This window comes from Macrobrachium rosenbergii, chromosome 55 (assembly GCF_040412425.1).
Source record: "Macrobrachium rosenbergii isolate ZJJX-2024 chromosome 55, ASM4041242v1, whole genome shotgun sequence".
Classification (NCBI taxonomy): domain Eukaryota; kingdom Metazoa; phylum Arthropoda; class Malacostraca; order Decapoda; family Palaemonidae; genus Macrobrachium; species Macrobrachium rosenbergii.
In genome coordinates, this window is record NC_089795.1 from 55,584,489 (window position 1) to 55,714,484 (window position 129,996).

Sequence of the window (129,996 nt, forward strand, 5' to 3'; positions counted from 1 at the left end):
CCATCTCTTCCATATAATTCTGAAATACTTCCGTCCATTAATTGTTCCCATTCTCTTTCACTCGTTTTAGCAAACCATTTTTCCCTTTCTTCGACGCTCTTCATAACCTATATTCTTCCGCTCATTATTCATATCAGCAACTTATTGCAGATTTTTGCCATAACTGAGCATACCATATTTACTCATTTCTCCTTTTCCTATAATTTTTGTCATTTGTATCTTGAACTACGCAGTGAATTTTGACGAATGTGGAATTTCTACGCTTGTTAATCTGGATGGCACATTAAAAAAAAAGTCGATGCGTCATATTCAAATTACAACCATCACCATTTTCAATGCCATGAATAGGTTGTCAAAAACAGAGAAAAAGAAGATTTATGGGAAGAAAGAAAGGGAAAAAGATCCCAATGTTTAGTGGAAGCCAGTGGGGCGATGGTAAGCACAATAGTGCATTCAGTCTCAGCAGCTGGTCCCAAGACCCGTAACCTTGACATGGAATTGGGATCAGGGCCCTCTGGGGATGCACAATGATAAAAAGATTGTAAATGTAAAATTGCTGAAAGTAGCTAAGGTTTTCCTTATGAATTCATCATATAAACATATTTTATCGTAAATATAATCATAGTATGAGCGTTGTAGATGAATGTAGTTATCAGGAATTTCTGTTTAAGTAGGCTACTAGTATTAGTTGTACGGTTGTGTGTGGTCATATGAATGTGTATATATTACTATCAATAAATTAAGGTTTAATAAATAAGTTTGATGTAATACCCCAGTCTCTCCTTAGCTCTAAAATATTGATATAAAGAAAAGTTTTATCCAGTGAAATATACATTTTCTTGACCCAATATTTCAATTTCTGAAGGAAAATCCTTTCCTGCATTAAAGAGGTTTCTTTATTTTTCCTACATGGAACATCACAGCTTTTGCAATCAAGCATGTTATTGTATTTCTTCTAATAAATCATATCTTTACAATTGGTTCATCTTCATTATCGACCTTAATAACTTTCCTATACACGATTCACCGTCACGTTTCATTAACTTTTGGGTTATATATAATAGCACATAGCAGGATCTACAGATTGCACAGCAAGAGCTCTAAAATAATTAATTGCTGTGACCAACCAAATTTTGTTCATTATCTAAAAGCCATTTTAGCTCTTGAATTTCAACACAGGTAGTATTTTCAAGTCATAATGATGATTTTTTTCCATTTTCTAGTACATTTTAAGATCCTTGACCAGTCCTTGTTTCCAAAGAATCAAAATAGGTCAAGGTTGGATCCTGCCTGTGTTTAGTTTTCTTTTTTGTTATTAAATGGTTTTAAGTAGTTTTTCCTTTTGTTACATCAAATGGTTTTAAATATTTCAATTTACTTCTCTTTTTACTTGACAGGAAGAATACAAAAAAGGAATCAAGGGCATACCAAACATCCAAAGTTGAGGAGTTATACTCATAATTGGGAAAATATAAAATTCATTCAGGTTGGGTTCCTTGTGTCCAGGGAAGAGGAATATTGATACCTTTAAAATGGTAGAAGCCCTCAGAGACTCACCTGATTATACACCTTACCCTAAGTGCTTAATGGTTGGCAGTTTGTCAAGGTTGAAACCGGTACTGATAGCAAAACTTAGCATTAGTTTCCCCCCTCACTTTGCCACATCAGGCATTCTAGGTTTAAGTGTGGTAAGGATAGCTGTCAAACTTCACCCTTCCTCAAAGTTTCTAGAGCAGAATTTTCCATATTCTAAATAATTCCTTGTAAAATACATTTTGATAAAAGAAACGAGAAAAATAAAAAGCCTGACAATTTGTTGGGTTAGCAGCCGTTATACAAGGCTTCCTGGGTTCTGATGTATAACGTAACCTAAGCTGCCATCAAAGATATGGGGATATCACTAATGTAAAATAGGTTACAATTACATTTTTTCAAATAAGTAAAGCAAGAATAACTGTTAAGTTCATTACATAAAAAAAACCATTGAAATATGAACGGCTGCAAAATTTGATTCATGCATATGACAGCTTGAGCTGTTTGCATTTGCAAAGCCAAAAGCTGGGGATATTCCGACAGATGTTGCTGACATGATAGAGACAAGCAAACCATGAGGAGAGTAGTTTGCACTTACTTGTGGGTCCTGTGGGGAATATGCATGAATGACTGTTCTTTCATTTCTTTGTTTGTCTGGTAGAAAAAGTGCATGGGGACATTTAAGACCCTACATGTGGGCAGAATATGGCTGATGGGTTGTGATGAGTTTTTTTTTTTTTGCCTTATGACTGCTGAAATGTTGTAATCTAGAGGTATACTGTATGTTAACTAGCAAATTATTAACTGTAGATTTTTTTGAGTGACTACTTGGACATTACTCTCTACTAAACTCTTGTCCTCAATGTACACATCTTGCTTCACAATCCAATTGATACCATGTGACTCACAAAATCAAGATTCATCCAGTTCTTTGTGAAACTCCCAAAATACTTATTTCAGAAATTTAACCAGCACCTCTTTAAGAGGCAGTTCTGCTGTTAATCAAGGGGTGAAGTTCATTAACAAATCTGCTGTGGGACTATGCTTCCCTGTTTTAGGAAAACTTGATGCCATGCAAGCAAAATCCTGTACTGAAATCACAAAATATCTAGGTGAAGATGCAATCTCAAAAGTTCTCTTTTAAACAAATAGTGTGAATAAAAGAGGCACACAAGTTAGGCTGAGATTGATTAGTTGTAAGTTAATTGGTTTTGCACTTGAATACAAGTTTTCAATACGAATCATTTGAAGAGCAACAGAAAACCTGTTTATATACACATTGTTTCTACAATTATTTCACTATGAATTTTGATCATATTTCTACTGTACAAACCAGGTTATTTTCCTCTGAAATTCTGAACATGCTTTCAATATGAAACAGCAAGGCTAGTCCTAATAAAGAACAGCAATTTAATAGTTTCTTATTAAGGGCATAATAGCTTAGAGGTAACTGTAAAAAATGAAAATTAAAAACTCAATTTATTCTTCCATACTGCTCAAAACTACATCCTCATGAATATAAAAACATAATTTTTCTACAAGATACAAAAACTATGTACATTACTTCCTAACTTACTTCCATAGATGTTTTTTACATTTCAATACACAATTTAAAGTGAACATCTCTATGCCTGCTATTAGACAACAGATCCTGTACTTTATCAAACAGGCTAATCCTGACTCAGTCCCAAGAGTTCATGATATTAGGGCTGCGGCCACCTCCATTAACTACTTCCATTACATGAATTTCACGGATCTTACCAAGTACACTGGTTGGAAGTCACCCTTAGTTTTCAAACGTCACTATTTGAAATCTTTAGAAGCCCTTAAATTCTCAACAGTCGCAGCAGGGAACGTTGTCCCTCCCTCTAGAACCCTTTCTGATTCCTAGTCAATTCTTCCTCCACTGCCTCAGTTATCCCCTTACAGTCATCACAGTCAGGCATACCTTGATCTTGTCCCCTGACCGTGTTATCTGTATATTTGTCCAAGTGACACATTTATTTTATAATGTTTACAATTTTGTATAACTGTTTTGTTTAAGTATATTTTTACATTGTCATGTTAATTTTAAGCTCCCACCAGTTCCATTTGTACATTACTTGTTATTGCTAGCAATTATAAGAGATAACAAAATGTTAGGGGAACAGAAGACCAAAGGTCCACCGAACAGTTTAATTGCTAGCAATAACAAGTAATGTACAAATGGAACTGGTGGGAGCTTAAAATTAACATGACAATGTAAAAATATACTTAAACAAAACAGTTATACAAAATTGTAAACATTATAAAATAAATGTGTCACTTGGACAAATATACAGATAATATAAGAATATTTATTTATTTCTCTGTTATTTTTTCACCGGCTGACATGGGACCCGATCCAGAAAAGGGATTTTGACAAAGGAAAAATCTATTTCTGGAGAGGGGACCGTGTCACCCAGTGACCCACCCCTATCGTATGTTGTCTCCCTCCCATAGTAAACATCATTCTAGTGGGGTGGTGCTTTCATGGAATGCGGCTAGCGATGATTTGTGTACAATCCGCGAGTGGTGCATGGGTTTGTAACGGCACCTCTCGGTGGGACTTTTGACTTTGGGAATCTCTGTAGGACAGGGTTCCGTGTTTATATAGTTCACCCTTTTCCATACACGACTCCATCTAATGGAGCTCGCTCTGGGGGTAGTAACTCCAGCGTTTCATTTAGCTTTCTCTGGTATCTAGCAACGGAATTACCTAGAAATAAGTGCTGAATGGACTTTTTCACCGGGTGACACGGTCCCCTCTCCAGAAATAGATTTTTCCTTTGTCAAAATCCCTTTTTTACAAATTACATTACACATCCAAACTAGACATGATACCTTTTCAAAGAACACTTTTGCTTTACAAAAGAAATATGCCATAAACACTGGTTTCTATTAATATACAGAATATAACTATCATGAAAAAAGGTTGCTTTATGCATAGGTGCTTGAATGTCTTTTGTAACATTCAAGATTCTGTGCAAAGCTGATCAGTACAAATGATGATAAATTGTAAAAAACCACAGCATTTGAAAATAAAGCAGTCCCTGTAAGGACAACAGTACTAAAATATATGTGATATCACAAAGGCAACATTTGGTCCTACTAAATATTTTGTGAAAGTGTTCCCACCAAAATTCTTTTAACCTGATAATCTGCAAAAAACCAAAGCTTTTGAAAATAAAGCAGTCCCTGTAAGGACAACAGTACTGAAATATATGTGAGATCACAAAAGCATCATTTGTTCCTACTAAATATTTTGTTCCCATCAAAATTCTTGTAATCTATCTTAAATCAACTGTTACCAAACCTATTAATATTATAAATAATAAAACTTAGTCTTCTACATACCAAGTGCCACCAAATCTCTGATCTATGTCCTTAACAGTGCCACTCGCAATTACCTTGAGCAGTATATTTAGTTGTCTTGCTATTTTATAATTTATTTTGTGACAATGTTGGTCAAACGGGTTTCTTTGAGCTCAATTTATTGAGTGCGCACTGTGGATAATAATTCTATAACATTTTTGAACCGAAGAAATTCTGACACAACCCTGTTCATTTTCATATAGATAATTGGTCATAGAAAAATCAACCTAGCCTAAGGCCATTTTGAACAGAATTGCTAATTTTCACTTTTAAAATCATCACTTTCATTAAACAATGGGGCAAATGCATTCTCCCAGCACAGGTGCACTAAAATTCAACTCGAGGCATTTTGAAATAAATTTTTAAAAATCCATTTAGTGATTTTTGCAGGATTATAAAAATGTTTTTCTTTTTGTACTGGTGTGTTGAATCTTTCATTGTCCCATTAGGATTCTTTTGTGCTGTTCATTTTGATGCTCTATCTTTGAAGTTGTTAAGATATTCAGTGCAAAAATTGAGAAGAATAAGAATATAACCAACAACTTGAAAACCTTATACTGAAAGCAGACTTAAAAAAAAAAACAAATAATAATGCCAAAAAAACCTCCTGTCTGTTCCATAATCAAGAATTAATGATATACTACTGGTATATAATTATGTATAAAAACACAGCCACCTTTAAAACTTTTACACTTCTTAACAAGGTAACTAATGGTTAGAAGGCTTGGGGTGCAAGTTAAAATCATGTCAGCTATTAGCCAGTGATTGTCTAAAGTAAATAAATTGCCTGGTTATAAACTTGATAAAAGAAAATTAAATGCTTAAAAAGTTAACTGTCCTTTACGCAAACAAAAATAACAGCTTACAAGGACTTCTGCCCAATATCTAACATGTTAACATTCATTCAGTACTTTAAAATTAATCTTATAGTAAATCAGTCTTCTTTGGATGCCATCAATGAAAATATGAAAATGCACCCATCACCATACGGGAACTAAAAAATTATTTTAATTCTGTTAAAATGGAGTACTCATTAATCTACAGTAGTTAACCCAATGAGAAAAATAATTTCAAGATTACACATATGTGAATTACATATATACTAACAGAGAAAATAAGTGTTAAACAAAATAAATATGATATTTTTATGATAAAATAAAGTTTTGTACATACTTACCCGGCAGATATATACTTAGCTATAGTCTCCGACGTTCCCGACAGAAATTCAAATTTCGCGGCACACGCGACAGGTAGGTCAGGTGATCTACCATTCCCGCCGCTGGGTGGCGGGAATAGGAACCATTCCCGTTTTCATGTCAGATTTTCTCTTCCACCTGTCTCCTGAGGGGAGGCTGGGCGGGTTATTGTCGTATATATCTGCGTTGGTAAGTATGTACAAAACTTTATTTTATCATAAAAATATCATTTTTGTACATGAAACTTACCCGTCAGATATATACTTAGCTGATTGGCACCCTTGGAGGAGGGCAAGAGACAGCTAAGAACTAAAAAACGGGAAAACAACATATGTTGTAGGAATAAACAAAAACCATGGTTCTTACCTGATTGGGCAGAAGACTTCATGGATACTGTCTATGAGTCTGCATGCCTCAAGAGCTTCAGCGAGGAAGTGACCTAAGACTGACAGCCCTTCTGGATCATATCAATGGGGATAAAACCCACTTACATGACAGAGCCTGTTATGGATCATGTCAAAGGGGATTAACCCACTTACAAGACAGAGCCCTCTACCTGAATCATATCAATGGGGGCTATCCCTCTTACATGACAGAGCTAGGTAATAAAAATACAAGGAGCTAACAACCAAAACCGACCACCTGACCAAGCCTAACCTTGTTAGTAATATGAGATGAAAAAGAGAGAGAGACCTGCAACACTCTTTTTCAACCAACCATAAAAACACAACAAACAATTAAAAATAACACTAAATTAAATAGGATTAGCTTCAGCTCCTTGACCCAGCACCGAATCCGCGGATACGTAAGCTCCTAGAGAGAAGCACTTCTCATAAGTCACACGAACATCTCTCAAATAATGAGAAGCAAACACTGAGTTACATCTCCAGTATGTAGAGTCCACAATAGACTGGAGGGACCAAGACTTGTGGAAAGCTAGAGAAGTAGCTATTGCTCTCACCTCATGAGCATTAACTCTTAGGAGCTGAAGATGTTCTTCTTTACATGAAAGATGAGCCTCTTTAATAATATCCTTAATGAAGAAAGCCTGGGCATTCTTGGAAATTGCTCTTGAAGGATCCTTGACAGAACACCAAAGACTTTCGGTGTTGCCTCTGAGCTGTTTCTTTCTCTCCAAATAAAGTTTAAGGCTTCTTACTGGACAGAGTGTGTGTTCCAGCTCCTGTCCTGAAAGATCGAGAGAGTCCTTTGACCTCAAAACTCCTAGGCCAAGGTTTTGAAGGGTTCTCATTCTTTGCTAAGAAGAGAGGCTGAAAAGGAGCAGATTGCAGAGTCCTTCTTAAAGCCTACAGAACCTTCTAAGGCTTGTAATTCACTCACTCTTTTGGCAGAAGCAAGAGCAAAAAGAAACAGAGATTTTCTGGTCAAGTCCCTGAACGAGGCAGATCGAGGAGGCTCAAACTTGCTAGACATCAAAAACTTTAGGACCACGTCCAAATTCCAGCTGGGAGGTCTAGGGACTTATTTTTTGAAGTTTCAAAAGACCTTATAAGGTCGTGAAGGTCTTTATTATCCGAGATGTTCAGACCTCTGTGTCGAAAGACTGAAGACAGCATGCTCCTATACCCCTTTATGGTGGAAACGGCCAGGTTACATTGCTCCTAAGGTAGAGAAGGAAATCCGCAATCTCCATTACAGAGGTACTGGAAGAGGAAATTTTCTTAGATCGGCACCATCTCCGAAAGACTTCCCACTTCGACTGGTAGAGGCGCAAGGTAGAAGATCTTCTAGCTCTGGCGATAGCCTTAGCAGCCTTGTGCGAAAATCCCTTCGCTCTAACCAGTCCTTCGACAGTCTGAAGGCAGTTAGGTTTAGAGCGGGAAGATTCTTGTGAAATCTGTCGAAGTGGGGCTGTTTGAGAAGATCGCTCCTGAGAGGGAGCGACCTGGGAAAATCTATCATCCATTCCAGTACCTCTGTGAACCAGTCTCTGGATGGCCAAAAGGGAGCGATCAGGGTGAGCTTGGTGCCCTCTGACGAACTGAACTTCCTGATTACCTCCCCTATTATCTTGAACGGGGGAAAAGCGTAGCCGTCTAGACCGTTCCAATCTAGGAGAAGGCCGTCTATAGCTACTGCTCTGGGGTCCGAGATTGGGGAGCAGTAGTTCTCCAACCTCTTGTTCCAATGGGTTGCGAAGAGGTCTATATGAGGTCTCCCCCACAGGAACCATAGCCTTTCGCAAACCTCCTGATGAAGGGACCACTCCGTGGGAAGAACTTGATCTTTTCTGCTGAGCAGATCCGCCCTCACATTCCTTTCTCCCTGAACAAATCTGGTGAGGAGAACGATGTTTTTTCCCCCGCCCACAACAGAAGGTTCCTTGCTGCAATGTACAGGGAGAAGGAATGTGTCCCTCCTTGCTTCCTGATATAAGCCAGGGCTGTGGTGTTGTCGGAGTTGACTAGAACTACTGATCCCTTGACCAGAAGTTCGAATCTGGAAAGAGCTAGGTGAATGGCTACCAGCTCTTTCATATTGATGTGCCAGGCCTTCTGATCCGTGTCCCAGGTACCTGACACTTCTTCCGAGCCTAGTGTCGCTCCCCAGCCCGACTCCGACGCGTCTGAGAACAACACTAGGCGAGGGCTCGGCGGTTGTAGAGGAATTCCTAGACCCAGCTTCTTTGGGTCTAACCACCAACGGAGTTGTTCCTTTACCAGAGATGATATTTGGAAGGAATCCGACAAGTCTTGGGACTTCCGATCCCAAGATTCTTTCAGGAAGAACTGAAGAGGTCTGAGGTGAAGCCTTCCCAGAGAAACGAACTGTTCCAGCGAGGAAATGGTCCCCAGCAGACTCATCCATTCCCTCGCCGAACAACTGTCTTTCTCCAGAAAGTCTGTCACCTTTTGAAGGCAGCGTTCCCTTCTTTCCAGGGAGGGAAACGCTCGAAAACCCCGAGAATCCATCCGAATCCCCAGGTAGACAATTTCCTGCTGAGGAATCATCTGAGACTTCTCGAGGTTCACAAGAAGTCCTAGAGATTGGACCAGGTTTAAAGTCCGAGAAAGGTCCTCCAGACAACGGTTCTTTGAACTGGACCGAATAGCCAATCGTCGAGATACAAGGAAATCCTCACTCCTCCAAGTGCAACCAGTGAGCCACATTCCTGAGAATGGTCGTGAAAACTTGGGGAGCTGTGGAGAGTCCGAAGCAAAGAGCCCTGAACTGAAAGGTTCTGCCGTCTACCATGAACCTTAGGAACTTCCTGGAGGAGGGATGGATGGGGACGTGGAAGTAAGCATCCTGAAGGTCCAGGGACACCATCCAATCTCCTTGACGAAGAGACGACAGAACTGAAGACGTCGTCTCCATAGAGAACTTCTTCTTTACGACGAAAGCGTTCAGGGAGCTCACGTCCAAGACCGGTCTCCACCCGCCCGAGGATTTTGGAACAAGAAAAAGACGGTTGTAAAATCCCGGGGAGTGAAGATCTTGCACCGGTTCTATTGCAGACTTTTCTAGCATTTGATCGACGGCTAGAAGAAGGGCTTGCCTCCGCACAGGATCCTTGTATCTCGCCGATAACTCCCTCGGAGTTGTAGTCAAGGGAGGTTTCGAAAAGAAGGGAATGAGGTACCCCTTCCTCAAAACAGAGAGGGACCATTCGTCCGCTCCCTTTTGTGCCCAGGCTTCGGCGAACTTGAGAAGTCTGGCACCTACTGGAGTCTGGAGGACTTGATCTTCACTTGGACTTCCTGGAAGGGAGTCCTGAAGGCCTGGATCTTCTCTCAGGTCTACGCCTCCTAATAGACCTGGATGAACGAAAGGGCTCCTGAAAAGGGGGCTTCTCCTTCTTAGTAATAGGCGCAGCAGGTCTCAACCTCTTCGACGATTGAGCCAGAAGGTCTTGAGAAGCCTTCTCCGACAAGGAACGAGAGACTTCCTTTACAGTTTCTTGCGGGAAAAGATGGCTCGAGAGAGGAGCGTACAAGAGGGAAGACCTCTGGGAAGGAGAGACCGATTTAGAGAGGAAAGCGCTGAAGACTGACCTCTTCTTAAGAAGGCCAGTGCCGAACAGGGAAGCGATCTCCATCGAGCCGTCCTTAACAGCTTTGTCCAGGCAAGACAACACACTGCTGAGGTCCTCCATACTAACTGAATCTTCTTGAAGACTTCTCTTGGCTAAGGCCCCAAGAGACCAGTCCATGAAGTTGAACACTTCCAGCACGCGGAAAAGGCCCTTGAGGAAATGGTCCAGTTCACACAGTCCCCAAGAAGCCTTGGCCGAATTAAGGGAGAGCCTCCTGGACGAATCCACCAGCGAAGAAAAATCCGAGCCAGCAGAAGAGGGGAGAGCTAACCCCATAGGCTCCCTAGTCTCGTACCACATTCCTGCTCTTCCCGAAAGTCTAGAGGGAGGCAAAGAGAAGACAGTCTTGCCTGCATCCTTCTTTGAGGAGAGCCACTCTCCGAAACCTTTAAGAGCTTTCCTCATGGAGATCGAGGGACGATTTTCACAAGAGAGGAAGATTTGAGGCCTTGGTGCTCGAGAGCATAGAACCAGGGGAAGGAGGAGAAGCAGGCTTGAGGGAATCTCCATACTCCTGGACTAGTAGAGCTGTCAACCTCTTGTAATCAGAGATTGTGATGTCCTTAGGAGAATCGTCCTCCGATAACGCCTCCAGGCCAGAAGGAGGAGGAGAACGTCTAGAAGTAGAAGGGCATTTAACAGAAGAAGAGCGCCTAGAAGGAGAAGAGCCTTTGTCCACTGGAGAACGATGATCCGGAGAGAAGCGCCTCAAGCTGACTGGAGCCTGACCGAAGAGAGAGCCCTTGCTGGGAGAGGCGCCTAACAGACGCGAAGGGAGGCTGGAGAGGAACTTCTACGAGGCGAACGAGCAGGGCGTTGACTGAGGAGAAAGTATCTCCAACAGGAGAAGACCGACGATGAGATGGCGCGAGCGCCTGGGTGGGAGAGGCGCTGACGGAGACGAAGAGCGCCGAGGGCGCCTACCAGGAGAGAGGCGCCTACCAGGAGAGGAGCGCCTACCAGGCGAAGAGCGCCTATCGGGAGAGGAGCGCCTACCAGGAGAAGAGCGCCTATCAGGAGAAGAGCGCCTACGAGGGAGAGGAGCGCTGGACGGAGAGGAGCGCCTGCAAGGAGAGGAGCGCCTACCAGGAGAGGAGAGCCTGGAAGGAGAGGAGCGCCTGCTGCTGGAGGGGCGCTTAACAGGAGAAGAACGCTTCCAGAGGACGACTTGCTGGGAGAAGAGAGTCTCTTGAGGACTTAATCGGAAGAGAGGCATCCTTCCGACGAGAGGAGCTCTTTGATAAAGAGCCAGCAAGAGCAGCGAGTTGAGCCTGGAGGCCTACCAGGATCTGCTTGGTGGACTCCTGAACACCAGAAGAAGAGGAGGAAGATCTACGAGTTCTCTTCTTCGAAACAGGAGAGCCTTCAGGGAAGCGCTCAGGGCTAGAGTCCAAGGCGTCTCCTCTAGGAGCCTTCCAAGTCCTCTTCAAAGGACGCGATTCCTCAGCCGAACTCCAACCACGTTTAGGAGACGAAGAAGCAGAAGAAGAGAAACACTTCTTTAAGATCCCTTTTCTACGGCGATCTAAGGCAGCCTGGGACGCGTCAACAGGCGCTGCCGAAGGGACGCCTGACCGTTGGGAGCGCTCTTCATCCCCCTTGCGGCTGTCGACATTCCTCCTCCACTGGGTCTGGGAGTTTGGAAGAGGTCTAGGCCTAGGAGCGATGCGGAGCCGGTCAGACGCCCCCTCCACTACACTGGGGACACTGCACAAATCACTATCACTTCTCACTTTCTTTTCCTCCATAGCTCGCATCTGCAACTGCATCTTGCGGATCGTAGCCTTCATAGCAGCCATCTCCGACGACGAATCCACAGGTTCGACGAAGGGTGAAGGAGCTGAAACAACTGGAGTGACAGGAGAATCTGGAAGAGTGTTAGGTTCTAAATCTACCTCCTTGGAAAGAGACCTACTAGCGCTTCTAGAAGAAGCCTTCCTAACTCTGTCCTTCTCCAACTTGCGTACATAAGAGTTTAACGCCTTCCATTCCAGTTCAGTGAGATTCTCACATTCAACACACGTATTCTCAAAAGAGCATTCATTCTCCCTACACCTAGAACATACAGAATGAGGATCTACCGAAGCTTTCGGTAGTCTCACCTTACAATCAGACCTCACACACACACGGAACACCGGTGCAACACTCTGATCAGACATTCTATAAGAAAATACCAAAGCCGAAATCAAAAACAGTCCACAAAAGCGTATGCCAAGCCAAAGATCCAATACGTCACCAAAGGTCAGTCCAAAATAATCCTCAGCAAGCGAAAAATGAAAATCCAAGCAGAAGGAACCAACAACAGATGTTGCCGGAACCAGCGACAGAGAAAATCTGACATGAAAACGGGAATGGTTCTATTCCCGCCACCCAGCGGCGGGTATGGTAGATCACCTGACCTACCTGTCGCGCGTGCCGCGAAAAATTTGAATTTCTGTCGGGAACGTCGGAGACTATAGCTAAGTATATATCTGACGGGTAAGTTTCATGTACAAAAACACACTGCTCTTTGGCAAACTGCAGTACAGTATTGTAATACAGGATAATGTACTATAACAGCACAATAATAAATTTTAAAAGTAATTTGTATTTTTCCCAGGTATACAAACCAGAGCATATTATAGAGGAGTATCCTTCAGCATGAGCTGCAATTGACTGGTGAAACTTGGTAACATGGTATTTATCTGGTGGGGATGAGGGGAGGGTGAGGGAGTGCCCCTCACTCCCCTCCTGTCACTAATCACTTTTCCTTTGACTGCAGGGACTGAGTAGGGCAGTTGAGGTGAGTTTAGAGTACATAAAAGGCTCTGGTTTGTATACCCAGGAAAAGTGAAATTAATCTTAAAATTTGTTTTTGTTTCTACAGAGGTACAAAATTTTGCCCTTTACATAAGTGACTTACCACTTAGGTGGGGGGCTAGTCCCTGCAACTGACTGGAGCTGAAAGGCACTACAGAACTGCTATTTTCCTGACTATATTACAAGCATGTGATGTAATGACTCCTTTAACCTCCTCTCAGTCTGGTGAAATCATTGACCAAAGCAGCAAGATCCTTGGCCCAAGTACCCTGTATTACTGGAGGGTACTTGTGAAAATAAAATATTTTGGAGAACCATGACATCTACTGCAAAAGACTACATGTCAGGAGCAGCAGCTTAATTCTGGTTATTACCAAGTAATGGGTTCAGAAATAGGCACTACTGTGTCCCCTCCACCTTAAAAGAGGGAAGACAAGGAGATGCAGCCATGCCAAAGGGACTAGGACAAAATGCCCATAGTGTACTCACTTGTATCTTGTCCCACTCCCGTATGTACCTCAACCTAGGCGCTGCCATGACGGGGGTAAGATGAAGCTGTCATTCCACATTTACATACCCAAATTTAAAATAGGCTTTCAGTACTCAAATTAGATATTTTTCTTGTCTACCATGGAGCTTTTGTGCCTACATAACCTGTTGGGCAGCCACCACAAGTCATAAGGAGAAGGTATCCAGAGACTTGTGGGCAATATACCTCAACAGAATGAGGTAAAGGTTATCTGCCCTCATCACCTGAAAAAACTGAAAAGTTGTTTTGTAAAGCAAAGGATACTCACACCCTTGGCTTCTTGAACTCCAAAGTGAGAACGGGGGCTGATCTTTTTTTCTGAGGCATCATAGGCTTGCTTGATTACTTCACAAAGGCAGAAAAAAAAAAAGTGTGCTACATGACACCTTCTTGCATTTACCTGTACAAATGAAAAGTCTTCTACTCTCCAGCCTCTGGTAGTGGGTCCTTTTCAAATAGGACATAACAGCCCTTACCAAGCAAAGCAGTATATCATCTGCATCGCCACCAATGAAGTATCAGAAGGAGGAGACTGAGAAACTATCAAATCTCTTGTCAGGAAAAGATGGGTTATGACTTTTTGCCTTAAACTTAGGAATGAAAGAAAACAAGAGTTCTTACCCTTTCGAATGCCGAACAGGACAAGCTATGTAACTCCCCTGCCCTTTTCACTAACATAGCTCACCTGCCCTTTTCACTAGAGTCAAAACTAAAAATTTAAGGCCTCTGCCTGTAGCACATGACAAAGGATTGAAAGGTGCTCTGGTGAGGTTCCACAACACAAAGGACATAGTCCACTTGTAAGGCAGGAGTTCCTGAGGAGTGCCCAACTGTTCAAATTCTCATTGGCACAGACAAATCCACTGTGGAGGAGAGGTCTCAAAAAGAAAAAGGGTTTCAAAAGTCCTGCAACAGGGCTGAGAAACAGCACAGAGGTGGTCACAGACTGAAGAGTAACCTCTGCATCCTCTGGCACATAGTACCTCCTCTAACATGAAAGCAGTTGAGAGGAGTGCTCGATCTGTTGGAGGAGAGGGAACTTCTGACCCACAGATCAAGGTGATCATCTCCAAAACACCATGCGCTAACTGTGACCAGGGCAACCTGACTGAGGGCTATGCCTCAAAAGCTTTCACAAAGATCAGCTTTACAGACAAGGCTGTCAGCAAGACAAAACCAAAGTTGCCTCCCTGAAGTTATTCTGCTCACAGATGAGTAAAACAATCTCTCAAAGATGCTGCTCCAGCTCTGCCTGCAGGGGTTCTGGAGAGCAGGACCCTTGGGCCCCTTCAGATCCCCAAGGGCATGAGCTGCACCTTCTTTGCAGGACAGTTGCAGACACAGCCTTAGGTGAAACCACAGGTGAAGGAGGTCAGGTGTCAGGTCCTTATCCTCTGCCAGGTTGCTGAAGGAGGCTGCAAAAGAAGGAATACTTGGAATATTCAGCATAGGTCATATCTTTCAGAGGTACTCCAATGACAATGTCTTGCAGGTATCTATAACGTCATAATCAGATTAACTGGAGGGAGGGCTACTGAAGAATCTCCCTCAGCAGCTACTTCATTCTCAGTCAAACGGGTGTGTGCAGGTTTAATAGTTCTAGTACTGTCTCTCCTAAAAAGGATAGCACTGAGCTAGAAGGATTTGGGGGAGCATCCCCCTCCATCCCCAATGAAGCTGGAGTATGCTCCTGGTCCCTCCTTCTCTTGCAAACTTCACCCACTGCAGTGAATCCCAAACAGCATATTATCTACATGAAGAAGCCCTAGTACAGGATTCCCTTCTACAAGAAGCACAGCAATTATCTGGGTCTATGGTTCAGGGAGTCATAAACTACCCACAAGAGCAGCCAAGCCCCTCACAATGACTCTGCTTGTGTTTTTTCCTCTATGGTAAAAAACAACTATTAAGGCAACAAAAAAAACAGCAAACACACAATCAATCAAAATGAGCAGGCCTCTCATACAAGTTTCTCAACACCGTAGTCAGGATGGGCATAGCATGTCTTGACCTCATAGCAGCTGAAGAAGTGGGTGATCACTGAAGGTGGGTGAGGGACACTCCCCACTCACCCCCATCTCCACCAGTTAATTATCTTGTTACCAAGCTCCAATGACTGATTCCAGTATGTACTGTAGGATACTATATAAAATAAAATGTGAAGGTTTGTATTGCTGTAGGAACAAACTTGTATGTTCTTATATTGCAAGTAAATTCATTAATACACAAATAAACCAGTTCTCTAAAAGATTTTATGTAACACCATATATATTCATTGTATAAATCTAAACAACTGATATGCCTCAAAGTACTTATTCCTAAGGTAATCAACAACATAAGATACTACATGAGAAAAAAGTTTTGATTACTTATTAGAGAATGCAACTTATACTAATATTTACTCGAAGGAACTACATTAAAACATACTTGGACTGTCCATTTAAAAAAAATTGATGCCTGTACACCATGACAGTGATATTCAAAAACCATACAGAAAAGATATGATAACTATAGTAGCTTACACATATTTTAAACTGATAACCGTGTCAACATTTGAAACAAAAATCTTTGTACAGGGTATTTAGTCTAGCCAGCTATTTAGCCTGATCTGATCTCTTCTTTTTTTAAAACCATACCAGGCCTTAAACCTGAGAGAAATTATTGCTCAAAATCTGTAACAGCCTCTTCACAAGATGATACCATGTAGTTTTTAGATAAGGAGTTACACAAGTCTTGGACCTCTGACAGATCTGACAGACGATTCTGGATTTCCCTGTTAGAAAAAATGTGAAAAAAGTACTATTACTCATATTTACTATAAATCATATAAATGCATACTAACACTAAAATATATTTTGAATTAAGCAAAGGTTAACAATCAGTGATATAGGATTCCTTTAAACACTACTAGAATGTGCACTGCAGTCCACATTCCAGATCAGTACATAATACTGATCTTATCTGACTTTAAAGTACCTGTATAATGCATGATGAGCACGTACGGGAAAAATGGTAATGTATGAAATCCTACTCCCTTTACAAAGAATAAACTTCCCACATGATAATTGGAGGCAAAATGAAAAAGCCCTGCACCTTTGGAAGGGCAGATAAGATAAAAAATTCAAGTGGGAAATCAAAAGCTATTGCTGGAATAACACTTGCAAAGTAAAGAAAATCATAAGTGTAACGAGACAAAACAAAACAAAACAAGCTGTAATAAGATCTCTGATGCTAGTGAATGAGTCTGTGCATTTGTGAGTATCTTACAGATATGACTGCATTTATCTTTTGGGTTGTAGAAACAAAAAAAAATGAGAAAATGCCTCAGAAAAAGTCTGCTGGATGTAAGGTGGGACTTGTTCCTATTAAGAAACCTTTTGACTGGATGGAGTCTTGTCAACTACCACTCTCTGGTTTCATCAGCACTCTTATCTAGTGGCTCCACAGATTAGCTAATCATCTAGGTAGGCCACCAGTTAAAATTCTTCATTCCTGAGCTCCTGCATACAGCAAAAATTTATGAAACATGTTTCCAGTCTGGCAAATGTGACGGGTCAAGGATCACCCTTTGTTCTGAGGAATGCTTCTTGGGGATGCTGGAGAGTGGTGGGAAATAAAAGCATCTTTCTCTATGGTTCCCTTTTAAAAGGGAGTCTGGTTAAAAAAAAAAAAACTTTAGAGGAAGGGGAGGGTGAGACCATCTCTGCCCTAGCCCATTGAGAATTATACCGAGTCCTGCAAGGGGAGGGCTTCCACTGCATGTTATGCTGTAGAAGACAACCCAAACCATGAAAATCCTATGGGCTCCACCTCTTCCCTTCCCTGTAATACACAGTTCAAGAGTTGATTTTTCTTTCCCCTGGTAGGAGTGACTTATTGCTTTGAAAGGGGTGCAGATGCTACTGTTGTCCTTTTTTCTGTTGCTGGAGGCATCCTTTAGTAGTGACTGGAGGTTTGTATAGCTCTGAATCCAACCAAGCTTTCCTTAGGCTAAGGAAGAGGAAACTCTCAAGGGTACTGTTTTCCAGATTTCCCAGATTCCCCTATTTCAAGAACAGTATATATTTTGCAATTCTGTTGTCGGGCTCATTCAATGAGTTGTGTGACAACAGACTCTTTAAAAAGGGTCCCAACAGACAGGGGAAGAAAGCAATAGGGGAGTTACATTGCGGAGCAAAATGTTGAAGCCCACCAATGCTTCCTTTCAAGCCTTAATACAACACTCCAGATGGTCACAGAGTGCTCCCAATAGGGTCCACTAGACAGTCATCCAGGTTAGCCAAGTGATCTTTTCTGAATGCCAACTCGCCTCTCAGCAAGGTAAAATTCATCCCAAATAATACTATGTTTTATGTTGCGTTTCAATTTTACAGATCTGAAAACAGCAAAACTATATCACAGTACTGACCAAAAGATGGCGGTGTTTCATGTGTTCTTCCAAGTTTCTGAAACCTTCTCTACAAATCCAAAATTTTTCTTTATGATCTTATAATGTTCTTAAATATTAAGTTGTATGTTTAAAACCGTGAAAACCAATTGTCACCTTTGCCATGTGCTGGTTACTGAGTGCAACACATTTCACCACAGAGCTTATGAACACAACCAAAACAAATGGTTGATGAGTGTTTGGTTATGATAGTCTTGCTGCAGTAAGATTTACCAGTACACCGTTTCAACATAAGGCAATTTTACTATTGTCAGTTAATAATTTTCCCAAGTCAGAGTCGCTTGAGTAGAGTGAAAATAAAAGTTGTCGACCCCCGCCTATTCACAGTTCAATATTTGTGTATTTTTTCGTAGAGCATATCTAAAATATCTGCTAATTATTTTCATTTTATTTTCATGACTAAATACATATTTTATGATAAAATTATTCACTAATTTTCAAATATTAATATTAATGTAAGCACAGCAAAATATCAATAAAATGTAAGTACTTTTTTTTTTTAAAAACATTCATCAAACGATGTGCAAATTACAAACACAAAGCTTGTGGGAAAGAAAACGCATACTGGTTAGCTGAAATACCTAGGCACAATGCTACTTGACATGCTATTGGCTGGCGTTTGCAAAGATGTCAATCCAGGAGCGTCATTCATTTTCCTTGGTTCTGATTGGCTGTACGCCCCAAGGCGTAGACCTCTGCTGTTCGAGTGTTTCACTGTGTATCTGTGTACTTTGCGTCTCATTTTTAATCTGTGTATGTTTTTTAATAGTGCCCTAAGATGCCTCCTAAACGCCTGCTCCTTCTAAGGCTTCTGGCAAAGAGCTTAAGTGCCAGAAGGAGGCCATGATGCTCCAGGAGAAGACAGCAAGTCTGGAAATGTTGAATAAAGGGAAAAAATCCATACACATGAGTAGCTCGCCATTGGATGTGGGAGAACCATCTAGTACAAGAAGAAGAAAGAGGCGGTGATAAGGAAGACCATAGCCTGTTAGTTTCTGTGGTAGTGACAAGACAGTTTTCACTGTGCATGATAAGAACACAGTGAGGATGGAATCGGCCTTGGCATTGTGGATAATGGACTGCTATAAGAATAACCTGCCCCTCGACAACATCGTCCACAAAAAGGCATGAAAACTCTACCAGTATTTTTAACAATTACATAAGTCGGTGATGTACAGGAAGGAGACTTCTTAGGCTTAGATGACCCCACCGAAGAAGAAGAGGAAGAAGCAGGACCATCGTCAGCTCCTGAAGGTTTTTGGGCCAGCAAGGGGGGGTTCTACCATTTCCAGAAGTGGTTCCACCTGAAGTGTGTTTCTCTGCATGAGGAAATGGCATCAGCAGACAAGTAAGCGGCCACGAATTATCCAGAGACCTTCAAGAATATCATCAGGGAGAAGGGCTACCATCCAGAACAGGTGTTCAATATGGACGAGACTGCCAAGCAACAGAAATCAGAGCCAAAAGAATCTTTTTCAGGGTTTCTGCCCGGCACAAGAAATGTAACCCAAAAGAACCTTTTCCAGGGTTTCTGCCTTGCAATGGAAACATAACCAAAAAGCACCTTTTCCGGGGTTTCTTTCCAGTAACAGAAATCCAACCCAGAGGCACCTTTTCCAGGGTTTCTGCCAGGCAACGGAAATCCAACCGAAAGCACCTTTTCCAGGGTTTCTGCCCAGCAATGAAAATCAAACCCAAAGCACCTTTTGCTGGGTTTGAGCCCTGCAATAGAAATCCAACCTGTAAGCACATTTTCAGAGGTTTCTGCCCAGCAACAGAACATAAAAAGGAATTGGAGGAAGTCAAAATTAGTGAAAAACGATGCAAACATACAGCAGAACTTATGCAAAAATGTCATATTTTCACCAACTAAAGTTCTTGTCGGACCAAATTAAAGATTAGTCATCTTTATGTACTCTGATGATGGCAATTTACTCACAGAATTTAATAAAAAGGAATTGAAGGACATCAAAATTAGTAAAAAATTATCCAAAAATTCAGCAGTTCTGTGTAAGCAAAAAAAATGATATTTTAATGATAAAATAAAGTTTGTTCATACTTACCTGGCAGATATATATATAGCTGTATTCTCCGAAGGTCCGACAGAATTTCAAATTTCGCGGCACACGCAGTGGCCGGTCAGGTGGTTAGTACCCATTCCCGCCGCTGGGAGGCGGGTATCAGGAACCATTCCCATTTTCTATTCAGATTTTCTAACGCCACTGTCTCCTGAGGGGAGGAGGGAGGGCAATATGAATATATATATCTGCCAGGTAAGTATGAACAAACTTTATTTTATCATTAAAATATCATTTTGTTCATGAGACTTACCTGCCAGATATATATATAGCTGAATACCACCTTTGGAGGGGGGTAGAGACAGCCAAGAATTAGGGAAAAACCAATTATTGGTAAAATTATTTTGGTTCCTTATCTGATAGCATAGCTGACTGAGTGGTTACTGTCACTCTAGTCTGCTTCTGCTTTACTAGAGACCCCAGCGAGGTAGTGACCTATATAGCTGGCGACTTCTAGATGATCTGTCAACGGGGCGTGACCACAATGTGACTAGATCATAGCCCATACAAAGAGGACAAAAGAGCATTACTAACCACCTAACCAACACCTAAAGCGTTAGTTTGCAAAGGATTGGGAAGACTGCCTCCAGTAGTCGACCCAACAACCACAAAAACACAATTAAAAGGGGATAGGATCAGAGTTACCCCCTGTCCCCAAGGTTGCTGAAGCAGCAATGTATGGTCCCAGCGAAAAGCAATTTCGTATGCTACCTAAACATCTTGCCAAGAGTGTGAGGCAAACACCGAATTGACTTCGCCAAAATGTGGCACTGAGAATGTCACTGAGTACCATATTTTTCTTGAACGCCATGGAGGTAGCAACTGCCCTCACCTCGTGAGCGTTAACTCTCAACAACTTGAAGTTGGAGTCGTCACAACAAGAGTGTGCCTCCTTAATGATGACATTCCTAATGAAGAATGCCAGTGCATTCTTCGACATAGGTTTAACTGGTTGCCTCACAGAACACCATAAAACATCCAATGGACCACGAGTGTCCTGTGTTCTTTTAAGGTAGTACTTGAGAGCTCTAACTGGACATAGAACTCCCTCAGGTTCCTGTCCAATAAGGTCTGCTAAACCTTTAATTTCAAAGTGTCTAGGCCAAGGGTTAGAAGACCTTTCATTCTTAGCCAAGAACTTAGGGCTTAAAGAATAGACAGCATTGTGTTCCTTGAAGCCCACATGACGGCCTCGAACTTCTCTCACTCTCTTCCATCGCCAGAATGCCAGAGTGAGGAAGACCGCCTTTCCTAGTAACATCCTTAAGAGATGCAGAGTGGAGAGGCTCAAAAGGACTAAACATCAAAAACTTGAGCACAACGTCCAAGTTCCAAGTAGGGGGAAATTAGCTGAGGAACCTTGGACGTCTTGAAAGAGCCTCAAGATCGTGGAGGTCCTTATTGTCAGACAAATCTAATCCTCTGTGTCTGAATACAGATCGAAAGCATGCTCCGATAACACTTGATAGTCGGAACTGCTATATCGAGTTTTTCTCTTAAATAAAGGAGAAAATCCACAACCTGGCTCACAGTGATAGAGGAAGAGGAAAAGCCCTTCTTTCTACACCAACCTTTGAAGGTTGCTCACTTCGCTAGATATATCCTGATAGATGAAGAACTTCTGGCTCTAGCGATGGCCCGTGCCACCTGGCCAGAAAACCCCTTCGCTCTGACCAATTTTTTCGATAGTCTGAAAGCAGTCAGGTTCAGAGCGGGAGATTTTGAAGATATCTCGTGAAGTGGGTTTGTATGAGCAGGTCTGCTCTCATAGGAAGGGTCCTCGAACGCCTACCAACCAGAAGAGAAACTCCGAGAACCAGTGGTTCAAAGGCCAAAACATGGGGATGAGAGTCATCCTCGTCCCTTGTGAGGCCGCGAACTTGCGTATGACTTCTCCCAGAATTTAGAACGGGGAAAAAGGCGTAAACATCTATTCCCGTCCAATCCCAGAGAAGAGCAACTATCGCCAACTGCCCCAGGGTCGAGTACAGATGAGCTTTACAGAGGGAGCCTCGCTGTTCTTGAGGTCGTGAAAATATCCACAAGATGGCGACCCCAAAATTTCCAAAAATCTTGGCAAACCTCCTGATGAAGGGTCCATTCCTTCGGCAGGAGTTGATGGCGCCAACAGAGCAGGTCTGTCGAACATTGCCACCCTCTCTGCCAAAAACTTGTGAGAATCAAATGCCGCGAGCATAGTCAAAGAATAATCTCTCTCCTGCAAGGCTGAACAGGAATCAGGGATTGTCCGTCCCAGCTGCCAGAACTACCCATTGCAAAATTGACCAAGAAAACACAGCCAAAAGATAGCACAAATCTTTGAAGTCGATGTGCCAGACACTTCCGTTCCCTCTCCAGGTTCAACACTTTCTCCCTTCAGTGTTGCCCTCGTTGAAGACCCGGCCAGAAAAAACAACACTAGGTTGGGGTTCAGAAGCTTGAGGAGATCCCTTTATCCCCTGGATCGAGCCACCACCACAGATCCCCTTTTTTTATATAAGGAAGAATCCTCACCTCTTCCTCAAGTCTTTCCTGCTTTGTCAGTTCTCCAACAAAAGAACTGAAGAGGCCTGAGATGCAGACCCCCAGAAACAAACTTCTCCAGCGAGGAAATGGTCCCCAGCAGACTCATATTCCTTCCTTCACCTAGCATGTTTCCTTTTCCAAAGGTCAAACTTTTCAGACATAGAAGCTGTCGTTTGGCGACGGAGATTAAAAGCCGCTGAACAGATCTGAATTCCCAGACAACAATGGACAGTGAGGGATCAGCTATGACTTTCTCCACAGACCAGAGTCCCAGGACTTCACGAAGTTGCAGAGTCATCCGAAGGTCCTCCCAGATACTTCCGGACGCACGCCGGAATCAACCAGTCGCCCAAGTAGTGAGATCCTGACGACAGATGCAACTGCATCGCAACGTTTTTCATGAGACGGTAAACACCCTCGAGCAAAATGTGACGCCAACAGCATCTGGTGTTCCCAGGCGGTCAATCATCCAAGTACTGACCAGACCCAACGCTGCTTAACTTCGCTGATCGGACGAGAAGCGGTGTTTTCAACGTGGTATGGCCGTTGTGCAGAGTCCAAAGCAGAGAGCCCTGAACTGGTACGTCTAGTCCCCAAGACAACCTGAGATACTTCATCGAACGTGGATGAATTGGGGCGTGAAGATAAGTATCTTGGAGATCCAAAGATACCATCCAATCCCCGGGATGAAGGGCTCCTAGTATTGACTGAGAGGTCTCCATCTTGAACTTTTCCTTCCGGACCAAGTTGTTCACCTGTTGACGCCCAAGACGGGTCTCCAGCCTACTGAAAGTTTCGGGACTAGAAACAATCTGTAGTAAAATCCCGGGAACACTGAGTCCAAGATCTGTTCCACTGCTCTCCGCTCGAACATCTGTTCGAGCAGGTCAAACAAATTTTCTGTTTGACAGGAAGGCAGTTGGGAAACAAAAACAAAAGAGGAGAGACAGGAAGGGAATCAAGTAACCTCTCTCTAACAGTAGGAGGGACCAAACGTCTGCCCCTCACTCTTTCCAGGCTTGTGCAAAATGAAGCCTGGTTGCAAAGGGAGTCTGGAGATGAAAGGAGTCACTTGCTACCTCTCTTGAAGTGACATTCCTTCGGGAAAAAAACTCTTTCTCGTGGTGCATGGGTCTCATGTTGCTTCCCATGGAAGCCCCTTTGTTATGCAAACATTTAGCTTTCTTCTTTTTGTATCTGAGATCGGAAAAGAAGATGAAGGAGATGCAGTTTGAATGTCGATAACTTTAGTTTTGAGAAAACGATATTTTTTGCTTCTCTGTGTATTTATTTGCTTGCCGTTAACAAGTTTGATGTTTTTATGACATAATGAAAAGCCAAAAATAGACCTGCAAAGTAATATAACTTCGCTAAATGAAGCTAAATGAAGCGAGTGTCAAAACACGGCTGAGGTTGGCAGAAAACGAGAATAAGTTAGTCAAGCTCTGAGTTGCTACTGACTGACTGCCACTGACTGCCCCAGACTAATCCTGTCTTTTAGCTGATGCGCAAAACTAGTCCACAGGGTTGCCATAGATCGCATTAGATATTATTTCATAGCTAAAAAGGAAATTACCACCGATATACTGACAATCATTACATTATATGAAATGTAATTTGACTATGATAGTTACGCTTTGTTTAAAACTTAACTGTATTTAACTTTTAAATAAAACTTTCTGAGAAGATAGTCAGATATATGATGCCATATATAAAATATCCCAGAAAATTTTATACCTATTTTACCAAACGCTTCCCTAAGACAAAGACAATCATGGTTGCGGGAGAGAGAGTGATCAAGGTTGAAAAGTCTCAGGAAACAGATCCTGAAGAAAAGCCAGAGTCTGATAATCAGATGGAAGAAGAAGACAAAGAAGCTTTCTTCATAAAGGCTGTGACGAAAGAGGATGTTCTTCCCAGCTGGCGGTCTTGGAGTGAGTGGTGAAAGTAGTTCGATTCGCCGATACGTCAGAAGGGAACCCCAACGCTAAGAAGACGCCAACTAGAGTAACGATAGTAAACATAAAATGAAACGCTTCAGCATTAGCGCAGTCATTGGCGCAAGAGCCATGCTAATCTTCTGTATCGTTCAATTTAGTATATATTCTCGCCGAAGGCACTGGCTAAATTAAGAAGGACATCAGATGTTGAAGCGGAAGTTGTGCGACATGATGAACAACTGAGCGCGCCAACACAAGACTTGAAGTTATACGGCTAAGATGAGCGAAGCGGCCATGGCGTGGACGCCCGAGAGGCCCGCAAGTACTAGAAGAGAGTTACAGCGCATGCCGCTGGCGCCAGTATAGATGCCGCGCCGCGGCCAAGGTGAGGAGCGCGAAGCCGAGAGAAGCGCACGAGAGCAAGACGCGCCCTGGCGCGACAAGAGAAAGGCCAACACCTCAACTCGGGAAGACGTAATAGGAAGCCACTAAACACTTCTCTAGAAGACAGACGCCTGTATCGTTCCTGAAGCAGGAGATTTAAGGTGAAAGTCTGTACCTCTTAACAGGCAGATTTGAATCTTGAAAGGTTCATGAGAGCATCCAGCTGTTGTTGCAAACCCAACAAAAATTTTACGTTGCTGGAGAAGCCACTTCTCTCGGAGAAGGGATGAACTCTGAGAGAAGGAAAAGGGCGAGAGACGATACTTCCTTCCACAGGGAAGAAGCTCAGCTCCTGCCTTAGCGCGACAGGGGCTGAGAGAGATCATTCGAAACACTTTATTTTAATGATAGAGGAATATCCACAACTTATCGGGAAGAGTATTAACGTCCAGAGAAGAGGACGTCCGAAGGTCCCTTCCCTTCTCTTAAGAGGGCGAGAGTCCAACCGAGAGTTCCAACCATTCCGCATGGAGGGAGGACGGTATCGGAGGAAGAAGCAATCATTTTCTTCAGGATTTCTGAGCACGATCCCTACAGGAGGAGGGTAAAGGCCATCAGACCTGCTTTAGGGATCGCCAGATCGGTGGAAGCCCCCGTAACCCCTATCATTTTGTTCATGAGCTTTCGTAGATGCCCCTCCCTGGTCCTGGGGAGTTCTGAGAGACAGTCCAGGCTCAGAGGCATTATAGGTTCCTTATCTGACGGCCTCCACAACACTAGGGGTGGTTAACACACTCTAGTTTGAATTGCATTCACTTTAGTTTCAAGAGCACGCATTGACTCCACACGAGAGCCAGGGAATTACCTTCTGCAGCAACAAACTACAGGGTTAGTAATAAATTACCACAGGGTTACTAGTAGAGAAAAACCTGACTGTCCAACTTAAGGATGCACTTAAGGAGGAAGATTTCAGCCTATCACGCTCAATTTGCATATAGGCTACATATTTTCTTCCACTCACCCTCAGACAATCCCACACATTCATTACCGATTATCATAGAGCATTGAACACCCTTACATATCATACATAAAGAGTGAGGAACTAACAAAGTTCGATAGCCTCACCCACATTCACCTGTTACAGACTCGATAGCTAGAGTAAGACATCTTAATTATAAGAAAAGTCAGCAAAATCAAAAAACGGTCCACAAAGAGCGATGCCAAGTCACAGATCCAGTGAATACCAAAAACAACCAAAATACTTATGACAACAAATTTCGAAACTAAAGATGGAGGAACTGACAACAGGTGCTGACAGTCCGCGACAGAGAAAATCTGAATAGAAATGGGAATGGTTCTCGATACCGCCTCCCAGCGGCGCGGAATGGGTGACAACACTGACCAGCCACCGCGTAAAGCGCGTAAATTTGAAATTTGTCGGACCTTCGGAGAATACAGCTATATATATATCTGGCAGGTAAGCCTTCATGAACAAAATGAAATTTTTATGATAAAATAACGCTTAGTTTACTATGCAGTTACATCCAGAGATGCAGAAGATTGCTCTTTATGTACTTTGACAAAAGATATTTAGTCAAAGAATGAACCGCCCCAAAAAAGGAACCTTGCCCAAGCCTTGAAAGAGCTCAGGGATCTGGAGGTGAAAATTCAGCAAAAGTATTTGAAACAAATTTTTTAAAAATTTGGCTCACTTATAAACTAAAGTGCAGTTGCACGATATAGCTTATTTCTCTGATGATGGGAGAAAATCAAACAATGGAATTATAGTCAAATTAGACATTGTTTCACCTTAGTTTAAATGGTAGCTCAAAACCCAGTGGTTACTACTTCTGTAGATGTGCCTTATATTGTGCCGAGAGGCCAGATGAACCGGTCGCGGATTATGCTGGTAGTCTGAGAGAACATGGGAGATTCAAAGATATCTCTCCAGGAGTCTTGATGAGGAGCAGGTCTGCCAACGAAGGGTCAAATAAACGGGACCCAACCAGACCAGAAACGTGATACCAAAGATTAAAACTGGAAGATACAGAGTCATCGCCAGTCCCTTGTGAAGGAAAAACAATGACTCCCTCCTAGAATTGAAAATGTTAGTTATGAGCAAACATCTATTCCCTCCCCAACACCGTGCAATTGTAAGGGCCCCAGGGATTGCAGTTAAAACAGTTTACACTAGGGAGCGATGCAAACACTATGTGCATTGAAAAGGGTCCACAAGATATCAAGTCCTTCAATGTTTCTCCAAAAATCTTGGCAAACCTCCTGATGAAGTTGGCATTCCTTCTGGCAGGAGTTGATCAGAGCCTAACTGCTCATGAGAGCTGGAAGAACATTTGGGGACCTCAAAAGAAAGAAAGGGTACACTAGCAGGCTTAAATGGGATGGGGAGCACCAGGGTCTTTGGGACCTCTTGAGCTCTTGCCCTGAATTAGAATGAGAGCAGTCCAGGGCAGAGGGACAGGATCCTTACCTGAACACTCCACAAAGTTTTAAATGCCAAATCTTTGACGGGTTCAGACACAGCCTGAAAGTGCACAGGTTCCTTTAACACTTTCCTTAGCAAAGTTGCCTGTCCATCACATGTTTAACTTACTCTCCTGGCTTTGCCAGAGCAACCAAAAGGTTGGAGGTTCTGGGCATTGAGATGTACAGCCAATGACTGAGCAGATCCTCTTCAGCATACGTCAAGATTAACATTCCTGGTCTTTCTCTGGTCTGTCTTTGACGTATTAAATGATCTAATCAGGCCTGAGATGTCTTGACTCCCAAAAACACTTCTGAAATATTGAAAGACCCCAGCAGTTTCATAGCTTCCTTAGGTACAGCATGTTTCTTTTCAAACAATAAAATAAGGTTTTTATACATTTAGAGGGGGGTCCAAGAAGAAGATGACGCCTATCTTCTTCGACAGTTGTGATCCTCAACCAATGTAAACATTGGGGGGATCTTCTCTTTCTACAACACGAAGTCCTCTCTTGAAAAGTTGCAGAGTCAACTGAGTCTCCAGATACAGTAAGAGGCGAATCTAAGATGAAGATGATATTTTTGGTGGAACATTTCTGGAAACGTAAAGGTTCGAGTAAATCATCTCTCTGGCAGAAGTCTCGAGAATTCTGAATACTGGTTTAACAAATGGTCCGACTCCTTGACGCACAGAATAGCCACTAAGAAGTCCTTAACTTTGCGGGCTGAGTATTGAGTGCAGGCTGCAGGATCTTTGAACGGGGGAAAAATAGTGTCCAGGTCCGACAGTCAGGAAATTGCATCCACGAAAATTGTTGTCTGGAACTGTTAGAGCAAAGGGCAGCCGAGAGCTTTGTTTCGGGTTGCAAGAGCTGTGCAGCATATCTTCCAAAGCTCCGCAAACCAAGGGAGTGAAGTCCAATTGGGATAGGAAGAATTTTTCTACAGGAGAAGGTCCAGACTATTGCTAAATTTTTTCCCATGATAATGAGAGGAAGATATTAGAGGCACAGATCACCTTCTCCCCCAAAAATCAGAACCTCGAGGTCTTACAGAGGGACACGAGAGTGCCCCTGTTTCCTGAATGGCTGCCAGCAGGAAGGCAGTTGTCAAAAACAAAAGAGGATTTGCCCTCAAGTGTTTTTTTGAAAGAGAGGGCTAAGTGGAACATCGACAGGTTCCTTTATAACATACTGTTGTCAGACATTGCCACTTGCCACCTCTCTTTTGTCCATAGTCTTGCCTCTAGCCCTGTCCGAGTTTTTCCGAAAAGAAGGGCCCCTAAGGGAAGAGAAGTCCAGGACAGCCCATTTTTTTGTCCAGGAACGGAGGGAGATCTTTTGAAGATGCAGTTTGAATGTCAATTGAGTTTAACTGTCTGATTCCCTCCTTTTTTCTGTTTATTTATTTGCGGTCTCAGGTTTACAGTTTCCCATGTTTAAAACATCCACTGAAAGCTAGGTTAACCTAAGAAGAACATCCATTCGTTTTAAACAAATCTTCCCCGCAGAAATGACATCTCTCTGATGTTGGCCATCCGTTGACGTTAAAGATATAAGTCTGAGCTGTACAGACTACTGCCAACAGAATCTGAAGATATAAACCCTTTTGCTGATAGAGGCCTAGAGACTTGCTAATTATCATTCTTGAAGGTCCCCTCAAAACAGCCTCTCCTCGAGCAGCTTTGAGCAGCCAATCGTCGGAGGACATGGAAACTCGAATTTTCCAGAGCTAAAACATTCATGACAACAGGATAGTTGAGAAAAAGGGGCCGTAGACAGACCACAGAGGGAAAACTGATAAACCAGTTTTGAATACCTCAGAACCACCTGCCGGGTATCACGAAATACTATATGGAGGCCCATCAAACCATCCAACTTCCTGATGTAAAGATTCAAGATCTCTGAGTTAAGAAATGGAGAATTTTTTCTGAACTAAGACATTCAATGCACTTTAAGGACGGGTCTTAACATCCCCTGATGCTTTTTAACCTGGTTAACTGCTTGTAGAAACTCTGAGATAGAGGGGCCGTAAACTGGGCAGTTTAAAGATCATTAGTGACTTCTCCAGCATGGCTCGAAAATGTGGGAACGCCTAGTTCACGGAGCTAAAGCGAGTGTCATCCAAAGAAACTGAGCCCCATAAAGGCAATCTTCTCTGGAAGCTCCACTAGTATATCCTTTCTTTAAAACTTGATCGTCCAAGGTCTGCTGGATCTGTTGCCGATGAACAGAACCTTTGCAGTCTGGTCAACACAAGACTTGGAGGACAAAAGGGCGGTTTCTTCTGAGCGCGAGGCTCCGAGGCGTGCGCGTTTTTCCTCTGGCCTCAAGCAAACACGTCTAGAGGGTCTCTTCCTTATACTGTCCATAGAGAAAGGTGAGGAGACGTGAAGGCAGAAGCACAGAGCGTAGAAAAGACGCGCCCTTGGCAGACAAGAGAAAAGGCCTGGTTGATTTTCTGGGAAGACGGCTGGGAAACACTAACCAACTCTTGCAGAAACAGATGAGCTTCTTTAAAGGAGAAAAACAAGAGGTGACTCTGTACTCTAAAGAAACATGCTAGGAAGGAGCACCAGGTTTCTTGAGAACTCCTGTTAAATAAAGAGGCTTTCTACTAAAACTTAGCTTAATGCCATTATCCATGCAATCCACTACTCCTACAATCCAAGAGTTCGGAAGGAAGATTTCATGTCTTTCCCTGGCAAAATCGCCAGCCCAGGAAGTCTTCAACCCAAGAGTTTAATAACTTCTTTATTCTGTGTCTCATTCGAGGGTTCTGGAAGAAGCTTTTTCATGAAGAATTAGTGTTTTTATTTTATCAATCCATGAGACTGAGGAAGTCCCCTGTTTTAGGCAACATACCCACACTAGCTTAGTCTCATACCAACCCGCATGAAGGAGAGAGGGAAGAATTGTCGTTCTTTCCAAATCTCGGCCAGCCAGCATCCACCTTCTTAAGGTCACGTAGACGGACAGGACAAGTTTAGAAAGAAGAAACAGAGCTCTGTCCCTCTTTGGAGAGGGACCCAGAGACGGAGGAGAGCAGGCGAGAACGTCCTGGGAGTTCGAGAGAGTCCAGGCCCAGAGGAAGAGAGTTGCGGAGACTTCGCTCTTACACTGCAATCAAGCCTGAAAGAGGAGTCACGCCGAAATTGGAATTGCGTCCAGCTGAGCTCAAATCAAAATTGACTGAACTGGAGACAGGGAATTACCACGAGAGCAACTGGAAAGTTAGTAAAAATTACTGCAGGGTTACTAGTAAGAGAGAAACTGTTGAGGAGCCAACTCGAGGCGCCAGAGAGAGGAGCAGCCGATACAGTTATTCGAACATGGATATCAAAGATATTTCTTCTATTAACGACAGGAGGCGTGAACTTCATTACTGACACCGTAGAGCATTGAACAGTCAGTTAGGCACGCCGCTTGGATCATGCTTAAGGAAAAAGAAGCCAGATTGTGAGGCGACATGCGGCGCCATCGGGCGATGAGCAGAGTTGAGAGGCCAAGGCATCGTTTAGGAGCCAAAAGAAAAGTGAAGTGGACCAAAACGGTAAAAGAGAGTCCAAACAGATCCAGTTAGATTCCACAAAACAGACCGTAAATACTAGGACAACAATGCTGGAAGACCCAGGAAAGGAGGAGGCCGCTTTCACACAAAACAGGACAGAAGTAACATAGGAGAAAACATAATGATGAGACGAGTCCGCTCCCAGTTGGCGGAATGGGTACTAAAAGTCACATAGGGGGAAGGAGCCTCAAATTTGAAATTCCTGATAATTTTATGAGAATACAGCTATAGAATATCTGGCAGGTAAGAGTCATGAACAAAACGCTTTAACCTCTTCTGTGCAGAGGAATATCCACAAAAAATCCATGACATTCCAGAGAACCATTGAGCAGGACTTCCAAGCTTCTTAAGAAGGGCAAGAGTGTGAAGATTAGTATACTACTTTGGGAGGCAGGTCCGGAGGACCCTCAATTCTTCAAAGTTCTGCCAACCATCCCTTTAAAAACTTATCAGACCTGGGAGCGTGAACGATCTGGGAAGCCCCTCCTCCACACACTTTACACAAGGTCCCGATTATCAGTTTGTAAACTGCAAAAATTGTCCCCATTTTAAAATTATCTACTGGAAGTTAAAGACATAGGAGAATCAGTAATAACATAGGATTGCTAACTTGCATTCACTTTAGGGTCAAGAGAGAGAGACTACAGGGGAGAGGGAGAGAGAGAGATGAAAAACTCTTTGACTACTTTGACCAAGACTTAGAAGAGGGTTACTGAAGAAATCCTTTCTAGCTTTTTCATGTGAGAAAGCAGAGAGAGAGACAAAGAGAGAGAGTTCACAGACCCAGAGAGAATTACAAGAAATTTTTCCACCCCCTCAGACAATCCAGCAACATCTAAACTCTTCTATCATATTAGAGCATTGAACACTGCTGACATATTTTGATACAAAGAGTGAGAATCTAGATGATGAGTCTAAAAAATTCACCTTTATTTACCTAAAAACAACAAACCGAGTACTTTTACCAAAAAAAGGAATTAGAAGTCTGAAATTGTTGGAGAAATACTACCAGCAGCATTAATCTTATTACCGGTTTGCAAAAATTAATGACTTATTAGGTAAAAAATTTATTTATCATACAAAAAGAGATCACCTTATAACGAGAACAGGCAGTCGAATACTGCCGTTACGTCAAAGACGACAGCCATATGTAACTGAGGGTGTGATGATAACCGGAAATACCAGCTAATTGATTAAACTCATTTGGCAGATAAAATGGGGTTATCAGCACCGAAAACTAATATTGCCATATGGCGCTAATAACCGGAATTATCGGCACCGACCAGCCCGAACTACATCCCATTTTTACCCACAAATTGCCGACAACGCTGTGACAAGCCAAATGACTTACCTGAACGCTGTTAACCAAGCCCAACACCTGGGACTGCCTGTATGTCCCAAAAATTCCCTTCATCATTCAAAATTGAGAGAGAGAGGAGAGAGAGATTCAGGGAAATTCAGGGTTAGTATTTAATGTTTTAATGAAAATTACATTGCAGTAAACCCCGGAACACTCATGGTTAGGTGGATTAACAAAATTTAGGTGGGAGGTGGATCAATATCTAGTCATGACGGCATTCACGGGAAAGCAGGTAACCCATGTATTTTCACTCTGAAAATTCACTATCTCTGGTTATCCCATTTTCAGCAGGTGAGAATGAATAAATGCAGAGAGAGTAAACTATTCAGTCTAAGGTATAGGCATTTTTACAGGGTTTTTCTTGGTTTCTATCAAAATGGGCAGCAGTTAAAGTGTTTTAGATGGGGCTAATCACAGCCTTCCATGATTAGTAGAGGGTCATGGAACATCCCATGTGGCTAATCGGGACCTCTACTTAAAAGGGAAACTTAAAATTACATAAAAAATTAAATCAAAACTTTTCATGGATAGACTGTAAAATGTTCACGCCATGTGAAAACTCACAGCCTTCCATGACAAGTAGTTAGGATAGAGATGAAAAATAAAATCCATGTGAATTTAGGCACTTGAAAACCTGAGGGATTACTAATGTGAACCTCAGGTTTCAAAGCATTCTATAAGAACAAAATCCCATGGGGCAGAATACTTTCACGTTGGAATCATCAACAATTTTGGCATTGAAATGTCTGACTCAACAGTCAGAGAAATTGAACAGGTGGGCAAACATTTCATAAAGCCTGTTGCAAGTACCATTGAGTAAAGTTTGAAAATATCCATAGCAACACAAGCTAACCAAAGAAGAAAGTTTGATTTGTAAGACATCCTAATCAAAAGAATTAAGTCAAACTTAACATTATTAGTTTGAACAATGGCATTTGCAAAGTGAGTGTTCCAAAATGATATTTTTAAAAATAAATGATAAAACAAAGTGTTACTTACCTCGCAGATATATACTTTGCTATAGTCTCCTGACGTCCGACAGAAAATCAAAACCGCGACACGGAATGGCAGTGTCAGGTGATTCACCATACCCCGCCGCTGGGTGGGCGGAATAAACCATTCCTGCTTAATCAGATTTTCTTCCACCTGTCTCCTGAGGGGAGGCTGAGGTTATTATCAGATATATCTGTTGCAAGTATGTACAAAACTTTATTTTATCATAAAAATATCATTTTTGTACATGCAACTTACCCGTCAGATATATACTTAGCTGATTGGCACCCTTTGGAGGAGGGCAAGAGACAGCTAATAACTAAAAACGGAAACAACATATGTTGCAGGAAAACAAAAACCATGGTTCTTACCTGATTGGGCAGAAGACTTCATGGATACTGTCTATGAGTCTGCTTGCCTCAAGAGCTTCCAGTGAGGATGTGACCAAGTGACTGACAGCCCTTCTGGATCATATCAATGGGGATGACCCACTTACATGACAGAGCCTGTATATGGATCGTGGGTCAATGGGGCTTAACCCACTTACATGACAGAGCCCTCACCTGAATCATATCAATGGGGGGCTATCCTCTTACATGACAGAGCTAGGTGTCCATAAAAAAAAAAATACAAGGAACAACAACCAATCCCGAACCACCTGACCAATCCTAACCTTGTTAGTGATAAGAATGAAAAGGAAGCATACCTCCAACACCCTCTTCAATCCAATTACAAAAACACACACCAAAGCCTTAAAAACAACCAAAAACTAAACTAAAAAGGATTAGATTCAGCCTCTGTCCCAGCACCTAAATCCGGGATATGCAGCTCCTAGAGAGAAGCACTTATCATAAGTAACACGAACATCTTCAAATAATGAGAAGCAAACACTGAGTTACATCTCCAGTAGGTAGAGTCCACAATAGACTGGAGAGACAACGCCTTGTGGAAAGCCAAGGAAGATGTAGCAATGGCTCACCTCATGTGCATTCACTCTGCTGAGCCAGTCTCATCCTCACATGACAGATGAGCTTCCTTGATGACATCCTTAAAAAGAAAGCCTGGCATTCTTTGAGATCGCTCTTGAAGGATCCCTGACAGAGCACCAAAGACTTTCTCGACTGTTACCTCCCAGCAATTTCTTCTTTTCAAGTAGAATTTAAGACTTCAACTGGACATAGAGTGTTCCAACTCCTGTCCTGAATGATTGGAGAGTCTTTTAACCCTCAAAACTTCTTGGCCATGGTTTAGAAGGATTCTCATTCTTTGCTAAGAAGATGGTTTGAAAGAGCAGATCGCAGAGTCCTTCTTAAAACCAACAGAACCTGTCTAAGGCCTGTATTTCACTTATTCTTAGCTGAGGCAAGAGCAAAGAGAAACAGCTGATTTCCTGGTGAGATCCCTGAAAGAGCTTGATTGAGGAGGCTCAAATTTTTCAGACATTAAGAATTTTAAGACCACGCCCAAATCCCAACTGGGAGGTCTAGGGTCTTGATTTTGAAGTTTCAAAAGACCTTATAAGGTCATGAAGGTCTTTATTATCAGAGATATGTGTCTAAAACTGAGGATAACATACTCCCTGTACCCCTTAATGGTGGAAACAGCGAGGTTGGTACTGCCCTTCAGGAAGAAGGAAATCAGCAATGTCTGTCATTACAGAGGTACTGAAAGATATCTTCATTGGTCCTGCACCATCTTCTAAAGACCTCCCACTTGGGACTGGCAGAGGCGCAAGGGCTGAGATCTCTGGCTCTGGCAATAGCCCTTCGCAGTTTTGTGCGAAATCCCTTCGCCTGACCAGTCCTTCGATAGTCTGAAGGCAGTTAGATTGAGAGCAGAGAGGTTCTGGAATCTGTTGAATGGGGTTGTTTGAGAAGATCGCCCTGAGTGTGGAGCGATCTGGGAAAATCTATCATCCATTCCAGTACCTCTGTGAACCAATCTTGAGCTGGCCAAAACGGAGCTATCAGGGTGAGCTTCGCGCCTTTGAAGACGCAAACTTTCTTATTACTTCTCCAAGATCTTGAATGGGGGGAAAAGTACAGCCCGCTCTAATCCGGTCCATTCTAGGGAGAAGATTGTCATTGCAACTGCCCCGGGTCCGAGAGATCGAGAGCAGTAGTTTCCAACCTCTGTTCCAGTGGGTTGCGAAGAGGTCGATATGGAGCCTTCCCACAGGTTCCACAGCCTTTCGCAAACTTTGAATGAAGAGTCCACTCTGTGTGGGAAGGACCTGATTTTTCCTGCTGAGAAGATGTCGGCCTCACATTCCTTTCTCCCTGAACAAATCAAGTGAGGAGTCTGATCTTCTCTCCCGCCCATAACAGCAAGGCGGCCTTGCTGCGATGTAAAAGGAGAAGGAGTGAGTCCTCCCTGTTTTCTCCTTATATAAGCCAGGGCTGTGGTGTTGTCTGGAGTTCACTTGAACTACTGTCCTTGACCAGAAGTCTCGAATTGATGAGAGCCAAATGAATGGCTGATAGTTCTTTCTGTTGATGTGCCAGTTCACCTGGTCTCCTCCAGGTGCCTGAAACTTCTTCCGACCCCAGTGTTGCTCCCTCATCCCACCTTGAGGCCTGAGAACAACATAGGGTAGGGCTCAAGCAACTGCAGAGACAGTCCTTGACCCATTTTGTGGGTCTAACCACCAGTTGAGATGTTCTTTACCTTGACATGAGATCTGAAACAAGTTGCTAAGTCCTGGGACTTCCTGATCCCAAGTGATTCTTTAGGAAGAACTGGAAGAGGTCTGAGGTGAAGTTTTCCAGAGAAAAAAACGAACTGTTCCATTGAGGAAAATGGTCCCCAGCAGACTCATCCATTCCCTCGCCTTGAACATCTGTTTTCTCCTTAGAAAGTCTGTCACCTTTGAATGCAGCATTCCCATCTTTCTCCTGGGATGGAAAGGCTAGAAACCCCGAGAATCCATCCAGAATCCCAGGTAAACAATGCCTGCTGAGGGGAACATCTGGGATTTCTGTAGATTCACTAAGAAGTCCAGAGACTGTCAGATTTAGGTGATGAAAGGTCCTCCAGACAACTTTCCTTGATTGGACCGGAATCAGCCAATCGTCGAGATACATTGATATCCTCACCCTCCAAATGCAACCAGTGCCACATTCCTTAAGAATGCCTGGAACACTCAGGAGCTGTGGAAAGACCAAAGCACAGGGACCTGAATTGAAAAACTTTTCCGCCAATCATGAACCTTAGAACTTTCTGGAGGAGGGATGATGGGAATGGAAGTACATCCGAAGGTCCAGGGAGACCATCCAACCCCTGAATAAGAGCTGCAAGAACTGAAGAGGTAGTTTCCATTTTGAATTTCTTCTTGATGACGAAGAAATTCAGGGAGCTCACGCTCCAGAGACCGGTCTCCAACTCCCGAAGATTTTGGAACAAGAAAAAGACGATTGTAAAACCCCGGGAATGGAGGTCTTGAAACCGGTTCTATGGCAGCTCTTTTCTAGCATTTGTCTACTGCTAGAAGAAGGGCTTGGTTCTGATGGATCCTTGTAGTTCGCGGATAACTCCTGGGAGTTGATGTTAAAGGAGTGTTTCCTGAAGGGAATGAGGTAGCCTTTCTTAAGAATGGAGAGGGACCAGTCGGTCCGTTCCCTTCTGTGCCCAGGCTTCGAATTGTAGCAGTCTGGCACCCACTGGAGTCTGGAGGACTTGATTTTCACTTTGTCCTTTGATAGGAGGGAGAGGAAGGTCCTCCTTCTCTCAGGTCTTTTGTTTGAAGGAGGATCTGATAGACCTGGATCCTCGAAAGTGGCCTCCTGAAAGGGGGTCTTCCTTCTTAGCGAAAGGGAACAGCAGGTCTCATCCTCTTAGACGACTGGGCCAAAGATCCTGTGTCGCTTTCTCAGACAAAGAACGAGAGACCTCCTTCTCACAAGTGCCCTTGAGGAAAAGATGGAGAAAAGGGAGCAAACAGAAGAGAGATCTCTGGGAGAGACCAGACTTTGTGGAGGAAAGAGCTGAATACTGACCCTTCTTCTACAGGCCAGTCCGAATAAGGCAGCGATTTCCACAGAGCCGCCCCTCACAGTTTTGTCCAAGCAAGACAAAACACTCTGAGGTCATCCATACTGAGGAGTCCTCTTCAAGAGTCCTCTGGCCAAAGGCCCCAAGAGACCAATCCATAAAGTTAAAAACCTCCAGCACTTAAAAAGGCCTCTTGAGGAAATGGTCCATTTTGCAAATTCCCCAAGTCGCCTTGGCTGAAGAAAGAGAAAGTCTCTGAAGAGTCAACAGATTAGAAAAGTCTGGAGCATCAGCTGAAGAGGGGAGAGCCAACCCATCAGGTTCCTTAGTCTCATACCACATTCCTGACTTTCCCAAAAGCCCAGAAGGGGGAAAGAGAAACAGTCTTGCTTGCATCCTTCTTAGATTGCATCCATTCTCCTAAGCCTTTAAGAGCTTTTCATGGAGATCGTAGAGACGATCTTAACTAAAGAGGAAGGGGAGAGGCCTTGGTGCTAGAGTCCCACAAAGATCCCGGAGAAGGAGGGGCAGCATGGCAAAGAGAATCTCCAAACTCCTGAACCAGTAAAGCTGTCAACCTCTTGTAATCAGAAACCCAGATATCCTTAGGGATTCCTTTCTGAAACTTCTCCAGGCCAGGCGGAGAGGAAGGTTTAAAGAAGAAGAGGCCTATCAGAGAAGAGAGCTGTCTGAAGGAGAAGCACTTTTGTCCACTGGAGAAACAAATGGAGAGAGAAGCCCTGCAAGATGACTGGCGCCTGACAGGAGAAGAGGCCTGACACCGAGGAGCCTTGCTGGGAGAGGGGCGCCTAACTAGACGAAGGAGGCTGGAGAGGTCCTTCTACGTCCACTGATGAGAGCCTTCCGAGAGAGGCCGCTTGAAAGTGGAGGGCTCAACAGGAGAAGACTGTCGACAAAGGAAGCGGGAGGAGCTGAAGAGACGAGCGCCATGCCAAAGGAGAGCGCGAGGAGAAGCGCCTGAAGGAGAGGAGCGCCTCCAGAGACGAGCGCCTAACAGGGAGAGGAGCGCCAAGGAGAGGAGCGCTACTGGGAGAAGAGCGCCTGTTGAAGAAAAAAACTTCAGGAGAGAGCCTGAAGGAAGCTCTGCTGCAGGAGAAGAGCTAACAGGAGAAGAAGTTGAAGAAGAGACTTGCCTGGAACTGTTCTTAACAGGAAGAAAGTCATCCTTCCTACGAGAAGAGGAGTCCTTTGATAAAGATCCAGCAAAGAGCCGATAACTGAGCCTGGAGGCCGATCAAAATCTGCTTCGTTGACTCTGACCACCAGAAGAAGAGGAGGGGAGACTAGTTCTCTTCCTGACTACAGGAGAATCCTCCGGGAAGCGCCAGGGGCTAGAGTCCAAAGCCTCCTCTAGGAGCCTTCCAAGATCTTCAGAGGGAGACACCTCAGCCGAACTCCAACCACGCCTTGAGAAGACGAAGCAGAAGACGAGAAACACTTTTCAGGATCCTTTCTACAGTGATCCAAGGCAGCCTGGGACGAACTAACAGGAGCGCCGAAGGACGCCTGATCGCTGGGGGAGCGTTTCACATCCTCCCCAAGCGGCTTTCGGATATCTCCTCCACTGGTCCTGGGAGTTTGGAAGAGGTCCCAGGGCCTAGAGCAATGCGAGCCGGTCAGACGCCCCTCCACTACACTGGGGACACTGCACATATCACTGTCACTTTACCTTTCCTTCATCACGCATCTGCAAATTTCATACGGATCGTTCCCTTCATTGCAGCTATTTCAGAGGATTTAATCCACAGGTTTGATGAAAGGAGAAGGGGCTGAAACCAAAGGATTAGGAGAGCTCACAGAGTTAATGTCTAAATCGCGGCTCAGCAGAGCGAGACCTCCCTTGAGCCTGGAGGCCTTCCTAACCTATCCTTCAACTTCTTCAAATAAGAAGTTCAAACCTTCCATTCCTTGATCAGACAAGATTCTCACATTCTTGCACCTATTGTCCAAGAACAACTCATTCCCTACACTCATACATACAGTGAGGGATCTAAAGCCGCAACCTCACCTTACACTCTGCCTAACACACACACGAAACACAGGTGAACATTGATCAGACATCTTAACAGAAAATCCAAAAAGCTGAATCAAAAACAGTCCACAAAAGCGTATGCCAAACCAAAGATCCAACACGCCACCAAATCAGCCCAAAAGATCCTCAGCAAGCGTTTAGAAACGAAAATCAAAGCAGAGGAACTAAATAACAGATGTTGCCTGAACCAGCGACAGAGAAAATCTGATTAGAAAACGAATGTCTTATTCCCGCCACCCAGCTGCGTGGAATGGTAGATCACCTGACCTACCTGTCGGTGCCGCGAAATTTGAAATTCTGTCGGGAACGCCGGAGACTATAGCTAAGTATATATCTGACGGGTAAGTTGCATGTACAAAAACATGATTTCACTACATATATTTTGTGAGTTGCATACTTGGTAGCTACACTAGGCTATGCTTGATGTGTGAGTTCCACTTGGTAGATTGCACAAGAAGCTCCATGCCCGTCTCAGTTCGTAGATTCCAGACAGCATTCAATATCACAATATACTTTGAAAATTATACAAAGCCCTTGTTTTTTCAAAACTGAACCATGGGTGTGAAATATATTAATCAGCAACATCATGTCGTTTAAAAGATTTTGGATTCCGTACACCATGCTGGAATTAAGTTGGCCACAGGTGCTTTTACAACTTCATCCATTCCAAGCCTCCCAGTAGATTCTGGTAGACTACCTTTAGACCTTCATCATCAGTCGTCCATTGCACTATGTTGGTAAAGATTACAAAGACTCCCAAACTCTATAACCTTTCAGGCTGCTAACAGCAAAAAGTATTTACGTACTATGAGTAACACCATAGATCTCCACAACCCTATGGATATAGGGTAGGAGAGATTTTGAATACTAATCTTCACATTGCCCGGAATGAGGTGCTTCCATTCAAAATAACGCCCATCCCTCCATGGAAGTTACCAGAGATGATATTTTGCGATTACCTTATTAGCACTAAAAGTAATATGACAGAGACAGAAACCCACTAAAATTTTATGGAACATGTTGAAGAACATAAAAACTCTACCTTTATATATATTGACAGCTCGAAATCCAGTAATGGAATTGGAATTGGAGTATAGAGTGATGATTTTAATTGTAGAAGTACAATACCTGTCATGATGTCTATTTTCATTGTGTAAAGGTATGGAATTTTATTTACCTTTTATTGAGAGAATAGCAACTTTCAATAAGGGAAACTTTTCTATTTTTAGTGACTCAAAAAGTGCTCTACAAAGTTTAAGTACTTTTAACTCTACTAATCCACTGGTTTTAAAAACTCAAGAGTGGCTCTATACACTATAATGAAATGCAGAGGAATAAAGGTGAAGTTGTGTTGGGTACCAACACACGTAGGAGTGTCTGGTAATTAAAAGGCTGACAAACTAACAAAGGAAGCTGTAGCTGATATGCTTCCATGGGAATACAGACTTCCATGCAATGATTTCTTACTAGATATCAGATCACTTGCTAGGAATATATGGCAGGAATGTTGGAATACAGTTGGGGCAAACAAAATTAAAGAAATTATGAGTGTCATACTTCCTTGGGAGTACAAGAAAATGCCCAAAAAATGGGAACCTGTAATCTGCTGCCTCAGAGAAGAAGTTGTTTATGGTGCCAGTGGCATTTTAAAATTTCTATTAGAAGCAGATCTTCTGCAAAAAATCAGTGGTTGAATGCAATCTACAGAAAACACATTGGGTAGGTGATAAAATATGACATTTTTAAGTAATCTGTATTCTTCCTAACTATACAAACCTGAGGTCCTTTACATAATCAGTTACTTTCAGTGAAGCTGGAACGGCCATTTAACTTTCAAATAAGGTGGTTAGGCAGTTAACTACCATCTGGTTGGCAGGAATCCCGCCGCCTCGATGTAAACATTCCAATTTGCCTTTCGGCCCAGGTAACAGATTGAGGGGTGGCATGAGGTAGGCATAAAACTGTAGGGGACCTCAGGTTTGTATAGTTAGAAAAAATAAAAATTACTTTGAAAATCTGTCACTTGTTCCTACACAATATACAAACCATTGGTTGTTTACAGGAATCTGAATGAGTCTGAGCTGACAAGTTCGCCACACCTGAGTTCTCTTCCTGGTCAATTAGAGCGAGGAAGAGTACCATGCCTCTGACATGTTGAACAGAGTGTAAGAACTGCATGGTCAATTGTCAGACTTCTGGGCCTTTTTGAATGAGTGGGAAAAATGCAGCAACATTCGAAAAAGTGCTAGGATGAACCCACGAGTCAGAGACAACAAATATAAGTATTGGGTTTGTTTTGTCAAGGTCCCCTTGCTAGAAAAAGGGGCAGGATTGCTTCTATAAGTCTAAAACAGAGAATAGAATGGATGCTCAATGTCACACTTTCCTGAATCAGTTGCCAGCTCCAGCATGTGACGACTTGTTATCCTTCTCTCTGCCCATAGAGAGAGAGAGAGAGAGAGAGAGAGTGAAGGATGATGAAGAAGAAAGAGGAGGCGAGACCAGCCGCTCACAGATAAACTCTTCCTTCCATAACTGAACAACTTAGGCGAGATGCAACCTGTCCTCTTAGAGCCGGGTAAGCTACACAACTTGTTGAGCAGCCACCACAGGACCCAAGGAAAAGGTGTCCAAGGACTTGTGGGCAATGTCCGGGAGGTAAAATGACATGAAGGTGGTCTGGCATGACCACACCCCTGCTTTCAGTACCCAAGGAACCAACAGATTCTTTCGGAACACGAGGGATGGACCAATGCCCCTGGCTTCATGAGCTCTCCGACGGAACGTACTGGTGTCATCCTCGCCAGCAGTAGAGTACGCTCTCTTGATTGTCTCGCAAAGCTAGAAAAAGACTATGTTCTTGGCGAGCCAGTACTAACAAAGAGTCACTGACACTCAGGCCAGAGATGTCAAGTCCTAAGATAGCACCGCAGCACTCTAAGTAGCATCTTGTCTAGATCATTAGTAACAAAGTCCTCTAACGAGGGGATCGTGAAGGACTCAAATCTGGCATCAGGGACCGACGGATTCTGAGTCTTCGCTACAAATTCTGGAACGAAATCAACTGATTTCCATCCCCTTGAGTGTTTAACATCAAAGGAACATCCACAAAGTTCGCCTATTCTCTTCACCAATGCCACGGCAAGCAAGAAGACAGCCCTGAGGGTCAGGTCCCTGTCTGACCACTCTCCTATAGGCTTGTACATTGCACAAGTCAGATTCCTCAAAACGAGAGTCATGTCCCACTCAAGGGGCTGGAGTTCCCTGGGAAGGCAAGACCTCTTGAAGCTTCCCATCAGCAGAGAAATCTCCAGTGAGGAGGAAATATCTACACCCCTTAGGTGTAAGACTAGGCCCAGGGCAGCCCTGTGGTCTTTCACAGCCGAGACGGAAAAGCTTCTCTTGGCGAAGAAAGACACGGAAGTCCGCTACCTGCTGAATAGTGGCTCTGACCACAGACTTCCGTCTACTACACCAACCACAGAAGACGGCCCACTTTCCCTGGTATACTGTTGCAGAGGACTGACTGAGACACCCAACCATCTCTGTTGCTGTGTAGCGAGAAAAGCCTCTCGCTCGCAAGAGATGCTGAATAGTCTCCAGCCGTGAAGACACAGGGACTGCACTGCCTGACGGAACTGTTCCACGTGTGGCTGACACAGGAGGTCCTGCCTGGGAAGAATCTCTCTCAGTGCCTTGGAGAGCAGAGCTAGCAGGTCCAGATACCAAACGGCATGTGGCCTCTTGGGAGCTACCAGGGTCATTCTGAGATTCACGGTGATTAACACCCTGTGAATCAGACAAAACAGAAGGCATAAGTGTTGAGGTTGTCCCATAGGTGTTGAAAGGCGTCCTCTGCAGTGGCCCATGGGTCTGGTATGATGGAGCGGAATACCTGGAGCTTTCTGTTGTGCCAGGTGGCAAACAGATCAATGGAAGGGAGACCCACAACTCGAATAGCCTTTCTGTAATGTCTGTGCGAAGGGACCACTCCGTCCCTATCACTTGATCCTGGTGACTGAGCTTGTCCGCCACTACATTCCTCTTAACTGGAATGTATCTGGTTGACAGCTCTACCGAGTGAGCTACTGCCCACTCGTGCACCTGCACTATCAATTGATGAAGCGGAAGGGATACTAGACCCACTTACCTGTTGACATATGCCATGTAGATAATGTGTATTTTAGTAATTAAGTAAAATATATTTTTCACTCCCACCTAAAAAGTCCTACAGAAATTTTGCGACAATTTTTCACTCAATGCCGCTCACGGGCTGGTAAATGCGGTGAACAAATATGTAAAAAACCCACCTAAATTTTTTTTTTTTTAGCAATAATATTTCAAGACATGTTTATTTGGACATATATACCAGTCCAAAACTGTAAAAAACAAAAAATTTGATAATTCCTTGAAATTTGGCGGTCGATGCACCCCTTAAGGCCTAACAACTGATAATACCATCATGCTAATCGAAAAAACCTAATCGTAGATAAAAAGTAAACAATGAACAGTGGCTCCTCAGAGGTGACACGAGGGACTTACATACGAAGGTACCCCAGCACCCAGCACTAACACTACATCAGCTCATACAGAATGCACTCACCAAGGGTTAAATAATTGAAAAGGGTGCTAAATTTGTAAGTGACGTTATTTGATAAATTAAAAGGAAGATCAGAGCAACATAAAGAGTAAAAAGGGGAGAAAATGAGCATACAGCAATTTGTAAAATTCTGGCTGCAAAACAACATGCACTCTGTCTGGAGATACACAGTAGGGACAGCCTTACCACCACCATTTGTGTCCTGGCATTCTGGATGCAAGGCTGGCTTGAGTCATGTGTTCATAAGTCTACAGCATGTCTGTAAGAATTATGGCTGCACAGGATAATTCATGTAAATCTTATGGGTTTTCTGTTAAAGCAAACATACTGTAATGTTACCATAAAGTACTGTACAGTATTATGAAATCCAAGGATGAGAATATTTTAAAATAAACAAATTCAAATGGACAATTGCAATTCAGCATAACCAAATCAAAGGGATTGGAGAAGTAAACAAAACTAATAGCACTACTAGCCATACACTATTAAGAACTGATGTACTAACCTTTGCATCATGGGCACGAATATCTGACACAGGATCACCTGATGGTCTCCATGCTTGTACATCCTTTGGTCCTGAGTGGTTCTTGACCAAAATTCTCAACTGCTCTAGAGGTTCTGCTACACTATTATCAATCAACTGCTGGAGGTCTTCATATATAGCATCTCGAATTTTATCAACCAGAGTTACCCTAACTGTTTCAAGAGCTGCTTCATTTTTTGGAATTAAAGATGGGAAACATCTGCAAAAAAAGAAATAATTTTTAGAATAACTTTCATGTTCCACAGATAAAAATTACAGTGAACCCGCCGTATTTGCGGGGGATGCGTACCACACACCCCCGCAAATAGCTAAAATCTGCGAATACTTAAAACCCCTCTAAAAACACTTAGAACTGCCCATTTTGATAGTTTAAACACAGAAAAACTCTGTAAAAATGCATATACCTGAGCATTTTAATAGTTTTATCACAAAAAGTGCATTTATTCATGAAAATACAGTAATTAGTGTATATTTCTCAGTGAAAAATACCACGAATGGGCGAATTTTCCGCGAATAATGGCTAGATAGGTTTCACAGAGAAACCCACGAATGCGTGAGTCCGCAAATCATAAGAACGCGAATACGGGGGGTTTACTGTACTGGCAAAAGACTGCAAATTTTTAAGATATGCAATATGCATTTTTGCTGGATAAACAAATCTGATGCCTTGTATTTGGATGTACCTTTGGCTTCCCGTATGTGTGTGAGCGAGAGTATGGCTTGTTAGTTACCTTATGTTAGGAATTTGGGAGAGTTTGGTTTCCTGTGTGGGATGGGAAGATCAGCTCGGAACGTAGCACATTATCGTGGAGTCCCACATAGTTATGCTCTACCGGCCCACTTACTCCTTGTTAAAAGCTGGATAGAGGTAGTCACATCTACCTAAAGTCTGAGATTGGGAGCACTACTATGTAGCTAACTTGCATCTGGCTCAACAACTGAGAAAGCAGTTGTTGGTTGCTGGTGGAAGAAGAGAGAGGAAATACCAGTCAACTTTCCCTCAACTTTTCACCACCATTAGCTTTGGTCAAGTTCTGGCAGCTAAACACGCTGGGCAGCAACTACAAGTCCTCAGGCGAAAGAGTCCAAGTACTGTACAGTAAACGGCCAATATTCGCATTCTCACGATTCGTGGATTTCTCTATGGAACATATATACACATTATTCGCGGAAAATTCACCCATTTGCAGTATTTTTCACTGAGAAATATTCACTAATTACTGTATTTTCATAAAATTTTCATGACTAAATGCACTTTTTGTGATAAAACTATTAAAATACTCAGGTATATGCATTTTTAGAGATTTTTTGCTTGAACTATCAAAATAGGCAGTTCTAATTTTTTTAAAGGGGTTTTAAGTACTTGTGGATTTTAGCTATTCGCGGGGTGTGTGGTACGCATCCTAAACGAATATATATATATATATATATATAAAATCATGAAGCTACAAATGTCACTTAATATCAAATTCACGCTACCTCGGGAATATCTCTGACAGAGAATTGTCGCCGAAGGGGAATTTATATAAGTGATAAATGAATTGGTATCGTTGGGACACGAACCCTACTCAGTGACTCCAGTAGACGCTACCCACTGCGCTATCAAGAGAGGTATAAGTCTTTGCCGAGTCTGTTGTGCTGTTTTTACCCGTCGTGAGCGGGGAAATGTACTTAGCCTCGGCAATGACCCACCTCCACCATGACAGTTCATTGGTACGTTTGGAACACGCAGCTCTTATTATGAAATTTTTTATCACACCGTGATTTATATACAATCATGAAGCTACAAACGTCGCTTAATATCAAATTCACACTACCTCAGGACTATCTCCGACGGAGAATTGTCGCCGAAGGGGAATTTATATAAGTGATAAATGAATTGGTATCGTCGGGACACGAACCCTTGACACGAAACCTATTCAGCGACTCCAGTAGACGCTACCCATTGCGCTATCAAGAGAGGTATAAGTCTTTGCCGAGTCTGTTGTACTGTTTTTACCCATCGTGAGTGGGGAAATGTACTTAGCCTCGGTAATGACATATTTAAGCTCTCGCACACTTCTTCACCAAAAATGATCACAGGTGGGACCTGTGCATAGCTGTCTGCACTGATGGTGCAAAGGCAGTGACAGGGCCAGTAAAGGGTGTTATTGGTCTCATAACAAAAGTTGCACCTGCTGTGGAACATTGACTGCTGCATTCATACAGAGGCACTAGCTGTGAAAAAGATGCCAAATGATCTAAAAGAGACACTTAATGAAGTAATCAAGGTAGTAAATTTCATCATGTGTTTGCCTCACTGTCATGAGATAGGGTCCATTCACAGAACTCGGCTGCAACATACAGAGGTGCGTTGGCTATCTCGCAGTAAAATTCATTCATGTGAGTATGAACTTAGAAATGAGATTGAAGTATTTCTCAGAGAGCACAAGTCTTCTCTGTCAACCTAGTTCATTGATGAAATCTGGGTATGTAAGGTGGCCTATCTTGCAGATATATTTTTGAAATTCAATGAGCTTATCATCACAAGGTTCTAATGTCAACATTTTGAACGTTCAAGATGTAATTGAGTCCTTTCGTCTTAAGACTGAATTCTGGATCAGCTGTGTAAAGAAAAACCAGAGTGCTTGCCAAATTGCCAAGCATGCCTGAATGAAAACTCCTTAGAACTGGCTGACAGTACAAGAGACTGCATGATTCAGCACCTCCAACAAACTAAAGGATAATTTACACGAGTATTTTCCAAAGCAGTCAGACCCTATGACATGGCTAAGTAACCCATTCATGGATGCAGATAATAAGATGAAGCAGAATCTGTCAGTGACTGAAAAAGAACAGCTACTTGACATTTCAACTGACCTTAATTTGAAAACTAAATACAACAAGGACTTTCTCCTTCCTGTCTGGGCAAACCTACTGCATGAGTACCCAGAACTAGCAAAATGAGCACTGAAACATCTTATGCCCCTTGCAACAACATACATGTGTGAAGCAGCTTTCTCTCGCTATACTGCAACCAACAACAAATACTGAAGCAAGTTGGGTGCAGCACCTGATATGCGTCTGCAGTTAGGCTAACAAACATAGCCTAGGGCTAGTTCCAAATTTTGATGTCTGTTTCCAGAAACGTAATTTTCTCGAAAACTCCAGCCAGCCATTTCGAAGGTTCCAGTTAGCCATTTTTGCATGAAAAACCATTTGGCTTTATTCAAAATGGCTAGGAAATGATAGGGCACTAAAAGAACCTGAAATACTCAACGGACGTAACCTAGGGGTGTTTACTGGTTACAATTTGCCGTAAGTTAGCTATGGAGTGGGGGTGGGGGCGGTCACTGTGTTACCTTATAAGTCGTAATTTTGATTAATTATTTTTCTCTGTTATTACATTTAAGTAAGGTCATGTATTGAGAAGAAAGTTTTGCTTTTGATGAGTTTTATCCAAGAAAAATATAAGTTGTAATGTGGGAGGTGGCTGGAGTCTTCCGAAAAATAACCCCAGAAACAAGCTAACCTATCACATTAAAAGGTAAGAATTCTGATGCTGAGTACGTACTAAACTGCACTTTTATATAGTTGCATGTATGTGTGTAGGGTAGAGTGGGGTTTCCACCTATATTGGTTGAGGGGGTCGTAGGGTGTTCCGCTGTGTACCAGCAAAAGCAAAGGGGTTCCGTTAGTTGGAAAAGTTTGAGAACCACTGCCCTAGATGAGCCTGAAGGAATGTTCTCCCCCTGTGAAATCTGACACCGATGTAGCTAGCCTATTAGCCTAGGCTACTACTTCGCGTTAGCTCAGCCCTGCCACTGGAATTTTGTCCTACTTTAATCTAAGCCTTAACACGACGTTCATATACATGAAGATGATTTTAAGGTATGACATTTATCTAATTCTCGCACTCCAATAAAAGTAGAATCTATGGCATACAATGAAACAACAAACCGGCCTAACTTGAAACGAGGATGTTAGCAACTCTTACTTAGCATAAACGGACGCTTTATATCCACCTAAAATTTTCTCGACACTGTTACTAATAGATTCCTTGAGGGTTCGTAATCTTGTTCCTTCAGAAGGATCAATCTTCAGTCCTTTTTCGGCCATGACGTTTGAAAGCTGAGAACAAAAGCCGCTGAAAATAACACGGTGGTGCAGACCAACAGTAAAATAATTTTAAATTCGGTAACTCACGCAGCACGAGTAGTAGTAGTAGCAGTAGCCGGGAGTTACTTTGAAACGGCTCCCATGTTCGTGTTATTTATTTGCCCTTGTTTGTGCTTAAGTACATTTCCTGTGTTACAATGTTTTGGATAAATTCCTTCCTATTTTTATTTTCCTCTATAAAGATCTGTGATCAGTAAGATGATGACTGTTAGTTCCCCTTTATCTTACCGATAGGGCTGCTGCACGAATCCTTAGCTATTCCTAATATTGTTGTATTCCAGGCAATAGCGTAAGAAATGATTCAGGTTTTCAATTACTTCTTCACAACATAAACATTTGGTGCCTTTCCCCTTTAATATTTTCCTGTTATTTAGCTTCAGCGTGTTTAATGTAATTTTTCTAACCAGTATAGATACTCGTTTTATCATACCAAATTTCTTATGTTTTCCTTAAATGTCCGATAGATTTTCAATGTTGATTTATATTTTTCAATTCCCATGCCTTTTCTCTTGATCTCTTATCATTTCTTTTAACTGATTTTATCAAAGGATTTCGGAGAAAGCTATAATTGTTTGAAGCACACCTGGAAGGAAACTCTCATTTTCAGTGTTTCAAAGAGTTTCGCCCTGGGATCGCAGATGTCAACCTCGAGTTTCCGAAGAGGATTATTCGTGACGTAAAATTTTTTTTCTGATCGTGCCATTCTTCTGTGCCAGGATCCATTTGATTGTAACCCTGACGACGTCCAGTCAAACTACAGTTGGAGCTCAATGATTTGCAAGCAAACGATTTGTTGAAAGGGAAGCACAGAGAAAGAAAACGTGTTGAATTTTATCGCTGCTTACCTGATGATGAGTTTTCAAGTTGAAGAAGTTTGCCTATACAGTGTTTGGAACACCTTAAGTCTGTGAGCAAACATTTTATAAAATGAAGTATGTGAAGTCAGCACATCGAACGAAGCTGACTGATGAACATTTGAAAGCAATTCTTTTGGTTGGATGCAGCAATTCCAAAACAAATACTGATGGTATATTAAAAGCCAAACGCCAGTCTCACCCTAGGAAACAGATGTATTGGGCCAATTTTGGATTATTGAGGAAATCCGACTATACTAACGGATAATGGAATAATTGAATTGGACCATTATCGAAACAATAACTCATTTCCAATGCTGGATAACACTGGATATTCAATTTTGGTTTGATTACCTCTTTTCCATTGTTGGATATCCAACTGTGGTTCGATTCATAAACAATACAGTTGGATCTTTTGAACCGACTTCACAAAAATGTTTGCATATCGGCAGAAAAACTGAGTATAATAGTGACAACAATTATTGATAACCGTTTAAAATACACATTATTACTAGTGTGTATATATATATATATATATATATATATATATATATATATATATATATACCTCTATCCCTTGAAAGCAGCGCTAATGATAACGGTTATTTTAAAATTCAACCCCCACCGACAAACGAGGCCTTAAAATGCTTATGTTTATAGAACATTATGTTTATAGAACATTGTTACCCAAAAATTACTGTGTTCAACATTTCAAGATAAAATATTGTTACAGAAATAACTTATTGCTTTTAGGAAAGTTTAGCACATACGCAATATAAACAGTTTACACAATTTAAGTTTCTAACAGTTCGTCCTGTGGGTTCTTTCAGGTGTCGAAGACCATTGAACAAACTGCCAAAGTCTTCTGTTTTTCTTATTCTTTTACCTGTGTTACACATAGGTATTTAATGCATAAAACATAATTGTGGATTTTATCATTGGAATAGGTACCCGAAACTGTCATGTATTGGAATTCCTTTGTGAAGCCCATACTGAGTATCTTTCATTATTGCATTATTTACCCAATGGATAAAATTGTATCCCCTTATTTGTGTCAATCCTTAACCAGTACATTCATCGGAAAAACGACTGATAACAATTTAAAACTGATTATGGCAATCCATAATGAAACCTAAATTGAATACTGGTAATCGTGCCAATAACTGCCAATGCAGTAAAGTGGTACACAATCGTTCCAGTACAATTCCAGTACATGCACTGGGATGATTATGGATGGTATGTATTGGCCCAAAATTGTTTCGATGTGCGAACGGATAACGGACATAAATTAGACCAATGCTTCTGACCATTTTAGGGAGTATTGTGCCAATGTCCAAAAGTCAGGAAGTCCCGTACTGGACCAATGTATGACCAATACTTGTGTGTTTGCTGGGAGCCTGGGACAAATCTCGCTAATCTTTTTTGCTGCTTAATTTGTGAGATTCGGATATATTATATGTACGCACTAGGTGTGATATAAATATCTTATTGCACGCCTTCTTTGATAACTTTTTTGGTAAATAAACATGTTCGTTGTCTTTATTTTCTTGTATTTTGCATTTTGTTTATCTGTAAATAAATATGTTGGCTGTCTTAATTTTTTTGTGTATTCATTACACTGTATTGAACAAAATCGTTATGCGGTCAGCGTTCGTCATTCTGTCAGTTACTTGACCCGCTGTGAAAAAAAGTTTGGTGACTCCTGATTTAAACCAATAACACTTTGTGTCCCAAAACAGGATTGGGATGCCTAAGCTTCAAATGTTCATAAACAATGAATTATATTTTAATATTCATATTAATGATAATATGAATATTATTCATGATATATATATAGAAGAATATCGTCCACTTCTAGGATGACCAGCAGAGAACCTCAAATCATGTAAGCAAGCGTCATTCGTATACTGAATGTAATGGCCAAATAGTTCATTCAACATTAAAGATGACTCGTTAATCAGAATATGTTTTCCTGCAGATATTTACTGAATATTCACTGTACAGGTTCATTCATAAGAGATCGATTATCATAATGTGGCGTCATTTTGACCCCCGGTAGCATTAAATTATTAAAGCCACATTTCCTATCTGTATTTATGATTCAATTATTATTAACCAGCCCTAATCTAACTCTTGGATCGACAGTGCTTTATGCATGCGTATCACATCCACCAGTAATGGAAAGCACAGCATACCAACGTTAGTTTTAATATCTGGCCATAATTTTTGCTTCACAACCAAGATATACATATCGACCTATATAAGGTGTGCTTATTTCCGTGCAATTCAGTTACTCCGTTTTCTGCACAATAATCAATATAAGAAAACGTCACATTTTCTTGTATCTTTCAGAAAGCTGGAATATTCACTGGCCAGCATTTTCAAATCTAAGAGATAACGAGATACTGGGTGTAGTTCCATGAGCTAAAAGGTTACCGTTTCGAAAAGCCAATAGCTGGCACACTATACTTTGAACAGCTGCTTCATCATTCCTAATTTTACTTACTTTGACGAACAACTTTAAAACTAACGCCACACAGATATAGAAAGGGTGCAACTGTTCCCCTTTTTTTATGTCCGTCCTTTACATTTCTATCTGATGTTGACCCGATAGACTTGAATTCATTTCAAACATAACTGACAGCATTCTATAATTAATTTTTGTTCACATTTTGGTGTAATTCACTACTCCAGACTATAAAAGATGACACAACGATTTTTTATTTTAGGTATACTTGAAACTATCAAAATCATAGTAGCCGTAGTAGTCTCGTCGTATCATCTAGAAAGATAAAAAGAATGGTTCAGAACATATCACTTCCTGTGCATAAATATCATTTTAAAATTTGTATATATCGCTTCAATGTATAACCCATTTTCTTCTCCCTTTTACCCGTCATGTTTAATGATCAACTTCACTCATTCTTCACAATGTCTACTCCAAGATTCAAAGAAGAACTCATTACAGTTTAGAAATGAAAATGGTTCAATATTCTGTAATCATTCACCATCATTCAAATATTGTGTACTGTTGCAGCAATGTTTTTTTTTGTCAAAAAAATCTGTAACACGTTCTCTTGGAAACGAAACCGAAGAGTTTCTAGCCCCGTATGTTACATAATGCAAAATATAGAAGGAATAAAAACCAGGCTTGTCACAAGAATGATAAAAAGGCACCCGAGATGTAACTTGCGTAAGTTTTAGTTATATAGCTGTATTTAAGTGGGCCTCAGTCATCACTTATCTTAATGACTAAACCAAAAGATTAGGAAGATCTCCAACGACAGGGTCTCCGTTTATATCAGATGCTGCAGACGAGATTGTGCTTCGGACTCCTTGCGTTCCTTCAAGTCAATTGAAACTCCAACAGTCATTAGTTTTGTCATTCCTCGATCTGAGAGGTAAGGAAAAGGATTTTTGTAGACCAAAACTTTTTCCTTCATTGGCCAGGTTCATCAGTTGTAGACCAAAACTTTTTCCTTCATTGCCCAAGTTCATCAGTTGTAGACCAAAACGTTTTCCTTCATTTCCCAAGTTCATCAGTTGTAGACCAAAACGTTTTCCTTCATTGCCCAAGTTCATCAGTTGTAGACCAAAGGTTTTCCTTCATTGCCCAAGTTCATCAGTTGTAGACCAAAAATTTTCCTTCATTGCCCAAGTTCATCAGGTGTAGACCAAAAGTTTTCCTTCATTGCCCAAGTTTATTAGTTGTAGACCAAAAGTTTTCCTTCATTGCCCAAGTTCATCAGTTGTAGATCAAAACGTTCTCCTGCATTGCCCAAGTTCATTAGTTGTAGACCAAAACGTTTTCCTTCATTGACCAGGTTCATCAGTTGTAGACCAAAACGTTTTACTTCATTGCCCAAGTTCATCAGTTGTAGACCAGAACGTTTTCCTTCATTGCCCAAGTTCATCAGTTGTAGACCAAAACGTTTTCCTGCATTGCCCAAGTTCATCAGTTGTAGACCAGAAGTTTTCCTTCATTGACAAGTTCATCAGTTGTAGACCAAAAGTTTTCCTTCATTGCCCAAGTTCATCAGTTGTAGATCAAAATGTTTTCCTGCATTGCCGAAGTTCATCATCTGTAGACCAAAACGTTTTCCTTCATTGCCCAAGTTCATCAGTTGTAGACCAAAAGTTTTCCTTCATTGCCTAAGTTCATCAGTTGTAGACCAAAACATTTTCCTTCATTGCCCAAGTTCATCAGTTGTAGACCAAAAGTTTTCCTTCATTGCCCAAGTTCATCAGTTGTAGACCAGAACGTTTTCCTGCATTGCCAAAGTTCATCAGTTGTAGACCAAAACGTTTTCCTGCATTGCCCAAGTTCATCAGTTGTAGACCAAAACGTTTTCCTTCATTGCCCAAGTTCATCAGTTGTAGACCAAAACGTTTTCCTGCATTGCCCAAGTTCATCAGTTGTAGACCAAAACGTTTTCCGCATTGCCCAAGTTCATGGGGGGTTGTAGACCAAAACGTTTTCCACTGCCCAAGTTCATCAGCGTTGTAGACTAAAATGTTTTTCTGCATTGCCAAAGTTCATCAGCTGTAGACCAAAACGTTTTCCTTCATTGCCCAAGTTCATCAGCTGTAGACCAGAACGTTTTCCTGCATTGCCCAAGTTCATCAGTTGTAGACCAAAATCAGTTCAGATATCAGGGACCTAAGACTCTACATGAAGCTGTGCCTAATCATATCTGCACCAGTTCATCTTCGATCCTTGGCAAAATGTTCTTATTTGCCACATTGCTGGCTTCCAACCTTGAAATTTTGCTCTGCCTTTTAACTCATATGAGACCTTATGCACAGATAAACCTGAGTAGAGGTTATAATCTACAAGGTGTGATTTACCACTAATTTATTATACCATAAAAATCCTAGTATTATCTTCAGATTTAATTCTGTCAAAAGAGCAAAGCTAGGATCTTCAGATTAGATTGTGAGTAGAAAAAGTTTTCCAATTTCTGCCGATGAGAAATTAAGGGAACAGATAAATTCAGAAGTGTTCATAAATGAAAGCTGTGATAATACTTGCCACTTGTAAGTTGGAGATACAGGTAGGTTGGTTGTGTGCACGACCATTGTTAGGTGAGGCCTCTGATGTATAAGCTTCTGACTGGAAGCTGCAGTGTGATTAGCTGCTGAACCTGGCTGTTAAACCTGAGTTCGACACTGAAGCTCAGCACTTACAGGGCTCCACTACAAGACGAGACAAAGAAAGGAATTCACAAGGTTGTAAGTGCTTATACATCATGGCCAGTGACTTCAGGTGTGTAGCAAAAAAACATCAGTATTAATAAAAAAACTCATAATGATCAGTAACACAAACACATACACACACACACACACACACACACACACACACACATATATATATATATATATATATATATATATATATATATATATATATATATGTATATGAACAACTTCTATGGAGCAGATGTATATACACACAGACGGGTGTATTTTGTATCTTATTTTAAACCTCGGTACCTAGATCCATCGGGGTTTTTTATATATATTTTTGTATGATCAGCATAATAAGAATTAATTTTCACATTGACTGGTATCAGGCTAACTTCTCTACTGAAGGTTATATTTGGTCAGAAGTTCATTATTTTTGGGTATCATAGTCCATCATTATTTTTTCTTCATTTTACTGTAAAAAATCTAATTTTTAATTAGGGGTTCAATTAACATAAGCTACCATTTGGCAATTTCATCTTATTTGAAGTGTCAAGACTCTAGGTAATGGACGCTGCATCTTCTTCGTGCTACTCTCTCAGGGTCGCCAGAAGCTGCCTTTTTAAATCCATCGAAGGCTGAAGTTGAAGGAATAAAAGAAAAATGAGAATTTGCAGAGGAGATTTCGTCTTCATTTTCCTCACCTGTCTGATTATTCACGCAGGTAGGTTATAGTTCTGATTTGCAATTTGTTTCTCAGTTTTCCATGTAGATTTGATGACACGGGAATGAATAATCTTAGCAAGAAACATTCCTACTTTTCTTGCACCATTATTATGAGCATGAAATTTTGCTTCTGTTTTCTTTGGTTAGGGATTCTGGTCAAATTTATCAGTCCAGAAGGTGTTTAGTCTAATCTAGTTTTTTTTCTGTATAACTTTATAATCTCTTTATCCAACTTTTAACTTAGGTGATTCAACTCATGGGAGCTACTCCCTCTCTCTCTCTAAAACAATATTGCTGTATAAATCATTTGTCAAATAAAGCTGAGAAAGCTTGGGAAAATTTTCCTTGGAAAATGGAACAATGATTTCTAAGTTTCTAAGTCAATTCGTCCAAGTACTCATACTCCCAAGGAGTGGCACACGCAAGAATAATTTCCGACATGGTGCCTGAACCATGCAAATAGAAGATCAACAATGTTCACATGCGCACACACACATACAGACAAATGTTCATATTTTCTCCCATACATGTATATACATTGAAGAATAAAGCGATTATTTTCATTCTGCTCATATTAAGGATAATTATATTCAGCACTCCAACAGCAATAACAACAAAACTTTTGGTAATCTACTCAGTGAACAAGACTAGAGATTGGTCCACGCTGTAGCTGTGAATATCCTGTTACTGAGGAAATTACCCTGAGCCTCTAGAGTGCAAATTTTCCCGTCGGTATTAACGAATGAATTAATGAAATCCTGCGGAAGGATAGAAAATAGATATTCCCCAAATCAGAGCTAAAAACATCGTCAAACTTCAGTCATTTCTTTCGTGAAAGATTATGATCTATAAGTATATATACATATATACGTATACACACATACACACACACACACACACACACACACACACATTATTATATATATATATATATATATATATATATATATATATATATATATATATATATATACATATATACATATATGAATGCTTATTTCCGTGTACTATTTAGTTGTGTCGACATTTTATGTAAACGTTGTCGAGGGATTCCCGACAGAGCGATAAGATATATTGACCAGAAAATGTAACCTAATGAGTACCCTTCTCGTGATCTCCCGATAACGGAGCAAACAGCCCGGCTGTTTTGATCTGACGATATCGACTTTTTACGAAGATACTTGAGTCTTGATAAGATCAGGACTTTTTCGTTATCGAACGCCGATTTGACTTCCTGCCATGGAGGATGCTGACGGCAGATCATACCCTTAGAAAATAAATAGATTTTGTTCTTTTTTTTTAACATCCTCAATACATAAATTCATTTCGGCTTCTTTAATCAAATCCGAGAAGATCACGCTAATGGAGAATAGGCAAGGAATGTTCATTCTAAACTAACACTTTGATTTTAGCCAAAAGGCCGAGAAGCAATGAATTATAAACTTTAACCTGTAGCGTAATATCCTTGATTTATTCGTTATCAAAAGACCGGAGAATGCAAATCACAGCAAATATAAGAATGCTAGGTAAATAGATGGTGATGTACAAGAAAAGCGTTAACGGTTGGAAAACTTAATACTCATATTTTTGAGCACGAAGTCAAGAAATGCTTAGATATCAAAATACATTTAGTGAGTATATAGCAATCACCGTGACATTTATACATCAGTGTAATTAAAATCTATTCCAAAAAAAACTTTCGTTACAAGTTGGATTACTTTTCATTCCGAAGCAAAATAAAAAAGGAAAGAAACACACAATTAACGAAAAATGTATGTAGGTTAGTACTGTCGTTATGGAAAGATTCAGATTATGCTGGGTGTTTCTTTATAGAACTCTTTAAATCTGGTCACTTCATTTGTTTATGAAGTGACGCTGGTTAGTCACATTTCTGAGGTTTCAAAGAGGTCTGATGATAAACCACATGCCGACTATCGACATACTGAGGGGCATAAGATCATAGATTCCATGCAACATGGCGAAGAATGTTATACGTTTGCCAATCATTAAGGTAGTCTGAATCTGCCTCGGCAAATGCTAAATACCTGTACCTAGCCCTGGCGGTATTCCGTATTCCATGCTCCAGAATTTACTAGATTGCCCTACCCGAACATCGTTAATAGAATGCTTAAAAAACAATGTACTTTTTGTCCGAAAATTAGTGAAGATTTTGTCTTTTGTTAAACCAGGAAAGTTTGTTTCGATTCACTGAACTACTGCGTTTACTGCGGTGTCTGGAGTGTAGGAGTTACCTTACTACCAACGTGCTAGTGCAGATAGAAAACCCTATTTGTGAAAAGCCTTTTCCGCAGTCTTATTTGACTTGCACAAGGCATATGATACTATTTCGAGGCATGTGTCAGAGTTGTACAGATGTAACCTAAGACAACAAGTATTTCATGATTTTCTTTTTAAATTCCGAAAATTTCAAGTACATTCGCGAATAAATTGTCAATTATTCAGTGGTAAGGTGTGCCTAAAGGTAAGGTACTAAGTGTTTTTCTTTTTGCATTAGCAGCTAATAGCATTGTAAACATAATAAAAAAAAGAAGTATTACATGTATTGTTCATTGATTAATTTTCCAAATTTTTCTCAGCTTTAAGGCTGGCGGCAGTGAGCGACAGCTTCAGTTCAATATTTATATGGTGTTACACTGGCTAAAAACACTTGGCTGTTAAATTTTCAATAACATAAACAGGTGAGCTTATTTTTTTCCAGGCCCAGACTGTTTATAAATGAACAAAAAGGCCCTTGTGCCACTGGAACTAAATACTTGAGGGTAATACTTGATGGTCAAGTGACGCATTTTGCCTCATATTTGTGATTTCGTTTTTTCATCCATGCACAGTTCATTCTGATGAAGCTTTCGAAGCATGTTCGTTGTGCTTGTTTGCCGATAATAATAATAACAATAGTAATAATGATGATGATGATAATGATGATGACTACTGTACACTTCTAACGCAGGATAATTCAAATTATAGTTTCTTCACTCTGAGATCAAATCGAACTTAAGAACTTCGTGGTGGACTCTGCTTTTTTATGACAAGTTACAGACAATGAAATGTTGGTGAGGTGAATGGTTTAAAATAATCTTGTCACTGAATATATCATTAAATGCAAGTTTTACAGGAAGTACCACTTAAAAGCCATATTTAGCTGCAACTGGAAAGAGAATATTCGATTTCAGTTTTTCCAAGAAGTGATCTTCAAACTGTTATGTCTATTGTATGAATATTTGTGTACTCAGAAACAAATTTTTATATAAAAATGTTAACTCCAAAGTGAATATTTCTGCAAAGGATTCTTCAAAATTTATGCATATATTGCCGCTGGAGTATCTATGTACTTCAAACAGTTTTTCAAAAATCAATAGCTCATTGTAAATCGAAGATATCTGTAAAATAATTTTCAAGTTGCATGTATCAATTGTCACTTGAATTTAAACAAAGTGATGAGAGAGGACCAAGTATTAAACAAAGAGTGACACAACAGTGGCGTCATTTCAGATTTTTCTTTGGGGGCGGGGGGCAAAAGTTTAGAACTTATGGTATGGGTGGGGTGGCGAGCGAAGCCAGCCCTATCAGCTGGGGGTAGGGGGGGGCGTGCAAGCCCCTGAGAAGTGTTTGGAAATTTTTGCGCGTTTTGGAGCATTTTGAAGCCATATAAGGGCTGTACTGAGTTAATAAAGCAGCAAACAGGAGTGCCACACCCATCCACATATTATTATTATTATTATTTCAAAGGCTAGGGGGCAAACCAAGTCTTGGGGTGGGGCATCAGTGTCTTGAGGGGGGCAAGTGCCGCCCCCAGCCCCCCTAAATGACGCCCCTGGACACAACTAAAAAAATATGCCTAAGTTTCTTCGGCACAATGGAGTTTTCTGTACAGCATATAATGCTGTGTGAAACAGCTACGGCCCATGAAACTCAGCCGCGGCCCATGAAACTTTCAGCCACGGCCCGGTGGTGGCCTGTGTTGTTGGCACTCATAGCGGTGCCAGACGCACGATCATGGCTAACCAAAATAAAAACTACTGAGGCTAGAAGGCTGCAATTTGGTATGTTTGATGATTGCAATGCACAGAGCGTCAATAACGTGGAGTGACGGACTCCCTACCGAGAGTGTGACCTCGGGCGTCTATATTGAAAGCCCTGATCCAGCTCGTAGTACCATGCTGTAGAGACGAAGGACTACGGCAGCTTTGCTTTTTTTCTCTCTTGTTTAATTATTGTTAGAATGTGTTATTTTTATAGGTAAATTAATTATCACTGTAAAATATATTTCGAAATATTTCTATTCTGAGGTTTATTGTAGTTGAAGTAAAGACTCTAATCTGTAGCCTATAGTCTCAAATATTTGTAAACAAAACCGACGAAAGAAAAAATTAGCAGTAATTTTTTTCCATTCTAAGGTTTTGGCTTTAGAACGATACTGAGAAAGAATGGTTAAGCAAGTAATGCCATAAAGTGATTTTGACTCATTTGGAATAATTAACAATAAAAATGCATGCAGAATCCATAGGCACAGGCCTAGCACTTGCTAGGTTAAGATTCTTTTCCTTGCTGTTACCATTCGATAACTTTTACCATAAGGGAATTATTTTTATATATTCGAACACAATTTGTACTTAGAGAAAGGTTTAAATGATATAGCATCTTAACAATGAATAATTTGAGGTATATTCATTTCAGGCTACCAAATTTCATTTTGTTGCTATTAATTATTCTATGCGACATTTGGTCTGGATGAAATATACGTTAAGCCAAGGTTTGCAGGCCAATATAAAATACGAATATTTTTCACTTCAATTAGAGTAGCCTAACAGAAAATCTTTTCTAGGACTTGGTTAAGTCGTCCTAAAATACTCTCATGGCAACGTTTAAAATACGAGACTTGCTTACAAAGCCAGCAACCTACACATCTACTTACTACTAAGCCTTTCGATAATGGACAAGCTCACACTGTAGTGATGTATATAAATGGAATGAAGCGCTATATTTCTGTAAAACTCAGGTCATATTAGCTCTAAAGGCTACAATAATATGTTGAAAGCATGACAGCTTGACAGGATTTGCTACAAATAAAAAAACAGTTATTTTAACTTAACATCGAATAATAGGAGTTGTTTTCCACGTTTTGTTTACATCGTCCTGAAACGCTCTCTCTAAGTGTGACGTTTCGGAATTTAGTTGAGAAACCGCGTACGGTGATAAGCATTTTGTCAAACAACTCTAACACTACCTTTACTGTCTAAAACTAAAAAAAGAAAAAAAAAAAGATGGCATAGACCTTATCATACAAGCTAGTACATACATACTGCGGATAATTCTTAACGATCGACAGAATACAGCAAGCGCCTTCATGCATTACAGTAACAGCAGAGTAACAAGCTTAAAAGACAAGACTGGTTGACACATCTAGTGTTACACCTGTAGGCCTACGTACTACTTAGCATTTTTAATAACTATCAAGATCGATCTTACTTTATACCATTAGGCATGTACATATTAATGATATTCTGATATTAAAATTAAATTGCCACTACATTTATGTGCCACGATAATATGTTGAACATATGAGACATGTTAAAGAGAGAATGACGATTTACTGCTACGACATCTTATATCTGACTAGCACAAACTTAAGGATAAATGAATTTTATTATGCTTCGTTTACCTGTGAAATGTTATCCCATTTTCTCTTGAAGACTTGTTTTTCCTGTTTTGGCAACTATAAGCTGCTCATCGTATTATTGCGAGCAGGATTAAAAAAAAAAAAATTACAATCGCACTAAGCCCTGTTCAATTGCGCGGTTACCAGACCTTTCAAGATGGATCATGGCGGCATGTCTGCAGTGCAGCCCTGGTGGAAGGTCACTGAACTACGTGGTACTGGTATACAGATAGCATCTCCAGATATTTACCCTCTGTAGTTTTTTTAAGATTTGAGGGCGGACAGAAAAAGTGTGGACGGACAGACAAATAGCCATCTCAACAGTTTCTTTTGCAGAAAACTAATAAAAACGTTAAGATTTGACAAGCTACCTATGTTCTTTATATCCATTCAGCTTTCACTACACTTAAATTCTGTCTCGCCCATTTTGCTATTTCGGAAACAATGTGAATTGGGAGTTATCTGTCAGTTTTGAATTTGGTTTATTTATTTGCCCGGCGTCATTAATCAACAACAGTATCTACGAATAATTATCATTTTCAAGTGACATTCACATTCTATCTCCCTCTTGCCAGAGAGCGGTGCAGCTGGACGAGCCTCTCGTCAGAAACGCTCCATCGGGCAATTCGGCGACATGATCCGTGCAGTGGTGCGTAGGGAGGCTCTTCACTACAACAACTACGGCAATCATTGCGGTTTTCAGGGCGGTGATCTCCCAGTTGTCGATGAAGTGGACAGGTAACATATTGCACGGGGGATACGTACCAGTCCTAGGTTGAAACTTTCTATCACCATATTAAGAGATGGATTTGGTTTTCTATGTGTATTTTAATTTCTTTTTGCATAGTGTTTCAGTATCGAAGCTTCATGGAGGCAGAACCATGAGTAACGAGAACTGAGTCCAAAAAATCACTTCGTACCGCTTTTTTGTAAATGTATTTTGTTTTCGCACTCTAATACTGCTGTGGAAGATTGTTAAATTCATAATTACTCTTTCATGCTTCATGAACAGAAAAAATGAGTTCGTTTGGTAACTACCGAAGGCTTTTAGTAAACAGCATTTATCCTCTATAATAATTGTCAGTATAACCTGTTATTTTCCGTAGAGTTACTCAAAGCAACATTAATACACACACACACACACACACACACACACACACACATATATATATATATATATATATATATATATATATATATATATATATATATACATATATATATAATTGTATGTATATATATACACATATATATGTATATATATACAAAAAATGCAAAAGATGGGTTTAATATCAAGCCTGGTTACTTTAAATTTGTGATACACAATCGAAGTGACAGACAACGCATCTTTAAAAGGGAACGGTCCCATTCAAAGCAATTTCTAAAGAGAATTTATGAAAAACAATACTTGATAGCATGTCACAATGACGTTGACTACTGATGTCTATCGATTATTAAAAATCATAATCTGAATAAGTATTTTTTTAATACTATCGCTTCACTTCAGTTACCCCATAGAACAAGTAACATTTTTAATATGTTCATTTACCCGACTTAATGAATATCGAGAAAACTAACAAAACAGTAAGAAAACCCAAGTGCTTTCAAAAGAAATGAAGAAGGTATTTGTTTACGCATAATGTGTCATTCTGGATATTTTCCAAATGACTTCTTTGTAAGAACTCAATAGAAATCGAAGGACTAAGAGTAGTGTAAATCTGGCTGAATTAGAGGACATACTTATAAATAAGTCATTTGATATTGATGTTTATAGAAAAAAGTAAATTTCCATTCATTTGTGAAAAAAAGGTTTCATGTCTTGGTACTGACATCTCAGATGAAAACAGAAGTTTGCCATACTCCTAGAATTCAAGGTTGCCTTGTAGGATATATACGTTAATGAATATACCCACTCTCTGTCGATCAATCAAACTGATCTGCGAATCAAGGCATAAACCTGTCCTTGTGAGGAAATTTCAAGTGATCTCACATCTTTGTGTCGTTTCACACGGCAGATGCTGCTACGTTCATGATCGGTGTTACATAGCAGCCGATGCAGGTGCTTGCGCCTCGTATTGGTTCGGAGCATCTTTTATCAGATACACCTGGAGTTGGGACGGTCAAGCAGTTAACTGCGGTAAGCAATTACCTATTTTTGGAAATTTATGCTTAGTCATTGTAGGCATACCATTGTTCTGAATGTGCGTGCTATTAGGGTTTGAGATGTGTCGTTTTTTTGTAGCAGTTAATCTTGGTTAAGGCTTTTGCAGTGTTTTAGTCAAAATGTAAACGTTCTCTTTTAAAAATAGCAGGTTTTTCAAGAAAGCAATTAGCATTAGGAGCCAATTTATTCTGGAATCTTCCCATTTAGATTCTTTCTTATAACAACAAATAAAGCTGTATGGAAGATCTACCTTAAGAAGCGGTCTTAAATATGACCATACTTTCTTTGCTGGTAATTACTTATAAACATTTTTTTTTAAATCACAGCATTAGCAGAAGATCTAAATATTGTTAGCAAATTGCTTCTGTTTATCCGGATTCTCCGCAGTACGGGCCATAATGAAGGGAATGCGGCTATATTAGGATTTCTCTCATTTAGCACGAGGAATGATCTCAGTTTCCGCCAATGATAGACTCGCCAAAATAGTTAGTGCAGAGGTGGGCGTTCAGATGATTAGGGTCACAAGAGACATGTCAAAGCCATGTCATTGCAGAGAATTTCAAAGTTTTTGCTAGTGTCCTTCTAAGTGAAATAATTTCCTGATATTTTCGGTCTACAAGAGCACACTATTAAGAGATTCGAGAAAACATGTCATCATTTTCAGATAGCCAAATGCTCTCTTTGTCATAGTATTGATTGTCATTATTTATTTATTTATTATTATTATTATTATTTTTTTTTTTTGCCTAGGAGAGGCCGATGACGCCTGCAGAAGAGCGGCCTGCTTCTGCGACAAGGCCGCCGCCGAGTGCTTCACTCGCCATCCCTGGAATGCAGCCCACAAAAAGAATTCCATTTGGGACATTTTAGCCTGAGTGAATATGTGTCAGCCTTCCATTTTCATTTGTTAATAGGCAAATTACATTTTACAAGTAGGTTACATTATTTTTTTTACATTGTTTTATTCTCTGCATTGTAGAGCATACTTTCTGTTTATTATTTTTCCAAGAGAATATCATCACAGAAAAAAAAGAGGGAGAGAATTACAGGAGAATGAAAAATATGTTCGCCATAATACAGCGCTTTATTCACGTATAATAAAATTATAAATAACAACTATTGAACTACAACAAAAATGATATAGTGCAACCTTATCTGAGGCAGCTAACATTGCTTAATACTAACATGGTTACACAACTCATTATGGAAGGAGCTTCATATTATCCTAGTAATTAACATTATGAGACGATTTCAAGAGTAATATATCTCATTATGCAATGTCTCATAATGATAATAATAATAAATATTGGCACTTCATTTTAAAATGAACGTAAATGCTCTACAAATCCCAACTATGGCGTTGGAATAGCTCATAAAACTTGAATAAATAAACTTAAAGTAAACAATTAAGTCTTGGGAAGGAACATGATGAAATGATGAAAGAAGCTTTACGGTAGGAATAATCCTATACAACGGCCCTCCCAGTACAGTGTCCCATTACATGAGGGGAAGCGAGTGGAACTCTAATCGTCTTGCACCTCTTCCAGCTGATCCAGTGTTGTTACTCTGATACTTGCTGGCCGGGAAGGCACATTTACTAATCCATGGACAACATTGTTTATCCACTGTACGTATCGACTGACCTGCGCGAAAAAGAAGATATTAGCAATTTACCTGAAGTCATTTACGTGCTTCATGAACATGACAAACTCTGTACTTATTCACAGTCAAACATACGATCAACTCTTCATTCTACATATAATTTAGTTGTCTACTCTCTCGCATAATCGATCCATGTTATAATTCATCTCCAGAGACACCATGCATTCCTCTTCACGCTCTTGCATATTAACATCTGCAATCTACAGAACTTACCTCTGTGTAGACTCCAGGGACATTAGGTCTGGCGCAGCCTATTCCCCAGGATACGATGCCACCTAGGTAGTATCTGTTATCAGAGCCTCTGCAGACAAAGGGTCCGCCTGAATCTCCCTGTAAAGTCAAGTCTCGTTAGAATGAATTGTTAGCTAAGAGTCTGATTGGCTTTAGTAAAAGAATGAAAACGTTCAATATATGCACGCCGTTTGATTTTGTTTTCATTTTAGCTCTTGTAGAAAGTACGTGGTGCTGCAACATTTTCTTGTTAGCTTTTTAGCGTCTTTAACATTTAAGTAGGCAACTCCATCATGCGTTTGTCTCTTGGCATGAATTAGTAAAGCTAGCATGCAACTATGTCTGGCCATCATTTTGCGTCCCAGTGATATTATATTTCTATAAGTACATAAAACTTTAATTTTGACAATGAAAAGACCTATGGCCCCTATTACAAAAAAAGATGGACCTTCAGCTACATATCACAGTTTTTAGTGTTTTAGTTACTGAACTATTGACAGTGCGTATCTTTAGAAATGAATACATTAAATATAATGAATCTAGACTGGTTTAACACCAAGAATGTATATCACTCCGTAAGAAAAGTACATGTAAGGATATGGGCAAACAAAACTAAAACCTTGGATTAGGGATGAGACCTGGGATACGACGAAGAGTAAACAAATGAAAGAGTTGTTGTAGAAAAATTTCTGTGAGGAAAAGCGTAAAGTAGATCATACTAAGTACTCAAGGATAGATAGTGAAATTAAACGAAGATCAAGAAGAGACAAGAGAGAATATTTGGACAGACAGGTTGTTGATGCTGACAAAGATATCTGTCCAGGGAACAGTAATGATTTTAGGACAGCCCTACGAATAATTAATAAAACATCCACGAGTGAACAGGAAAAGTGGAAAGTGCAGTTCAAAAGGAGGGATGGGTCAATCGCAACACCAGAAGGAAGAAGACAACTCTGGCAGGAACATTTTTGTGCGGTCATGAATAAGAGATGCGGAGATAATTTGCTTGACATACCAGAAGCTGACGAAGACCTGAATGTGCTTATGAATGATTAAACCTTTTTACTTTTCTGTAAAAGAAAACTATTGTTCCGGCTTTGTCTGTCCGACCGCACTTTTTCTGTCCGCCCTTAGATCTTAAAAACTAACGAGGTTAGAGGGCTGCAAGTTGGTATGTTGATCATCCACCCTCCAGTCATCAAACATACCAAATTGCAGCCCTCTAGCCTCAGTAGTTTTTAAGATCTGAGGGCGGACGGACAGACAAAGCCGGAACAATAGTTTCTTATATTTAAGGTTAAAGTTAGCCATAATCGTGCTTCTGGCAACGATATAGGATAGGCCACCACCAGTCCCTGGTTAAAGTTTCACGGGCCGAGGCTCATAGAACATTATGCCGAGACCACCGAAAGATAGATCTATTTTCGGTGGCCTTGATTATACGCTGTAGCGGCTGCACAGAAAACTCGACTGTGCCAAAGAAACTTCGACGCATTTTTTACTTGTTTTGAAGTGAAATCAGTAATAAAGAAACTTGGGAGATGAAAAACACCAGGTTATGAAGACTTGTAGCAGAGATAATTTCAGCTGAAACTGAAGTGACTCACTGACCACTAACTAGGATGTTTTGCAAATTATGGAATGCAGAAACAAAGCCTAAGCCTAATACCTGATTAAGAATTGGAAGTCACAGCTAAGGTGCCGAAGAAAGGTGACTTGATGGAGTGTGGTTGTAATGATTATATGTAGTATGCTTATTCTCTATAAGGCGAAGAAAGAAACTGATATAAAGCTTTAAATGTGAACAAGCTAGTTTTCGAAAGGCAGGAGTTTAGGAGTTTCACAGATCAGATATTCGTGTCAAGGCACGGTGTACAGTAGTTTATGGAGTTTAAGAAATCCTCTTCTGTTGGCATTGTTGATCACGAGAAGGCATTTGACCGTGTCCAAGGACCAATATTAATGGGGTCCTGTTTCACATTGATTTCCCTGTTATGTATGCAAAGGTGGGTGCCACATGGGAATGTTATTTTACCTTTGCTATTTGCTCTACTCATAGTTCTTTGATGAAATTAATGAAATTGAGTAGTCGGAGATGGGGAAATTTGCAGATGATGTTGTTTTAATCAGCAATCACCTCAAGATTTATAAAGTTTTCTAATAGAAAACATCATGTATCTAGAGAGAGCTAAGAAAAACAAACAAACATGGCTGAGTATGCGCAAGGGGTTGAAATAACGTCAGCTGTAGAAAGGTTTCACGGGTCGCATCTTTCATATATTTAGGAACACTGAGATCCACTACAGGGTCATTGAGCCTGAATTTAGTAAAAGATTAAAAGAAGGCAAATCAACTATGGGCAGGCTGAATAAGGTTTGGAATTAGAGACTGAAACTGCTTATGAAAATAAGTTAATACTTAAATCTAGGAAGGTCTGCATTGCTACATGGACATGAATCGTGGTGTGACAACGAAATCTTACATAAAATATTTTGTCGAATTTAGAAGAAAGCTTTAAGGATATTAGGAGTGGGATTTGTTATAAAACTGGTATTCGTAACGATTAGGTTATGAATCAATAGCACACAAGGCTGAAGATGTTGACAAAGCCATGTATTCAGTAAGCGGCACTATTGTTACGGTAATCCAGAGATTTATTAATGAAAAACTCAGAAAAAGAGGGAAATGCCTGTCAAAAAGAGAAAGGGGCAAAAAATAACATCTGAAGAAGAAAGACACTGGTGGGTGGAATATTTTTGTTAGGTCGTGAGTGAGAGACATAAGAGGATAATTTTAATTTTATACAAATAAGTGAAGTCCTTGGATAGCTGAAATCTGCAACGAATTTTCCATTCACAACCTAACATAGGAATAAATCTCTCGCCTCTATTGTAAGATTCTAGAAGGAACGAAAAAAAAAGTGATGCTATTATAGAGAGTTAAAACATCATAGTTTTATCTAGAGATGACTTCATGGGAAAGGAAAGGAAAAAGAAAGAAAACCAGTGTTCACCTGACAAGCGTCCTTGGTTCCGTATTCATATCCAGCGCAGATCATGGAATCGACGATAGGTCCCGTGTAGCCGATGGCACGATAGCTGCTTCGGCACTTCTGGTCCGAGATGATGGGCACGATCACCTTCTGCAGCAGGTCTGAAGAGCTTCCGCCTTCAGTAACTTTTCCCCAGCCGGTCACCACACAGTCCCCTAAAGTCAGATAGAAGCATGAGTCAGGTCCATTTACAATGAACAAGTTTATCTGAGGTTGTAATGAATCCAGTAAGGCTTAGCGATTTCCTCCTTTTCCTTTAGATTCTACCGTTTTCTGCCGTAGTGCCGAGCTCAAGAAAACTCAAACGCGTGAAGAAAATGGAACATCAAGACCGCTGAAATTAATAAAAGATGATTAACTGTACCAGGGAGAACGGTCACGAGCAACTTGAATGAGCTTTATGACATTGGCAAACATTTTTTGAAAGAAGTAATGTTATTCCCAATGCTTCAAAACAGGGAAAACTGCTTGTAGAAATGTATATCGCAGAATGAAACGTTTGTACGTGAACAAAATGAAAACGAAAAACTCAGTAGAAATAATATTTTAAACAAATGCCAAAACAAGGATTTTCAATGTTTACTCAAAGGAGGCAGTTAACTCCTACACTGAGATAATACAGCAGCCTGGATATTTCAGTAATAAAAAAAAACGATATAAATATCCTGCATAAAAACTCAGGTATCAGTTTCACAGCAGTACTGCAAAGGCTAAGTACGTTTAATTATAGTGATATTCATTTGTACTTTGTTGCGAATCATATACTTGTGTAGCAAGTTTTATGCAATGTATCCAATTGTACGGTAAACACACAATATATATATATATATATATATATATATATATATATATATATATATATATATATATATATATATATATATAGGTGTGTGTGTGACGTATATATGAATGTTTCATTATATATCGTTATGATAAATTGCCCACGCGAATTAACAGTTATGTCATCAAAATGATGAAAAGAAATATGTGACAGGCTTAAGCTACAAATTATTTCGTGAGCCCTAAAAGAAATTACGAGTTACATTCAGGAAAATCTATTCATCATGTGCTGTATTTTAAACTTCCATGAAAGACAAGTAAAAAAGGGAGTAGGAAATAAAAATATTTGCAAAAATTAGCGATTTCAAGGATATCCATAGGTCGCATTCAGTCATTTTCCATGAAGCAGGTCGCTACTAAGACTTTAGAGTCCTTGGCAAATGACACCATCGTTCCAGAGCGGAACTGCGGACATTAATTTTCATTTGAACCCTCGGACCTTCGACTGTAACATCGTTCTAGAGGGGTAGACGTTTAGCAGGAGTTTGTCAAGTGATTGTTTTTTCTTTGTGAGTGTGTATTCAGTTCCTCAATTTATCTTAGCGCAGTTGGTGCTGTTGAGAAGTTTTAACGAATAAATCGTTTATCACGCTACTAGGCTACAGTTGGCGCTTGAGATTTTCATCGATCGTCACTTCGTTGGTCAAGTTATAATAAACCCCGGGCTTCAGCAAGGTAACACTGGAACTGTACTATATTATTGCTAATAATATTGTATATTTGTTCTGGGGTTTTTCTAATCTTGCTGCGTGTTTAGTCTCGTACAAATTTTTGGCAGTCATTATAACTATTTACGTGGGCGTTTACCCATAATCGGACGTGAGTAAACTCCCAAAAATTTACAAAATTTGGAGTAAATTACGCACAACTTTGAAGCTTTGTCTTTTCCAGGATGTTTTTGGTACGAGTTGACAGAGTTCCTGTTCTAACGGTAAAGCTTCACGCATGATAGTCTACAGGTATGTAGGAGGTATTTTTTTCCGCAAAGTTTAGTTTTGTCATTTTTCTTTCTTTTAATTTTTGTAATTTATTTTAATTTATCATAGTATAAGTTTTTGTAATTTACTTTTAAATTGTTGATGTTTTTATCATAAATTTACTTAATTTTTGTAATAAATTTAATTCTTGTAATAAATTTACTTTAATTTGTAAGTACTGTTCTTGAACAACTTCACTAAGCTGTTCTTGAACAACTTCACTAAGCTGTTCTTGAACAACTTCACTTATCCTCCACCCCTTAGGGGCGGCGCCCCTGCAGGGGTGGGGGAGCCCCCATGTTCTGCATAGTAGGTCGTATGACCTACTATGCAGGTTCTTGGGTGGTTTTGAACTAATCAAACTTTCTTTCAGGTGGTATGTATAGACTTAATCAATTTAGTTTTCTTGTAAGTTCAGTTAGGTATTAGGTGTTTTAAATGTGCTTGGCTACCTCCCACTCAGTTAAGTTTACAGACGCTCCCTAAGATTCGAGGAAATTAAGAATGTTGATGCCATCAAACTGCTATATTCGGTATTAAATCATATTAAATTTATGTACAGGTCTGGCGTCCTGGTATTTTTTACTTTAGAATTTTAGCTCCCTGAAAAAAGGAGTGATTGTGGTTAGGTCGTCAGACAAGTTTTGACCAATATTCATAGAGGTTTTGCCCGAATTTAAATTAAGCGTACGATAAAGCTGATTACAGATTACAAAGGCGTTAGACTTAATAGAATTTTCAGAGGATTCGAACTTCTCGCAACCGAAATTTCTGGTTATAGGGGCTATAGGAAGCTCCCTGAACGTACGGGTCATTACGATAATAGGGTTTGCTTACCCAATACTGATCTCTTTAAAAATCATCAGAATCGTGCAAAATTTTCCCCAGTCAGATTGTCCAGAGTAATGTTTGGATTTCTGCTGTCAGCACATGGAGTTTTCTGAAGTTTGTCAGTAACTCATTTTACAAGAATATTTATGAAAATATCACCTTTTTCAAAAATTTGGATCTCCAACGATGTCAAATATTCGTGTTTAGTAAGGTAACCCTTGAATTTGTATGTACGTGGACTAGTATATGCCTCTGCGATCCTCGGACGCGTCATTAGTTAACATACGTCAGACCTGACAAGGTAGTGGAAGAAGCTCCGCTAGCCAAAGTACTGTACCATAGTATGTACCACTACTACCACTAACACTCAACTAACACCACCGTCGCTCGAGACAAGCCGAAGGGTACTGTTACGAGAAAATTTCAAGGAGAGTATATCTGGCTGGTCGGGTGATCATTATCTTATATCTGCACACAATTGATGTACTGTTTCCCGGAGGTACTGAAGCATTAATGCGGCTGAAGGGACGTCTTTTCAAGCGGTTGTTCGTAAGGTGTACGGAACTGAACATGAGCAAATAAGCACGTTGTGTGGGGGTCCGAGGTGAAGGAGCATTCATGGTGGAGGAAGACGGCCAGAGCTCCAAGATCTTCGATGCTGGCAGCCTAACCGTAGGTAAGCTCATGTAATGCAGATCCAAGGGTGTTCCATGTACAAAATCAGCGAAAGGGATATACGAACTTAAAGATTGACGAGGAAGGTCCTTTATAAATTTATCTTCAACCATTTTTAACTTACTGAAAGTGTGAATATCGTCTGAGATTTAAGTTTTTTAGACTCCAATACACTCCTTTGTGATTGATTTTGAGCTTTCAATACATCTGTCCCTACAATTTGACACTTTTTCCCCTAGGTTGAAGTTTCGCTAACAAGGGTGGAACCTTGGAGCCGAGAGCGGTCGAGAGCTATCATCTTGGAACTATCGGGACATTTTCAGTAATTCAGACTGGGTTTTGAATAGGCTGAAGTTTCCCTGAAACGGGTGGAACCTTAGAGCTGAGAGCGGTCGAGAGCTATCTTCTTGGAACTGCCGGGACATTTTCAGTACTTTAGACTGGGTTTTTAATATTTAACTTTAAGAAGCTATATCCTTCGATAAGTACAGTCTGAAAAATAAATTTTTTCTAATAGATATTTTATTAAATTTTCTCTTAACCTCCTAATTAGTCTTTCCACCCCTGATATTACCGTATAATTATTTTAGCGAACTCTTGGCTAGGAACTTTCAGCTCCTGTTAACAGGCAGCACGAAAGCAATTTTTGGTTTAGTTTAAAGTATGAAAATTTAAGTACCTGGAAATTTTTTGCATAGAATAATTGGAATATGTTTACTTTGAGTGGGGCGTAGTCAAGCCACGGTAAGTTTGTCAGGTATTTTGGTTAGTTTTAATACTATTAGGTTACTCATAGCATAAACAGTGTATGTTGCTATCCGTCAACATTGAGTGTTACTCTAAGAATACAGGCAATGAGTTCGTTACCCAGTGAATACAGGCAATGAGTTCGTTACCCAGTGAACATAGGCAATGAGTTCGTTACCCAATGAACATAGGCAATGAGTTCGTTACCCAATGAAAATAGGCAATGAGTTCGTTACCCAATGAACATAGGCAATGAGTTCGTTACCCAATGAACATAGGCAATGAGTTCGTTACCCAATGAACATAGGCAATGAGTTCGTTACCCAATGAACATAGGCAATGAGTTCGTTACCCAATGAACATAGGCAATGAGTTCGTTACCCAATGAACATAGGCAATGAGTTCGTTACCCAATGAACATAGGCAATGAGTTCGTTACCCAATGAACATAGGCAATGAGTTCGTTACCCAATGAACATAGGCAATGAGTTCGTTACCCAATGAACATAGGCAATGAGTTCGTTACCCAATGAACATAGGCAATGAGTTCGTTATCCAATGAACATAGGCAATGAGCTCGTTATCCAATGAACATAGGCAATGAGTTCGTTACCCAATGAACATAGGCAATGAGTTCTTTACCCAATGAACATAGGCAATGAATTCGTTACCCAATGAACATAGGCAATGAGTTCGTTACCCAATGAACATAGGCAATGAGTTCGTTACCCAATGAACATAGGCAATGAGTTCGTTACCCAATGAACATAGGCAATGGGTTCGTTACCCAATGAACATAGGCAATGGGTTCGTTACTCTATGAACATAGGCAATGGGTTCGTTACTCTATGAACATAGGCAATGGGTTTTTTTACTCTTATGAACATAGGCAATGAGTTTTTTTTACTCTTATGAACATAGGCAATGAGTTTTTTTTACTCTTATGAACATAGGCAATGAATTTTTTTTTACTCTATGAACATAGGCAATGAGTTTTTTACTCTATGAACATAGGCAATGGGTTTTTTTACTCTATGAACATAGGCAATGAGTTTTTTTACTCTATGAACATAGGCAATGAGTGTTTTTTTCACTCTATGAACGTAGGCAATGAGTTGTTTTTACTCTATGAACGTAGGCAATGAGTTTTTTTTACTCTATGAACGTAGGCAATGAGTTTTTTTTACTCTATGAACGTAGGCAATGAGTTTTTTTACTCTATGAACGTAGGCAATGAGTTTTTTTACTCTATGAACGTAGGCAATGAGTTTTTTTACTCTATGAACGTAGGCAATGAGTTTTTTTTACTCTATGAACATAGGCAATGAGTTTTTTTTACTCTATGAACATAGGCAATGAGTTTGTTACCCAATGAACATAGGCAATGAGTTCATTACCCAATGAACATAGGCAATGAGCTCGTTACCCAATGAACATAGGCAATGAGTTCGTTACCCAATGAACGTAGGCAATGAGTTCGTTACCCAATGAACATAGGCAATGAGTTCGTTACCCAATGAACATAGGCAATGAGTTCGTTACCCAATGAACATAGGCAATGAGTTCGTTACCCAGTGAACGTAGGCAATGAGTTTGTTACCCAGTGAACATAGGCAATGAGTTTTTACTCTGTGAACATAGGCAATGAGTTTTTGAACATAGTCAATGAGTTTTTTACCCAATGAACATAGGCAATGAGTTCGTTACCCAATGAACATAGGCAATGAGTTCGTTACCCAATGAACATAGGCAATGAGTTCGTTACCCAATGAACATAGGCAATGAGTTCGTTACCCAATGAACATAGGCAATGAGTTCGTTACCCAATGAACATAGGCAATGAGTTCGTTACCCAATGAACATAGGCAATGAGTTCGTTACCCAATGAACGTAGGCAATGAGTTTGTTACCCAATGAACATAGGCAATGAGTTCGTTACCCAATGAACATAGGCAATGAGTTCGTTACCCAATGAACATAGGCAATGAGTTCGTTACCCAGTGAACATAGGCAATGAGTTCGTTACCCAGTGAACATAGGCAATGAGTTCATTACCCAGTGAACATAGTCAATGAGTTCGTTACCCAATGAACATAGGCAATGAGTTGTTACTCCAATGAACATAGCAATGAGTTCGTTACCCAATGAACATAGGCAATGAGTTCGTTATCCAATGAACATAGGCAATGAGTTCGTTACCCAATGAACATAGGCAATGAGTTCGTTACCCAGTGAACATAGGCAATGAGTTCGTTACCCAATGAACATAGGCAATGAGTTCAAGTACCCAATGAACATAGGCAATGAGTTCGTTACCCAATGAACATAGGCAATGAGTTCATACTCCAATGAACATAGGCAATGAGTTTGTTACCCAATGAATATAGGCAATGAGTTTTTTTTACTCTGTGAACATAGGCAATGAGTTTTTTTTTACTCTGTGAACATAGGCAATGAGTTTTTTTTACTCTGTGAACATAGGCAATGAGTTTTTTTTACTCTGTGAACATAGGCAGTGAGTTTGTTACCCAATGAACATAGGCAGTGAGTTTGTTACCCAATGAACATAGGCAGTGAGTTCGTTACCCAATGAAAATAGGCAAAGAATTCGTTACCCAATGAACATAGGCAAAGAATTCGTTACCCAATGAACATAGGCAATGAGTTCGTTACCCAATGAACACAGGCAGTGAGTTTGCTATCTATAATTTAAGGCACGACTTTACAGTGATATCCATCAACAAGGCTTGAGCGTGTGAAATTCGCATTAACATAGTGAAGTTGTGAAGATATTAGCATATGAGTTGGATGCAATTTTCGGTACCCGTTATTTAGTGAATGCGACGCTGTAATGAGTCGGTGTTCGGCAAGCTGTCCATGGCAATCAGGTGTTTGATTGTATTTGCTATATAGCACTTGAAATGTTTAAAAGGTCATCAGGCAGTTGCTTTATTCTGAAGTTCAGTGGTTTTTTTAACTTTTACCTGAAATCTTGAAAGCTCGGTTATCTTTTTAAGGATATGACTTTGATCATAGTATGTGGGTTATCCTAATTTTGAGGCGAAGCCTATTCAATATGCGTATTATAACGACATTCGCTTTCCATACTGATTGAGGAGAGACTCCTACTTCAGCTTTTCTTTCATCATAATTTACCAGGTTGCGGAGTAAAGCCCTACTCCCTACTCCTTCCTTTGAATCCCCTGACATCCATCTCTGTCTCTTGCGGCTGGGCTTTATTACCGTTTTGTGACTTCATTACTTTTTTGCCTGTGATTTCAGTCCTTATTTGCAATGGCAACGCCTTAGATCGAGAAAAATGTGGTAAAGGAATGGGGTTATTTAGGTTTTTAGATAGTTTTCTTAGACCTATGCGGCTTCTCCGTGATTATCGTCAGCTCGGCTCGTTTGCTGCATATATATAATATATATATATATATATATATATATATATATATATATATATATATATATATATATATATATATATGAAAACATTTTAACTGTTGAGGCTCTTTATTTAGGGTAGGTCAACGATCGCAAATACGAAACAGCGTAGGTGAATTCAACGTGTGATAATTTTTAATTAAGATAGTTGACAGTAAGTCAGCCAGCTTTTCCTAACACCATTTGCTATTCATACAAATTAAGAAAACGGCGTCTCTTCTGATGTTGTGAGCAGTCTGTACCTGAGCATCAGGAAATTTGAGTTTTGGTGGCTTACTTGAATATCATACTGTAGCTTGAAAATTTAATTATTTCAAAAAACAACCCCGAAAGGCTCCCCTCCAGAATACGAGCTTTCAAAAAAAAAAAAAAAGTATCACGGCTGTATCTTTTACCGTTATTGCTCCAAAGATATGTTAGCTCTCACCTACCCACCCCCTACCACATCCCCTGAACGCCAGAAATCGATATCTGAATCTCCGGAACGGCCGAACGGATTTCGACGAAATTTGGTGCGATAAAAGACCTTAATGGGAAACCTCTAAAGCCAAAGCTTCATCCCGATCAGTTAAATATAATTCCAGAGTTATAAAGGACCAAAGTCGGGTTTTTTGTTTACTCCGGGTGGCTGGGCTTGGCTAACCGCCAACTACCGTGGCGTTTGATTATACGGAGACCAGAACAGTCATTCAAAACGTGAATGCTGTACATCTGAGTGTGTTCACCTACAAAGCTTGCAGTTATCAAAATATCACAAGTGTTTGTATGTTGTTTATGACGTAATAAATGGATCATTGAGATTAATAACAAGAACTTTTGAAATTACCAGAGAATGTAATGATAAGGATTAACTACATAAATTGCTTGGAAGTAGTTGCTTTAAAGATTTCTATTTAATGTAACTGAAGAGCACTAATGACGAAGCATTACACCTAACAAGTAATTGATAAGATCCAAAGCTTCCAGAAAAAAAAAGTCTTCGCCCTCCTTATGCCGTATTTATCACGAAGAGATAGAACAAGAATGAATAATTACTAACCAGAAAAGTTCTTCAAGGGTGGAGGCAAGCATACAGGAGACACCGTCATGCCATCTAGCGTCAGAGGAGCCGACAGTTTGATGAGGGCGATGTCATTCTCCTGGGTGTTGGAGTTGTAGTTCTCGTGCTCGATGATGCGCTCGATGTAACGGGTCTGTTCCGATCCTGGAAAGATGATGATGGACACTATAGACTTAATAGAGTGAAGAGTGGAGTGGTGACTGTTCTTGCGAATTCACTCACGTCTGTGTGACAACTTAAAGTCAGTTAATTAATCAATCCTCTCCATTCACTTCACCAATGTAATGTTTAACTTTGTACATCTTCTTGCTCACTTATTCACTTTTCTGCTCCCCCCGTCTTTGGTCTCACAAGCATCAATTATGTAGGCCTACATCTTCCAGAGGTTATTTAATGTTCTCACCTTCCGATACCAAAAATTTTTTTGTTTGTCTTGATTATATTTATATTTATTACACTGTGGCGTGCCCCGTTTCTTGACATTATTAAGTTCCTCTTAATGCGGTTGCTGTAAATATTTTGGTCCCGATAATGATTGCAATCATAATTTATGCTAGGCCTAATCATTGTCCTACAAATCTTACCTTCTTTCTGCTTGAGGATGTGGTCTCCAGCCACGACAATGAGGTCCTTAGCGGTGAACTGGTGGGTGCAGTGAGCTGCGGTTACTACCCAATTCTGGTCGATGACGGTGGCACCGCATAAATGGTAGGTATACCAGTTGTAGCGCCACTGTAGCGACACTTGCCAAGGGAATTCATCTGTGAAAAAAGGAAGCAAAACTTGATGAGATTTTTAAATCTTGAATTTAACGTTTGGTTTCTGAATTCAACCACAACAGCACGTTCCCCCACAAATGCTGGAAGGTTCCGTTGCCCATCCATAGTTTCTAATTTTAATCTCATGGTGGTCATAAAATTATTATTTATATACTTCGATAATGCTGATATGAATGATGACTGATACCGCATTTGCATATATATATATATATATATATATATATATATATATATATATATATATATATATATATATAATTATATACGTGTATATATATACTGTAAATACAGTGTATATATATATATATATATTATATATATATATATATATATATATATATATATTATATATATATATATATATATATATTATATATATATATATATATATATATATATATATATATATATATATAATCAATACTAATTAATGATTTTTCAGTGTGTCAACCAAGTAGCAACGATAAGCAGACTTGTAGACGACTTTGAGCTAACTTGTACTTTAACATAATTAGCAGATGCATCATCTTTTACCTATATGATATTTAGTAGTTGTTGCACACTACGTTGCCTTTGATAGTTTAGTAACTGTCGTGCCATGAAATATCTCTAATTTACCCATCACATGAATTTACTTTTTAACAAAATACTGATAGGCCGAAAGCACCCCTAAGTAAATATTAGTTCTACAAAGGTGAAGTTCCCAATCTTACTTGAAGACAATTGCAGGCTTTTCATCTACTGTAGTTAACATTCCATGTTACCATTTCCATTGTGTAATTGTGCGCCATGTTTTAGAAATATTTACCAGAATCCTCACTTATCCATGCGTATTAATTCCTACAGTAACTTTGTAGTTAGTGCTATTGCTGAATGGAGAAAAACCCAGGTGAAAAACCAACCTTGTTTAATAATTCCAAGTGCACTCGTACTTCAGATATTTATTTGTCTATTTCCGTTTATGATTTGTTGAATAACAAGTTTTTCGCTATCATAACTATCTTTGATGACGAGGATTTAAATAACAGTAGGGAGGATGGGAAGGAGGAGAATGAAGAGAAGAGGAAAAGAAAAGTAAATGTAAGTAACAAATGAAGGGAATGTAGTCAGTCAGAGTCCAACTGAACTTACGGTCCTCCGCTGGAGATCCTCCGACAATCCTGATGATGGCATCCGGAACTGCGTTGCGTCGGATTCCACAGATTTCGCTGTTCCTTTCCGCTGCACCTGACGACCTGTGGAAAAGTCAGATACAAGACTGATTAGTGGTTGGGAAAAGCTTTGGTGGTTATTGTACACGGTCTCTCTGACATTTACGGACCTGATGTGTCGAGGATTACTCTCATTGTCTGACTTTCTTCCTTCGCTCTCCAGCAATGAATACCAACGCTTCGGGAATTCTTTCCCACCGTCACGATTACAAAAAAAAAGTCTCGAAACGTTGTAATGTTTATAAATGAAAAAAAAAAAAAAACGATTTCTCGTATTCTTGCTGTCGTATTTACCAGAAATAAAAACCGCACGTGTATATTTTGTTTACTCGCATCTTCACTTAAAAAATAGGAGTTTGTTGTTTATTTGCTTATTCATCAAAAATGTGCTGTTGCAGTGTAATTGTTACAGCCTGCTTTCCCTGTCCGTACATTGTATCATCAGTTCGTTTAATCACATAAGAAATTTTTATTATTTTGTTTATTCACTTACAATTATGATTTTACTCGCTATTAAAATTTTACTTAGGAAATTTTATTTATTTATTCATCCAAAATCGTTTTCAAAGGTGATTTCCAGTTATTTATTTTTTGAGGTTCTCTTATTTATCTACCCATCACTGAACACAAGTAGAAGTTTGAATAAACAAATATCCTGATTTGTACTAGCATGACGAGCAATCATGTTTTGAAATGGATACAAAACAAAGATAATGGCAATAGGTATTATTTATAGGGATAGTGTCATCAGTGTACCTCATGTGGTGCACTGTAGGCATTACTTAAGGTTCTTTGCAGGGTCCCTTCGATCCCTAGCTGCAACCTCTTTCATTCCTTTCTGTGCCTTCGTTCATATTTTCTTTCTTCTATCTTCCTTTCCACCCTCTCCTAACAATTGATTCATAGTGCAACTGCGAGGTTTTCCTCCTGTTACACCTTTCAAACCTTTTACTGTCAGTTTCCGTTTCAGAGCTGAATGACCTCATAGGTCCCAGCGCTTGGCCTTTGGCCTAAATCCTATATTCCATTCTTTTGGAATTAAGAGAAAATAATTCTATTTTTTTTTCACGAGAGAAAAGCAGATTGCATTAGTATTAACCAGATTCACTGAGTTATTTCGCAATATCTAATAAAAGGGGGTTATTTTCATGTTTTTGTCGGCCTATAATTCCTTCGTGTAATGAAGCGGTCAGGTAATCACCAGTGTGAAACCCAGAGTCCCGATCTCGGGGGGAAAAGTTGCATGACACGTTTGTAAACAACACTGGGGAATAAAGTCATATGAGTAGTAGAAAGTACAGAAACACAGGAATTCAAGAGGAGATTCTGATATAGACCGTAAGTCATCGCATGATAGGGGCTGAAATGACTGGCTTTCTCCTCGCTATTTCTTTTTCCCAATCTCGTAAATTGCGAGAGCCATTGTTTAAAGGTACCGAGCATAAACAGAGGTATTTGTTGTTTCCTAGTACCACATATTTTCTATTTAGGGTTTGCCTTGATAAATGATTTGGAAGATTACAGCCATCTGACAGCGCCTCTGACGTTACTGTGCAGTGCAAGCTAATTTGGATCTTACAGTCCTATCCAGTGAGATGCATTTTCATTAAACTTTGTTGTTTAGTAGAAAAGCCCGAGAGCCAAATAAAGGTTTTTCTTTTGATTTATGGAACGCGTTTATGGCGATTACATAAGGAGAAAATTCAGGGATGGTGTAAAGTCAAACATCTCATCTCACTGGACAAGGAAGAAAAAGAGAGCTCCTCGATAAAAAGGAAGCAAAGAGGACAAGGCGATTAGAGAGATGGAACGAAAAACAAACGCCAAGAAAATCCGGACACGAAAAGAGGTCAGAGTAGAAATCGTTGACCTCATATTGAGGGTGACAGCGAGCTGACAAATGCTGGTTCTTTGGGATCCTGTCAAATTAGCCTTACAACCGGTAATCTGAGGTTTCATTCATTAACTCTGCGTTTTGCGCGCTGGGCGGTGTTGCGCCTCTCATTATTTCTTTTTGAATGGTATTTGAGATATTATGGTGCAACATTTGGATTTTTCCAAGACTTTCTACTTGAATATAGTACTAACGATAATAATAATAATAATGAGAGATGAGCTCTCGGTATAAATCTTAATATATCTATACTGCTAAACTAATGTGAACTTTATTTTTCATTATAAAGCCAGCAACGACAGTAATTACAATACCAATCAATAACAGCGAGTGTAGCGATGACGCGAAACTTTCGAATAACGCATTTTATCTCCTTAAAAGTCCTGGTTGACCACACTTTTGTTATGGTACTGATTTTAAGGATTAGTAGCAAACCACAGTAAAGCATCTGCCAGATGCGATAGAATAAATAATAGCATAATCTTATTGCGTAATGGAGGGTAAATAAACTTTAAATGCATGTCGCCATTAAAAGTTAGGTTAAAGTCTCGTCATGCTGATAGGGTGGGAAATGATTATACTAAAAATATGAAATAGATAAGGTATTTTTTTTATTTTTCAGAAATATCAGGAAGTCCTAAACAATACTTAGGGAACTGGGAAAAAGATATTATTTGTGTTTTAGTGGAACACAAATATTTCATTAAAGCACGATATGTAATCAATGGATAAACTATGAGTATCGGACTCTAGGATGTGTAGACGCATAGGCGAGTGCTAAAAATGAAAATAAAAAATAGAAAGCAGTCGGAACTTCGCTGTAGTTAAGACCAGGAGTGATATAATATGACACGTTTGGAAACCATATGCAAAAACCGTTTTCCTCTCACTGGATTCATGAGAAAATGCAATTTCCCTAATATTTATAGAATAGGTTGAAGTTTCTTCTTCCTCCAAGCATACGAACAATTTGAAAGGAACCAAGGAGAGCTGACGTCAAATAATTTACTTTACCCTGAACAATAATGCAAGTTATTTTATATGAAACTTGCACGCTATTTGCAGCCACATTGCCAACAAGTGCTACTGTTACTGATAAAGCATTGGTTGTTAAGGTGGATTATAATGTCAGTCTTAGCATTACTCAAATAACAAGGCTCTGTTGCCATATGGGTCTATATCAAATTATTTTCAATGTGTGACAATATATTTGGTCCCTTCCTGAGTTAGATTCGATATCACGCTGACTTATATTTCTCAATTTCCACCTTAAGGCCCTCTCCTTTGGCAGAAAGATTCTTCATAAGGGGTTATCCTTCCGTTTCCCAGCTATTATTATTATTATTATTTCACCTACGGCGTTCTACAGTCAACTGGCTACAAGTTTCCAAACTGGGGTACGCGTACCCACAGGGATATATGTGCAAAGGGTACGGATCTTACTTCTAATATTGACTTTGAGAGAGTGATGGATTTCTTAAGTCACAAGAAAATGCTGCATAAATCAACAGAAATCTTAAAAACATGAGTTAAATCAAGTTCCACGTTGCATGGATATTGAAAAGCCTAGAGTAAGTACTTACGAATGATATACTCAAAATGCAGAACAGGAAAATCACTCAAAATAAAGAAGAGAGAGAAATCAGATGAACTTAGATAAAGCAAACCAAATCATCTTTTAATGGTTTCGTGGCCATAACATAACGGTCTGCACAAAGCATAGTTTTTTCTTCAGTTCACAAAATGTTTTTTGGAACTATGTCAAGAAACTGATTGAAAATCTGAGTCGTTCCGGGAAACCATTCGCCTTACCGGCACGTTTACCCGCTTTAATTATAGTCCCCAGAATTAGCAGGTTAAACCATGAACGATTATTGTCCTCTGTCGAGTGATAATTATTTAATTGCTGCGCACAGGTAATTGAATGGTTGATGGTACTTTCGGCAGAAACCGGACTTAATGGTAGTTTTTTAGTAAGTGAAATTTGATTGCGTCATGGGAGTACAAAAACACCGTCACCATTTAGGAGTCATCAGATTTTTCTTCACCATACCCAAAAGGCGCACCTGTATAATATTTGCACGTATATCTTGCGTTATTGTGTAGAGACCATATATATATATATATATATATATATATATATATATATATATATATATATATATATATATATATACATACATACTTATTATAATGTTCGTGTAAACATATATAATATATTATAATTACATACATTTATATATATATATATATATATATATATATATATATATATATATATATATAATGTTATATATATATGCACTATTACGAATATATATGGATTTGCATGAATGTGCCCGCAACAGATCAATAAAGAAAAAATAAACTAATTCTTGCACTCACTAGTATATTCAGGCACTCGTCCCAAAAACCAACTACCGGCATTCCAACGATAGCTAAGAGCAATGAGTGATACTCCTTCAGCGACCGGATATATTATCATAGGTTAATGAATGATAATGAAAAAAGAAACGTACAGAAAGGATTTCTGGTTCTTTAATCATAGCGACTCACATTCCACCAAATCAGCCAAGACTTTTCGGTAATCACGCACTTTTTATCGTACAATGGTCACAGATACACTGCAGCGACACTGGTGAAGTTTCCTCGACCACAAACTGGTTTAGGTGCAATTTCATAACACACTTGATTATCACAAGTCACGAGAAGGACACCTCATCTCGGCTTTCACTACACTTTGTCGAATTTTTTGTTTTTTGGAAAACGCCAAGAGACAGGAAGAAAATGAGCTGCTGGCGACGCCTTCCTGCTTTGAAACCGTTTCTCATTACAATGGCTCCAGAATTTCTTTAGCGCTTGAGTATGATGGTATTATGGCTAATGGCAGCTGGAGGAAATCCAAAAGTTGTAATCAGTGGCGATTAAGGACGTTATAAGTGCTGATGAGTGTTCAGAGAGGGACTGAAAATGCATCTGTTTTGATCGCAATTGTGGGAACTGAAGCATTACTCGGAAGATTTTGTTTTCTTTTTATTGACATCTTCACTTGATGTGTTGTTGCTGTGACGCTGTAAGTAATTTGATGATCAAATAATCTAACAAACCATGCGAGCAGCAGTAAGGGCCCTTCCTTTGTAGTTAATTTACAGAGAGTGCAGTGGTTGCAGTGTAATTCAATACATATCAAGCAGTCTATTTTGGTCCGAGCAGCTGTTCCAGCTCTCCCAAATCGTGGTCTTATTTGTTCTTGACATACTTAATTATGGGCGTGGAGAAGGAGAGAAATGGCAACTAGACTACAGCCCACAAGAAAAAAAAACTACACTACACGTTCTGTAATTACAAAAAAGAACTGTACCTTATATAAACTTAATATTAAATTTGTGCGAAGATAAATCTTTGCTCAGCCTGTTTTCAAGTTAATATCTTGGCTACTCCCATGTCCTGAATCATTATCCGTCTTCCTCCTCAGAGTGCCCCATCTCCCAAAATATCGTCGGTTACAGACATTTGGATACCTGGAAAAGCTGGCGGCTTGGAGAGCTGGCGTGGTACAAAGCCTTGTATGCGTCTGCTTTGTTTTGTTTTATTCATCGTATTCATCAGATACTCGTGTTTCCTGTCATTATGGTTCAGAAATATCTTTCAGCCTTGGTGAATGTTGTTGTAACTAATACAATTAAAGTTTCTCATTTTACAATCCGATGTAGATCATCAACAGTTACTTAACTTTAAACGCGAACTCTGAGAACTCACTCGTTCATTCATTGCGAATAGTTGTGATTTTTACCATTTTTTGACAATTGAATATAAAACATCTTATATATATATATATATATATATATATATATATATATAAATATGAATATATATATGTATATATATACTGTATATATATTTGTACATATATAATGGATATGTATGTGTATATATATATATAATGGTAACATGTCTGAGGTTAGAGAACGTGAGCTATTAATGACACCTTCCTAATATTCCATTAACTGCTGATGATGAAAATAAATATTAGTAGTTGACAGAGGGTCTTACATGAAAGTAGAATAGCATCAAATCGTTTGTGCCCTGTTATGTTTCCTATTGTTTAAGTTATCATATTACCTTTCTATCCGGATGTTCGGCATCGACAATTACCAACATCTCAAAATGAGTCATCAATACGAGCAACTATTTTATAGAAAATGAAAGTCATGGCATAGTTTATCAACACAGCGTGTCCTTGTCTCTCATATAAAGTGTATTCCTATTAGTCTATGGTTTAACATTCCGCTAAGCATTTTAAGGATAACCGGTTTAGCAGGCCTAAAATACCATATTCTTTGACGGAGCCATAAGTATGGCCACAAATTTCCGTTACCTTTTCGTTTTTTCGCTTACAGATGGAGGAGGTATGGACAGGGCTTTTAAGTATAATTGAAATACCATCTACCTTCTTTCCACAGGAATTGTTTTTGTCTATGAAATTTATTTGCTGATTTGTCTATAGGTTAGCTTATCACGCGAGTGTGCCTTCGTAAGGAACTAGTCAGCACTGATAATAATTATAAGCCATTTCCAACTGAGTAGAGGTTCATATGGAGACAGCATAATCTCAAAATTGTAGTGACCGTAGCGTAGACAATAGCATTAGTCATGGAAGCCGCTTATGCAGTATCAGCAACAAAGACAGTGTACCCTATTAAAGAAGGGAAGAGACTGGTAGCCCCTTCATTCGGTGAACACGAGGGTGCACTTCGCGGTTACAAGGTTTTAAGGTCAGGAAGGATGGAAATTCACTATTGGTTTAGGAAGAAAATTTACTGTTAGACACACGCGTTTGCTTATTTGTTTGTTAACCGATGCGAGGCAATCTTGACAATTACAGTACTTGTAAGGTAAGCGGCGCGTTCACTGTATAATTTGCCCAAGTCCGTCTATTGACTCGTTTTCTATTTCTGTTGCTTATTTTATTTATTCTTCGTACTTGATTATTTGTTTAGTTTTGTTGAGGCGAAGGATAATGGTCTCTGAATCATGTTTTAGTTTGAGAACTTTCGTAATTCATTATGTTTATACATTTTGTGCCCATCTTTTTTGCTATCAGTCTGTCTCTCAGGATGGAAAAAAAAGAAAAACGATTATGATGTGTATGAGAGAGAGAGAGAGAGAGAGAGAGAGAGAGAGAGAGAGAGAGAGAGAGAGAGAGAGAGAGATGCTACTAGACATATGATTTCGTGTAAGGAGACCGATGAAAGCAAGGTCTAAATTTAGCATGTCATTCTAGCTCTTCGTTGGGGGAGTCGGTAGAGCTGTGGACTAGCACTCTCTAGGCCCGAGTTCGAGTCTCCGGCCGGCTGATGAAGTGTTAGAGGAATTTATTTCGGTGATAGAAATCATTTCTCGCTATAATGTGGTTTGGATTCCACAACAAGTTGTAGGGTACTGCTGTTGGCAACCACTTGGTTCTTAGCCACGTTAAATAACTCTAATCCTTCGGGCCAGCCCTAGGAGAGCTGCTAATCAGCTCAGTGATCTGGTAAAACTAAGGTATACTTAACTTAGCATGTCATTCAGCACTGGGCTTATGGGTACGTCATGTCGTCACTCATTTTGCCATTCCTCTTTCCTCCCTGCAGCTCTGAAATATTCATGCCAGGCTGATGATGCCTTGCACAAAAGCTGTCTAATCCGATATCATCTGGATATCACCCTCCATCGACCATTCAAGCAAAGGATTTCTGTGAATGCTTCAGTGTTCCCGTTTTATTGTCTCCTTAGACCGGCCAATGAAGAATAAGAGGTATTCATTTCTGGTTATAGAAATTCATTTCTCGTCATAATGTGGCTCGGATTCCACAATAAGCTGTAGATCCCGTTGCTAGGTAACCAGTTGGTTCTTAGCCACGTAAAATAAATCTAATCCTTCGGGCTAGCCCTAGGAGAGCTGTTAATCAGCTCAGTGATCTGGTTACACTAAAATATACTTATCCTTTTTTATTGTCTCCATATTCCCATACACAGAATCATTCTGGGTTCAATAAGGGCGTTTGGTTGTGTGCCTCATTAGTGTTCTAGCAAAATAAGCGGCATAACGGACGCCATCAAAGCTTCGACGTTATTCTTATAAAATCACACTTTCAGCATTGATGACCTCAGATGTTGTAACGCCAATTCGCAGATACCAATCAATCATTCAAGTATGACAACGCTGTCACAACGTAACTATTGTGAACTGCATTTCACAAATCTTCCAAAGGTGAATTAAACTATAAGGGAATTAAAAGTTATGTTCTAGACCCAGAGTTTTTCCCTTCCTCAACAACAAAATCCTCTGCATCAGTTTTAGATTTATCTAAAACCCCAAAGAACATGGCCCTTTCTTAAAAAGGCATTATGACACTCACTTCACGTACGGAAAAAAAAAAAAAACTATAACAAGTCTGAGAAACTGAATCATGGACATCGAAAACACTTCGTCATGAAATGGATTAACGTGTCGTCCAGAATCTTATGAGGTGCTACTTTGGCTTGTTATCCACGCGTCACCTGCTCCGAGGTGCTAGTACTGAACACCGTGTGGTAAATGTAAACCAGACGGCCGCACGAAGATATCATTTACTAATGTAATGTGTCGACAGCACAATATAGAAATGGGTGTATATAACACTTTGTTCCCCGAGGGGCTAGCACTAAACACGGCGTCCCAAGGAACTTTCGCCATGTTTAGCACACTAAACTGTGTTTTAGTATAGTACCCCGGAGTAGGTGACGCGTAGATGACAAGCCAAAGTAGCACCCCTTAAGGTTATAGCCGTCAGTAAGACTCCCGACAACATTGCTTAGCAGCAGCCTGAATGAAGGAAACGAGAGAGAGAAAGAGGTGCTGCATGAAAGTCTGAACCCTTCGTGTTACAATTAGATTTTGTTTACTTTATACACGACCTACATAATTTTCTCATTTCCAAGGGAGATTTTCCACGAGTGTTAAAGCTTTCTTAAAATTTTCAGACAAATAGTAAATGTGAAAGTTCATTCTTCGAATGAAGAGAGAGAGAGAGAGAGAGAGAGAGAGAGAGAGAGAGAGAGAGAGAGAGAGAGAGAGAGAGAGAGATGAGAAAGCACATGTGGTTTTAGCATTTTTTCGCGCGAAACCAGGCTGAGTTGCCTAAGGGTTTAAAAACAAAAAGTAAATATTTGGTATCAATAAATTGAGGACAGTTTGAACGAAAGACAAGTTTGATAATTTCGTCATGTGTGTCACCTTCATAAAAAACGAAATGATCCTCTGCAACTTTAGAAGTGCAATCCAGAATTAAACTGCAAATCCCAAATAAATGGGAGATTTCAGTCACCCGGCAGCTCTAAATTTCAGGGGCAGAGTCTTAATGGATTGCTATTATCCTCTGTTCTATACTGGAGAGAGAGATAGAGAGAAACTGTTCTTAATTTACTGATTTCATTTCAAGTACAAGATAAAAAGGAGTTGAGAGAGCTCTTGCAATGACTTGCTACTTTTTGGGGCTAAGGAAAGCTAATTAAAATGGTGGTCCATCGCGACCTAAATAGCAGAGGGAATGCATGGGTAGCAGATCCAGAGAGAGAGAGAGAGAGAGAGAGAGAGAGAGAGAGAGAGAGAGAGAGAGAGACTTATGTTTATCTTGGAATTAATTAGTCAAAACGAACTGCCGGATATTGTTTGAGTTAGAACGGGGCGACTGGTCAAAATCTCTCAGACACAGAGCTAGTGAAGGTAATGATTGCAACTGCCAGGAAACGTGTCGCTAAGTCTCTGAATTACTAGTTAGTAAGACTCTCTCTCTATCTCTCTCTCTCTCTCTCTCTCTCTCTCTCTCTCTCATTTTTGGGAAAATCTTCTACAGAGCTTCTCGAAAAAGGAAGCGGATTATTGAAATCAACATCATATTATTATAATGAACTTCCCGCGATGGCAGTTATCGATTGGTAAGGCGTGATAAACGCCCAAAGACGTGCAGTGTCGGGGCTATAGCTAGTTTCAGGAACGCCTTAATATATTACAAACAAACCATAATTCTCTTCTTCTTATATATATATATATATATATATATATATATACATACTTATATATGTGTATACATACTGTATATATGTATATATATATATGTATGGTATATATATATATATATATATATATATATATATATATGTATATATATATATATCTGTGCATACTACTGATTTTATTCTACCTAAGGAATAAAATCCAATCGCACATTCCGATAATGTCGGGTGACAATTGTATACAAAATATTATTGACATTGCTGCATTGAGTCCTACTGAAAGGGCATGTCCTTTGCTCCCCTCCAGAAAACCATCCTAGTAACACATGCCCTGAGCTCAGATTTAGGTCACAGTGTCTTGAGGTGGTTTCTAATTTCTCCTGAAGGTGTTACTTGCACTTCTGAAAGGAGCCTGAAGACCAACTTTACGCACGAAAAAAGTGCGGATTTTTTAAAAAGAATATAAGAATAAATATTCATTATAAAAAAGTTATGTACATTGCCGTATATTCATTCACTTCCAGTGACGATTTGTCTGCATGCTAGCGTTACAGAAGTGAATGTTTAATACATACTCGTGAATCCCAAGAGCTCCGAGGTTTGAAAAGCTTTGGTTCAGCGCGAGTTTTATTGCAGATTCGGGGAGGGATTCTTTATGGGCTATGACAGTCATGAGGACGGATGAAAAAGAAAAGAACATCCCGCCTGATGCCTTATCTGACATTTTTGCTCATGCGCGAAGATTTTTCATACTCTGGACTTTATTGCAGCCTTGTACGCTCATTCATTGTTCTTCAAAGTAAGCTGAAGTAAACGGCATGAAAAATAAACACACGATAGCGTTTTCAATGTAAATACGAGAGAGAGAGAGAGAGAGAGAGAGAGAGAGAGAGAGAGAGAGAGAGAGAGAGAGACCCACTGATAAGTAAAAATGTTCTAAGAGGAAATATTTCTATTGAAAATCTGTTGATGGTATTGAGTACGTTAGCAAAGGAAAAAGCATGACCGGAGACGCCCTGAACTTTGTTTAAATCCCTCGGCGCGATACAATTGCGATAATATTTTCGCATGTCATTAGCCTATTTCTCTCTCTCTCTCTCTCTCTCTCTCTCTCTCTCTCTCTCTCTCATAAGCTATATACGATGCATCTGGCGGAATTCTAAATATATTATTCTAGCATTGGAAATGTTACTCTTATGAGTATTTTACGCAAATACAGTAACGGCGGTAAAGTTGCTTTATATTTGCCATGAAGAATGAAAGATTGATTTCCCAGGAAATGTACGTTTATAAATTTACCAGTGCTGAGGGTGGAAGGCGCATTACTCAATCAGTATGATATCGTTTTGGACATAAATTCTTTACCAACTGTAGGAGTAAAGTTTGTTAAAAGTTCTTGCGGTAAGATTCTAATCTGTGTTCGTTTTTATAATTTTTTCCAATTATGCATATGGTTATTTTATATATGTGATGGTGCACATAAATTGACACTTCTCTTAAAGAAAACGTCATTTTACGTTTCTCAACGTTATTTTTAGCCATTTCCCTATATTTGAAGTTCATAACCCTCGAAAGTGTAACGAAGGGTATAAACATGCTATGAGTCATCTAATGAAATTCCAAGCATTTATATGAAAGTTACCAGTACGTTTCTTTTATTTCCAGCTGAAAATGGTAAAAAAAAAACTTTACTGATATTTTTTAAAAGCTTCATCCTAATTTGAATTGAAAAATGGAACGACGATTTAAATAAAAAAAAAAAAAATTCCACCACTTATCAAGTTGGTCAGGAGAGGTCTTATCGCTCTGTCCAGCTACTTCTCGAAAAAATACAGCAGATAGAAAGCAGTGTGGCCTCAGAGACACCACTTAAGCAATATTTCGCACAGTTATTTACTATGAGATTTCTTCTGCCATCTGGTTCGCTGACGGGATGACTGGCCTGGGGCTGCAGCCCTTCTCCCCTGGAAATAGATGTAGTGTCTCCTCCTTCGTGTCAGTTTCCCCAAAGCATGTTTCTCCCGTTACCGCAACGCATTAAGGTTCTCTCTTAACGCTCGTGTCTTGAGCGCTTAACTTGGCGTTTTCTTTTCTCCTTAGCGTTAGCAGTTTGTCTCACAGTTGAGAGAGAGCTGCTGGGAGTTCTTGGTAGCGGTGCAAAACCAACCACTTGATTCATCTCTCCATAATAACTAGAGAAAATAAATATGTGCAAGGGTTCAGAAGAACTTCAGCGAAGAAGGAAAATAAAAAAAAAAGTGGCAAAGGAGATGAGGAAATTCGATGAAAGACAAAATAAAAAAAAATCAGGAAATCTCTTTAAAAACAGGAGAAAAGAAGGTAAGCAATAAGTCAGAAGTGAGAAAATGGAGAGAGGGAGCGACCAGCAGTAAGGAACACTGCGTGATCTGCCAGGCGGATCATCTATGCCAATATTCTGGGCACTTCAGGGAGGTACTTTGTAGTCACTATTACAAACAGCGTTCCTGATCTTTTCTCTTTGCATTTTTTATATCTATGCATTTTAGCTTCACTTGGTAACGTAAATTTGGTTGGTTTTATGTCAGACTGGCGTCACAACAACGAAGGTCATCGACGATGATCTTTACTAAAAGAAAATTTGTCCATTAGTTGATGGCATACAAACATACACACCTGTAATATATACAGTGTATATAGATACATACATACATACATATATATATATTTATATTGTGTATATATATATATATATATATATATATATATATATATATATATATATATATATATATATATATATATATGTATGTATGTATGTATGTGCTTGTGTGTTCGAGGAAGAGAGAGAGAGAGAGAGAGGGTGTTTATGGTTTTACATAAGTGTGTTTTTGTACATTTTTTATCATATTTACGAAAGGAAGTAGAAAACTTTATTTCGCTCAGGTCATCAGAATCCTTCTGCCACTGATCTACTACAGTACCTTGGTGGTCAATATCCATGTAGATAAATGGCTTTACTGTCAGTGTATTATACCAGTAGGACAGATTATATAGCAGTTTACAGAACGAAAACTCACACAGACGCATACAGACACACACAGAACAGATCAAACAGAAAAAAAGCAGTGCCTCGCAACTCTAAAGATTTTCCCAACCACAAGCAAGGCGCTGAATTGCAAACGGACCGTCTATTGGTACATGAGAAAGTTAATGGCGGCTCAAAAAAGTAAAGAAAAAGTAAGACAAACACAATCTTTGTTTAAGTGAGGAGAGGCAATGTCCTCCGCTCGGCTTTGGTTGTTCTAACGGGTCTATTAGTCTTTCCTGGTTGATATAGGAGAAGGTAAATAAGACGCTTATTATTCCTTCTCGAGCTGTTCATATCTTCCCGTGAAGATGCTGTCGGCAGACAGTTTTGATTATATTTAGTTTCACTCATCTGTCGTCCATGTTTGGGGGAAATTACGTTTTTTTCATGACGCTTGGTTAATTCTCTGGCAATATGTGTATATAATATATACACATACAAGTGTACTGTATATACATACTAGTGTAAATATATAAATTAAATTATATATATATATATATATATATATATATATATATATATATATATATATATATTTTTTATAAATATTTACGCTGTTCGCCCTCGAACATTTAGGGATAGTAGTATCAGCCTGATCAAGACAGGAAATTGCTTTGTCCGCATTAGAGCGTCTTCAGTTCAAACTTTAACGTCCGTTGAAAAGGATAGGTAGCATTTAGCCATTTTCCCCTATAGGAAAATTCCCATATCAGCCTTAAAAATAGGTGGTCCTAAAGTCCTTTTTTCCTTTCTACCTGTCTCTCGTGGCGAATGTTTTTAACAGAGCGTAGATGCCCAAAGGTATGACTGTAGGCCTGTTTTGACCCAGGCCGGTCAGGGAACTACAGAGAGACTGGAGCATTCGGAGAGACCACATGTCCGACGGGGCCTCTTTCTCCTTTCTTTGTCTATTATTATATTAGTGGAAGAAGAACACTATGTGAAGACTCCGCTCGGGCGGTGTTGGTGCGCACAACGCTCGTCCAAGGGTAAAGTCGCTTTTTGTTCAAAACTTACCATTCTTTTATCTTTTTCTGTATTTCCTGCATTTCTTTGTTTTCTTCAGCCACCCCCTTAGGTATATGTGTTTACAGTCTCAGATTAAGCCCAATTATTATATGTGAGCTTCAACCCCGTTATTCCAGCAAATACTCCAGGATTGAAAGCAAAATCAGGTTAAATCTCGATGCTTTGTATGCTCTCATGTCCGAATGTTTGGAAGAAACTGCTGCGTTTAAAAATCAAAATTCATCTCAAATATTTTTGTTAAGGTTAATTACCCTCAACTGGCGACCTTTAAGCACACTAACGACTGGTTCTTTGAGGCACTTTGGCTTCAAGTGGCAGGTTACGTGTAATTCCTGGTTTGCAGGGCCAAAAATTACGTAAATTGAATAATACATGATCAACCAAGACCACACATAACAATATATATATATGTATATATGTATATATATAAATATATATATTATATATATGTATATATATATTATATACTTTGTATATACATATTATATATACAGATGATATATATATATATATATATATATATATATGTATATATATATATATATATATATATATATATATATATATATATATATATATATATATATATATATATATATATATATATATATGATATGTATATGACTTGTTCATAATGTATACCATAAATTAATGTAACTGATTACAGAAAAATCCACCTGGAAAGTGGGATATCTGCAAGAAGCTGGGAAAAATGTCAGTTACAAGATAAGATAAACCTTTGGCATCTCAATGGTTTCTTTTCCTCTGTGGCATGATCGATCGTTTTAGATTTGGCAGAATTACAGATCACTATTTTTCTTAGGGTAAACACATAAAGTTATTTTTGCTCGTGGATATATTTTTGAGGCTGTGGGAGACATTTTGCACTGTAGTTATGGATATAAATAAATGGAATAAGAATCATGTTACTATATACACATGGCTTTCTAGTAAACATTTATTTTGTTGAGGAACCAATTGAGAGAGTCGAGACAAGATTATAACCAGCCACTGAAGCGCAGGGAGGAGCACCAAACTTTACACCTAGAAGCGATATTTAATATCGGGAGCCGTAAATGAAACAGATTTTAATCTTATCTTTCCTCAGCAGGAAGTATCAGATTTCGGCAGATAGAGTCAGGTCTTCGCCTCTGTTGGTTCGAAAGCGTCCGGAGGTCCATGCCAAGCTTCATACTTTTCACGTCTTATCGCACTTACCACACATGGGCCCATGGGCATGGGTCGTGTTGGCATAAGGCTGGCTTAATCTAAACCAGTATCAGGGCATGCCCCACATTTGACACCCATCCCACTGTGGGACTGTTGTATTATCCCACGATACAAGGGGACTTTCGATCGTTCCTTCCTTTTGGGGCTAAACATAATGTTGCGGTTGATCCGGTTGGAGTTTGGGGGTAGTAGGGCGGGAATATAAGCCACTTCGGCTGTTGAAATGAGAAAAACGGGATATGAGAGGCCGCAAAGGGACCCTTGCCATATACATACCCCCCTCCCTCCTTAACCACATAACAAAACTTTCTCCACGACCTTGTGTGGATGACAGTCAAGGTTCCTGCCGACTCCGACGGATCTACCCGATGATCATCCAGGGCTCATTCTTCCTTTAGCATATGACTCTCCTCTTTTATCATTTCTGTTGCCGTACTTATTATCCATTGCTCATCGTCATTCCCTCGTCGCTGTCATTTCGCACGGAAGTTTTTCGTTCAAATGAGGATTATTGATTACTTTTCACTCGAGTATCTAGTCATTTCGTTCCGCATGTTTGCTTAACACAAAGATATATATTTTCAGCAATAAACATCACTCACTCAACGCCGGTTCCAGTTGGTTTCACGCTAACAATACCAAAAAACCAGAAGAGGAATGATGTTATGAAGCCTTTGTCTGGCACTCTGATGATATACAATACAGATGAATCTGAGTGGCAGATTGACCCCAGTACATAGCAAGGTCAAATTCGATTTCTTATAGCTAGAGGAGAGTCTGCTGGTACGCGCGCGCTTGTGTGTGTGTGTGTGTGTGTGTGTGTGCGTTTGTAAGATTGTGATACTGAATTTCCATTACTCACCCCTCTTGACGTGTCAGAAGCTCTAGAGATGGCGGTATGAGAATGGCTCGACCTTCAGGATCCTTTACCACCGCTTCCAGCTGCTGTTCTTCCTCCTCATCCTTGGGGGCTCCCTTCACGGCTGCAAATAAACAAGATAAACAGTCAAACCAATTTCAAGTTTTTGCTGAGTCAATTTCAAAATTCTAATGATCGTTCTCACTGTGCTGATTGCATGACGATATTCTCATATCAGAATAACACTGGTTATTATGATCTGATGAATGATGATTTTCTTTACTGTGGGGTTGATCAGTCGTATATGATTCTACCTTTGTGAAAATATGTAATAGCGATAAGGTTTTCGAATACTTTCGTCGTGGGGACTTTTCCATCTCCGCCAGATCTAATCAGATAAAGCAGAGGTAGACAGATAAAGGCGTCAGTTTTCCGTTCTGTAACACATACAACTACATTCCTGAACCATGTCAGTAATACTTTATCTAATCATCAGTCCCGTTCCTAATCAGATCACAAAGTCGCTTTATCAATCCGGAAGCTTTTATGCATATAAATGAACCTCTTTCATTCACTGTATAAAACCTTTAATTTATACATGACTCACAAGCTGCATATTAAGCATGGTGTTGCGCGTCTATTGTATGAGAGAGAGAGAGAGAGAGAGAGAGAGAGAGAGAGAGAGACAGAGAGAGAGAGAGAGAGAGAGAGATATCGAACAGGAAATAATTAGTGTTGAATGGGTCAGTACAGATGACATCGCTCTTCGTTATTTACAACTTTGCCAGTTACAATAATAATAATAATAATAATAATAATAATAATAATAATTGATGAGAAAAGTGAAAATGCCGGTTCAGAGATAAAGTCATAAACTTTAATTTTCAATTATCTCTTATTGCTTGACAACTTTCAATTTGATAAATCACATTCCTGTCACTCTAAAATAAAATCTTCATTTTTCTGTGTTTTGTTAATATCCGGTCTTATCCCCTCAGCTAGAGAATTAACATTGCGCTTATCGCGCCTCTCTCTCTCTCTCTCTCTCTCTCTGTTTGTGAACAAACTGCCGTATTATATCAGACGCAAGCCATGGTTACCTGTTGTTACGATGAATTTTATTCGTCAGATGACAACTCCCGTTACCGAGGATGGCACCCTGAACAGTGTCATATCCAAAGCGGATGTAAACCCAGCCATCTGTATTCAGTAAGTGCCGAGGTGTGGGGTCAGTAATTGCAAAATGTGAGGAAAAGATTGTTGAACGAGTCTTAATCCATGTCAATGGGTCACGGGGGATGTAGGAATTCGTGTTTTTGTGAAACTGTTCAGCTTCCCTTTACAACTGTATGCTGCTTTTTTGTTTTAAATTTATATATTAATTTATATATATATATATATATATATATATATATTATATATATATATATATATATATATATATATATATAATTATATATTTGCTGTTAAATGATAAAAATTATATATGCCTTTTCAATGTACAGCGTATTTACTTACTTGCATAAAATATAATACATTCGATAACTTTGTTCTTCATTTCGATTGCAAATCGAAATACTCAGTATCTTTGCATTGTCTTACTTCATCTTGTCATAATATTTCATATGTGGCGTAAAGATATGAGCTTTACATAAATGGCGTTGTGGGGATGAATCTGCCAATCAACGGCACCTGCACCAAAGAGGTTACGTGGTTGTTTTTTGTTTCAGCCAACCGGCCTGATTGTTCCTTCCTACCGCTGGCCCCACAGAATGTTGGAACTCTCTGCCTTCCTTTGCATTTCTTTTGAGAACTCTTTCTTACAGTGACCTATCTTAATCTGGAAAGTCATTTTCTCACATACGCAGCACAAAGCCAAATTTCTTCTTTCGCTCGGTCACTGATCCAACTACCTAATGGGCCTGTTGATGATTCGAGAAATAAATGAGATATCGGGTTCATTCACTATAATAGCTTACTTACGCTTGAACACACATGCTGAGAGAGAGAGAGAGAGAGAGAGAGAGAGAGAGAGAGAGAGAGAGAGAGAGAGAGAGAGTTTTCTTTAGAAATTCTGGGACTGAAGAAGACTACTATTTAGCCGAGGCAAGGTAACTTGTGATTTAGTTTTGTGTGGATTCTGCTCAAAATCCATATTTTTGTTCAAATAGGATTCCATATTTAATAATATGATTATTTTGAGAACAGCACCAATTGCAAAAAAAAAAAAAAAATGTAAATGAATGAATAAAAGCACACAGGGTAAGAGGTCTACCAGCAGCAGCTAAATATTCGGACTCACCGGAATTTGACTTATATCTCATGACAAATGTGATGTTTTTCAAGCTCTTTACAGTGAGCTTCATATTATTTTTAGAAGAATGATTGAATTGATTTTTATATTGTATCATAACAACATTCTGCGGCTACTTCTACTGCTTATATTGACAACAAGAATAACTGCGGTATCAATAATTCATGAATAGCAGTAGAGAGAGTATATCTTAGTTTAACCAGACCACTGAGCTGGTTAACAGCTCTCCTAGGGCTGGCCCGAAGGATTAGACTTATTTTTACGTGGCTAAGAACCAACTGGTTACCTAGCAACGGGACTTACAGCTTATTGTGGAATCCGAACCACATTATGACGAGAAATGAATTTCTATCACCAGAAATAAATTCCTCTAATTCTTCATTGGCGGCTCGGAGAGTCGAACGCTGGGCCAACAGCGACAGACATGAAAAATGAGTGAGGTAACAGACTGAGTCTATGGTTTTCTCATCATGGGCTTCATTGACTTTAACTTGTCATTTTCAAGAAATTTGCTCCTTTGCCAATACGTGATCATGCCTTTTTTCCTTAGCTGTCCATCGGAACTGCTGAAATGACGGTATCTTTCTAAGCGATGGGTGCTGATCACCAGTCACGAAAGTTATTAAGTTACTCACAAGGCAGAAGGCAATTGGGTGGAAAAGCACTTAACTAAACAGTCAAGGATAATTGATCAATATCAGTGGTGAAAGTTAGTCTCCATTTAGACGGTAGAGATAATGTCATCACTAAACAAAAGTATGACTATTACGCCTTGGTAATTTACTCATTTTCCTTAAGTAGAAAGTGGCTCGTGACGCACCATAAGGGCGTTCAGTGCCTACACTTTTTAATGTAATCTTTGTTTTTAAGATCATGAGCCGGAAGTTAAAAACTAATGCTATCAAGGACAAGGTCGAAATTGTAATGGCTTCTCTCTCTCTCTCTCTCTCTCTCTCTCTCTCTCTCTCTCGCAAATATGAGTGTGGCGGCTTGATAAGTACACAATTTAGTATTACCTCAAAGACACTAACATTCTCATTATTTCAATGGACGCACATACAGCGTATCAGTATTTTGAAAGTATGTGCATATGTCCACGTAAAAAGTGCAACACTGCAAATAACAAATATCAAATATTTAGAATAAAATACACACACACACACTACACACACACACACACACACACACATATATATATATATATATATATATAGTTGGAGAATGATCGTGGACGGGACTGGTAAGTGCAAGTAATGAGAAACATAGGGTTTGAAGCTTGAGATGCGAAGGTAGAGACATTGCGATGTTTTAATGACTGACTGAGCAAGGTTTATGAGGTACTGTTTGCTGAGGAAGAGACTTCGGAGGAATGGGTGAGAGGAATAGCTGTTTCGTTGCATAAAGATAAGGGTGATATAGGTGAATGAGATGTATAAGGACATATCACCTCTTAGCATACTAGATTAGTAAAGAAAGAGAGGTGACAAAAAGATTGCTAAGAAGACAAGGATGGTTTAACAAAAAAGAGGATGAATGGATCAAGCGTCGCAACAAAACAATTTCAGCCATAGAAAGGTGATTTGTTTGGCATAAAAGTGGGTTTTAGAGAAGTGCTATGTTCCTCTGAGAGTTTAAAAGCTTTATAGATGGATTGATGTTTTAGATAAGTCAAAGAAAGGAAATCAGACGTAGGTGCAAAGTTGTGCGATTAGAAAATTAGTTATGAATGGGTTACATAGTGGCTGACATAATATTGGTTTGAGATAGTTACGGGAAACGTCAGAAACTAGTGAGGAGATTGAAAATATTCGCAAGAAGAGAGAGGTGAGAGTAGATATTAGCAGAAATACTGTTTTAAGGGTAAATGAAAGCCAATAATAGGAGTAATGAATTTTAATATGGATGGTGGAAGAATGGAAGCAGTCGATTCATTTAAACGTGATGTAATAGATGACTAGAAGATGTGAGAAGCTGAATTACAGAATAAGTGAAAGAATTAAGGTAACAGCATGTTCGCAAAAAACTATCAAAATTCCTGAGATTTTATGGAAGCCCAGGGTGGAATCACCTTTCCTTGACTGAAGTGAAGTGTGGATATTAAATACAAATGAACAATGCATAGCGCATGCGCCACAAGAAGAAATGAAAGGTGAGAAATGAGGAAATATTTAGTTGTGGTAAAAAGGTAAGTGTAGTGAAAGAATGATTCACCATGCTATGAGATGAATGATCATGGTCAAGTGAAACGACGACAGACGATAGACCAGTGAAAATAGTACATAATTCAGAAGTGTTAGAAGGGAGGAGGAAAGGAACACTTAGAATGGCTGGATAGATGGTGTGAGAGGTAAAGGAGGGTGGTACAGTGTGTGGCAGGCGTTCGACTCACTGCTAACGAGCCTTTTGTTATAGGTGTATGAAGTGGGTGTTGTGGAAGTTTACTGCATTGGCCAGTGATTTTTGTGTTTTTCCTGTGGAGTAGTCCCTGTCAGCGGAAACAGCTTAATGTTAAACACAAACACACATATGTATATATTTATATATACACACAAATATATATATATATATATATATATATATATATATATATATATATATATATATATATATATATATATATATATGAGACATACGAAATAGTGCTTATTCACATCTTCTCGTGGTGTAATGTTATAAAATGCTTACTGTTAAAATGTTGCTTCGATTATTGTGGTACTCAGTTACAAAGGAACACAGGCTTTTCGCTGATACAGAGAACCTATGATATCAGTCGGCGATGTCGAAACTCTCCTTAGGAAACTGATTATTACACAAAGGCTCGAGTTTTAACGTAATAATAGATGTTGTAAAATCCAAAGCAACTCAAGATAAGGATTATGGTTGAAACATGACAGATTTTACATTTATTGCTGCAAGATCTGAAAACAGAGGACCAAAATCCCAGCTGGATTTCAATTACGTATCAGAAAGTTCGTTGCCATCGGACTGTGGATACTGCTGAGAAATTTGTGACCAGAAACTCCAGTCATGAGAAGAACTGATCCGAAAAATTTCGTTTGCGAAAGAGGCGGTGAATTTATGCACTTTGTCTTACATGATATTTCGAGAATGTCAAGGAGATGTATCTACTGCACGAAGAACCGGTTTTCTCCCAGAACACAGAAGATGATCAGGGAAGGAAGGCGGTTGTTGCGTCAAGACATTTTTCTTGCCGTTCTATTCTTTCCCTTGAAAAGGGCCTTTGATTAGTTGCTCATTTTTGTCTTTATCTTAGAGGAGTACGATGACTGCTCTGAATTTTCCCTCTGTTCAAAGTATTCAGCGCAGCACCTTGTAATAGAGCCACTTTCCGATCAGTGATACTCGCAACTGCTATCTGTGCTGTCTGAGGGCTTTACATAAGTTGTTTGCAGTGCAAACACACACGCATATATGCGCACTCATATATATATATGTATGTATATTTATATGTATATATATTATATATATATACACATAAATACACACACATGTATATAAATATAGAATATAATTGTCAACTTTTACCAGATACGTATGTAATTGTAATAGCCACAATTTCCTCATTACCCTTCGAATTCTTCTCACTTTTGGATACATCTCTTCACTGTAAAGCCTTAGATCCATATGCAAGAAATATGAAGTAAATTATATATGTATATATATATATTTATATACATTATATACACACATACATACACACACACACACATATATATATATATATATATATATATATATATATATATATATATTCAGTTAGATTACTATGCCAATACGAGCATAATAATAAAACCAAGTCATCTTTGATTAGACAAGCCTAATTTGTTATGTGATTAGCTGAATTATGAGCTACCAACTTAGGAACAAAGCTTAATAGGGACACAAAATAGGAATATAAAGTTTGCGGCAGGGGGTGGCGATAGAACACAGGAAGTTAGAAGTGATCGTAATGAACACGATTAAATTAGTTTAAATGTCAATATTATATTAGAGCTAGAGTATTTTAAGCCGGAAACAACGAATGAAGTACTTCCTAAATTAGAGCTTTTTGTGTCACTTCATATTGTGACGTAGATCGAGAATCACCAGTTGCTTCGGTTCCGAGGAAGTGGGCGCCAGTCTGTATTTCTTATCATCAGGTTCCTGCATAGTTATTTGCATGGTTACCTGAGAGTTAGTTTGTTAGCAGCCTTCGTCATTATCTTTAGATTGTAAATTTAAAATTCGTCATAAGTTTAGTAATGCCCTGTAAATTGGAAATTCGTCATAAACTTAGTCATGCCCCTTACCCACCCTTTTGTTTTTATTTAGTTTCTTTTTTACGGGGACTTCTAGAACGACCTGAGAATTGTAGTGTCAAAATACTATTCAGAGGTAATTGGCGCATTTTATGCATCAACGTTGTTCATTTCTAAAGTAACGCGACTTTCCGGCGCTTTGTCGGTCTTTTCCTCAGTTCCTATTGTGGGTGGCTGAATGTTTCTCCCTTGACCAAGCGTTTGCAGTATCAAGACTCAGTGGTATGACAGGTTGACTGGTGGTTTGCGGTCTGCTTTGAAGATGGCAATGGCATGTTAGTGACTTACTTCTGGGTAAGATCGAATGATAAATGGATAACTGTGTTGCTTGCCTCTGCATAAAGCGAAGTTTAATTATTGAAAGTATTTGTAACTAAACTTGTCAGTAAACGAAAACATTGCAGTTAAATTTCGTAGAGTTCAGAACTTGATTATGAATAGGAACTTGGTTTTCAAGAGTTGGTTAGCCATTAAATGCGCTTTTTTTTTTTTGTCGTTCACACTTAAACATTTCCAGGACCATTGTGCCTGACCATGATGAGAGCAGCTTGACTAAGTGATTAGGCATCTCACAGCCTGACTATGGCTAGGGTCATTGTGTTTGACTATGAGTTGTACATCCTGTGGGTCATTGTGCCTGACTCAGTGAGCTGTACATTCCTAGGGTCATTGTGCCTGACTATGAGCTGTACATTCCTAGGGTCATTGTGCCTGACTATGAGCTGTACATTCCTAGGGTCATTGTGCCTGACTATGAGTTGTACATTCCTAGGGTCATTGTGCTTGACTATGAGTTGTACATTCCTAGGGTCATTGTGCCTGACTATGAGTTGTACATTCCTAGGGTCATTGTGCCTGACTATGAGCTGTACATTCCTAGGGTCATTGTGCCTGACTATGAGTTGTACATTCCTAGGGTCATTGTGCCTGACTATGAGCTGTACATTCCTAGGGTCATTGTGCCTGACTATGAGTTGTACATTCCTAGGGTCATTGTGCCTGACTATGAGCTGTACATTCCTAGGGTCATTGTGCCTGACTATGAGCTGTACATTCCTAGGGTCATTGTGCCTGACTATGAGCTGTACATTCCTAGGGTCATTGTGCCTGACTATGAGCTGTACATTCCTAGGGTCATTGTGCCTGACTATGAGCTGTACATTCCTAGGAACATTGTGCCTGACTATGAGTTGTGCATTCTTAGGGTCATTGTGCCTGACTATGAGTTGTACATTCCTAGGGTCATTGTGCCTGACTATGAGCTGTACATTCCTAGGGTCATTGTGCCTGACTATGAGTTGCACATTCCTAGGGTCATTGTGCCTGACTATGAGCTGTACATTCCTAGGGTCATTGTGCCTGGTGCCTGACTCATGAGCTGGTACATCTTTCCTATGGAACATTGTGCCTGACTATGAGTTGTGCATTCTTAGGGTCATTGTGCCTGACTATGAGTTGTACATCTTAGGGTCATTGTGCCTGGACTATGAGCTGTACATCTTAGGTCATTGTGCCTGACTATGAGCTGTGTACATTCCTAGGTCATTGTGCCTGACTATGAGCTGTACATTCCAGGGAACATTGTGCCTGACTATGAGCTGTGCATTCTTAGGTCATTGTGCCTGACTAGAGCTGTACATTCCTAGGGTCATTGTGCCTGACTATGAGCTGTACATCTCCTAGGGTCATTGTGTTCACAGAGCCAGCATTCCTAGGTCATTGTGCCTGACTATGAGCTGTACATTCCTAGAACAAATGACTATGAGTTGTGCATTCTAGGGTCATTGTGCCTGACTGTTATGAGTGTACATTCCTAGGGTCATTGTGCCTGACACTATGAGCTGTACATTCCTAGGGTCATTGTGCCTGACTATGAGCTGTACATTCCTAGGGTCATTGTGCCTGACTATGAGCTGTACATTCCTAGGAACATTGTGCCTGACTATGAGCTGTACATTCTTAGGGTCATTGTGCCTGACTATGAGTTGTACATTCCTAGGGTCATTGTGCCTGACTATGAGCTGTACATTCCTAGGGTCATTGTGCCTGACTATGAGCTGTACATTCCTAGGGTCATTGTGCCTGACTATGAGCTGTACATTCCTAGGGTCATTGTGCCTGACTATGAGTTGTACATTCCTAGGGTCATTGTGCTTGACTATGAGTTGTACATTCCTAGGGTCATTGTGCCTGACTATGAGTTGTACATTCCTAGGGTCATTGTGCCTGACTATGAGCTGTACATTCCTAGGAACATTGTGCCTGACTATGAGTTGTGCATTCCTAGGACCATTGTGCCTGACTATGAGTTGTACACTCCTAGGACCACTGTGCCTGACTATGAATTGTACATTCCTAGGGTCATTGTACCTGACTATGAGCTGTACATTCCTAGGACCATTGTGCCTGACTATGAGTTGTACATTCCTAGGACCATTGTGCCTGACTATGAGTTGTACATTCCTAGGGTCATTGTGCCTGACTATGAGTTGTACATTCCTAGGATCATTGTGCCTGACTATGAGTTGTACATTCCTAGGATCATTGTGCCTGACTATGAGTTGTACATTCCTAGGGTCATTGTGCCTGACTATGAGTTGCACATTCCTAGGGTCATTGTGCCTGACTATGAGTTGCACATTCCTAGGGTCATTGTGCCTGACTATGAGTTGTACATTCCTAGGGTCATTGTGCCTGACTATGAGTTGTACATTCCTAGGGTCATTGTGCCTGACTATGAGTTGTACATTTGTCCTAGGGTCATTGTGCCTGACTATGAGTTGCACATTCCTAGGGTCATTGTGCCTGACTATGAGTTGTACATTCCTAGGGTCATTGTGCCTGACTATGAGTTGTACATTCCTAGGGTCATTGTGCCTGACTATGAGTTGTACATTCCTAGGGTCATTGTGCCGTTGTACATTCCTAGGACCATTGTGCCTGACTGTGAGCTGTACATTCTTAGGGTCATTGTGCCTGACTATGAGTTGTACATTGCTAGGGTCATTGTGCCTGACTATGAGTTGCACATTCCTAGGGTCATTGTGCCTGACTATGAGTTGCACATTCTTAGGGTCATTGTGCCTGACTATGAGTTGTACATTCCTAGGGTCATTGTGCCTGACTATGAGTTGTACATTCCTAGGGTCATTGTGCCTGACTATGAGTTGTACATTCTTAGGGTCATTGTGTCGTTGTACATTCCTAGGACCATTGTGCCTGACTGTGAGCTGTACATTCTTAGGGTCATTGTGCCTGACTATGAGTTGTACATTCCTAGGGTCATTGTGCCTGACTATGAGTTGCACATTCCTAGGGTCATTGTGCTTGACTATGAGTTGCACATTGCTAGGGTCATTGTGCCTGACTATGAGTTGTACATTTCTAGGGTCATTGTGCCGTTGTACATTCCTAGGACCATTGTGCCTGACTGTGAGCTGTACATTCTTAGGGTCATTGTGCCTGACTATGAGTTGTACATTCCTAGGGTCATTGTGCCTGACTATGAGTTGCACATTCCTAGGTCATTGTGCCTGACTATGAGTTGCACATTCCTAGGTCATTGTGCCTGACTATGAGTTGCACATTGCTAGGGTCATTGTGCCTAACTATGAGTTGTACATTCCTAGGGTCATTGTGCCGTTGTACAATCCTAGGACCATTGTGCCTGACTGTGAGCTGTACATTCTTAGGGTCATTGTGCCTGACTATGAGCTGTACATTCCAGGATCAGAGGACCTGATGATGACTGTATCGCAGTAATGAACGTGAATGTGCTTGCATGGTACTGGAGGAGCATTAGATATCACGTATTAATTCTTAAAAAGCCTGATGGTTGCATCGTAGTGATTCATGGTATTGTAATAATTCCAGTTATAATTTGTGAGTCAAGAGGATTAAATAATATTTTTACCGGTTTTATTTTCTTCAAATCCTTTTTTTTGTTGTAATACCTAGTTTATGTAAAAGTACCTAATAACGATAATGCAAAATGTAGGCTAATTAAGCAAAACCTAAAACTAACAAAATTGATATTAGTTGCAGCATTTGTAATGATAGTTGCAAAGTTTATCAGAAATTTGGTCAAATGTCTAGGCAATCGACAGCACAAATTTCCTGTAAGGTCACGCGTATCTTTTATGATCAAATGTCAGTCATCAATTTCATTCTATTTTTATCTTTGCAGTTTCAGCTGTCGGGAGCCGAGTTTCACCTTGACTTTTCAGAGTTTGTCAAGAACGCGAATTTATCATTAATACTGACGATTTATGATAGAGCAGGTTTTTTGAGATAAAATAGAAAAAATTATACTGCGGAATTGTTATTTCTACCTAATGTGTGACCAAAAGTATTAATAAATAACAATTTATTTTTCAATATCAGGGATACAGTTTCCCAAATCTGTCGGTTATTTGTGATAATAAAAGAAAACCTCTTTCTCTACGAAGTTTGCGCAAATGTAGTAAGCAACAGTGAAGAAGATTATAACTTGCTCGTAGATTTTTTATTTCATTTGCTACTGAGTTACATTATAGTAAACATTCACTTTGATTATTTTTTCCTGTTGTCTTTGCTTAATATTGTCTCTTTATAGACGGTATTGATTCATAAATTATTTAAAAACAGCAACATAACTTGAAGGGGTAGCGTTTGACAAAGTGTATAAGGCTTTTGTACTCAATGAACAGCTTCCGTCAATTACCTAGCTAATGTATTTTCATTGGTACAACAACAAAATACTCAATATCAATTTCTTCTCCTTTATATCATATACATCTTTCCTTTTTGCCACCGGTTCTAGGGAATTTACTTTTAATTACTGAAAATAAGAGAGAATGCAAGTTAAAGAGGCTTTATTTACAGACGAAGAAGGTTCGGATGCTACAAACTGGGACTACTTTCCCGGTCTTAATGTTTCTTTGAGCTCCGGTGGACCTTTTTGTGTTGGTCATCGCTCTCGGTCTACTTTGTGCTCAGTGACTTAACAGCTTTAAGATTTTTGCTGCAATTTTGCGATTTTTCTTTTCTGTCATTCAGCTCCTTTTACTTTAGTCGATGAAAGATAAATATGGCAGTGATTGGTGCTTTGTTTTTCTTTACCCATAGTGGAATAGATGAGGTTAATAGTAAATATATATAATCGCGTATGTATGTATGTATGTATATATGTATATATATGTATATGTATATACATATACATACATGCATACACACACGCACACACACATATATACATACATATATATATATATATATATATATATATATATATATATATATATATATATATATATATATATATATATATATATATATATATATGATTATTATCTCTTTTGTACGTGATTCATTTATCACACATAACCACAGGTGTAAAACAATATACATCATTATACTCAGACAAAAAGTACGCGTATTATCTTTTATACAGAATTAAAACTAATATGATTATTTACAAATTTATAGCCTAAGCAAACAGATTCAGCCGCTTTGGTTCTGTCTCCCAGAGGCAGTCGGCGGTGGCAAAGACCTAAACAAACCCACGGAGAGATTCCCGTGCGAATGCCCTGGATACCCACCTAGCAGAGGGCATGAGGAAGAGGAAGAGGGATAGGTCGTCAAATGGGTGATGACTGGCGATTTGTCAGACACCGTCAGGGAGGCCCGTTATGATTGTCTATGGAGATAGAAGTGAAACTAACCCGTTTCTTTTTTCTTTCTTCTCTTTTTTCTTTTGTTTATGACGATGCAGGACCGAAAGAGCCTTCTTAATTTGCTATTTGCACACTCCGTTTGGTTAGTATTTTTTCCTCTCTCTCTCTCTCTCTCTCTCTCTCTCTCTCTCTCAAAGTCAATGATTCATTTACGTTACACGTCTGGAATTAACGGATATGGCGTCTGTCTGTCTGTCTGTCTGTCTCGCACAAGCGTGTTACATATTTTATGCTCTACTTCAGTTTTACGTCGATACTACCGATATCACGACGAGAATTCGTGCCACTTTCTTTTCTCTTCAGTGTAATTTTAGCGTTTGCATGGATGCAGCATTCAAGCTACACCAGTCATTGTTTGGTTATCTAGAATTTCCACTCTTTGCTCTCGACCCTGTCTCTGAGAATATTTCGATATTATTTACAGTTGCAAGCCACTTAAGACTTGACTGATTTCTATGCTTTGCTCATTGCTGAACAGCATAGTTTAGTACTTTAATTTTTTTGTAATCTTGCAACTATAGCTATGCCCAAGATCCTTTAAATATACTCTGAGTATATTTAAAGGACCTTGGCTATGCCAAAAGATGTTAATAGAGTCACCGGGTGAACAAGTGCTTTGATTTTCTGAATAAATTTGAAGTATTGCGTCGTCTAGACCTACTTGTAGACAGTTTGCTGACCACTGCCACCACAGCAACCACAGCGGCCCAGCAGTAAAAACAAGAGTAATAATAGTAGAGGTATCAGTGGTAATATTCGTTTTTCTTTAACAATGACGTCGGTCTGGTCTGTTTCAGGAAATAGTTTGGAATTTTCATATAGATTTTATTGTTGCAATTCTCTGACAATATGATGCTTAGGTCAAATGGAATTCAGTATGAGACAAATAGCCTGCGGATATTAAGTAACCTATAGCGTGTATTAGCAGCGTTGTTCATGCTCACATCCAAGATTACAGGGGTGACTGAAATTACTTTTGATGACACTTATCGACTCTGACGAAACTAAAATCCAAGTACCACTTTGTCTCAGCACTTTCCTTGCATCACAAAACGCTCATTGATTTTGATTATCTACTCTTTTCTTGGTACTAAGAGAAGTTTAATATTTATGTTACTGTCCTAAGAATAACTTTACATCATCCTTGTAACACAGTAGCATTTTCTTAATGGGTTACAAATCTGTTCCTGATGATAAGTATACAGCGATGTTCTGTTCGCCCCTTTGGACAGACTAGGCGAAAGAGTAACAGATCAAGCAAGGCCAATGTTCAAAACATTAATTCAAAACATTTTAGAGTTCATTCTCTATATTCTTAGCAAATGGCTTAGTATGACTGAAAATGATCAACAAGTACCCAAACGGCCCAGTATGACTGACAATGATCAATAAGTAGAGTACAGTAGAAAGTGCCGGAAAATAACCCCCGCCATTTACTGAATTCTGACATTTCTCGTCCTGTCGCGTAGAAATAGGGAAGGGCATTTCCTGGCCAAACCCTAGACATTGTTATTCGTTATTATTATTTCAGTAGATGAAACTCATTCATATGGAACAAGCACACAAAGGTCATTGACTTGAAATTCAAGCTTCAAAGAATGGTTTCAACAACCCACCCCATACCCCACACCGCGCAGTAGCTGATCATGATATAGAGCCACTGATTTTTCATCTCCCTGGGGAGACGCAAACCCGTATATATATATATATATATATATATATATATATATATATATATATATATATATATATATATATATATATATATATATATACATATATATATATATATTACTAAAAGGACCTCATTCAAACTTTGAATGAAGTCCTTTAGCAATTCTACTAATGCACAGAACAATTGTGTATGTGATAAAGTTAATATATATATATATATATATATATATATATATATATATATATATATATATATATATATATACATACATATCTCAACTATGCAAATTTTCTCTTTGATAGAGGGTGGTTTCAGAGAGTTAACTTGCAGGTTTTCAGCAAGTCTTGTTGTGATAAGGTTGTTAACCCATGCTCTCTTCTATCACAGTTGGCTAACCACCAGGTGCATAATTTGCTGTTTACGTCAACACAAGGATGCAGCGGATTCTATCAGAAAACGGGTCCAAGCCGTTTCCCCTTAGAGGAATTTAACTCTAGTCTTGCTGGGTGAGGCGAGGTTGGAACGTCTCGGCCAAATGGGTCCTCATTTGCATAATAATACGCAGATACATAGACACATACCATCCCACGCACACATATATATACATATATATACCTGTTTGTGGGTGTATGTATATATATATATATATATATATATATATATATATATATATATATATATATATATATATATATATATATTCTGTCTTACCCTAGACATAATGACTAATCACCTTCGACTTTTTGGCGTACACCTGTCCAGCTCATTTAAGCATTCCTTCTTCATTTTACTGGAAGACTCAAACACTGTACTGTATATGCTTTTACACCCATCCTTTCTAAGGAATTTTTATTTTACAGTTACCATGTACACTGCTATTTCAGTATTAGTCGTATTCGTAAAAACTGATAAATTCAACAACATATATAATTTTCTGTTTCAGGATACACCCGCATGGATGTACAAATATTTTTGCATGTTTATACAAACACATACATATACACATATATACTGCATATATATATATATATATATATATATATATATATATATATATATATATATATATATATATATATATATATATGCTGTATATATACATGCACACACACATATATATATTATATATATATATTATATATATATATATATATATATATATATATATATATATATATATATAGAGAGAGAGAGAGAGAGAGAGAGAGAGAGAGAGAGAGAGAGAGAGAGAGAGAGAGAGAGAGAGAGAGAGAGAGAGAGCATAAGTGTGTATGTAAAAGAATGAGACCTAATTATTGGTAACAACTGCTCCTGGTGATTACCTGTTTTTGTATAATACTAAAGAGTCAAAGGAAAGAATTTGCACGAAATATCGTCCCCGTCTCTCTCCCGGCTCTTCGATTAGAAATATAAAGGCTCACATTTCAATCAATTTATTCTCGAGAGTTTCTCCCTGAATATTCAAGTTATTACGCAACGTCGGGACTGCAGAATTTGTGATGTAAGAGAAATCTCGTCTGAGAATTTATATACCAGGAAGTCTTAGCAGGTATATTTATCTTTTCTCAATCAGCTTAGAAGCACAGAGAGAAGTTACTTATAGCTTAACAGAAAAATTCTTTTAAGAATAATACTTATGAATGCTCACTGATTGCATTTATAAAAGCCTGTATTACAGGGATGATTGAAATGAGTTTTGATGACCTCGATGATTTTAATTACCTACTCTTTTCTTGGTACTCAGAGAAGTTTAGCCCTCTTTTTATTCTTGCAAGAGTTGGCAGAGAAAGTTTGAGTGATTTGGTGGTGTTCTCTCCTGTCGTTTTCTTCCCTAGGTGAATGTCATCTTCATTTCGACCAATTTCAGTTTTTACTCTTCTTGTAACCAGATTTCCTTCTGTGACTGCTACAACTGCTGCCATATTGGTTATCCGTGTCAGAACTATTACAATATTTTTATTGAACGTTGATTATTATTATTATTATTATTATTATTATTATTATTATTATTATTATTATTATTAGCATACGAAAACTGAGAATATGGGTTGCATGTCTAGCACCACTGTTAAATGTTAATTTCTTGGTTACTAATATTTTCATGGCATTCGTTAGTATGGTAACTAAATATCTACGTATCCTATCTCATTATTCCCATTGCTGAAAGTTTTCGTATTGCCTCTACGTGTCCCATCTCATTATTCCCAATGCTGAAAGTTTTCGTATTGCCTCTACGTATCCCATCTCATTATTCCCAGTGCTGAAAGTTTTCGTATTGCCTCTACGTATCCCATCTCATTATTCGCAATGCTGAAAGTTTTCGTATTGCCATCTATTTTTATTCTCATCATTGCGATTAATAATGTCATCAATATGCTAGTTATTATTTGAAATTTTATGTTAACTAAGTCATGCTATTTAATAGCTTAATATGACTCAGAACCAAATTAATATTTCAATTATTGTTACAGATACAAACTGTTGTACCCTTTTGTGCAACTATTAGACAATATGCAGAAAGTTTGGACCGGGTTAATGTGTCGTTATTTCATTTTCGTCCAGATGTTTGCTAAAGAGTTTCTGCATTCATGAGCTATAAATAACTCAAATAAGAAACAAGTAAAAAATGCGCCGAAGTCTCTTCGGCGCAATCGAGTTTTCCGTACAGCCGCTACAGCGTATAATCAAGACCACCGAAAAAGGATCTATCTTTCGTTGGTCTCGGTATACTGCTGTTTGAGCCGCGGCCCATGAAACTTTAACCACGGCCAGGTGGTGGCCTATCCTATATCATTGACAGAAGCACGATTATGGCTAACTTTAACCTTAAATAAAATGACTACTGAGGCTAGAGGGCTGCAATTTGGTATGTTTGATGACTGGAGGGTAGATGATCAACATAACAATTTGCAGCCCTCTAGCCTCAGTACTTTTTAAGATCAGAGGGCTGACAGAAAAAGTGCGGACAGAAAAAAGTTCAGACAGAAAAAAGTGCGGACAGAAAAATGCGGACTGAAAAAAGTGCGGACTGACAGGCAAAACCGCACAATAGTTTTCTCTTACAGAAAACTTAAATGAAAGTTCTCCACACCGAATAGCAATGATTTACGAAAAGCTTTTTTACTGGTTTAGATTAGGCAGGCCTTTACCAGAACGGTAAGTGCTGAAAGAGAAATGAGGCCTGATGTGCACCTCTGAACTCTTGTCGACCCGCGAGAGCAAATTTGAAAGACGTTTGTGGCCTCATTATTTGTAAAATTTCTTTTATCCTTGTGTGATAACAAAAGATTTTGTGAATGTTCGTTTTCGTATGTTTATAATGCCATTTTCACTATGAGAACTGGAGTTCATTAAATCGCAGTTTACTGAACACTCCTCTAAGAGAGGCACTTTGTTTTTGATGCTATGGATCACTTGCGTTGCTTCAGAGGCACAGAGAATAATGATTAATTCTATTAGGTTATCTATCTGTCTTTACAAGTACACACAGAATACGTATATGTGTGTTGCCATGTAGTGTTTGTGTGTTTCCATAGGTATTGAGTCTTCTCTAAAACAATTCATTTAAATTTTTTCCCAACTAAGTCTGACAAAATGTAGGAGTTTTCAGCTTGTGTCAGCTATGTAATTTATATATATATATATATATATATATATATATATATATATATATATATATATATATATATATATATATATGTATATATATATTTATATATATAAGTATATTTGCAATGCTCTTCATTTATCATTATTGATTTACTGAGCAAAATATACATGAAAACCCTTTATAAACCTTATACGAAACATGCCCTTTCGCCATACTTCTATGAAATACCTTCCAGCATAAGATATGACTCGCATGATTTTTATTGTTATTGTTTGCGTGACCTTTGCCATTGATATTTTTGCGTTTGGAAATGTACCTCAGTGCTAATGCCTGACACTGCTTTTAGTTGTAAACGACTGACACTTGCGTTTAGCAAGAAGTTTTCTCGTCATTGCCACAAGAATAATTTTTCTGACTTACCTCCAAGGAGCAGAAGAGCGCACAGCAAAGCCAGTCTCATATTGGCGTTTTTTTTTTTTTACTGGAGTTGGTGTTACACAAGGCTCGATCACTTCTCGTTCACTCAGTGACGCTGCCGTCGGAGGACTGCCGTTAATCTCCTTCTCCCTTTCACTCGATAACACCTTCTGGCACTGCGGACCTCAAGAGACTTTCTCTTATATCCATCCGCCAATGCCGCTCGAGTTTCGGGTTCGTAATTTTAAACGTTTTTTTTTTTCGTTTCCGTAACTTTTGCTTTACGCCGCGCAGGACTGTTTCATTTCGCAATAACGGTGGCATGTTTTAGATGATTTCAAAGAAGTGATGAGAGAGGGTGCTTGGCCTGTTTCCTTAAACAACTACGCCGGTGGTCGATTTCCCTCGATGATTACGAAATCCGTTACTTAGCGCTGTGTGATAAACATTCCACAAATAACAGAAAAAGCGTAATCTAGGGAAGGAAGTACTGTTAATGGAAGTGACCATCGGATATCCGAATTTTCCTTCCAGTTATACAGTAAAATATGTCGAATCTAGATCCTCTGGTGCGACTTTTACGAAACAGGGTTGAAGGTCAGCCCATGCGGTCATTAACTTTGTTCAAAAGTTGGGTGGCCTAGTCTGTGGGAAAGGACACTGGCCTCATTCATAAAGACGGGAGGAAAATGCAAAGTATCTTTGTCCCGGGACCTATTTTGCTGTTGTATGTATGTATGTATGTATGTATGCAAGTATGAATTGTAGGACAAGGTTTTTAATTTTAAATTAGTTGATACTGAACAACGGGTGACATGCACCACGGATGATTTTAGTGGTGCGAGATACATTTACTGTTGATAAATTATTTAAAAATATTTTTATATTATTGTAAAACTAAATATTTTTATGTGCATATATATATATATATATATATATATATATATATATATATATATATATATATATATATATATATATATATTATATATGGTAGATATACATATACATATACATACACACGAACACGCATATATATACATATATGTACAGTAGCCTATATATATATGTAATATATATATATATATATGCATACATATATGTATATATATATATAATTATGTATATATATATATATATCGAAGATGGCTAATGTTGTCATAGTTAAAGAGAGAGGTGCGTAAATTATGAAAATATATGCATGCACATGTGGAAATGCGCAAAAGCGAGCACGCGCGCGCTCATAAACGCAAACAGAAACACACAAATATGTTGTTATATTATATATATGTATATATATTTATATATATGTGTACATGTATATATATATATATATACAGTATATATGTGTATGTGTGTGCACATACACACATATACTGTATATATATATACATATATGTATGTATATATATATATATATATATATATATATATATATATATATGTATGTATGTATATATATATTTTCTCTCTCTCTCTCTCTCTCTCTCTCTCTCTCTCTCTCTCTCTCTCTCTCTCTCTCAGTGAGGCGTTTACCCTAATAGACGATGCCACTATAAAGAAAATAGACTAGCCACTGCCAAGCTCATCCTTCAATTGCTGATTCAAGGATGGACCCCATTTGTTAAAAAAACTGTCCTCAATGTGAGTCTCTTTATACACTTGCACAGAATGCTCATCAGCAGTGTGTCGATCTCCTTGTGCAACACAATCCCAGCTCCTTGTAGGCTCTCTCGTACATCCTAGATTCTAAAACCTTTGCATTCCAGCATCTCCTCCTAGCAATTCGCCAACACTGTACTGGCAAAATTCCGATTTATAGAACTGTCTTACCAACCTATCGATAACCTTCCCATTCTCTCCCCATGACAGTCCCCAATACGTTCTGATCATTCCTTTCAACTAGGCTGATATTTTTTTTTTTACTTTATTTCTAGATCTCTTAGTTTCTCACATCTTCAACCCTTCTATCCAAAGAGACACTATGCAGGCAATATTCATTTCAACCTTTTGCAAGGTTTTTTCTCTGCCATTCGTGTTAAAGTCCAAGCTTCTGTCCCCTGTGGAAAATTTCGTTATGTAATATTTTCACACTTTCCAAATTTTGCTCCGATAGAAACTCCTTTCCTTTCCAAAGCCCCCCCCCTTTTTTTTTTTAGAAAGATTTTGTTATTTCACTATTTTCCCTATTTGGTAACTCGGTTTCGTCTCATACTATTGCCATCTGCTGCATGGACGCTGTTATACTTGTACTATTCAACTACTTCTGGTTTTCGCCTACCCAAATATTCATTTTTATGTCTTGCCTCCCATTTTGTTAGCATTCATTTTTAGATGCAAAGATCATACACCTGTTAGTCATGGTTACCTTAATTAATTTATCTTATACAGAATTTGTCTCTGAAGTAGAAGTTAATACTGCGGTAGATTGTTTTGCTATACAAATATGTAAAGACAAAACTTTCACAATATCAGTCTAGAAAAACCTTATTTACGTGATTTCTAAATTATTCTCATTTTGTATAAAAGAAGCAACTTGGTCTCCATGCTCGTTACTCAAGGTTTTGGTTTACTCTCATAATATATTTCTCCTCTCAGACTTTTCGTTTTAAAAAGACATGCTACATAAAAGTGATTTTGGGAATGTCTTAACTGATAGGTGTCTGGTTAAACAGTAAGAAAGTTAAGTGGTATCACTATCACTTCTAAAGCTGGTAAAACGACGATATACTTTCCTGTATGTTTCTTTAGCAACAACAGTTTTTCCAAAAAAGAACAAACTTCCCGAATTGTTAAGAGAATTTTATCCTTATATATGTCAAGGTCATTCTAAAACTGCATTGCCCTATTTTTAAAAACAAGCTGATTTCTGTATAAATTTTCATTATGCGCTTTAGCTTGAATAAGCAGTCATCTTGAGAAATTCGGGTGTGGCATGGGCAGTCCACTCTAGCAAATATATATGGAACGCTTCGAGACTGAAATGATAAAGCCTAAAAGCTTTGTACATGGCCTGGATGAAATATTTGATGAATGACATATGGGAAGTTTAGGATCCGGTATTTGAATACTTCAATACGTTCCGTACCAAACTGTATAACCTTTTAAATAAAAAACTATATAATTTTATTTACACTAATAATGACTAAGGATACTGCAAACTACACGCGCACAGTATATAAAATCCCCATTTTCCTATGTCTTGTATTCATTCCTTTAGCGACCATGGCATTTCAACAGAGGCTGGACTAGCAAGCAATTTATTCTCACGTAGGCCTACCCTAAGGTCTTGTTTCCCTGAGTATAAGGCTGCGAAATCTAAAATGATTCGTGAGACATTATCTTCCCGTAAATGCTCCGACCACGCCATTAAAAAGCGGTTTATGAAGCGAATCAGATTTTTAATTTTCTGTAAAAGAAAACTATTGTGACGGCTTTGTCTGTCCGTCCGCACTTTTTCTGTCCGTCTTCAGATCTTAAAAAATACTGAGTCTAGAAGGTTGCAAATTGGTATGTTGATCATCCTCCCTCCAGTCATCAAACACACCAAATTGCAACCCTTTAGCGTCAGTAGTTTTTACTTTATTTAAGTTTAAAGTTAGCCATAATCGTACTTCTGGCACGGCTATAGGTACCAATAAAACAGGCCACCACCGGACCGTGGCTGAGTTTCATGGGCCGTGGCTAGAAGTTTCATACAGCATCATACGCTGCACAGAAAACTCGACTGGATCGAAGAAACTTCGGGGCATTTTTTACTTGTTTTATCGTGTCAGCAGTGAAAGGCCAGAAGAAGGAACAATATGATAAAGAATCCACACTCGGATAATATGTTTGCCACCCAAACCCCCCCGGGTCCCGGTCACTCACGTTAGCGAAGAAAAAGCACCCAAAGATATAAAAATGATTTATGGAGGTACAAGGCGCGCTTTAATTAAGAAATCTGATAATATGGGTCTATTTCAAGAGCCATGGAAACCAAATAAGGTCAATTAAACCTTTTTGGATCCTACTTTAAGGATGAGGGCACCTCATCCTCGGTGCTTACCCGGAACCTATTGGACTTCATATTCTAATTCCTTGCCATTTAGAAATTCCTTCTGGAGTCAACATTGCTTCCTTGTACTAAAATCACATTATTGTTTGTAAAAGGTTTAAAAATACTTCGAGAAATGTAGCATTCTTCTGTTCTACCTTAATAATTAGTCAGGCAACGACCTGAGTTTATGGAAAGATCAAGACCATTTATTAAGCTTTCTGTAATAAAATATTCAAATAAACCAACCAGTATTTAGTATTGGGAAATACAGTGCGTTAGAAGTCTCTTCTTTTTTCTCATGAATATTAAAAAATCTCTCTCCCCAATCTTTTTTTGTCTCCTTATCTCAGTTTGTACTTGTCTACTTAACAGCAAAAGGAATAAACAAGCCAGCAAATTATATTCAGATGCTATCTTATGCCTATAAGATCACAAATATCTTAAAACCAATTTTCACTGAATTTATTTACATTATTACTTACAAAAACAATTAAAATTCAAGTGTTTGCTTTTATGTGTTACCAGTACTTAAGACCAGCAACCAGCATGTTGGTAAATATGCAAATAGGAGATAGTTGGGCTTTCAGACTTCAATGAATATAGCGGAACTATAAAGTCAGAAATATGTATATATAATCTCTAGCGTAATGACAAAGAAAAATGGGAAGAAAATCTTCACCGTATTTTCTTCCTGAATAAATCGCAGGCTATGGCCTTCAGTCTTCTTCTCTTCATTTATTCCTCCCTCCCAACCACCTGTTCGCAGGGCAGGAAGATCCTAAGCCGAGCCTCGATTTATGGAAGAGAAATCCTGCTCGGATGAGGATCTCGAGAATGCATAAAATTGTTAGTCATTTCCTCGGAGCTTGTTTATAGCTGAGTACGATGGGTGTGGCGATGGGAGTACTGTTTAGAATGCTTGGTGAGGAAGGTCCAGCTTAACTGCCTGACTGAGAGGAGGAAAAAAATTCATGGGAAAAGTCCGCGGTGAAATGGGGAGGAATGTAATTTACGGAGTTGAATCAAAAGGAAGACTCTGAAAGTTAGTGACAGTCACATATTTAAGCACAAACACACTCACATACAAACTCAGAAAGGTTTAAAATGAGAACAGATTGTCTCTCAGTTGCTGAAAACTCATTCCTGGGATATGAATGAAAGCGATCGAAGGGCAGTGCAAGAACGGAGTTACGGCCGAATGTAGACTTGACGTAAAAATGATAAGGATATTATTTTCGATGCAAATTATCTTGAAAACTTACAGTCCTATTTTCTTGAATTAGAAGACCAATGGACAGATTTTTCAGCCTTCGTCAATTCAATTTTTATTTCATAAACATGGATAAAGCTCAGTGGTATTTATACATAAAATTTCTCTGATTTTCATCCACTGTGTTGTATCTCAAGACTTTTCATTTTACGAATAAATATATTTGTGCTTTATTATATTTTCATTCTGTCTGTCTGTCTGTCTCTCTCTCTCTCTCTCTCTCTGTCTCTCTCTCTCTCTCTCTCTCTCTCTCTCACATACACAGTGGGTGGGTGTGAGGCTATGTTTGGACTTCTAAAGGAACTTTTCTTTAATGGCAGTATCTTCTAAACAAATTTTTCCTAGTGACCGAGAACGTTGCTATTCTCTTCAAATTTTGTCTTTATGATGATGGTGATGATGATGATGATATTTTTATTTAAAAAAATAAAAAGATCCACCCTCCTTACAGTCTGGGAAAGTCTTGAATAAAGAAAGGAATTTAGGGATTGCTAAGGGACTGTCTCGTGAGACAGGTAACAAGCAGTTATTTTGCGTACTCCAGCGACCTTAATGGAGTATGAGTGTTCGTTGTCTCTTATGATCTTAGGTGAACATATCCCAGGATCCCATTTGCATATATTTACTACTGGACGCAGTGCTTGCTTGTGTGGTTGTGTGTTCGTTAATCAGAGAGAGAGAGAGAGAGAGAGAGAGAGAGAGAGAGAGAGAGAGAGAGTTGTTTTATATTTTCGTAAAACATGTCGTGGTTCTCTGAAACTGGGAATTCTTAGAAAAAAACTTTAGCATCATACTTCATACAGAAGGTCAAATCTCCTCAGCGCTATGATCGAAAAAGCGTAACAGTGATTGCTATTAAAATGAAAACTGGTTATGAATGTCTCTTGTCCGTAGGTGCATTTATAGCATATTCGATGACTGATAGTTCAGGTTACTATACAAGGTGATACATTTTTACCGTAAACTTATATCAAAGGGATAACCATGTAAAGAAAAACTGAGCTTTCACAATGGTCAGGAAAAGAAGGACGCATCAAGACAGATTCCATATCTCAGTCAGTGCAATGAAGGTTTATAGAGATCTGGCGCTTGTATAAATCTTCATTGTACAGGTGACTCTGACTACAATAACAGTCACGGTCTTGTTTGACCTTCTAGTGCTCAAAGATTTACTAATCAGTTCCACAGCATGATGAAAGTAGATCACCGTTAGATGTTTAAACCCTTTTATCGTGTATTGCGTTATGTAACCAAACGGCTGATGCGCACAAGAATTTTCTTCAAAACTGGAAAAAGAATTAAAGCTTTTCACCGATGCCCCACCCGCAGATATAGGAACACTCTAGTTCTTCACGGGGTCATGACCTCTTCATCTGGTCATCACCCGGTGAAGAACTAGTGAGTTTTCCTATATCTGCGGGTGGGGCACCTGTGAGAAGTTTTAATTCAGCTGGTAGGCTTTATGTTTCAACCTTTTAGAAGTCTTGTACATATTTTTCCTTTGTAAAAATAAATTTAATTTTTTGAATTTACTATATGCATTTATAAGTAAGAATTGTCGCCTTACCTACAATTTGTTTTGCCTTAGTACTGTGTATCTTTCCAGTACAACTTTCTTGACCCGCTCACCCTTCCCCTTTTCTAGTAAATAACAACTAGATCAGTAGTACCTGATGCCATCTTCTTGACCGTTCCTGCACTCCTGCCTGGCTGAAGTATTCCGAAACATGTTCCAGAGTTCTGGTCTTTCGAAAATCTTCCCTCGTCCTTCAAAGAAATGGAATGCATGAGGATTGGCCAGAAAGCCTCCAGCCCTTGGGTCTCCATATTCCATATGGTGAAGAAGTCAGATGGATCCTACAAATGTAGCCTGACCATTATCCACTCCCCAACATAGCAGACATTACCTACCATCTCCACAGGGCAAGAATCTTTTCCAAGTTCGACTTGATAAAGGGATACATTCAACTTATCTACCCTCAGCCTCTGTAACTCAGGGGCCACACTCCAAAGGCTGATGAATGACAGTCTCAGTGACCTCCCCTTCTGCATCTGCTATGTCAACGAAATTCTCAGCTTCTCTACTCTGCTATATTAGGTTGGTAGTACGTTCTGGCAAATGTGTTATCAGGGAACCTTGTCAAATTTCTGGGTCAGCATTCACCCCTGTCCAGTATATCAGCTGTCAGGATATACCCTATTCCAGTCACCTTAAAGGCCTTCAGCAATCCACTGACTCATGCTGAACATCACACAAATCATGGGCCGTCTGAGAGGAAAAACCAAGGTCATAATCTGGGGCCCTACCCAACAATCCACCTTCAGTCAATATGGACACCCTAGCTGCCACCACCACTCCAGCATGCCTCATTCCTCAGTCCAAACTCATACTAACCACACAAACCAGCATGTTGCAACAGGCATTGTAACAGAGCAGTCACTGTATTCTCCACTTGAAAAGTAAGCCCAGGTGAGAGGAAGTATAGCACTGCACCTTCCTCAGGGAACTTCTCATCATACATCTACGCACTCAAGCACCTACTTGAGGGCATTTCTTTCTACCATCCTAATGGAAAACCAACCACCCATACACTCTCTTACCATAAACCTAGCTGCATATTCTTCCTGCCAGTATTGCCAGCTCTTGATCATCACAGAATCTTGATGAACCATTTGACATATTCCTGGCAGGAAAAACCCAGTGGCAGATGCACTATCCAGAAAAGAAATCAACAGAGTCCAGCTGTGGATATAGTATGGTGAGCTCAGCGATACCCAACTCTGAGACCCCAAAAACAGCGTCTCCATAACAAATTGGCAACATAGGGCTTACTATTCTCTACAAGACCAGCAAAGGCTGCCCTCACCCCCTGTGCCTGATGCTCTTCAGAGAAATGTATCTGACCTCATCCACAGACACTCCCGCCCGTCTGGTAGGCCAACAGCCAAATGGATAACACAAAAGTTAATTTAGTACAAAGCCAAAAGGGCTGTAAAAACATGAACCACACAATGTCTCTAGTGATAAACAAGCAACATAGTCTACCACATGGAATCTGACATCAATAAACTTCCACAACCCCAAAGTCATGATCACCTGCATGCCAACATAGTGGGCCTCCTACCCCTATCTGATGGCTCCAAATACATCTTCACAGCCTAATGAACTCTCCATATGATGACCGGAAACAATACCAATACCAGTGTCTGAAACAAACTCACACCTTACCTGCAGCAAGGCCCTCCTCAACAGCTGGTCACCTGCATTGGCACATTTGACAATATACTCTCCGGTCAAGGAACAGCCTTCATTTCTGAGATATGGACCTCCCTGGACAAATTAATGGAGTTAAGGATGCTGCCAATGCCATGGTCAAAAGAACTCACCATTTCCTCAAGGCTGTCCTTATTATCCGATGCAGCAACCTAGACTGAGTCACCACTGTCCTGGGTCCTCCATGGCCTCCTCACGGCTGTAAAGGAAGATATCAGTTCTTCTCGTGCCAAGATAGTATTTAGCGAAACACTGTTCCAGGTGAGTTCTTCCCCTGCCCTCCCACAAAGCTCACATTCAAACTGAGAAAAGCTCTCAAGATTTCTCTGAGTCATTAGAAGAGACTGCCCTTGTGTATAAGCCTAAAGGGACACGAAGAAGCAATAATCACTGAGAAGTCCCAAATGTGCAGCTTTGGTTCCCTACACTATGATGTCCACAAGCCTCCACTAACAACCCCATACACTCAAGATCCTATTCCATGCACTAGAGGACATGATATCCACTGAAAGACTAAAGCCTGCTAACATAAAAGTTGATGAAAACCCCCCGTCACCTATACAAGTTCGAATGTCAAGACTGATCTCTTCTAATAATCGATCTGAAACACAATCATCTTTAGTCAATAAAATCCTGAGGAGCATCAACCTAGAAGGAATGTGAAACAATTGTTCATTTTATATGTTGTATCTGCGAATGTGGAATTAAAATTTAATTTCATTTTTACAATATTCTGTCCTAAAGCAACCTAGCACCTTATCAACACTTTTCCGTCCACATGCCTAGTCAAAACAAGTCACTTTTTGCAGGCTGCTCTATGAGCAAGAGCCCGTGCTGCCATAATGGTAGTTCCTCGTTGGGGGAGTCGGTAGAGTTGTGGGCTAGCACTCGCTAGGCCCGAGTTCGAGTCTCCGGCCGGCTGATGAAGAATTAGAGGAATTTATTTCTGGTGATAGAAATTCATTTCTCGCTAAAAATGGTTCGGATTCCACAATAAGTTGTAGGTCCCGTTGCTAAGTAACCACTGGTTCTAGCCACGTAAAATAAGTCTAATCCTTCGGGCCAGTCCCTAGGAGAGCTGTTAATCAGCTCAGTGGTCTGGTAAAACTAAGGTATACTTAACTTTTTTGCCATAATGATACTTAATCAAAAACAACAAGTCATCAGTTTCTGAGAATAAAGATTTTTATGGGCTATTCTGTGAGTAAGAGCCCGTGCTGTGCTAGCATCAAGCCAGCTCAGTCATAAACAAAAACAGAGAATAAAGTTAATCTCACTCCAAACCCCGTCTCTTTCTTTTACATCACCAAAGACACGAATGGCTATTGCAAGAATAGATAGCTCTTAAAACCTATTCCCTAGAATTAAGCCACATGAACTGGCCTTGTCTTGTCGTAACCAATGAACTCGGTGCAATACTTTTAGTGGCTCATCGTAAGGGGCCTTTACTAGTAGCAGAAGCAGCTTCTGCCTTTTGACAGCTGTACGCTGTAAGTAATCGTTTCTAGGAGTACAGATAAACATGCTACATAGAAAAAAGAAAATGTATGTATGATTTATGTTTTACCTCCGTTTATTAAGCATTTATGAAAAAATTGTTTTAGAAGATACTTTGCTGCATTTAAGTGGACCGAGCCCTCTGTACTCTTAGGAATACGGAATTAAAATTGGGGCAACTTATAGAGCGGGGCTTTTTTTTCTTTGTTTATATTGAATAACATTCCTATAACTAAATATCTAAAGATGCTTCCGCCATGTCATTTGATATGAGTTTCACTTTTTTTCGATTGGGTCCTTTGCGAAGCTCTCTATTCTGAAAATGTTCTTATGAACCCCTAAGTGCTTCTTACGGTACAAAACCTTATACGGGACTCTATTCAGTAAAAAAGGTTTGAGTTTTTGTTATGAGTTAATTCCTCAAACAGGTTGCTGGATGGAGAAAGTAATTCATGACCTTGCGACTGTAGGAGAAAATCTATACTTTGACTATTACTAATAGAGTGCAGACTCTCTCTCTCTCTCTCTCTCTCTCTTTCTCTCTCTCTCTCTGCTATATATATATATCAGTCGTTAGATACTACATGATCTGAAATTCCATCATTGGACTTCCAAAGCCAAGGCCTAAAAGGTGGTACGACTTTACTGCAGTGCAACAGGTACTTATCTCTTCTGTCACAGCAGTCTTGCTTTCTCACAAACTCTTGAGGTGTCGGTTAACCAACTACTGATGAAGCTGATCCTCTCATTGTTATGAATAAATATTTTTGCCTGGAAAGGAGTGAAACTGAGACATATTTTTGTTTAAGAAGCCAAGGACAGAAGGCAAGACAGATCTGTTAAACTTCAATGAATTTTTGTCGAGCACCTGTTCCTGTTATCACGAATAAGAAACAAAGGCACCAGTCTTGTCATGTTCTTTCGAGAGATGTCAATATTTGAAAAACCCAGATTGATGACGAAGTAGTTCCTAGCAATGACGAACTACATGACATGCAGATACCATTTTGCAAGACAGCTCAAATAAAATTTCTTAAGAATGCTGTTCTTCTGCTAGATTTCGTTTCTTGTGGGGGGAGGGGTTATGGCTTGTGGCGGTATGCGCGTCAAATACTATAGTAGTTCCAGGTCTTTTCAGTATGTTAATCACAGAAATCCCTTTCATGTTCATGAGCTGGATGATAAGATTGAGCCATTATAAATAATTTTTTGGAATAATATACGGTTGTTGAATACCATTAAACGATAAGTTAATTGGAAATCCACTGCAAGCATGCTCACAGGTTTGGGTAGGAACCATTAAGTAATGTAAACCAAGGTTAGTACTTGATAAGAATTGACAAAATGATAAACAAAACCGAACTAAATTTCATCTTCATTGTCAGCACCTTTCCCCCTGTCTTTTGTCATTAATGAATCCTCACTTACTTTTCTTCTTTTTTTGCAATCTTGTATTCACGACAGCACAAAAAGAAAATAGCTATTTGTTGTTGCGTGCTGGTGGACTGTTCCAACTTAAAATCAGTTTCCCTCTATTCTCAATGTTTTTTCTGGAGCTCAGTACTTCGAATGCTATTAAAGCTAACTTGCGCAGCATTTGTGACAGAGACAAGTGAATTCTAGTAAAAATCGGAGCGTATAAGACTATTTTCCTCCTGTAACTAATCCTTCTTTTGTCGCCTAAAATGATATTTGAGAATTAAGAAATTTACTCTGTCTCATTCACGTTACAGGTAAAAATAATGGTTATACCTTAATTTAGATGCCCGAGTCATTTCTTGTTTATATGTGCGATCATTTTATGTACTTGTACGAAATAATGTTTGGGAGGCCCTTGGTTATTCCCTTCGAATTCATAGAATTAGCCAGCTCCTTCACAGTCGGTTGAGCTTCTTTCGGCTTCACTGAAGATTCACCCTTTATCCACGAGTTGCTAATGATGTTGCTCTTGTTCGTTGCTTGGCTGTGCGCAAATGAGCGGCTCTCTATTGTACGTTAAGCACGCATCAAACTTCACCTGCTGTAAATTCTGTCAACAATTTTTATTGCTTTTGTCTTTCTCTTCTACAGCTCTTTGCCTTTCTTAATATCTTGCTGCGTTCAAGGGACGCGTCTGTCATCATTGAAGGGAACAGAGATACCGTCTTCATTTTGTGTTGTTAGTTAGAGTAAGATTAAGTTTTTACTTAAATACCGTGCTTGCATACTGATATAAGTGAATGTGACTGTATGAAGTATTTAATATGGATGTTTGTTTACGTTTATAGATGCTATATGTCTGTGCGTACATGGTTTTGCAAAAATACTTATTCATACATATTTGGGCTAATACGATCATAGATCTCTGTTCCGAGGAAATATGAACAGCAATGGTAAAATGGTAAAACACGTATATCTTGAATACTGCCTTATTATACTGATATTTTTGCTTTAACGCCCCTCTGATGAAACAGGTGAAAATCCTTAATAACACTTCAAATTTATTTTAAAGCTTCGTACTAAGTGTAAGACAGGGAAGACAGCAAAATGTCGTATTAGGGCAAGACTCAGAACACAATCCTCAATAACTTTTTAATCAACTGGACAGCAGCTGCAAGAACTGCAACTCTTGATCTGGGATGGTAGTTGGTTTGGTACTGTTTTTCGTCGCTCGCTGCCCTTGTTCAATATTCTGCCATTCTTTAACAGTATATCCTGTCACATGTCTGTGACTGAGTTACAATGACGAGTTACAGTAACCACTCGATTCACACAGATATCAAAATAACTAGTCTTCAGTGCAGCCTTTCATCAACAAGTACAAACATTTCACTAAATTTGTTGTTGATCCTTAAGGACAGTGTCAATAATGTGTTCCAATATATATATATATATATATATATATATATATATATATATATATATATATACATATATATATATATATGTATGTATGTATACTTATATATATATAAAAGTATATATACATACATATATATATATGTGTGTATGCGTGCGTGTAAAATTTGGGTGTGTGTGTGTGCGTGTGCGTGTTTGTGTGTGCATATGTGGGGTTGTGTAATTATGTACAGTATTTGTATAAGTTCACTTTGGTCAACTTCTTGGGGGAAATTTGTAGGAGAAGTTGTTTCAAAACAATTGAGATTCTTTTTTCACAGGAGTATGATTGTCTTTTCTATCCCATAAAAACTGGATTCATACAACAAAGAGGTCCTACTCTCATTATTACTATTTTGAGATAAATCTTTTAATACTCGTTATAACTTTCTATAGCTACTAAATAGCTCTCCCGTTCAAATGTAAGTTCAGGCTAACGGAAGAAACAAGTATACAATTAAAAATTAATGAACATTCTTTGTAATGATTTACGATTCAGTAAGGGTAAAAAACTAAATTCCTGAACAATAGAGGTGGTCGACCTAAGCTGGAAGTGTTTCCCTGCCGGAATTTATGGGAGTGGAAAGATGGTCATTACGGATGGGTAGCAATCATCCGAGAACAGTGGAGTCCAGATAGAGAGAGTGGATGTGGACAGCTTGTTTTTGCCATAGTGACTTGAATATTTTCGGGTAGGAACTCATTTTCTCTCTGGATCCGCTATGACTTTTTTTTTCTTTTTTTTTTGCTGTTTCCTTATATACTCAAAACGTCTTTTAATATAATCGTTTTGTTAAATCGTTTTAAAGAATATTATCGGAAGAATGTTTTCAAAATGAGGAGCAACAATAACTTTTTTCCAAGCTACAGTAGTTAAGGATACTTCAAACATCAGGTTAACCTTTTCGTGGAGCAATTGTTTCTGTCTCTGTCTCTCTTCTTCTCCACGTAATTACGTAACATGTCGTAACTAACAAGCTCTCTCTTTTTCCTTCGAGGATCGTCTGATGGATGCAAAATAATCCAGAGGTAATCATGCCTCTTAACCCCTTCAACACAATACTCCCATCATCCTACCCACCCTCCCCGCTCCACCGCCTTGGGACAAAGACCCTTCTTGGCACAAAGTCGGCTTATAAAAATCAACTCACCAACTATGATGGATGAATACGAACCTTGCTGAAAGCCAGTCTCGCTGAGTGACTGTTTAGACGTCATGGGAGTTTGGAAGTCAATGACTGAACATTCGTAAGGACCCGTCTGAAAGATTTGTGGTGGAGAGGGCAAGTTTGGATTTCAGACCTTCGAAAAACAATTATTGTCCCGATTAGGTACAGCTTGAAATTTGGTTTGAGGACAAGTCTTCATAAATCTTTGAGTGTTGTATGTTGATCAGAAGCTCAGACAGCTATGCATTATATATGAAATTCCTTCAGTCATAAAGGATAGGCACGCAAATGGGCCATTTTTGCGAGTTCTTGCGAGAGAGATCAGACGTGTTACAGGGTTGACCGATTTCTCATATAGAAGAGGAATGAAGTTAAGAAAAATATGTCTAGTATGCAGTTGTAGAATTTTGTTTGATCCTTAAGAATCACTGTGATCCTAACTCTAGTTTATTTCAAACTATGACGTCTAAAAGGCGTATGATTTCAAGTCGAATTTTACATTCTTTTTTAGTTTACACAATTAAATTTCTAAAGGATGTCACATATGTGACAAAGATTGATGCTAATCTTGATAACTGCTCAGCTGCAAGCTAGGTACTTTAAAAAGAATAATGTTACCAGAAGATAGTACCTAGCATTATAAACAGTTTCAGCATGATTGTGTATTCATTATCATTCAAATATCCATATTCAGTTCAGTTATCAGATGAATTAATTGCTTAGCCAAATGAAAAGGCACAGTTGACAAATGCGGATTTTATAGTTGAAATGAGGCCTTATATCCAGTCTTGCAACACCGAGTTCGACTTAGAGTTCAGGAAGTGAGGCCGTGTACGTCAAACACCAACTGAGAAGTCCATTCAGTGAGACTACGGAGGGACGCCACATCCCTCTTTGTAAAGCCTAATGGCTAACTTATTTGAGGTATTGTCAAAAGAGATGAGATTATATGATTAGTGAGTTCCAGTGGATATATCATCGAACCATATATATCATTCCACATTGCAGCATATGCAAGATTGTATATAATTGTTAAATGTATCTAAGATGATATTGCAAAGGAAAAGCAGAAAACAATTTACGATCCATAACTTTGACCCATCAAGATTACTTCGGACGTTTCTCTTCTTTCAGTTGGCCAACCTCATATTTGACTTATGAATGGTCTAGCCAAGAAGGCATCGCGGACTCTGTCAAGAAAGAATATCCGCCACGAGAAGGCCCCATTCCGAATTGTAAGACCAGCGGTATCCATACCGTCTAAAATTTGGTTTGCCATTATAGATATTCGGCTTATAATATGGCAAACCCACATGAAATGCGGTATACAAACAGTACCCATATATATATATATATATATATATATATATATATATATATATATATATCTATCTATCTATATATATATATATATATATATATCTATATATATATATATATATATATATATATATATATATATATATATATATATATAAGATATAGACTCAACGGTAAAAAGATTTTAATCTGTATATGCATGAAATCAGAAAGGTTTTGCTTATTTGTATACTGGCTCAGTTGTGGAGGTTATCACTATGGTGATCCTGGAGAAATACCGAAAATCGCAAATAAGATTTCTACTGCCTACTACTCAACACACGTTCATCTATAAAATAAGGGTCAATGAAGAATATAGAATGATCTGATCAGGATCACAATTGAAAATGAAATCTGAGACAAAAACGAATCAACGAAAATAGTGAGTACAAGAGAGAGACGAGCTCCTCTTCCTTTCGAGTTCATGAGTGCAGATTTTTAGGAAGCCTGCTTTACGAGTTTCCCTTTTCAGCTAGCTATATGAAATCAAACAAACAACCGCAGAAGTAAGAAGGAAAACATATGTCTAATCAGCCATTGCTAAATTCATAAATTACCTCATAATGAAGAAGGGAAACTTAATGTGAAGTCCTAATTCGGTACGTGCAAATTTTAAAGACATCTCAACGTCAACAAATGATCATGGAACCCCGAGGAAAGGCGAACCTTTAATACCCAAATACATGTCGGGTAAATCGATAGCTTTCAAGTATTATTTCTCGAAAACTTAGGCTACCAAATGACTAAATAACTAAACAGGGAGGCACATTTTATCAAGAGATTTGCTGACTACAGGTTCTCAGATGTGAGCTCAGATGAGGTTAATAAAAATACCTTGCAAGGATATGTTGAGTGGCGAATGCTTCGATATTACCAGCTGATGAAAATGGCGAATTTTTTGTGGTTCTGACAACAAGAACTAATTATAAGAAAAACAATTACATTTTTTCAATGATAAGTCTTTGAAAACAGTTGGCAGGGTTGGGGGGCGGGGGTCCAGGAGATGCTCGTCCTTTTCGTATCTAGGATTTTGGGATGAGGTTGCAAATCTTACGACCTGTCCCAAGAAACTACCAAGGTTTATTTGTTGACCTAAATCTGGGGCTATTTGTCGGTCAACATTCAGGTACTGACCAAACCTAGACTCACTTAAAGAACATCGCTGATCGGTAAAACGAACGTTTTAGCTGTTAAGTTATGGATGAAATCAAAGTTATCGTAGATGATTAAGATAATACAAATACTATTTGAGATTATGATGATGATCATTATTGTGACTTTAATCCTTAAGTTCTGGCTGTTCATTGTGGTTAAGTAATGTAAGATCTTTCTATTCCTACAATTGTTATGTATTAATGTCAAAAGACATTCCTTAGAATTCCCTTTCGTACGTTTCATAATATGTTTAACTGCGTGCTCATAGCTGTCGGAATCTAACGTTCAATTCTTTTATTTACTGTGATCAAATATCAGAACAGAACTTAACTTTTTTTATCAGTCTTGCGTTAGTGGAACGTTGCCTAACGAACAGAGGAAACGTACCTTGCATGCCATGACAAGACAGTCCAGGTTAGTGGCGGTATCTTATTGCC

At 39.3% G+C, this 129,996-nt stretch overlaps 3 protein-coding genes, 1 long non-coding RNA gene and 1 pseudogene across 5 annotated transcripts; 2 read left to right on the top strand and 3 right to left on the bottom strand.

Moving 5' to 3' along the window:
* Positions 1-12,661: 12,661 nt before the first annotated feature.
* On the bottom strand, positions 12,662-48,677 carry LOC136835283 (uncharacterized). The gene is made up of 3 exons (XM_067098593.1): positions 48,450-48,677; positions 44,399-44,672; positions 12,662-16,344 (listed from the first exon to the last, which is right to left on the bottom strand). Exons 1-3 carry the CDS (start codon positions 48,569-48,571, stop codon positions 16,330-16,332), a joined length of 411 nt encoding a protein of 136 aa, XP_066954694.1. The 5' UTR covers positions 48,572-48,677; the 3' UTR covers positions 12,662-16,329.
* Positions 22,991-23,109, bottom strand: LOC136835971 (5S ribosomal RNA; annotated as a pseudogene).
* A 4,073-nt stretch (positions 48,678-52,750) lies between the features above and the next one.
* Positions 52,751-64,186, top strand: LOC136835282 (basic phospholipase A2 taipoxin alpha chain-like). Its single transcript, XM_067098592.1, has 5 exons — positions 52,751-52,886; positions 55,272-55,393; positions 61,648-61,810; positions 63,088-63,209; positions 63,987-64,186. Exons 2-5 carry the CDS (start codon positions 55,333-55,335, stop codon positions 64,109-64,111), a joined length of 471 nt encoding a protein of 156 aa, XP_066954693.1. The 5' UTR covers positions 52,751-52,886; positions 55,272-55,332; the 3' UTR covers positions 64,112-64,186.
* Positions 64,187-64,301: 115 nt separating this feature from the next.
* LOC136835281 (trypsin-1-like) lies at positions 64,302-113,106 on the bottom strand. The gene is made up of 8 exons (XM_067098591.1): positions 112,923-113,106; positions 94,874-94,994; positions 78,669-78,772; positions 77,343-77,519; positions 76,738-76,902; positions 68,143-68,336; positions 65,112-65,228; positions 64,302-64,879 (listed from the first exon to the last, which is right to left on the bottom strand). The coding sequence occupies exons 1-8, from the start codon at positions 112,960-112,962 to the stop codon at positions 64,760-64,762; spliced, it is 1,038 nt and encodes a 345-aa protein (XP_066954692.1). The 5' UTR covers positions 112,963-113,106; the 3' UTR covers positions 64,302-64,759.
* Positions 69,266-72,137, top strand: LOC136835284 (uncharacterized). Of its 2 annotated transcripts, XR_010852082.1 has the most exons (4): positions 69,274-69,696; positions 69,913-69,980; positions 71,329-71,505; positions 71,744-72,137. It is a non-coding gene; the product is annotated as an uncharacterized lncRNA (long non-coding RNA). The 2 variants fall into 2 exon arrangements; XR_010852081.1 differs by having other exon boundaries at positions 69,266-69,696; positions 69,913-71,505.
* Positions 113,107-129,996: the final 16,890 nt, after the last annotated feature.

What these genes read in the sequence shown, in the direction of transcription:
- LOC136835283 (XM_067098593.1), bottom strand. Translation starts at nt 48,571, where the DNA reads ATGGCCGAAAAAGGACTGAAGATTGATCCTTCTGAAGGAACAAGATTA. An exon ending in AAAGCGTCCGTTTATGCTAA is followed by an intron (nt 44,673 to 48,449) that starts GTAAGAGTTGCT and finishes CTTTTTTTGCAG; the next exon opens with ATGTTTCCCATCTTTAATTC.
- LOC136835282 (XM_067098592.1), top strand. Translation starts at nt 55,333, where the DNA reads ATGAGAATTTGCAGAGGAGATTTCGTCTTCATTTTCCTCACCTGTCTG. An exon ending in CTGTCTGATTATTCACGCAG is followed by an intron (nt 55,394 to 61,647) that starts GTAGGTTATAGT and finishes CCCTCTTGCCAG; the next exon opens with AGAGCGGTGCAGCTGGACGA. An exon ending in GTTGTCGATGAAGTGGACAG is followed by an intron (nt 61,811 to 63,087) that starts GTAACATATTGC and finishes TTCACACGGCAG; the next exon opens with ATGCTGCTACGTTCATGATC.
- LOC136835281 (XM_067098591.1), bottom strand. Translation starts at nt 112,962, where the DNA reads ATGAGACTGGCTTTGCTGTGCGCTCTTCTGCTCCTTGGAG. An exon ending in CGCTCTTCTGCTCCTTGGAG is followed by an intron (nt 94,995 to 112,922) that starts GTAAGTCAGAAA and finishes GTTTATTTGCAG; the next exon opens with CCGTGAAGGGAGCCCCCAAG. An exon ending in AGGATCTCCAGCGGAGGACC is followed by an intron (nt 77,520 to 78,668) that starts GTAAGTTCAGTT and finishes CTTTTTTCACAG; the next exon opens with ATGAATTCCCTTGGCAAGTG.